The 144179-nt window shown below is 33.0% G+C and overlaps 2 protein-coding genes across 3 annotated transcripts; one reads left to right on the top strand and one right to left on the bottom strand.

The window, feature by feature from the left end:
* Positions 1-4466: 4466 nt before the first annotated feature.
* LOC139486820 (uncharacterized) lies at positions 4467-15291 on the bottom strand. The gene is made up of 6 exons (XM_071271813.1): positions 15179-15291; positions 14990-15051; positions 11051-11159; positions 10774-10841; positions 8181-8222; positions 4467-6681 (listed from the first exon to the last, which is right to left on the bottom strand). Exons 1-6 carry the CDS (start codon positions 15274-15276, stop codon positions 5852-5854), a joined length of 1209 nt encoding a protein of 402 aa, XP_071127914.1. The 5' UTR covers positions 15277-15291; the 3' UTR covers positions 4467-5851.
* Positions 15292-27876: 12585 nt separating this feature from the next.
* LOC139487087 (interferon-induced very large GTPase 1-like) lies at positions 27877-141834 on the top strand. 2 transcript variants are annotated; one of them, XM_071272092.1, is made up of 9 exons: positions 27877-28771; positions 42006-42204; positions 43190-43492; positions 61567-61627; positions 67048-67088; positions 83407-83481; positions 114918-114959; positions 116065-116208; positions 139059-141834. In XM_071272092.1, exons 1-9 carry the CDS (start codon positions 28748-28750, stop codon positions 141773-141775), a joined length of 3606 nt encoding a protein of 1201 aa, XP_071128193.1. In that variant the 5' UTR covers positions 27877-28747; the 3' UTR covers positions 141776-141834. The 2 variants fall into 2 exon arrangements, with proteins under 2 accessions (XP_071128193.1, XP_071128194.1); XM_071272093.1 differs by lacking the exon at positions 42006-42204 and having other exon boundaries at positions 28643-28771.
* Positions 141835-144179: the final 2345 nt, after the last annotated feature.

The following is a 144179-nucleotide window of genomic DNA, read 5'->3' as shown; positions in this document are numbered from 1 at the left end:
TCAAATATTTTGCTTAATTATTAAAAAATCCAGGCGTGAACAAATTCACATGATTACGTTTATGAATTCATAATTACATAATAACATAAACGATACCAATTTTTCATGCAACAGATGTGCATTTCGATAATCAATGTCTCTTCAGTAATGCTAAGGGCCAAAATATTTGAAAACAAAAGCTTATTATAAAGATGAAGAGCTTTAAAAAAAAAAGACACAAAGTACAACCAAAGCCGGACAAGACATCATAGTTTTGCATTATGGAGATACAATTCCTAATTTAAAAAAATCCGAATATTGTAACAGCAAATTTTAATAACACAAAACCCGTATTTTCATGCCAGTATTGAAGTACTGGCCGCTGGGCTGGTATTACCCTTGGGACTATCATTCCACCGGTAGAAGCATCAACTCATTGGAAGAAATTACACAAATGGTACAATTTTTCTGCACCAGCATAATAAATAATGATGCAATTTTTGAACATCTGTTTCAACTTAAACAATTTGGCATTCTAGGTTCTAAGATATATTTTAATAAGATTTTCATAAGATCATCAAAGTTAAAAAAAAATACAGGTTTTTAAAGGGAAAATAAAAAGTTTGTTCATCAGCTCCTTTTAGGAGACAAGCTATTTAATTTTAATGTTAGCAAAACAGTTATTAAATTGAGAATGGAAATGGGGAATGTGCCAAAGAGACAACAACCCGACCATTGAAAAAAACAACATCAGAAGGTCACCAACAGGTCTTCAATGTAGCGAGAAATTCCCGCACCCGGAGGCGTCCTTCAGCTGGTCCCTTAACAAATAGTATGGTTATTCGAATTTAACGTTCTTGATCCCAATACCCAAAAAGGTAGATAATACGAACTTGACATCATTTCTCATAATATCCCTACAAGAGCAAATAGTTATCAAAAGTACCAGGATTATAATTTTATACGCCAGACGCGCGTTTCGTCTACATAAGACTCATCAGTGACGCTCATATCAAAATAGTTAAAAAAGCCAAATAAATACAAAGTTGAAGAGCATTGAGGACCTAAAATTCCAAAAAGTTGTGCCAAACTATGCATAAATACCAAACATTGAAAAAAAAAGTAAACAGCACACATTTTTTTTCCTGTTCCTTTTTCAAACTAGGAACCTTGTCCATGGATGTCTTACAATGTAGTTCATATCGTAATGATATTTTTTTTGGTTTACTATTTTTTTTTGTAAATGACGTTCATGTTATTTCTTTCTTTTGATTCATCCACATTGAAACAAGGGAGGGGGTATAAAAGGTTCAGTAATAAAACCCTTAAGGTATTCACAGTGATTTCTTTAAGGTTATAATTCTGATAAATGAGTGAGAATAATGTGAGAAAAACACTAATTTTAGAGAGTTTTCTATTTGAATAAATGGTTGAAAAAAAGAGAACATTCAGAATGTAACCAAATTTGCTTTATCTCACCAGATTTTAAAGAAATTAACTCAAATAAGAAGTTTTATAAATATTTGATGAAGATTGACAGAATCCTGGGCCTTAGATATAATGACTCAATATAAATTCACAGTTTACAGTATGCATAGTTTACTTAGAGTCCTGAATACCAAATTAATTCATAATACTTGCATATAATTTGCATCAATGTAAATATAACGGAATTTGATGAGACTGTCATTAAAGTGAGAGGGTTAGCGCTATAGATCCAGGTTTAATCCACCATTTTGTACATTTGAAAATGCCTGTACCAAGTCAGGAATATGACAGTTCTTGTCCATTCGTTTTCGATACGTTTTGTTTTTTGATTTTGCTATGTGATTATGGTCTTTCCGAATCGATTTACCTCTAAGTTCAGTATTTTTGTGATTTTACTTTTTATGTAAGTTAAATTGGTAAGAAGGGCTTATATTTACTCTTCGCAGTCATTGAAACTCATATCGATCCTTCCTGAACATTATTTATGGGGTGTTTTTGTCCTATCGATAACCCAAAAGTAAGCCGTAACACCTAAATCTGCTTTTTTGTCACCACGGCATAAAAAATACAAGCTAAAAATACAAAAATATCTCAACAAAACTTACAATAGTGTGTTCTATCCTGAATATGTACTAAATATTCCAAATTGCTAGAAACATCAGAATGATTCAGGAAATTTGAGGCCCCAGGGGAAAAAAACATTGAAAATTGTCTATCCCCTGGGTCATTAAACAAATAATTTAACTTGTAAATGATATGACTTTATGATTTTTAAGTTCTTGATATAGACAACAATAAATATGCAAAAATCTGATGTAAGCAGTCATCTCCATAACATTTTTGGTGAATTTATATCTCAGACTGGTATCTGCATACATACATTTATTGCAAATATGGCTTTGTTTGAACCCTTCTAGTATATTTATTAGGTAAATTGTGTCAGATATATGGTTACAGATGATACTGCTGTGACAAGAATTCTAAATTGACCATTTGAGGTAGAAAATGTGAACTTTAATTAACAAATAGGCATACAGTAAGATGTGGACTGGAGACAGAGGCATGATTGGATACTTTATATAATCTTGAATGTTGTAATGATTGACTGCTAAACATTACATTTATAGCATTCTGATATGCTTTTAATATGTTATCAAAACAGTTGTAAACAGGTTCTTGGCATTCTATATCAGAAAATATGCAACAGGGTAAGCTGGCAATAATTAAAGTCTTGTTTTCAAATTCTTTTAAAATATTAAAACAGGGGAAGGGGTATAAAATGTGTAGTAAAAAAAAAAACCTTAGAGTGATTTATTTAAGGCTATAATTCTGATAAATGAGTACTGATGTGAGAAGAACTGATTTTAGAGAGTTTTCTATTTGAATAAATGTTTGTATAGGTTGCACTTTGTAAATACAGCTGTTTCTTAAACCACGCCTCTTTTGGTGAGATTTAGAATATTCATAGTAAATTATTTTTGTTTACATACTGGTTCCCAGTTATGCTCTCTGTGTTCCATCTCGTTACTTGGGAATGTTACCAGTAAATATACATGTGCATATTGTTTACATTGAAATTTATGGTAATCCTTCATTCGAGGTAGGGGTAGTTAAGAAAATTAGTGTTAGTTTAAACTCTGTAAAGCTCAGGGCATACTAACGTTGAAAAATGCCGCACAGCCCTTTATTTTGGCCTTTAAGAAAAATTGTAGTGCATATGAATTTTCAATTCTAGGATAAGATTTTTTTCAAAACTTCATAGTAAAAGTGGTACAGTTTTAGCCGTAAAAGAAGTTCCTATGGAAAATTGCATTGTCAATATTTACAACAATGCAACCTATACACGACCATTCTAAGTATATTGTTACAGCATTAATTCACACGATTATACATTAGAGTTATCGCAAGGTTACACAGCTTTAAGCTTCGACTTCAAGACGAACAAAGCTTTTCCAATGGTAGTAGTTGCTAACCTATCGTATTACTTGTTGTGCGTAATTTTATTTTTGACTGTATATTTTCCTGTTTTTAAGTTATGCAATTGTTGGATTTACTCCCTCCACTATCAATGTTTTGTGTTTAGCAGGCTTAACTATTATACTTACATTTATCTGCATGTTTATCTCTCTTAGAACAGTAGTCAACTGCATTATTGTTGAATCTGGTTCATTTATGTCTAATTAATAAAGTTATTTCGTGCGTACTGTAATTAATATTAGCTTTCTCATTTAAAAAAGATTAACCATAGCCAGGGTTGATCATAGACATTTCAAAGTACTGTAGATAAACCTATTCAGTCTCGAGTATTCACAATGAAGTTTACGCGCCCAGCATATTTATTAATTAGAAGAAAATACGGTCGGTAATGGTAAATTTCCCCCATCATTCTGATTAAGTATTTTTTAAACGTTATCAACACAACATTTATTGTCCAATTTCTACAGATGTCTTACAATTTTCAATAAATTCTGAATCTTCTATTGCACAATTTTTCTTACGAAAAGATAGACTAAGTTAACGCTTGACTTTTGCAATATATATCGTCTTGTTAACATTACTATACATGTAGTTTGAAGCTTTGACGAACAATTCAATGCTTAGTTGGTATAGTACATGTTCAAAGTATCGTATTCGGGAAGTTTTGTTAGATACAGAAAAAATCTAAGTTAGGCGATTTAACAAAACTATATAAAACAGATGTTCTTAATAAAATTGATAATGCAAATGGGGAATGTGTCAAAGAACGGTCGACCAAAAACCAGCAAACAGCCTAATGACACCAAGGTGTGATCACTTGATGAATTTTGTTACTATTTGACTTTCAATACTTGATTCCAATGCAAAAGACCAATTATTATGATGCATTTTTTGCACATGTAGTGATTCTTCTCTGTATATTGAATAAAAATAAAAACCAATAAAAGAAAAAAAGAACCAATAAAGACAGAGATTGTAGCAACTACCAGGCCACGATTTTGAAATATAGAAACAACACAATAAAATATATAATGCATTTTATTTCTTCTTTTAATTCTAATAAAAACCCTCATTATCTCTCGTAGCATCATTTGTGTCTTTTTGAGTTTCACTTCTTAATTGTTTCGCAGTTTGATATATTGGAGTATTATCTTTTATTGCTTTTTTTCTGACATTCAGTCCATTCTGTAACATTTAGCTGTTGTATCTCTTTGGTGGGAGGTCGTCTCATTGACAATCATACAAAATCACCTTATGTTTTATACTTTTTTCTTCTTACGGTTTTGTAGGATGTTAACAGTTTTTCCGAAAAATTGAAACTGTTACAGTCTGATTGAGAATAGTTATAAACCCAAACTTTTCAATTGAATCGATAAGTTTTTTCATACCGAGGCCCTTTGTGGCAGACTATACGATATGGGTTTTTCACATTGTTGAAGGCTATATAGTTGCTAACAACCACTTCATTTTAACTCTGGTGGATAGTTGTCTTATTGGAAATATACCTTATCTCCCTATCTTTATACAAAGCACTATATTAATGTGTCGTCATTTCTCGCATGTGCGCCTAGTAAGTTCGTATCATGAATTGAAACACCGGTTTGTTTTGTTTTTATGTCCTATGTCATGTATATGCTTTGAGTTAGTAATTACAAAAATAATTAAAGCAACGAATTTGCTCTGTTGATGGTTAATTTTTCAATATTTTAATATATTCATTATTTTTCAACTGTGACACGGAAAAAACCCCATCAAAATTGCATCCTAGTTCCTGAGATTTGCTCTATCCGAAATATGAATACCCCGAATTTAAAAAAAAATCCGCCATTCAGTAAAAAGTTCTTAATTATTGCTCTCTTCAATTAAAATGAAAAAAAAAATCCATTTTAAATATTTTTGAGTTAAAAAAAGACATGGTTTTGGTGTAAACTAATTAATTTTGAAAACAGAAGTTTTATTAAACAGAATTTAAAATAGAACTCCATCTCACCGAATTTAAGTTATCTCTTGCAAAAATATTCATTTTTTAAACTAACTTAAAATAAGAATATCGCTTGATCTCTTAAAATTTTATACATAAAAGTCTGAAGAACAGGTATTCAGTGTTGAGTAGCGTAACTGTTTTAAGACGATAAAGGATTAGTGAGCATTAGTTTAGTTCTATGTACAAGACAACTGTACACAATTATAAGCTTTCAAAATTATGATATTGTTTCAATGTATAACATCTTTACATTTTGTTAGTAAAATCGTACTTCGTATCTTCTGTCAATGTCCCTTGTTTGACCTATAATACACAAAACTATTTACAGTACTAACATATTGCATGATGAGTGCACTTGTTGGTTATCTCGGTTAATGCAATTTTGAACATGTATATGGTCGCATTCCTTTTTTTTCAAGATTGTTACCAAGAATATCTACAAATGTTATCTTTTGTTTGTTCAGTTCTTTTTAAAGTAAACGGAGACTGGAGATTTTTAAATGCATTATTTTCTTTGTTTCTTTTTTCTTTTGTGTGAAGTATTTGTTTTCTTATACCATTGGCGGTCGTCTGACTTTTTGAACCTTGTAAGGTTTTCGCATTAACTAAAATCTCGGACAATTGGTTTTCTTGAATACGCTTAAAATCTGCGATATTTTTGTCGATTGGAAGTTCTAAGGTGTTCATTTGCACATACCGGGGCACAGCGTTTTGCATAAACAAATATTCTGACGATTTCATTTGCTCCATAGAGATTCTCTGGTGTGATCCGCTTGTATTGCCTGCTGTATTACTCTGCTGAAATTCTGCTGATGAACATTCATATGAACCGTTCAAGATTTCATTCGTGTCACGCATGTTGAACTCTCTTATTTGTGAACAGTAATCATGATGTTCTATGTTTTGAATAATTGGTTGATATGGATTAAGATACCCATGATCATCGAGAGATTGCAATTTATCATTCTCTGATGAATCTGTTGATGCTCCATCATTTTGTTCATCATTATGAATTGGCATATTAATCATTTGTGATTCGTCTACAGTATCATATATTCTTTCATATTCTCCCTCTAGTTCATTCATTTCTAAAGCATTTTCATCATTGCCATTCCTGTATCTGACTAACGGACTGCTAGTATTTCTATTTTGTCGTTTTCTATATCGATTGACTGAGACCATGCACAAAGTTAGAACAAAAGTAACACCACTTGTACATATGATATAAATCATAATTTCATCACTCATTTTCCCTGCAAAAACATGTTTGTGTTAAAGGAGACATGGCTGTTTATATTGAGCGATACTGAACTTGAAAAAGTAAACTCGACTGTTATATATAACATATGTGGAGAAGGAACTATTTCACGGAGCACCTGAGTTCATCACGTTGGCTTTTGATAGAGTTTTTGTGGATAAGTCACTAGTTTTGTATTTAGTGTTTAGTGGACATGTTTAGAACCGACGTATTGATTATTGCCGACTTGAAATTCAATTGTAAACATATTTTGATATGAGCGTCACTGATGAGTCTTATGTAGACGAAACGGGCGTCTGGCGTACTAAATTATTATCCTGGTACCTTTGATAACTATTTCAAGCATATTCAGGATACGAACAAATTAACAATTATTACAATGTCCCATTTTTAATACAAGAAGCTGCCAAATGTTGGTATGGTGAAGTACAAAAAAAAAAAGGCCACCGACATACCTCTCAGATAGAGCTCTTTAAAAGTGCAGAGAGGGTGACACTTTTCCTAAGCAGGGCATTCTGATCGATGTGGCTGCGTATTCTAATCTGTTCCACTTTGAAACCTATTCTAAATGGCGTAATTCGGACCTTGCCGAAGACACCTTTTGGTTCATAATTTTATATTTCTTCATTAAACTCGTTTTCATCTTATGAATATTATTGAAGGTTAGCATCGTGATTATTTATGGCGGCAAGCGTCACACTAGTTAAAACTTGTCATTTTAAGACAACTCGTGTAAGGAAAAAAAATGAAAAATTGAAAAATTCACGTTTATGTATGCTGACCTATATGCTCATTTTGTCTCACTGATTATTTTTGGTTTCAATTTTTTTTATCCATCACGATGATAGGCAAGACCGCAGAAATAAAACGAAATAGGAAAATATTGTCATTTAATGGCAGATATTCATACAAGGAGTCGACCGTTGATTTAAGCAATATCAACATATATGTACATCTTGCCTTCTGTATCAATTAATTCTTAATTTGAAATGTTGAAAAGGGGCGTGGATAAACATATTGTTGCACGACATACAAGTTGTACGATTAAAACCGTATGTGGTGTCAACTTATTGATTGACAACGGATTCATATATTGTAACAACTTAAGATGCATGTGTTTTCTTTGGTCTCTCTACCAGTTGAATAATTGAGCAACCAACTGTTGTCTTTAATCTAAAACAGGGTTTCACATAGAATAAAAAGCTTTAAAAAGTTGCAATTTAGAATATATCATATTTCACCTAAGATCCATGTTTTATTAATGTCAGATAAGTCTTGAATAATTATTGTTTTTGAACTATTTTATATAAAAAACAACACAATATAAATTTGTTGAGCTAGATCTATTATCATCAGACAATTTTGAACAAATCGCGGCATTTGACTTTTGTATTTGAGTGTTTACTAAATAGTTTCAAAATGATGTGTATAGACGTGACGATGATAAATGCAAACTAATATTACAATAAATCTAAACTGCTTTACCGATTCTACCTGCTGGTGATCTTGAATTCTTTGCTGTAGTAGAAGCACCATCTGTATTTAAAAGTAGAAACTCAAGTACACAACTATTGTTTTGTTTTCAAACAAATCATTGCTATAGCCTTAATCTGTTCTGTTATTTGAAGGAAGTCTTTTATATCAGCAAATGCTTGTTAAAGGGGGGGGGCTGGGCACTAGCAACAAGATATATAAAAGATAATTTAATTTTTTTTTTGGTTTAATCATTTATGAAATTGAAATAGTGAAATACTATATCGCTTTTAGCAGCCAGTATGGTTCAATTTGTCAAAATAACCTAAGAAACATTGATGATAAATTATTCACTTGCAAATTAATACTTCTACCTCATTGATTTTGAATTCATGTGAAATTCATTTTTCCCTTAGCTAGAGATGGATACCGCCATCCATTGTGCGTATTCAATAATTTAAAGGCAAAGAATGTCAACACTGAATGTGAAACAAAGATGAATAATTTTATTGACTAGTTTGATACACAAAGAATCATTCTTATACAGGTAAAAACAATGATTTACATATATTTTTAATCTATAATATGAAATAAAACAGACATATAAAAATCTAATTGCACGAGTCTGATATCTTTTTATATAAATATTTATGTTTATATTTCTTATATGGCAATCGGAGGTCTTCAGGGTCAACTCGACAGTTAATTAGATAGCCTTTGATTAAAAAACACACGAAACGAAGTATATGCCCGGTATATTGTTTATTTAAAATTTTTCAAATTTGGATAAATGTTTTACATTGTTAGCAATCAAAAATGAGAATTTGACAGCTAGTGCCCTAAATGATTGATCATATTGAGGAGAGAAAAACAAGAAAGATGATAGATAGGATGATGAAACAACTGGAGGAAAGTGGCTGGTTAATATAACATATAATTGTAATCTTTTGATTAATAGCAATTTTATTCTAGCTAGCTATTCGTCAGCCTTGGAACATGTAAATAAAACGGTTTTTAATAATGGCAAAGAGTTCTGATTTTTTTTATAACCTATTTATAATATTTCGAATGTTGAATTCAAAATTTATTTATTTTCACTAACGAAATTGTTTTTAATAGTGAAAATAGTATGACCATTTTCCTGTTGAATTAACATTCATTATAGTTATCGATGTAAATAGTAGCGAATCTTTTATCCAATTAAACATACTTAATGAAGGTGGGTGTCTAAATTATAATCCATAGAATTTTTAACTAATTTGCCAAAATGTAGTTTTTATCATGCTTTTAAAAAAATAATAATAAAAAGAATGGGTCACGGGGCTTACTTTCAAGCTACATGATGCTCAAAATTGACAGATTTTGAATAGATTATATATGGAAAACCCAATTTTCTGCCATAAAACGAAAACAACTCCCTAGAATATTGAGAGAAAAAATTAGAAGATATCTTTAATAGTATGCTTTCAGATAAGAAAAGAAAAAAATGGGGTCCCCGGATCCAATTTCTTGCTGCATAATTAAATAGGTAAATTCCTAACACATTCTATTGTAAAAGAGGGACGAAAGATACCAAAGGGATAGTCAAACTTATAAATCTAAAACAAACTGACAACGCCATGGCTAAAAATGAAAAAGACAAACAAACAACAGCACACACGGCACAACATAGAAAACTAAAGAATAAACAAAAATAAAAGTAAAAGTACCTTTATCTAAATTATCTGCCCTAACATTTGAGTTGCGTACCCTTATATTACAATTTATGAAAAAAATGAATCAAACAAAAGTTTTCTTTTTGTTTTTGTAATATACAAACATAACTATGATAAAAAATGTAATTTTCTATATTTAAATGAAAATTCTTACACATGAATCACCTACTACTCTGAAAATTTGCACATTCTATTAAGGATGTAGACCGATACTTCTGGTATTTCAAAATCAAAGATGGAGGAAGACACCCTATTTACCTTAAAGTATGTAATGTTTTCCTCAAATATGAGATATACAGTGATGAACACCTCAGGTCATTTCAAGTTAAATTTTGTTTGTTTTATACGATATAAGTGACGTTCGAATCAAAACAATTGAGAGGCCAAATAAAATTCGAAGTTGAATTCAACATTTCATAACCCGTAAATTACAGGAAATGAACGTACCACCAACATACATTAAAAATGCAGGCTATATGGCTCGTGAAGCGAGAATTGTATCCTCTAGAACTGCACAGTAATATCATTTGATTCATCCAGGAATACTGATGATAAAAAGTAACAAAAACGGTCATGAATTCGGTAATAGTAAATAATGATAAAAGCATTCGGGATTTCGTGTTGATGATTTTAGAGGAGTATGATTTGTTTTGTATAAAGAGTGCAACTTTGTCACGAAACGGCATTTTGGTAAATTAGACGGCAAAGGTTGGACAGGTGTGAATTATGCACTATCTAGAAATTGTATTGAAACAACACTATGTTTGACAACCCGATTTCTACGTCGAGTCTGAAAATATGTGCGATGGAAAAGGAGAAGACTGCTACTTTTTTGAGAGAGTCTGCTGCTTGTAATATTTAGCGCATTTGTGTGCGCGTAAATAATTTTTATATTTTACCTGTAAGTATTGAACTTATACTTGTTAATCCTGTTGAATAATTTAAGCATCCTTTGACGTGGTGACATCTAACAAAATAAAGAAATAAAAATTACTCTCCGTGTAAATCAGCAATGTGAAGAAATATTTACAGACATAGATTAACAAATTTGTACAAGTTTGTGAAAGCATATTCAGATACATTTACTTTGTTTGAAACAAATAGAAAGCTTAAAGAATTTGCAATTTTGAATGCTAATGTTTTCATTTAGAAAGCAGAATGAATTAATAACAATACCTTTCATATTCTGTGCAAAAGCATGTCTCACTGCATTTTCTTCCGAATGTGCCATATGGACATTTATAACAAGGTTCCCCAGTTTCTGATTTGAATCCGTCTTCACATTCTATATCGATATTATTCAGTTTTAATAATTGATAATAGATTACTTATTTTTTCTCTCAGTTTCGTTGTCCTTTGTGAATAAGACAATACCTTTTAGTCAGGAATTGTGTTGCTTATATTGTTTCTGCGAATCGTGTTATCGTATCTATCATTTCACTTTGTTTTGTTTCTAATTTCTCTCCTTGATTTTGTTACTCAAACTATTTGTTTCTGTTTTCCTTGTGTGCATATATATGTGTACAAAAAAAGATAATCGAACTTATTTACAAATGCTTCGATTTCATAACTAAAACATACTTTAGCTTCAGGAAAAGCAATATATTTGTTGCAAAAGATCAAACATTTTTTTTCCATGTATTCCAAATTCTGGTTTTATTGTTTGCTAATTTAAACATATAGTTGTTAATTTCTGTGTCATTTGATATCCCGTGGAGCGTTGTCTCATTGACAATCATACCAGATCTTCTTATTTTTGTACTTTAATTTCTCATTAAACATTTAATTCAACTATGTCTTTGTTATTGCGAAATATAAAACTCTGCATAAAAGGACAAATGATATAAGGAATTGCTACTAATAATGTTATATTGGCAGAAGCAGATAATAAATACTAACTAGTGTTTTGAATAATTTTAGTTAGATTTCGGGATATTATTTTTTTTCATGTACATTGTAACATGTATGTTCTATTTAAGGTTAAATGACCAATTTTGAAAAAAAATGGAAAATTTTTTCCACTTTAAGAAGAAAACTTACAATAGAAAAAAACCTATGGCCGGACGAACTGGTATGAACCATAGCAATACAATAGATAAAAGCACGATAACAGCTAATTTAAACAGTGTTTCTTAGTTCAGTTGTGTATTTCATACTCAGTGGTAATGAATAAAATTCAGTAGTGATGTAAACAAAATCAACATACAAATCCGGGCAAGTGTTTATGCAGGTTTTTTTTTATATTATGCAGGTCACTATGGTATAAACAATTGAACATAAACTGAGTACTGCCCAGCCTTTGAATTTTTGCTATTCACAGGTTTGTTTGTAATCAAAACTAATGTAACTAATTTGAAAACACAAATATTTATCAAAATGGTTATATTTGTCCCGTTAAAGAGGATAATAGATTGGTTAGACGTTAATAATTATTCCTTCTATTTCATTTAATGAAAAAGGACAATATTTCAGTTTGTAATCTTCACCTCCTAAAGTTTTCATTCCAGACCCTTGCAACTTCACAGACGGTCAATGAACGTAGTGCACCCTAAATGATGGAATTGCTTTAGATCAAACTATTTTTCTCATTTTATATATTCATATTTGCCATGTCGAGGTCTTTTATAGTCGACTATACGGTATGTTTTTTTTCTCATTGATGAAGGCCGTAAACAGTAACCTCTAACTGTTTACATCAATTTAATTTAAACTTTAGTTGGTAGTTGTCTCATTGGCAATTAAAACACATCTCTTTATATTTATATTGTTATAGTAAATGGTCCCAGAGACAGGTTTGCAATTTTAGGAACATTCTGAGCAACCTGGCCATTTTGAGTCTTTGATAAAGTTTTTTTTCAAATGCATCAAGTGTTTCACTTCATGCATAATCTAATTTGAAACAAAGAAATGTTTTCAAACAATCGTTTGATAATTTAACGCCAAAAAATAGAATTGGAGGGAAACTAAATTTCTCAACAATGTAAATAATTCAATGTTGAAATGATTGAGTTGAGCAATTGACGGAATAATCTAACAGACTATTTCTATTTACTGTTATTTTTCTCTATCATTTACCAAACCTTCACTTGGCTATAATTTGCGAGTATGGTCTTGAGAAACAATGATAGTTCGTCGGAAACATATATATTTGGAAGGTATCCAATAGTATTTATGACCTGCTATACTCATACAATATAGTCAAATTGGTATTTGATAAGTTATCAATAAAAAAGGGTTTTCCTACCTACATACATAAAACCAATAAGTAAATATAAAAAAAGTAAGTGTGGTATGAGTGTCAATTAGACAACTATCCATCCAAGTCATAATGTATAAAAAGGAAACAAATATAGTTCGGCCTTCAACTCATTCAACACAGAGTTGCTCACGCCGAACAGCAAGATATAAAAGGTCCCAAAATGTATTTAACAGTTCAAAGTGGAAAACCAACCGTCTAAGTAAACACAACGAGACACGAGCAACATTTATGAACCACACCAACAAACGACAACTACTGAACAACAGGCTCCTGAATTAAAGAAGATGTAATAACAGTCAACGGGTTCGAATGTTTTAACAGCCACCAAAATTTCATGGGCTTAAATATGAGACTGTTCAATTGAACAAGTTCACAAACACTTGACTGTACAAAAATAAAACTAGAGAATGAAGAACACGAACCCCACTAGAAACTGGAGTGAGATCATGTCGTCTGGAAAGGAAGAGTGATTCTGATTTTTATCTTCAAAAAAATAACAGACAGTTCTATTTTTAAGCTCAACTGGTCAAAATAGCTAATATTGTTAAAAATAGAAGATATAACTATAAAGGGAGAAAATCTGACAGGGGTGGAAATGTTTAGAATAATTTGATCTATCTTCTGTCTATTTATGTTAATACTGTTTGATAGACGACTTCTTAAAGGTGTTTTTCTTCCTTCATTTTGGAATCAATAATAGATCATAGAGTGAAAATTCAATTAAAAAAGGTTACAAGCAAGTTAACATATCTAAAATAGTTTTAATTGGAATTATTGAAATCATTTCACAATGTTATCATTTCATTTTCATTTTTGATTAACATCTTACTAAAATATTTTCTCTTAAACTTTTGTGCCAAATTCAACAAACCATTACCATAATCATTATCCCAATATCTTGGATAAATAGTGTAACCAATTACCCTCGGTGCAAACAAACATTGCCGACATGGTTAATAATTGAGTACAGGTCAAACGTAAGATTTGTCTATTATCTTGAAAACTGCTCTGAATAGGAAAAATCTGTTTCAAATATCCTGATCATCCTACTTTCTTTTTAGGCTAAACCTGTCAGACCAACTTACAAGAATAATATCACTAAAAGGTCAATTGCAAATGCTACTAGTTTGTTTCTCTTTTGCTGATTAGTTGTACTATTTGAAGTTATTGACCTTAAAGGACGTGTTTTTTTAGTGTTTTGTCTATTATCTTGAAAATGATATTTGATAGATAGAAATTGAAAACCCATAAATGAGGAAAGACACGATACACAAATAAGCCACCATGGATAATTAAATTGTGAGTCATTGTTCTATCTATAGCTCTGTAATGATGATGTTTTTATTGTTTTTAATTTTGTCTTTTATCTTTAAAGTAAATTAGACAAACATGTACTTTTAGGAAATTTTCAATAGCAAAAAAATCATCATGACAATTTCTTCTAATTCGTCACCATGTCTGAAAGTGTCTTAATAGAGTTATTGCGCTTTTATTATGATTCTTTGTTGTAGATCAGATTCGTGAAACACTTTAAAGTGACTATATGTATTGCGTGATTGCATACGTTTGCACATGTTTTCACAATATGGCCATAAGGTTACCTGTTAAAGAATATATATCAAACAATTTTCATTAAAAATGCACACCCTCCTTGATGGTGTTTGATATAAAACACTAAAATGTAGGATTATATGTAGGAATGAATATTGACCTACAAAATGACACCTTTTTATTCTTTTAACAGCTTACCATGAAATTTCAAATTAGAAATCTAACAAAACCACTACCGTTCACAATTAGGAACAATTAACGTGGCTTGCATGAGTCAATTTAGTATTTAATGAGCGTTTCCTTACCTACACATGTCGAATTTCTATCCTCATGATTATCACAGCAATGTTGATTTATTATTCCATTTCTGCAATAAAAACAGTAAGTTCATTTTTTAATAAATACCGATATTATTATATGCCTATCAGCACTAACCTAGTATAACAGTTCCCATGAATATAAAATCTTATGATGAAGAAACTTAAAATAAATACCCAAGATTAGTACTACATCTTTTGGTAGTCGTAATTGCACTGTTAAGATGAATGATCAATATACAAAGGACAAATAAATGAACACCAAAATCAATCATAACTTCAACAGACGAAGAATGAATAAATCAGTATTTCCATACACATATTTAGTATATATCCAGGAAATGAATGATACTTGAAACCAATTAATTTTTTTTAATTATATGTACACATTAACAAATTTTGATATATGCTAGACTTTACAATTGTTATCAGCTGATATGAATAAATAAAAGGATCAAAAGTATTGTTTTATTTTATTTCAATACCCTCGTAGGTGTTCAATGTCTTTAAAACAAACCTGTTGTTGTTTTATCGTATCAGTACTACTGTAAGTCTTGTCATGTATTAAAACAACCAAGAGACTCACATGAGTTTGAATATTACAAATGTCAAACAGTGATTATCATCATTTTTTATTTAGTTGTGACAAGGTTATATCCGGATCAACATAGAGAGTATTGAGAAAATGTATAAGTCAGTTCAGGGTATAAACCTCTGTAAATCAGAGGCAAAAGAGATCAGAGATAGTAAAACTCATAAAGTAAAACTGGAAATGCCAAAGCAAAACACGAAAGGTGATAAGAAGGCAAACCGTATTATACAAACTTCAACATAAAAAACTAAAGTAGTAAGGATATAGAAAAGAAGATGTGGTATGATTGCAAATGAGACAACTATCCACAAAAGACCAAAAATGACACAGACATTAACAACTATAGGTCACCGTACGGCCTTCAACATTGAGCAAAACCCATACCGCATAGTCAGCTATAATAGGCCAAGATAAGACAATGTAACACAATTCAAAGGAGAAAACTAACGGCCTTATTTATGCAAAAAAATGAACGAAAAACAAATATGTAACACATAAACAAACGACAACCACTGAATTACAGGCTCCTGACTTGGGACAGGCACTTACATAAATAATGTGGCGGGGTTAAACATGTTAGCGGGATCCCCCCTAACCTGGGACAGTGGTATAACAGTACAACATAAGAACGAACTATAAAAATCAGTTGAAAAAGGCTTAACTCATCAGATGAACAAAAATACAAGTGGACATGGCCGGGTACTTATACAACCCGACACAAAAAGACGCAATGACGCAAGGAGTCAGTTAATCAATTCAATCACATAGGTTTGATCCTTTTTATACGGATGTTCACCTCATGACAAATACATAGTTTCGTTTTATTCATTAATCAACTTAAATGCAGTATGGTATTTGTCAAAGTTAGCACATACTTACAAATTCTCGTCCATTCATACTACTTGATTTTGTCTTCTAATTTCAAAGTACATACTTTTCCCCTGTACTAAGTACCTTCGCATGAATTACCACAAGGGAAAGATTCATTATATCTTGATTAGAGTACATCGTCAGCTTAAACTTGTGAGCGTTCATCATCCCTGCAATTACTTTGAAACCTTGTGCAGAGAAAGTAAGGCAACTTGATCTATATCGTCATAAATTAATTGATTATAAGTTGCTTAATGTCCAGTGGCAAATATTCCACGAACGTTTAGGACGAGGTGAATTGGAAAACCGTGATAATGTCTGAAGATAATGTGCCACATATATATCTATATATATGTATACATCATCTGATAAATCTTTTAATCTTTACTATGAATAATAAAAAAAAAAACAACAACAAAAAACCAGAAGCCCTAGTTAATTTGCATCTTTGATCTTTTGGTATCACATTATTTATTTCACTTGACTGGGAGGAGTTTAACCCAATCGCTCATCATAAACCAGTCCATCTATGGGAAAGTGTTTTGGAATAAACTAATCAATGAAGTCATTGATCCGGTTAAAATACGTAAACACTATATGTGTATTCACAAAATAAACAGAGAGACACAGTTGTTGATTTTATTTTGAAGCAAAGTTTAAAAGAAGTATTTTAAAAGTGTGTAGGCTATGACGACATCCGTTGCAAAGTATTCATGTTTCGTTATTCTGAAACGTTTTTAAAAACGTTTTTTCTTTCTTATATTTCGAATGTTTTTTTTGGTGGGAGAAATACCATTTGTAATAGTTACTTTTTAATAACTATCCGCTAGACTATCTAAATATACTTGTACATACCAGGGTCGAAAATAGCTATTTTAAAAAAATGTGTGTGTGGAAGGTGGGGCCTAAACCCAGGATAAAGTGGGAGTTCCAAATTCAAAAGCATTGTTCGTACCAAAACGGGCGTTTTCCATCCTCCTGACCCCTATTTGGATCCACCCACCACTGCATATTATTTATATGTTTTAAATTTAGTATAGCTTTAGTTTTTCTGTGAAATTGATAGATATATTTGAGAATGTAAAGGATAGTCTATGAAAAGGTAATACCTATGAACTTATGAGCTCGAGCACGGACATCACTCTTAATTTCATAGTATACTGGTATACCTGTTTATAGACTAACCTAGACGTAACTAGCAACTATTGGACAGTCCGTACATTACCTAAAAAGTACTGAATTTAATTCATAAAACTTTTCTGGAAGACTTAACAGGACTTTAAAAATATTCTTTCATATATTTTGAGATTTTCAGATAAAAAATTATCTACATGTTTCTTTTATAGTTTTATTAAAATGAATTATTTTCATTTCTAATATGAAATAATATAAAGGAAGATTCATGTTGAATAGTAGTAATAGGAAATTATGAACTCAAGATGAGTGTTATGTACTTTGGTGATATCACTGTTTTATTGAAGAAATAGTACAAAAGAGCAATAAGGATAAAAAAAAAACGAATTATAAATGATTCCACTTCAAATGAGGAAAATAGAAAAAAACATTACTTCCAGGAAATCATAATTTAAACAATCAAAAGTTCAAGTGTTATTTTCTATTCTTTCAACATGTAAAACTGTTATGTTGAATAGTGATTAATTTCATTATTTGCAAACCATTTTGTCAAACACTTCAATTGTTTTTAAATTCGTCTGATGTGTATTTCCTGTAAAAAACAGGCATAATCTCTTTTCATTTTTATAATTGATAATATATAAAATTTATTATTTAAAATTAAATTTTTATACATCGATTTCAACAGTTATACAGTCAAACAGAAAAAAAAACCTTTAATAATCACGCTTTATCAAAAGTCCAAGTCTAAGGTAGTACACACTGATTCAATTAGGAAAACACACTTATACAAAAATAAGACATAATTCCAGAAAACTACTGACCCGGTTCCCGTTTATTTTTTTGAAAAGTCATATGCACAAATGTATGTTAGTGATAAATTTATTTTCCTTACTATTAAGCTAACTTGTTTATTGGAGTCCGCTTTGTAATTCTCTGGATGTTGGAAAATATTGTAATAGATTTAATACAACTGACAACAAAATCACTGAATAAAATATTTTTGAAAAAAAAAATCTTATCACTAAATACTCATCATGATGCCTATGTTTTTAATTTTTATTCCTTATGTTCGAAATTATCATTTATTTAGTAATTTTACACGTATCTCCATTGAACCCCAGGTAAACAAAAAATGAATGTCCCACAAAATATCTTTTAGATTCTATATATATTTATGCCTGGTTAACACTGGTTAATTCTAAAAACAGTGCAAACAACAAAATTTTTGTATTAAATATGACGGGTCCTTTCCAATATCATAGTTTGGAAGCTTACGAGCATAGGAATTCATTTCTTGTTTACTCCTGGCAAAAGTTTGTTAGAGTTTCGGATAAATAAATCATAAGTCAAAATCTCTTAATGAATCTGTTTGTTCTTTTTTTGCTTAGAATATCATCAGAGTCATTGGTAACATTGGATTCTCCGTTATAAACAATATCGGTGATAAAAATGGGTGTACAATATTTTATCCGAAGTTTGTATCTTGTACCGGTCGGCCTTACTTTATTATTGATATTAGGAAAGAGGAATAATGGGGTAGTACATATCCGGTGTGTCCGTCATGATAATCATAAAATAATTGGAGAAAATGAAACAAAACAGAGTTAACTAAACACAACCAAATTTAACATTTCCTTCTTAAAAAAAAATAGCTATGAATAAGAGTCCAACTAGATAGTTATCAAAGGTACCAGGATTACAATTCAATTCGCTAGACGCGCGTTTCGTCTTCATAAGACACATCAGTTACGCTCAGATCAAAATAGTAATAAAGCCAAACAAGTACAAAGTTGAAGAGCAGTACCTTCTTTTTCTTGATTTGCGACATACACGAATATAGAAAGGGTAGCCTATATAAAGTATAGAGAGAGTGAATAAAGAAGAAATCCATTAGTGCCAAAACTATTGAAATCGGTCATGTATTTCAAAAGTTATGATCATTAAGATTTCCAGAATTTGGCCATTTTTCTTGCGAAAATGTCATACTTTGGACTCTTTTTCTAAGGCCAAATATAACAAAAGAGTTAGGAACAACGAGCAATCTATATCTGCACTATTGCAAAAAGTCTCTGTTATGCTTTGGTCACTCAGGTCTTTTGTTATATTATATACAACTACAATATATAAAACTTGTTAATGCCAAAATATCTGATATATTTTAGATGACTGAAAATCATGCCCCAGTATATTTTTAGGTACTATTTATTACAAAAAAATATATGGTCAGAAACATATACCTTTTTTTCTGCTGCTTGTTTTGTACTGGTTTAAAGTTTTTTTTCACAAATAAAATTAGCTATTTAAGCTAAACAATATGTTTTTGATAAAGTCAATCGTCATTTTAGAGTTAATTTAAAAGCTATTCTTGGTTAACAAAAAAACAACAGAAATTTACCCAAATCTCAAATTTTTAAAATTCACATGTCAAAACACATTTGTGTAATCACCGTGTAGAACGCCACATGCGGGGTGTCGGCTATGTTTGACACGGGGTGGCAATTTTGAAGCGAAGAAAAACTGTCAAAGTAAGTTCAAGTATCAAAATTTTTTTATTAAGAATTCTTAGTACCATATAATGTACTGCACGGAAGGAACTGAACCACAATCTATTTCCTGCAAGCAAAATCAGTCGTGTTCAGTGCTCTGTTTTCTCAAACACCTCTCCCTAGTTTTCCGTGTTGCAGATTTTGAGGCTACATATGCAAATTTCTGGATAAAAAACTACTTTAGACGACTTCCCTCTGCATCATTTATTTAGAATTGGAATTTCTTTTATGGAATTTAACAAAATAACAGCTTCATACTTAAAATTAATTGGTTTTAAAACTAGTTTTTCATCAAAATATAAAGTGTCGCTCGGGGTGTCAGATTTTGCATCTCAAGGGGTAGAGGCTTCCAATAAAAACGAATAGATTTGCATATGAATCATGTAAATCTGTCTTTTGTCTGATCCTTTTTAATTCAAACACAACTACTATATTATGATAAAAAATAAAAAACTAAAAGTACTTCATTTTGTCTGTTTTTTAGTCATATAAGACATGTGCTTTTGATTTCATAAATAGTAAAAAATGACTCAAAATATTTTTTTCACAGGTGGAAAAAGATTTCTTTTCCTTTTCAGTTACTATCACGGTCAGGAAAAAGTCACTGATGTGGCTCAATGCACCGAAACATGGTGGAAAATCACAGAGCAGACCTCCATATAAGATTTTGCCGAAGCCACCAACAGTCAAACTCCATCAAAGTTCATCATCAGGCTCCTAGCGGACGTACACACCGCAAAATGCTCTCACTCCAAAACTAATTCGGTTACTCTCGTCAATGAAAAACTCACCGGCATCTTTATCATCAAATGGCAACACAGCTCCGAGGAGACCTGCAGACGATGACACTTCTATTCTTGACTATTTCAAAACAGCGATTCAAAATCTTGAAAAAAATCAATTTGGCTGCTGATTTCCTAATTTTTATCCAAATGGTAAATTTGATAGGTGGACCAAAAAGTATTGAACATATTACAGAAAGCTTATGTGAGCGCAGAATGGTCAACCCTCAAGACGAAGAAATAAGTTTTGCAGTTCCATAAGATACCATCAGACTTCATCGCCATGGACTTTGATACTTAGTATCCTAACGTCTGACATCTGTTTTAAATATCTTGGTTCTAACATTGAAACATTTCATCATGTTCCAAGAGGCTTTTTCGAAGCGAAGAAAAATTGGTTTTCTTTGATACAAGATGTCTACTGTGCTTTCATTACCATAATTGAAAACGATTGATGCCAATTGTCACCCGCCATTTCTTAAAACTTTTAAAGACCAAATTTTTGGCGGATGGCGAGCTCTTTACGGCCTTTCAATCGTAGACCTAAATCTTTAGGCGCCTCATGTGCTTTTTGACAAAGAAAAAGTTCCAAAAACTTGTCTATATCCAATAATTGTTTGCTTTGTATTTATTTGGTCTTCTAGTAGTGTTTTTTTGTTTCCTTGAATTTTTTCCATCTTCAAAACCGTCAGCACATAACATAAACTAATAATTTTGTTGGTTACCTAACATTTTCAATACAGGAAAAAGAATGCCTGGTCACACTTTGGGATATCAAGGTCCATGGCGATGAGGTCATTCTTTGGGATATAAATATCTATTGCGATGAGGTCTGATAGTATCTTTTGATTTAAAACTGCATAATTAGTTCCTGCATCTTGGGGATCGCCCATTCCGCGCTCACACAAGTTTTCGGTAATGTATCCAATAATGTTTTGTCCACCCATAAACTATAAAAATTTACTGTGAAAAAGTCTGTAGCGAGTTTTTCAAAACCTCTTAAGTAGTTGTTTCCCGATACCATAGTTCCAATGTTATTTTTTTACATAAATCTGACCGTCCCAAAGAAAGTCGAAGAGAAATATTGTCGAAAGGATATTTATTTGCTTTTATCGTTCGGATAAAAGATAGAAAATCAACAGCCATATATATAAAGTTTTTTAAGATTTTGAATCGCTTTTTAAGATTGTTGAGAATACAGTGTCATCGGCTTCATGTTTCCTTCAAGCAGTATTGTCGTTTGATGATAAAGATGCCGGTGAGTTTTGCATTTGAGAGAGTAATCGATTTCGTTTCAGAGGGAGTTGTTTTTGCGGCATGCACAGACGCTTTTGAGAGGAACCTGATGATTTTCCTCCATGTTTCGGTGCATTGAGCCACATCAGTGACTTTTTATCTGACCGTGATAGTGACTTCAAATAAAAATATTTTGATTCATGTTTAACTATTTATGAAATCAAAAGCACATGTCTTATATGACTAAAAAACAGGCAAAATGAAGCTCTTTCAGTTTTTTATTTGTTATCATGATATAGCAGATGTGTTTGAATTAAAAAGGATCAGACAAAAGACAGATTTACATGATTCATATGCAAATCTATTCGTTTTTTATTGAAAGCCTCTACCCCTTGAGATGCAAAATCTGACACCCCGAGCGACACTTTATATTTTGATGAAAAACTAGTTTTAAAACCAATTAATTTTAAGTATGAAGCTGGTATGTTGTTAAATTCCATAAAAGGAATTCAATTCTATATAAATGATGCAGAGGGAAGTCTTCTAAAGTAGTTTTTTATTCAGAAATTTGCATATGAAGCCTCAAAATCTGCAACACGGAAAACTAGGGAGAGGTGTTTGAGAAAACAGAGCACTGAAAACGACTGATTTTGCTTGCAGGAAATAGATTGTGTTTCAGTTCTTTCCGTGCAGTACATTATATGGTCCTAAGAATTCTAAATAAAGAAATTTTGATACTTGAACTTACTTTGACAGTTTTTCTTCGCTTCGAAATTGCCACCCCGTGTCAAACATAGCCGACACCCCGCATGTGGCGTTCTACACGGTGGTAATGTATTAATGAAATTTAATCAATGATATTTAAAAAAATGGTAAAAAAAAAGGTCTGTTATGACATTTTTAAAAAACGTAGAATTTTTCAAATATTTGCAGGGTTTTGCCAAAGAATTAACAGAAAATATAACATTCCCAGCCAATATTTTGTACCATAAAAAAGTTTAAAATCTTCACTTTCATATGAACCTAATTTCATTGTATTTAGTTGAATGATAATTATCTTAGATAACATTTTGATAGGCCATTACCTAAAAACAATCAATGACTTTTAAAAAGCAAAATTCTTATCGCGACAATGATAAAAAAATAAATCAATTTGAATCCTCAGAGTTGTGTCATTGCTTAGTCGCTGCTAGTGTAATGTTTTCTTTTGTTATTGTCTTATATATACCCTAAAACATTCTCATTATTAAGTAGAATCCAATAAACATTTCATTCAGCCTGATCAATCATCCAGTATCATTTAACTCTATTCAAGAGTAATAAGCACCTTCTTCTTAGCTCGGCTCATACGCGTTGGCACATCATGTCGATTCAGATACGACTCCATGACTTAATGCTGAGACTGGATCGTATGCCAAGGTTATCAGAAGTTATTTATTCCAGTGATCCCTGATAGCGCGAATAAAGCACTCTCTAAAAGACTCCTGGTGATGGGTGATTAACATTTAGTAATGACTGGTAATGAATGAAATTTGTCAAGCACCACCATAATGTATGGATGTCAAGTAAAGTAATGGTTACGCGAGTAAAAACTTAATATTAACAAATAATTATTAATAAGGCCAACACTGAACGTCGTTTTCGAATTAATAACTATCAAAATATCAAGATTGGTATGGATCAAATGTTTATAAATTCGGAAATGAGTTATCGACCGGTATCTGACGGAAGTGATGTTTCATTACTACAACTAACAAATAAACCATCATCTCTCAACCTAGTAACATTTTATAAAAAAAAAAATACAAACAATGTATGCAAAAGGTAACACTCATTTGACGTGTTTTCCCTAGATAGACGTCATTTTATGAAATCAAAGAAGGCCTCCATGATCGGATGTATTTTTTTCGTGGCTTCCATTTCAAAATAAATATATACAAAGTTTCATGGTTGTATCATCATTTGCGCGAATTTTGAAGGAAGCTGCTCAACTAAAATAGCAGACCAAAGAATAAATCTTTTAAATTTTTAAATTGTGAGCCAACAAAGTGATTTACTTCCAAATTCCGACATATAATCTGAATATCATTCCTCCTGCAATAGTAGCAAAACATTTAACTTCTTTACTGTAATATTTCTCATCTCAAACTAATATCAAATATACATTTCTAAAATACGATTTAATATCAGCCTTCTGGGTTACTTAGATGATCTGCTTCGCAAATATTACACAGATAGAGACTTGATATTTTTGACCAATTGAGAATTTAATTAATAACGGTAATACAAAGAAGTTGTATCTGTAACATAATATACGTGACACTTAGTAATAACATAAAAATAGTCCATTTGTAATATTCCAAGGGAGTTAACTTTTATTTTTCTAGATTGTCTATCACTGATTATCATTTTTGTTGTACGATCATTCATTTATCCCATAAAAAGCTTCATATTTGAATTTCAGCATTATACTTTTTCTAAAAAAATTCCTGCTCTTAATTTGTATATATTGTGAGAACTCTTTATTTTGTTTTCAAGTTTGGTAATGACTTAAATTATGAAATAAATCATCAACAATTGACAAAAGGTAATGTATTTGTCAGCCTTTGAAAAAAAGAAAACGCACCGATTGGGTCCCGTAATTTTATGCGAGCAAAACTTATATTATTTGTTTTAAAATGTATGTGTTTATATACAGCTTACAACAGTGCTATTGAGTTCAGGGATATCTATGTGTTAATTTCGAGTCATCTCTTCCAAATTGACGAAAGGTACATACGCTTGACGAAACGTACGTAAGACGCGTTTTTGGGATCCTTTATTTTGCCACATTTAAATAATAGATCTTTGCCATAAAAAAATAATCAATATATGAGGGAGAGAGAGAGAGAACACCCAAGTTTTTCGTTTTTGCTTTGAGAGTAAGCTTTAGGGAACAAGCAATTAATTTCCATTTTCAAATCTAGACGACACAGATTTTCAAATTACTGTGACTAAAACAAATCGTCCGGTTAAAATGGAAATGAACAGTTTGAAGATAAATATTCTAAAGCTCAGGAATGAAATAGCCTTGCTGGAAAAGAGATTGTCAACAAAAATTCCAGAAATGGCGATTTGGCTTTATCCTTAGAAGTCAAAGAAGAATAGATCAACAAAAAATTGAACACCTGAACAATTTATCATATTTTAAGGAGAACAGAATGACAAATTAGAAAAATTAAAGACGTTTTGCCGAATCACCTTTGTATTCCCTCCAAACATTAGTTGAAAGTGCCTACCGTGGAAACTGTTATACGAGAAGTGGCTTTGGTAATTATAAAATAGTGTCAGTTCTATATCCTTGAGACTCTAGGTCAGAGTCTAGTTGGATTGGAGGAGAGTTTTCATGGTTTATATTTCTGTTATTTTATCATATATATTTTTTTGATACTGTTTAACTTATTACAATCTTTCTTCATTCCAAATGGGCGTATGACTTCCATATGTCATCTTGTTTTATGCAATTATATTGCAACATTTAAGAACTTTTAATTGAACTGTGCCGTTGTTATTGTTTTATGGACTTCCATATTTCATCTTGTTTTATGCAGTTATATTTATTTAGTTATGATTCGAGACATTAATAACATATTGTCAGTGAGGATTTCCGAACGATAATATACGGACCCGTATTGCTACATTTAAGGACTTTCTGGCAGACTGTGCCGTTGTTATTGTTTTATGGACTTCCATGTATATGTAATTTTGTTTAATGTAATTATATTGATTTGGTTTGGCATCAGTAGAACATTGAAAGCACAACATGTGATTTCATATTTATTCAAATTTACCGCTAGTTCTTCCGCGTTGTTAAATTACAATAGGTCAGTGGAATCTGTTTCTGTTATGATTTTTTGACGATATGCAGATAATCTTAATCCTTCTTTTTGAACGAAATGCAAAAGATGTGTCCACTCTTCGTGGCGTCATCAGGCGTGTTGGTCTTTTTTCATGACGTAATAGGAATTTTAGAGGAAAAAAACCCGTCATAATCGAATATTGACCGAACAGAACTGAGATCAAACGTACCACACGTTGATTTCATTAGAATAATCGATATTACAGAAAAAGGATTATTCGAGCAAGAATTCGAGAAACTGTAATATCGGTTTAAAATGAAATTATCAAATATATCAGTACAAGGAGAAAGGCTTGTGATTTAAATAAAATTTCTTTATGTTATGCATATAAACAACAAAAAGATACATAATCATGTTTAGGAACTTGTTAAACGAATATGTACCCCAAGAATTGCTGAGATATAGGGAATGGTAATTTTGGATCTTTTTCGAAATGGCAGACAACAATTGCAAAAGTGGGACGACCGTTTGGCAGTACTGGAACGATGTCCATTCAAAATAGAGACGTTATTTCCGGTGCTTCGTGTAGACAGTACCATGCTCATTACACGTTAAGAACCCTTACAACAGCTCTTTGAGGGTTCTGTTGATAGCCTGTTGCAAGGCCAAATTGCTCCTCCTTTCCAATAATGCCTCAATGTCAATGGCATTCCAAATTACCCCGTCCTTCATTCCGAACGATCTGTGTTAAGAATCTACCTATTGTGTTTGTTGTTACATTTTTCCGTCCTGAATATGCATGCACTATCTACCACTGGACGTAAACAACGGTACAATCAATCAGTAAATGAAAGGTTTTTCTGTGATTTATTTGTGAAGAATAGTCAGACAAGATAACTAATCAATAAATCGCTTTATGCAATATCGTCCTACAAATCAGTTGGATATTCATTGAACGAAAACAAAAGACAATTCACTCTTATTATAGAGTCGAGAAAGTCATTATTAATACAAAAACGGTGACGTTACGAATCAAAAGTGACGTTCAGCTGTTTTTGCAATATTCTCGATGTTACCGATTTAAAACTTTTGGTATGTAATGGATAAAACTCTGCTATGGCTTATAAAACATAAGCTGTGTATTTATAATCATATATCTCTTTATGTCAGAAACAAATTCAGTTCACAACCTGAATATTGGTCAATTATCAGGAAGTTATAATCTTTATTAGTCTCATAATGTTCAGGATGTTTTGTTGTCAATATTATCTAAGTATTACACAGAAGGACCGAATATCAATTGCAAAAATCATTAACCGGTAAATCAAACATTTTCCCCATTTTGATAGTTTTGTATCGAAATAACAAAAAAAAAAATACAATACTAAAATTTAATTATGATCATCGTGGTGCATATTGCGATTAATTATTCAGTACAAGCGATGAAATCATGTAAATTTTACACAAAGCAACAATATTAAATTTAACCTTGCCATAAAAGCGCGAGGTTTGGCTAGCCACAAAACAAGGTTCAACCCACCGTTTGTTCTTAAAATTTCCTGTACCAAGTCGGGAAATGGCAATTGTTATCTTATAGTTCGTTTCTGTGTATGTTGCATTGTCGTTTTTTTTTACACTTCGTTGTTTTCTTAATATAGTTGATGTGTTTCATCGGTTTAAGTTTGTAACCTCGATTTATTATCTCTCAATCGATTTATGACTTATGAACAGTGGTTTTCTACTGTTATCTTTATTTACCCTCAAACACCATTTGAATACATTTTCCTTGAATATTAACTTCCATACCGATTAAGCGGTTAACCGACAGATGCAGCAAATCATGTCACGACTTTAAAATCTTTTGGTACATATATATTCAACTAGACCGATTGTGAATTATAGATTACACAACTACAATGTGTTACTGCATTATTCCACTCAAAACAGTTAAATTTTAATATTTGAAGCGCGAGGCTGTCGAGAGTGGAGAAATATCATAACACACGAGTTGTAGCGGTGAAATCTGTTTCTCTAATGATTTGTATCCTTCCTTTTCAAAGATTAGAAGAAAGTTGTGTACTTTTTATGTGATGTCATCAGACATGGTCGCCTTCATTCATGACGCCACAATTAGGAAAACTAAGAAGAAACCAAGAAAATTTAACGTCATAATTAAATTTATACCAATCATTTGCCGAGAACAGATTTTTCACTAGCAAGGATAAATATTTTTCTCACATCGATCAAGAAATGTGAAAAAAACCGCAAAAAATAGAGAAACGATGTTTATCCATTCGATATCCGAAAATTTTTTAACAGTCCATTACTGGTCATTATTTAAACGCAAAAACAAAAATGCCGAGATCTTTTACAGTTCATCCATTAAATCTTGTAAACCAGTATTTTTATACATATTCAAATGTGTGGACCTGATTCTTTCGAAGTGATAAAAGTTTAAGCATATACAAAAATGTACCTCATTACAACCAGATTAAAAAGATTGTTTTGAAAGAAACATTATGATAGCTTATGTATTTCGAAACATTTAAACCAACATTGTTTTTTTCGTCACGCAGTGATCAGTACATTGTGTTGTTTACAATATAGCGAGTTATATTTTTTATTGTCATATTAATCTAGTACATGTTGACAGCCATACGATATATTTAATTTAGAAGTCGATTTTAATGCGTGTGCTTGAATGGAATTTATGTGTTTGTGGTAAACAATAATGTTCTATAGAAATGCATTTACAGAAAATAGTACATGTAAGTAATGTTTAAACAAAAAATCGTTTAAAATTGATTAGAATAAAGTACATTATTATAAATAAATTTGTTATATATTTAGATCACTTAAAGAAAGTTAATATGTGTTTAAACAAATTGTTTGCTTTATACAATATTAAACGTGATGTACCATGCAGTCAATCGTAATGATATTGATGTCCGTCACGGTTGCAAAAGCTTTATTAAATCCCTTATCTTTATGCGGTTATGTAATCGATACCATTCATGGTTGCATATAATATATTGTATATATATCCTGATCGTGTCTTTATATCATGTCACGTACCGATTTGTTTTTATAATAGAGCAAAATTTATTGGTATAGCTGCATGTATAGACAGGTACAATTTTTGGTTAATTGTAGAATAACACAACTCATTTATCTAATGTTGTTTATGATTGAAATACATAGTGAAATGTAATTCTGAGATATTACCCTGCTAAGACTGATCATGCAATTTGGTGTGGTAGTTTTTAGGTTTCAACACTTTTACCACTATTAAGCCTATCGAGTCGACATTGTAATTTATATTGATATGTATAATGTAGTTATATTAACAATAACAAATAACGATTATTTGCAATACTCATAGAAGAACACCCTATAATAATATACTGAACGAATAACAATGAAATGAAGAACAACGATCAAGAGTTGTTGACGTATTTTTTAAACTATGTTGAAGTCCTTTCCTTAATCACAAAGTGATTAAAAATTGACATAGAGTTGTCTCTCTTTGTCAGTTGTGAATTGTAATGCACAAATACCTAAATTAAAATAGTACAGACTTTCTGTATATTATACTCATGTGTGTAGAGGTTCCATCCTCTGTTTTTCATTTATAACTTTTACAACTTATAAAAAAAAAATAATTCTAATCACACATAAATTTTATTACACCAACTTGTATTTACATTTTCATGACTAAAATATACATTTTTACTTTGTAGCATTACTTTGGCTACAGAGTATTCTATAATATTTTGTTGAGGTGCCAGGGTGTCTACCGATAACCTATATACAATGGCTATCAGCTGACCTATGTTAACATGGTGTCATAAAACCCGTGGTAGTTAAACACGGTTACACCACCACCTACCATGGGGAGTGACCGGAGAAAATAATTCGTATTACCAATGCTCCAGTTATAAATGCCCCACCTGTTGGCAGGTGTAGGCCTCCCCTCTATAAGATGAGGTGGGTGAGGTCCCAGAGTTACCCATCTGTAGACCCAACCGTTACCATTAACCACATTTTCCAAACCTGCAAATTGTAGAACTTGTCAGGCCCAGAGCATTGACCGAGTGATATAATATCTCAATCACTACCAGTCTTCCTGGACCTCTCCACTTCAAAATTGACTCTGCGCCTAAGGATAGTAGAAGAAAATTAATTTCTTGATGAATAACATTGTTAAAAACTATAAAGCTAAACTTAAATCATTCTGGTAGCTTACTAAGTAACGGAAATGTCCAAATCAAAGAAACGCACGTTTACTCCAAACTATCCTTTATTGGACCAATACCATGGAGGAACTGTTTGGATACTGGTTACCATAATATTGAACCAAATAAAGCAGCAAGAGCCTGAAAATATGAAACAAAAACAGCAGCAACTATTCTTATTTGGGAGGGTGGGCGGGTTTTAACTAATTTCTGCAACACCTGCTTTGTTGTCGACAGTAAATCAACAAGTGCGCGATACGGGAATTCCATAATTCAAATTCCACCTGAGAGCACCATCTATGGCCATGCCAAATATGGCAATGAGCTTCAGGCTGTAACACCCACACACCCACACAAATATTTGATTGAGTTAAACCAGATTATTGAAAATATAAAAAATTGATAATCTTTATTATATATTCAACCTATAGCTGTACAATTATGTAACCTATAGGAATGCTACAAGAGTATAAATCCAAATAACCGAAAATGATACCATAGTTATCTATGGTATAATTTTCGAAATAATACGATGTTTATGCTGTATAAAGTAAAATCACAAAAATACTGAACTTAGAGGAAAATCAATTATGGTCTTCGAAAAGAAAAGGAGAGATAGGTAGACCTGACGTTGGCCTCTTGAATTTTTAACACAAGAACAACCGAGTCAGTGTGGGGCCACTAAGCTAAACTGCCCGCTTTGCACCAGCCGATTTAAATGAATGCCTAGGGTGGGAATCGAACCAACGTACACCAACTCCGTTGTCCTATATTTTAAAACAAGAAACAAATCCCTCTCAAAACAACTAAACCAAACGAATAGTTTAAAAATTATATTTAATATTATATATATATTTTGAAAATATAAGTTGATTTTCAGTTATTGAAATATATACATGTACCTAGATTGTATCACCATAAGCTCCACTGTACAGCTAGTGTTTAGATTTAAATTTGCAGAGTCTTTTTTTTAAGAGGGATGGAAAAGCGGGCACCCCTTTTAAGGACCTTCATATATGATAAATACATTCGCCTTTTTATAACAACATAAATGTTGGAACGTTAAAATTTGATGCTACTGGTTACTCAAAATGAACTTTTTGTATAAATTACCTATGATCAACATGTGATTATAATCGTAATCGTGATAATTTGGGGTCATATCTATTATTCATGATTTTTTTTGATACTATTGCAGTTTGAAAATTTTGTAATTCACATGGTTGCAGAAGGAGTCATAAACCTTATGAAATTAATTTCCTCGTTTTTAATAAAAACGATTAAACATTTCGACCATTGAAATAAAAAAAAAAAAACTAACCCTTAATCTGGATTCCAGAGAGCTTCCTAATATCAGAAAATCTGTGACTTATCTTGCATCCATTTCCAGAAAAGTTAATTCCTTCTGTTCACCATATGTTTGTCTAGATCTGTAACGTTATCTGCCACCAATGTAAATGAGCATTCCTTCGGTGTCGAAAAGTCAGGTCTTACTGACATATCTGCGGTTTCAGAATCCCGTGCTTATTAAAGAAAGTATGCAGAGATTTGTGTGTAAGGCCCGAAAAGGGTTATTTAGTTGACCTTAACAAAGTTTAGCATTAAAAGATGCTATAGGTGAAAACAGATATTTCATATTTTTGGAAAGTTTTGTGGTGTTTCGTAAATTATACCATAGTTTTTGTTGAAATCTCCCGGCAACCTCACTCGACCTTCGGTTTCGTGAGGTTAAGGCCTGGCCTTTCAACAAAAGCTATGGTATACTTTACGAAACACCACAAAACTATCCAAAAGATATGAAATATCTCGAATTTAACACATTTGTTCAATGCACTAGGTACGAGAAGACAGTTATTTCGTAGTGCATTTCTTTTAGACTATAAATGAAAATAAACAAACAAAAAAAACACCTGTGCTTTCTCAAAAATATCTTTACAGTGTGTTGTACTACTTTTGTGACAAATTATGTCAAAATTATAGAAAACTTCGTTAGTTCTATCTCAAAATATTAACAGTTTTATGTTGAGGGGGTCTTGAAATATTTTGATAGCTTCTAAAATGCTTATTTCTATTTACATTTTTCAACTGTACCAAAATCACTATTTTACTTAAGAATTCATGACCAAATATTTTTTTACAGTGTAATTTCATCGCCTACTTGCTATTTGAGGCATAGCACATAAAGAAATTAAGGAGTAGGTTCAGTAAGACCCCTTTTTGGCCCCAAAATATAGCAGTTTTACAAAGTTGTGAAAATGTCATCTTTTATCTATTTATTGGAAAGCAGAATGCTTCTGCTACATAAATATGGGCTGTTTTTGACAAGACAATGCCCATATATCGGGTAATAGCATCATTAAGTCGTGCTTATTACTGAAATCTTAGTTAAATTTTAGACGGTTTTCGTCTTAAATGAAAGTGGCCGCATTCGTGTTCATTCATAATATTGAAATGCAAGTCGTATTTAATGATAATACATAACATATATAAAGATTGAGGATGAACACGAATGCGGCCACTTTCATTTTTTACAAAAACCATCTGAAAAGTGACGTTTTTTTGCATATTTGATAGATTTTTAATATTTAAGCTTGAATCGGAGCGTTTTAAATGACTAAAATAGTTAAAATCTTTCACATAAACTAATTGAATCAATTGAAATAGACACTTAAGTGTTTAAAAAGTGTCCAAATTCTTTCGTTAGATGAACCTGAAATTAAATGCCAAAATCGGCCCTTACCGGACCTACTCCTTTGTATTTGTAATAAAAAGGTATTGTTGTAACTTAATTGACAAGTACAACACGGTCCACGCTAGGGACTGTATTCGAAAATCAAAAGATCATAACTGTTTTCCCGGACCAATAGGAGTCTTTGTTATCAAACACGTACACCACACGTAGTTCACACCGTGCCTGCGATGGTCTATTATTTGTTCTTCCACCGTTGATAGTTCACCATCTTTGAACATACATTGTAAACATGGAAATATAAGTATCTGAAACAGACAAATCAGTACCGTTTTAATTTCGATATTACATGATATGGTTTCGTATTGACTTGATATAGTTTTTTCATTACTTAATATGGTTCTGCCATTACTCGATTTGGTTTCACCATTATTTAATGTGGTTATGTCATAAAGCAATGTGGTTTTAAAATTAATTGATGTGTATGTGACATAACGTAATGTAGTTGTTTCATTACATGATATGGTTTTGTTATTTCGTAATGAAGATTTGCCAATTCTTTATATGGCCTAAACATTACGTAATGATGTTTCAAAATTGTTTTGACGATTTTACACTGATTGTTTTTTTAGACAGAAGTGAAAATTTAACACAAAATTGACCTTTGTGTTAGATTTTCACTTCTGTGTAACAAAACTAAATTTTGTCTACACAAAAATAAACACAAAATTGAATTTTGTGACAAATTCTCAGTTTTGTATGCAAATTAGTTCACAGAATCCAAACTAAACTAATTTGCATACACAATTGAAATTTAGGTAAAATTAGGTAACAAAAGTAAAGTCTGTGTTACAAAAATGAATTTTGTCATGACAAAAATAACTTTTGTCCACTAAAAGATAATTTTGTATGACAAAAGTTAAATTTGTAGTATGCTACAAATTTTATTAAACTGAACTAATTTTTGTTGAACAAAACTCACTTTTGTCAGTACAAAATTGAATTTCGAGTACAAAACCACAAGAGTCCCAATCGGCGCCCCGTATCATGTGTGTCATATTTGTTTTTCGTAGATTTTTTAGCTATTAATTAGAGCGTTAGTTTTCTCATTTGCATTGCTTCACATTTTCACGTAGTGGTCTTTTGTGGCCGACTATACGGTGTGTTGAATGCTGTTCGACTGCCTATGATTGCTTGCATCTACTGCATTTAAACTATGGTGGATAATTTTATCATTAGCAATCACACCACATCAAACTTTATTTCAATTTCTATGTTGTGTTGTGTATGCTGTAAAATTGTCTATCTTTTGTACGCAAAAGCCCTTGATCCGCGATAAAAAAAACAATAGAACTCATATTAGATAACTCGAATTTCAACTCTTAACCTTAATCTAAATGAGACTCAAATAAGGGTTTACCTCGAACTCCACGTCAAAAGGTGACTCAAATTCAAAGTTGAAGTCGAATTGTAATTCGGAACTCTATCTTTAAATGTGACTCAAACTCGAAGGTCTCCTCGAAACGTGATATGTGGTTGAGAGTCGTCTCATTGGCAATCATACCACATTTCTTTATTTCTATATAAAGTTTTTTTAATGCATTAAATATTTTCGAATTAAACTGTTTTGACATGATAAATTTGTAAACCACTACACTACGAATTGTTATAAAACTTGTACAGGAGTTATTCTTTAGGATCAAGATAAAAGCATCTACAGAAACGAACTTTTCCCCGTTAAGTGTACCGGTTAATGTAAAGTCAGCCAACATTACGCATTTACACTGACAGCAGAATTATGAGGCTAGATACATCTTAATTTTGTCTGTCGTTCCCCTTTTTCATATCAAATAACCGAACAACAACTTGAACTTCAATTTGAACTTTAATTTGATGGATAGCGGTACTCATCTAAAGCACATTACACAAACGAAATATGCATGATATGGAAATCGGTCTAAAAATAGAACATATCTTTTCCAAAATGGTCACGTGGTTTTACCTCGTAGTAGTTATGATATAACCACATCACATACTGAAACAAATCATGTAGTGTAAAATCGTGAAATTTTGAAACATCATTTCGTAATGTTAAAGCCATATAAAGAATTGAAAAATCATCATTAAGAAATAACTAAACCACATCATTGTCACATTCCGTAATATTGACATATCATAACCGGATACGATCCGGATCTTATTGTTATGTATTATGATACTCTCCTGTATAGAAGGTCAATAAATATAGTTTGTTTTTGTCCACATGTCTTCGTATATATTGAACATGGTGTCAGACTGAACCATAGCCTATCTTTATGAAAATAAGCCATCCGTAGATGAAAGCAATCTTAAAAGTTGCATGAACAATCCAGCTACCTAAAAATATCATAATCAGGGATACACTATCAGGATCTCAACCTAAAATGGACGGGAAGCGACAGACCTACTGACCGCTTGGAAATCTTTCCAACAACATACAGAATTTTGGTTCGCGGGACCTCTAGCTAAAACTGCCGAAGCACAAAAATGTAACAATCGGATAGGCAACAAAGGTAGGGACATAAACTCAACCTGGTATCTCTCGGAAGATGACAAAAAGAAACTCGAAGTGCACTATCAGATCTTTGAAAAACACGTCCGCCCTAAATCAAACAAGATCTATTCACGATACAAATTTTTAAGCCGTGTACAAAAAGACATTGACCCCTTCGAAGAATATCTCACCGACCTCAAAATATTGGTTACAGATTGTGGATATGCGACTCCAGAGGAAATGGTACGTGATGCTATTGTATTTGGAACTAAAGACCACAAAGTTCGGGGAAAATGTATTACTGAAGGGTCCGAACTCTTAGAAAAGGCTTTAAATTTCGCAAGAACTTATGAACTTTAAAAGGCACCACTTAAAACTGGAAAGCGAAGATAAAACAATTAACATGTTAAACAAACAAGGATCAAGATCATCAGGTTAAAAGTATGGCAATAGTTATCAAAGGTACCAGGATTATAATTTTGTACGCCAGACGCGCGTTTCGTCTACATAAGAATCATCAGTGACGCTCATATCAAAATATATATAAAGCCAAACAAGTACAAAGTTGAAGAGCATTGATGATCCAAAATTCCAAAAAGTTGTGCCAAATACGGCTAAGGTAATCTATGCCTGGAATAAGAAAATCCTTAGTTTTTTCAAAAATTTAAAGTTTGGGAAACAGGAAATTTATAAAAATGACCACATTATTGATATTCATGTCAACACCGAAGTGTTGACTACTGGGCTGGTGATACCCTCGGGGACGAAACGTCCACCAGCAGTGACATCGACCCAGTGGTGTAAATAGTTATCAAAGGTACCAGGATTATAATTTTGTACGCCAGACGCGCGTTTCGTCTACATAAGACTCATCAGTGACGCTCATATCAAAATATTTATAAAGCCAAACAAGTACAAAATTGAAGAGCATTGAGGATCCAAAATTCCAAAAAGTTGTGCCAAATACGGCTAAGGTAATCTATGCCTGGAATAAGAAAATCCTTAGTTTTTTTCAAAAATTTAAAGTTTGGGAAACAGGAAATTTATAAAAATGACCACATTATTGATATTCATGTCAACACCGAAGTGTTGACTACTGACAATACACACCACAAAGGGGACCACCTCAAATAATGAGGGGCAATCACCCAATTTCGCAAACAAATGTAAAAACTGTGGCGATAAACACGAGCGTAGGAAATGTCCTGCATTCGCTAAACAGTCCAACAAATGTCATATATACAACCACTTTGCTTCCGTCTGTCTGTCAAACAAATCATCAAAGAAAATGCACACTTTAGACATATGCAGTGAATCTGATGACGATGAAATTTGTCTAGCAACAATTGATAATCAAGAATTAAATACCGATGAATGGACCGAAACAATCAACGTCAACGACGTACCAGTTAAATTTTAGCTATACACAGTTGTAAAGTGTAACGTTCTTTCCCTAAACTAACTGAAAACCATTTGTTCGCATCTTATCATCACTAAACAAGTATCGCCACTCCGTTCATACTCAGGACACATCGTTGACACTGTTGGAGTAATCAATCGTAGGTGTAGTTATAAATGCCAAGATCATGCCGTGAAATTTCACATTGTAGACTTTAATGTACAATCTGTCATAGGTGCCAAAACGTGCGAAGCGATGAAACTCCTAACGCGTATACATTCAATCACTAACACTAGCAATTCGCACGAAACGACAAAACCATTTTTACCAGAAAATATGGAACAAGAATAAGGAGATTTATTCACAGGCCTAGGATGTGTACCAGGGACACATACGATACGTACCAACAAAACCGTAGCACCAGTTGTACACGCACCGCGTAAGATACCCATAGCTATCAAAGACAAAGTCAAAGCTGAACTTGATCGTATGGTAGACATTGGTGTAATCTTCAAACAACAAGAACCTACAACTCAATGGTTACTGTCATTAAACCAAACGGCAAAATTTGAATCTGCATTGATCCACGTGATTTAAGCAAGGCAATTTTACGTGAACATTATCCGTTAAAACCGTAGAAGAAGTTATCTCGCAAATGCCGAACGCTAAAGTATTTAGTAAACAGGATGCCACCAGTTGGTTTTGGCATATTCAACTAGACGAACCTAGCTCAAACTAGACGATCCTAGCTCAAACTAGATGAACCTAGCTCAAACTAGACGAACCTAGCTCAAAGCTTTGCACATTTAATACACCATTTGGATGTTATAGATTTGCTCGCTATCCCTTTGGAGTAAATTCAGCATCGGAAGTATTCCAGAAAATTGTGTCTGAAATGGTATCCGACATAGAAGGAGCAGAAGCGATTATCGATGACATTCTTATTTGGGGATCAGACCAAAAAGAACATGATATGCGTCTTAAACAGGTTCCAGACAGAGCGCGAGAATACAGCTTAAAACTCAGTGCCGGAAAATGAGAGATCAATAAACCGGCAGTAACATACGTTGGTCACCGTCTAACAAGTGAAGGCGTGGAACCAGACCCAGAAAAAATCCGTGCATTCAATAAAATGTCGAAACTGGAGTGCGTCAAGGATCTGCAAACCTTCATGGGTTTTATTCAGTATCTTGGCCAGTTTATGACAAATATGTCAATAGTTAGTGCACCGTTAAGAACACTATTAGAGAAAAACACAGCATGGCACTAGGATGAAAAAAAAAAAAAAAACAACTTTCAAAATTTGAAAGAAATGGCAACAAATGCACCACTGCTGCAATACTACAATCGGAACAAACCGCTTACACTCAGTGTTGATGCTAGTTCAAAAGGACTTGGAGCTGTACTGAAACAAAATCAGAAACCAGTTGCGTATGCCTCACGTGCTCTTACTCAAACACTACAACAATATCCGCAGATCGAGAAAGAAACTCTTGCAATTGTTTATGGATGTAATAAATTCCATGAGTACATATATGGTCGCCGAGTTCAAATAGAGACAGACCATAAACCGCTCCAATCAATCCTCCTGAAACTGCTTCACCAAAAACCGCCTAGATTACAGAGACTTTTAATACGTTAAAAAAGTATGATCTTAAAGTTGTCTATAAACCAGGCAAAGAGATGTATCTAGCAGATAATCTCAGTAGATCGTTCCCAAAAGAAACAAAGGAAGTACTAGTCCCTGACTTACACGTGAATGACATTCATTTGATATCATACTTGCCAATTGCACCAGATATGTATGCTAAATTTCAGAAGGAAACTGCAAATGATGAACAGCTTCAGGAATTACAAGATGTCATATTTAATGGATGGCCAAATGAAAAAACTGAACTTATACACTCTTTGAGGCCATATTGAACCTACCGTGATAAACTTTCAGTCATTGATGGACTATTGTACAAGTCAAACAAAGCTATTGCACCAAAAGCGATACAAATTGAAATGTTGGACAAAATACAAGAATCACATCTTTGAATCGTAAAGTGCAAAAGCCGTGCACGTGATGTTCTATTCTGGATCGGCATGAGAAAAGACATCGAGGACAAAGTTAAAGCATGTGGACTTTGCGCTCAACATCAGTCTCTAAACGCAAAGGAACCGATGTTAATGCCGGAAAAACCTGAAAGACCCTGGTCAAAAGTTGCAACCGACTTATTTGAATACCATACACAACATTATCTATTAGTAGTAGACTACTATTCAAAGTAGCAAGAAGTTATAAAACTAGACAATGAAACTAGCAAAAACACCATTGATTATTTAAAAGGACTAATGTCAAGATTTGGATATATTGACGAATTAGTTTCTAACAATGGTCCTCAGTTTTCTTCATTAGAATTTAAATGATTTGCTACCGAATATGGATTTAAACATACTACGAGCAACCCACACCATGCTCAGTCGAATGGACAAGCAGAAAGAAGTTTTCAAACCATCAAGAATTCGAAGCTAATTATGAAATCGAAGGATCCGCACAAAGCTCTTTTAGACTATCGAAACACACCTTTGGACATTGATCTTTCGCCAGCACAATTGTTCCTAAATCGGAGATTAAAAACATAAAAACCTATTTCATTACCGCTATTGATGCCACAAAACGTCAACAACAGTGAAGTTATAAAAAAACTCAAAATTCGTCAAAGGAAAGTTAAAATCAACTATTATAAACATTGTGGACCTGAATTGAAACAGCTAAAACAAGGAGACTCTATTTTAATGTACACAGATGGAAAATGGAAAGCAGGAAAAATAATTCAAAAACACCACACTCCTCGCTCCTATGTAGTACAATCTTCAGATGGCAGGCGTTACAGAAGAAACCGTAGGCATATTAGACCAACAGTTTACAATGAAAACAGAGTTGATAATGAACATTTCAAGAACAATCACAATTCAACTGTCCGTAAAACTGCAACTGTCTGTAACACTTCACAAACATTAGACCGCAGTGAAACCGTTGCGTCCGAGGAAAATGAAAGTATTGAACCATTTGAGTCACCCGTGAAAAGATCTGGAAAAACAGTAAAAGTGCCAACCAAATTAAAATTAAGACTATGTAAAATAATTTTGTTGAACTGTCAAGTAGATTTTATAAAGCATTTAGCTAGTTTTAGTTAGTTATCAGAAAAGACAGTATATAGACTTTAAGTTAAATTGGAAAAGAGACATTAATCTAGCCAGTATTAATTTCTAGTCAAAACCAATTCAGTATTAATTTTAACTGGGTAATACTCAAAATCATTTATTCATTAAATCATTTCATTTTCATTTCATCTTTTAGAAAAAGGGGATGTCAAAAACCGTAATAATGACATGATATCTTAACCGGATACGATCCGGACCTTATTGTTATGTATTATAATACTCTCCTGTGTAGAAGGTCAATAATTATAATAGTTTGTTAACATGTCTTCGTATATATTGAACAATTATGTAATGAAACAACTACATTACGTTATGTCACATACACATCAAGTAATGTTAAAACCACATTGCCAAATGACATAACCACATTAAATAATGGTGAAACCACATCGATTAATGGCAGAACCATATTAAGTAATGACAAAACTATATCAAGTCAATACGAAACCATATCATGTAATATCGAAATATCATTATGTAATGACTGACTTTTCCATATTTTTCATATCATGTAAAGACAAACTACCATCAAGTAATAATAGAACAACATTACGTAATACCAGAGTTCCACATAAGACAGCTGTGGCGTTCCATATAAATTCGTAGTCAATGTAAAATAATATTTATGGCAATAAGATGTACCACAAATGATACCAAATTTATTCACCTACCACTAACTGTTCTCCTTAAACTGACCTAATAACAAACTGATAAATGAGAATAAAACAACAATAAAAGGTTTTCGACTGAGGGTACCTAAAAATTGTAAACACAGAACATCTCATAGAGTTGTTAGCATGCATACTTACCCGACCTTCCGAATTTACAAGACCATCAGCTGAAACAAAAACCTTAGATTACTGATCGAAGCAGAAAGGACTTAGCCAGAAATGGGTAAAGTTCAGGGTAAATAATCATAACTGGACACTCTATTTGACTTGATCAATAATCATTTTTTAGATTGTCTAAAATCTAAAATTGTCCGACTAAAAAAACCAACAGGGAACCCACAAAGTTCCACTACATCAATTACATGAGAGGAGAAAAGAGACAAGAAAATAAGAAATAAGTACTCTTTTCGTTAGGTAATTTTTAAAAAAGTATGATGAAAATCTCCCAACTGTATACTGAGTGCATAAAATAGTTAGTAAAGGTATAAGGATTATAATTTCTCACGCCAGACGCGCGTTTCGTTATAAGACTCATCATAAACTTCACTAACAACCTAACTACAACCCTTTCTACAATAAAGTATTGCCTTCAGAATCGAAATAGTGATGCAATATATTCTACTTACGATATCTAACAGATATGCATTATTACAATTTCTGATGATCTGCTGACAAATCTTTAATCACAAAATGTCAACAAATTTGCAGAAATATCAATACCTTTGATTTTTCTCCGGTGACTACTTCATCCATTGTTGATACAAATTCCTTGTTTTGGGACAAGCAAACTCTTATACGTTATGTTGGTAGGATCTGATAATCGAGCTTTGTTTCGCTCTTTTGTTTGAAAGAGAGTGCATATATTTGTTGTTTGATGATAGTGTTTGAAAGATTGATTAATCTTTTGTGTGTTCATTGGCAAATATCATATGCATATCCGGATAATAACATGGTCAATTGATATGAATAATGACTTTGCTTTGTATCAATATGTTCAATCGGATTTTTGAGCGCAAGTTCACTCGGTCACAGCAATCCACAGAAAGACATGCTACTCTACCTAAACAATATTGTTTTGTTATACTTAATGCAAACACAAACAATCTGTTTACAGAGTTACTAGTATTCAGAATAAATGATAAATTTATGATAGTTTTATCCAAATCATATTATTTTCGTTGTAATTTTAATTATTGAAAGATTGGTGTTGGTTACATTTATAGGTATAATAAAACTATTTCAGTTTTCGTTTTTTTTTCTTAAAGTTATGGTGTGTATTCATGGTGAGTCATAAAGCAGTGGGATATGAACTCAAGTGCCCTGAGAGTTTACACAGAGCACACAGGATAAGAATAATATGTAAAGAAATATCCTCAAAGTATGAACATTATTCTTGTTTGTATAACATGTTTGAGAATACATACGATGAATCGTGCTCAGAGGCACCAGATTTTGTACGACCAGGCAAGTATGATAATTGATTTAAGACAAACAAGTTACAACAGTATAGCAATCAAACGAACCAAAATCATAAATTCACCCAGGTCTTGAAAAAGGTAAAAGACCGATAAAAAAACTAAAATAAACAAAGTAAACAATAACAACAACATTGCACAAAAGTATCAATCTTATTATATAATAATTTATTAGCCTCCTACTGGAGAGTATGTAACAAAGCAAAGACAATTACATTTCATCATATACAAACAACACGAGTTATGATTTACACAGAGACAGTCAATAAAGACGGAATCACGACGAAAAGTTCAATTATTTACATATGTTCTTTACAGTTTGAAGATAGTTTATGTACTACTAGCAGCAGTTGCGGTTCTGTAACAATTTTCAAGAATTGTAAATAAAATTTACACACATGAAATTAAATTTTTTACGTTCTTCATTTTGTAGATCAAAAATCGGTGTCACAGGCAAGAAAACAATTTAGCAAGTCATTGTCGGTCATATTTCCTAAGTGAACACTAAATGTAATCGGGTTTATGTCTATAACACTCCTCCAAAATTGATCTCGAGCATCAGCTGTATAGTCACATGATAGTGTTGCATGAGTACAAGGATTATCAAAAAGTTTACCACATTTCTTACATAACATTCTGTTGTTTGTAAGATCTCACGTATAAGACAGCACGTTGATGTTACAAAATGGGCCTGCATAAACATCAGTGGGTGACGTAGTGCTACTCTCCTCGCCGCATGCGGTACACAAAACGAGTGAATGTCTTTAAAAACGACAAAATCGGAATCCACTGTCATACGACGATGCCACTTTGCTACCTCAACCGGAAAAATTGACGACTTGACTACCGATTTCCAAGTTGCTGTACTTGGAAATTTTCCATCATTGAGAAACTGATCTAGATATTTCATTGTATTTAATTAAAAAAAAAACACTTTTTATTCAATTATTTAGATGATTTTTGTATTTTCGTAGGAGAAAAGTACGTCATAAGTGGCTATAGAAAAAACGTAAACTGTACTTCATCGAGATATCAACCATTCAAACTGTGGTCTAACTCACACAGTCAATGTGTATTTTCAAAATCACCTTGCAGTGAGTTTGGACAGCTTTTATATAGCAATGGGTCTACCACGAACGATACTGCTTGCAGATGTGACCACACACAAGGTTATGCTTTTCTCAAGAATCCGACAGATCCTTGTTATTGTGTACCGGATATAGAAGACTGCACTTGTTATAAAAAAACCTGTCCATACAGTTTTTCTCTAGTATCAGGTAGTTATGAATAAAAAAAGTTACGATCAATTAAAAAAAAAATGCAGCATATTATATAAAAATCAATACAAACCGAACCTGTCTACCGGGGCCAAAGAATAACAACCAATTACACAAGGTGTTGAACAACTGCAGGTCAACGTAAGAACTCTACGAACACACTTTTTTATTGAATAGTTATTCACATACATGTAATGCCTTGAGGAAACAAAATGCGTCAAAATTAAAACAAAACTGCACGTTCTAGTTTTCTCTGAATATATTAAACAAAACAAAAAGCGACAAGTGGCGAAAAAGCAACAATTAGTTATTTACAATATTTTGAAAAGAAAATTCAGGATTTTCTTGACTCAAACACATCAGTGAGTGCAGTGCCCCTTAACATTTCCTCAAACCTACAACATACCTGTAGCAGATCAGTGTAAGAAAATCAGTATATCCCAAATTAAAGGGTTAAAACAAACATGTTGCTACTTATATACATGTAGCACATTAGCGGTCTTTTGCAAAAGACGAAAAGGACCAGCAGTAGAGTAAGTGCAAGAAATTGCAAAGCCCAAATCAACGACAGAATGAACCTAGTTTAAAAAGACTAAAAGATCAGTCAGTACGCAATGCAATCTGAACATGCTAGGACAACTTATATCTTACAAGGATAAAAATGTACCACAATGAACACGAATTTAAATACTGTTGAATAAATGCAGCGAAAATTTAAAGTTTGAACAGAAAACCATTATAAAGTAATCACTAGTTTCTCAACCGCGCTGAAGTACGTCCATTATTCATTTTTCATTATTCAAAATTTAATAATGAATAATGAAATAGTTTACTATTCACTATTCAATGTTAAATAATGAATAAAGAAATAGTTTACTATTCACTATTCAATGTTAAGTAATGAATAATGAATAATGAAATAGTTTATGTTTCATTATTCAAGTTGAAGCGGTGAATAGAGGCTATTTGCCACTTAAATTTTTCTCTGGGATCCGGCCCCGTCTAGCCACCACAGAGGTTCAAAGTTGCCCATCTACGTATTTTCCATTCCAACCACACATTCGGTACTCTTCGGCATATCCCTACGGTAAAGTTCCGAACCGGACTTAGCTCATTTCAAAGGTATTGACCCAGGCTATTTCCCACTTAAATAGTTATGGGGATCCGGGCCAGTCTGGCTACTACTGAGGTTTAAAGTTACTGCACATTTACGTATTTTCCATTCCAACCACACATTCGGTGCTCATCGGCATATCCCAACGGCAAAGTTCCGAACCGGACCTAGCTCATTTCAAAGGTATTGACATAGGATATTTCCTATTAAAATATTTTTTGGGATCCGGGCCGTCTGGCCACCACAGAGGTTCAAAGTTGCCCTTTAAAGTAATTTCAATACCCAGACACCAAGTTCCTTTTTAATCACGTTTGTATCTTTATCACTTTGGTATAAATTTTATATATTACAGTCTTATAATATCAATATCGTCGGATTTTGGACATTGAAAGATTAAAAGACCAGGGGTCTCACCGTCACCTAAGCGGTCTCCGGTAGGTTTTCACTATACATTTCTTTTTCTTTTTTTGGGGGGAGGGTGCTTTACATAAATTGTTCTGGAACTAATTCATCATTTGTTCTTCATTTGATTATCATTTTATATTGTTACTGTTTCATTGCGTACATCGTTTTACGTGCTTCAGTTTTAGGAGTTTTATACAGGACAAAATTCGCTTTTGGAAACGCAAGTACAAGAGGAAAGCGGAATAGACAATTCCCACTTAAGTCACAGAGAAAAGGAACATGGCACCGGATGTTCTACTGTATGCCGTAAACGTAAAGGAGGGTCTGTCTCGCAAGACGTCCTTGTTGGATCGCATATCCGTGTCGAAAGGAGATTCTTCAATCAGAAGTACAACCATGGAGTTGGATCTTAGATCGCCGCGATCTCGTCGGAAACACCGCCTTATCTAGAATAGAAGCTGTGAAATACCCAGCCTCCCCTTGGACTACTTCTAAGTGGAACTTTGGAATGTTGTTATATATTTAGCATTTTTTTTTGTTTCTGATAATGGAATAGTGATGTCAGATAGACCTCAGACGGGGAGTGTTCTAAAACTAATTCATCATTTGATTATCATTTTATATTGTTAATGTTTCAATAGGGACATCGTTTTACGTGCTCCAGTTTAAGGAGTTTTATACAGGACAGTGTAGGAATCCATGTTACTTTCCCCTCTCTTCTGAGAGATGAAAACTGATCAGCAGGCCGTGTGCACAACTGCAAGGAACATTCAGCGGACACGTTGTCCATAGGAACAATTCGTGGCTTACCACAGCTTTTTCACTTTTGGATTTGTAGTAAAATAAAAGTCAGACCCTGATTGTTTTATCCTTACTTAAACCCAGTCATCTTGGTTACACTCACTGGTCCAGCCAGTACAGTGAAAAAGCTACAACTTGCCTGTTGGTTTTCTTGGATAACGTACGCCACTCTACGACAGTCAACAAACTAACAACGTTGAACAAACATTGTCTACAAATTATTGATTTACATCATGGATCCAAGTCACATGGAACAGCAAGAAGAGGTTCAACCCCCGGAGGGAGATGTCACCGAAGAATCAGAAGAAATCCGTCTGAAACAACAAATTTAGATAAAAATGCCGAAACTAGGCGAGTGCATGAACTTACCGAAAAAGGACAGGGAACTTTTATAGAAAAACGTGACACATTTTATCACGACTTAGAGGCCCTATGGTCAAACCTAGAATCTCGGTTACTAGAAGCTTCCTAACGACCTCCAGCACAAGATAAAACTGTACAAGCCTACACTAATTATCGCAGGCTCACAGACGAGTACTTGAAATTTCTCAAAAATACAAAAACGTTAGACAGCCTTCATCACATTGATACGTGCAAATTCTCAACGGATATCCTAAGTCGACCTGGCAATTTAAACTTTGCACGAGCATCGCCTTACCTTGAGAAACGCTAAATCAACAGAAACGAGGACATCTAAGGGCAAGACTAACTCGCACAGTGGGAGCTCAAACGTCTCTGACATGTCAAGCCTAGCAAGGAGAAAGCGTGCGAAGGCAGAGTCCGCTAGAGCAAAGACACCCTTTGCCGAGCAAGAAGCTGCCCTCCTAAACCAGGAGGCCGTTTTACAGGAACAGACCCTATACAGACAAACAGAAATCAAAGCCGAAATAAAACAAGAAACCATCCGTGCAAACCAAGAGGCCACACGTAGAAAAGCCGAAGCGGAACAATAGGCCATGCGTAAAATTGCTGAGGCTGCACACATGAAGGCTCAAATGGAACAGGAAGCCGCACGTGCGGTCCGAGAAAAAGCCGAACTTAAAGCCGCTAGGAATATTCTCGAAGCAAAAAGAGAAGCGGCAGCCGCAGAAGCCGAGTCTCGTATCCTGGAATACGACGGAAGCCAAGCAGTTAGCGATCTTCCTGACGAGAATGAAGACCCGCTCTAGCGTGTGCAAGATTTCGTCAATAGACTTCCTGTATCAACTGCTGTAAAGGAAGTAACAGGAACTCACAAGATAAGACAAAGTCCTGGTAAGATTGAGCTGAGTCATGAAGCACCAGCGTTCGTGCCATCCGTGGCAGTGAACTTATCGTCACAGACATCTGCTGTCTTGCCTTCCGATACGAAGTCTCCGGAAGTTACTTTCATCCCAGATCTGGAAATAGTAACTGGCATAAAAAAGACGTAATAGAAGAGACCCCTATTGCAAACCAGCAACAAATTAATCCTACGTCAGAGATAACTAGATTTCTTCTACGCAAAGACCTATTGTTCTCCCGGCTAACAAATTTTAATGACCAGGCAGAATTCTTCAATACATGGAAATTTAGCTTCAAAAACGTCATAGACGAATTACAAGTTGCGGACTCGGAACAAATAGACCACTGATTAAGTGGCTAGGATCAGAGTCTGGTAAACATGCCATGAGTATAAGGGCATCAAATGCCAACAACCCTACAAGAGGCCTACAGAGGATATGGCAAAGATTGGATGAGCGATATGGTGCTCCAGAAAAGTTGGAAGCCTCTCTCAGGAGTTAACTTGACAAATTCCCAACCTTGACGAATAAGGACAACGCACGTCTCTATGAACTGTCTGACATTCTATCAGAAATAGAATACCACAAGGAAAATCCCAAGCTGGGATGTCTTCTAGTTTATTTTGATTCAACGACCGGAATAAACCCTGTCATTGAAAAACTACTCTATGGACTTCAGGAAAAGTGGATTACATTGGCGTCTAGATACAAATCTAACCACGGCGTTGCCTTTCTTCCTTTTACAGAGTTATCTGCATTCATCAGTGAAATCAGTAGAATTAAAAACGATCCTGGATTAATTTTTGGGTCAAGAGTCACACCAAGTACAAAATCTGTGCATAATACACAATACGGAACATTCGCTAAATGAATGTCGTGGGTTCAGTGCTAAAACTATAGAGGAAAGCAAGGAACTGTTGAGGCAAAACAATCTTTGTTACAAATGCTGTGTTTCGATTATGCACAGAAATCGTGATTGCAACGCGAGTATCAGTTGCAATGAATGCGGAAGTAAACAACACACCATCGCATTTTACACACAAATCGAGTGTACCAACCCAAAGGTGCACCGCCTTCACCGCCTAGATCAGTCGGGGAGCAACTTGAGTTAGCTGAAACCAAGCTAACCTCTGTTAGTTCAACTTACAAATATATCTTCAAAGACGGCAACAGTAGTAAATCTTGTGCCAAGATATTTCCTGTGAATGTCTTTCACAAAAAATAATCAGGACAAAGTAATTCGAATGTATGCAAAGATTGACGACAAAAGCAACCGGTCTCGCGTGGCTTCTGAATTCTTCAGCCTATTCAATGGACAAGCAGAAACAAAAGATTATTTGTTATCCACATTCTCCGGCAGCAAGGTTGATTCCGGTAAACGAGGAAACGGCTTTGTCGTGAAGTCTGTACACGACAATACTAGATTCAATCTGCCCGAACTGATCGAATGCGATAACATTCCCAATAATCGAAACGAAATTGCCACACCACGCCTGGTAAACCATCTAATCTCAACCAAATGTTGAGACGGTAAAAAGTATTCTGGCACTTCCTGTTGAGCTTTTCTGGTTCAAAATATCCACAATAAACATAGGGTAGGTCGACTTTTCGTCAATTTACTGAAAATCAATGATTGTTTTGTAAAATAGGATAATGTCATGCCATAGATAAATGATAATTGTAACTAATATGTCTCTTCTTGGTTCAAAATTTCTGAAATTGAAGTCACAACCACTTTTCTCCTACGGATTATCATGTTTACTTTCTTTGAATCCGATAGAACTGCTATGATATTAATGATTTAGCAAGAAAATATGTCAATTATTTGTGTTTTTTAATGCTTTACGATAACCACTTCTGTAAATTGCAAGACTATTTGATTGTCAAGCCTAGTCTTAGCACAGAAATGAAAAATTCTAAATGGTTGAGATATAAAGGTATTGGTTGAGTCTTTCTGTCACAATGTTGAGACTTTCTGGTTACTTTTTGTCATGAAATATATTACTGTTAAAAACATTGGCACTTAGGTTTCAAAGTTTAAATTAACTATGACTGGCAACCCAACACGCGTGCATTATTATTATATAAAGATAAAAACTATTAAAATAGCTATGCTAGAGTTTATTTCAACTAATCAAAATGTAATTTCTATTGTAAAAATATAGTTAATTCCCAAAATGAACAAAGAAACTTTATCAGTGCGCGGTACTATTCGAGTTAACCTTTTTAACGATTAACTTGATTTATGTTTTCTGTCTGTGGTAAGTTAAAATCTGAATACAGATACAATTTTAAGAATTGCCGATAGAAAAATGCATGCCTTTCAAGTATAAATAAGATTAGTTTATAATATATAAATATCAATATGATTTGGAAAAATTCGATTTCTCAGACATTGTTCAATGCCGAAAATGCGTACCTTTATAAAGAAATAAAATTATTAAAAACTAAACAATAGAACAGGACCCCCTTCTCTAGGTTTGTTTTTTCGTGCACATTATTTCAGGATGAGTTCTCACTCTGAAAGGTGGTGATCATTTATTTGTGAGCAAAAACAAGCCTTAGATATGATTCGAATTTAAAACTGCTAAATGCAAGTACTATAAGTGACGTCTAACTTAGTGTAATCACACGTGTTGTATTGAAATAATTATAACTTAGATTGATTGTTCACAACTGCATTCAGGGCACATCCTTAATATTTGGTAATATTCAGCAACATTGATATTATATCTCTAAAAAAAATGATTTTGACGATCGTAGTGCAATCGTGTAGATCGCAATATCAGGCGGAAACCCGGTTGAAATAGAACAAAAGCATTGAAGCTCTTTGTTAGAGAAGGCGATAAATGCTTACTGAATTGTTTACTATAGTAACAAAAAAGGAGTAGGTCCGATAAGGGCCGATTTTGGCCTCAAATTTCAGGTTCATCTAACGAAAGTTTTTGGACACTTTTTAAACACTTAAGTGTCTATTTCAATTGATTCGATTATTTTATGTGAAAGATTTTAACTGATTTAGTCATTAAAAACGCTCTGATTTAAGCTTAAATATGATAAATCTATCAAATATGCCAAAAAACGTCACTTTTCAGACGGTTTCTGTCAAAAATGAAAGTGGCTGCATCCGTGTTCATCCTCAACCTTTATATATGTTTTGTATTATCATCAAATACAACTTACATTTCAATATTATGAATGAACATGAATGAGGCCACTTTCATTTTAGACGGAAACCGTCTAAAAATTAACCTAAATGCTTAAATTTTGAAGATTTCAGTAATTTATCATGACTTAATGATGCTAGAACGCGATATTAGTGCATTGTATGTGGCAAAAACAGCTCATATTTATGTAGCAGAAGCATTTGACTTTCCAAAATATAGCTTAAAGATTACATTTTCACAATTTTCTAAAACTGCTATATTTTGGGGCCAAAAAGTGGTCTTACTGAACCTACTCCTTTGTTAATAGAAACAAATAAAATGACAATTTTCTTCTCTATTACGAAGTGTTTTTTTTTTAAAACACCATTTGCATAAGTTTTCAATTTACCTTTAACATAGTTAAGCAGAACAATTATGTATCAAGTAAAAATTGCTGCAAGTTATGTTTATTAATTGACATCGATATTATATATATCCTTATTGGTCAATCAATTTTTCCCAAATAAAGTTAAGAGGGGGGAGGGTGGTAGTAAAAAAACTATATGAATTAAGTTTTTTTTTTTATCCTACATTGAACTTTTGATTTCTAGTGAAATACCACAGGCAATTGTCTCAGAAAAAAATCCTATATACCTTAGTATAAGACAAACAACGGATACAAAACGGACACATAACGGACGAGTATTGTAAAAAACGGACGCTTACCGGATCTTTCATCCGTTGAACGTCCGTTCAAAGTTTTGAACATGCTCAATTTTTTCCATCGGACAAAACGGACGTCGACTGATAAAGCGGACAGTCCGACACTGAGCGAAATGAAACAGATATCGACCAACGTCTAACGGATAACAACATGCGGCTTACGGACATGAACGAATAAAAAAAAGTTATCGGTTCGGCGTCCGTTCGCGCTATCTGGTGAGGTGTTACCGGAGTTGTAAGCACCAGTCACACCTTATTGGATAGCGCAAACGGACGCCGAACGGATAACTTTTTTCAATCCGTTCATATCCGTTAGACATCCCTTAGTTTTCGTTTTATGTCCGTTCAGCCTCCGTTTTATCCATCAATGTCCCTTCTGTCCGGTGGAAAATTTTTAGCATGTTCAAAACTTTGAATTAAGGGACGTTCAACGGATGAAGTGTCCGTTGTACATCCGGTAAGGGTCCATTTTAACAGTAAGTGTCCGTTCCGTTTCCGTTTTTAATCCGTATCTTCATCAACGGACTCCCAACGGATATCAATTTTGTCAAAGGAAACCCTTTTCTTTTATCCGTTAGGCGTCCGTTCGTGCTATTCGGTACGGTGTGATCACAGCTGAAGTGAGAAGTAAACACTTCTAGGCTTAGATTTAGAATAATGTTTTAAAAAGGGACAAATATTAACTGCGGGACAATACCTTGTGTAAACTATAAATATAGATATAAAAGAAGATGTGGTATGATTACCAATGAGACAACTCTCCACAAGCGAACAAAATGACACAGAAATTAACAACTATAGGTCACTGTATGGCAAACACATACTGCATAGTCAGCTATAAAAGGCCCTAAAATGACAATGAAAAACAATTGTAGCGAGAAAACTTACGACCTTATTTATTTAAAACAAAATGAACGAAAACAAATATGTAACACATAAACAAACGACAACCACTGAAATACATGGTCCTAACTTAGGACAGGCACATACATACATAATGTGGCGGGGTTAATACAAAAAAGAAGATGTGGTATGATTGCCAATGAGACAACTATCCACAAAAGACCAAAATGACGCAGACATTAACAGCTATAAGTCACCCTACGGCCTTCAACAATGAGTAAAGCCCATACCGCATAGTCAGCTATAAAAGACCCCGATAAGACAATGTAAAACAATTCAAACGAGAAAACTAACGGCCTTATTTATGTAAAAAAAAAGAACGAAAAACAAATATGTAACATATAAACAAACGACAACCACTGATTTACAGGCTCCTGACTTGGGGCAGGCACATACATAAATTATGTGGCTGGGTTAAACATGTTAGCGGGATCCAAACCCTCCCCCTAACCTGGGACAGTGGTATAACAGTACAACATAAGAACGAACTATAAAAATCAGTTGAAAAATTAAGGCTTAACTCATCAGATGGACAAAATACAAGTGGACGTGGCCCGATAATTATACATCCCGACACAAAAGACACAATGAACAGATCTGAGAGTACTCGCAGTTATCTGACAGCTAGTTCAAAGCCACTAACAACTTATAAAAAAATCATGCAACTAAGACTAAACAATCAATCCGTACACATCCAACATCCAATGGCTTTAGTGTAAAGACGTCATAAACAGCCAGAGAAAAACATGACCTTGTTAAACATGTTATAGCGGGATCCCAACCCTCCCCTTAGCTGGGACATTGGAATAACAGTACAACATAAGAACGAATAAAAAAATCAGTTGAAAAAGGCAACTCATCAGAAGTACACAAATACAAGTGGACGTGTATATCAATTTCATTTCAAAAGCACACACGACGTGTCAATCTAGTACATAGGTGGGTTTATATTCGTGCAACATTTTCATGTACTCGTCTTGAATATGCATGTAGTTAAACAATGGGCGTTAATGACTCATTCAAACACCAATACTACAATCTTTGCAGTTTCACTCCTGTTCATATTGATTATAAACATAGAAAAAACGTTATAGAAAATAACTGACCCACTGACATTTACTTTGGTGAAATTGCTACCCGTTGATATATAATTTGACGATGAAAAAGAAACCCATTCCTGTGGCATGTCTATGTATTCTTTATAAAGAAGGAACCACATACCACGATATGAGGCTGTCAGAATAAAGGTCGAGTGTTGAAGATTCACAGTTAAGCACTGATTATGTAAATATAGCGCAGGGGATGCAAATTGTCCCGTGCTAACGATTTTTAACACCAAGTTCTGTAGATAAAGTGTTATGTTGATGTTAACACCAGCACTGCAAATGTAAAGTATAACGATGTAGATATCTAAAAGCTACCTATTGAGATGTCAAGATAAGCGATGTAGGAATAAATTCTAGCTTTTGAATTAAATGACAGTTGGAACGTTTTGACGGTTGTATATGTAATTAATTATACTAAGCTACAGTTGAAAGTTTCATTCACCAGAAGATCTCAACATTGTTCCAGAATATCTCAACCGATACCAGAAAATCTCAACATGACATACTTTATAGTATATTTCGCTTAATGCAATTATATAAGTAAAAAAAAAGAACAAACTGTAATTTTATGTTTATAAGGTTTTAGAAAAATACTTATTCACTGATATATACGTGAGCTTATCAATGATATCGCTGTCATTTTGTCAATAGCCGACTGCACTTGCCACATTTACCTGCTGGAGAAAAGTCATTCCGATGTCATTTTAAATCAGATTGGTCCATATTATACACGGGAGAAACCCTAATTCAATTATCTATGGCATGACATTCTCCTATTTTACAAAAAACGCATTAATTTTCAGTAAATTGACGAAAAGTCGACCTACCCTATGTTTATTTTGGATAATTTGAACCAGAAAAGCTCAACAGGAAGTGCCAGAATACTTTTTTCCGTCTCAACCATTTGGTTGAGATTATATGGTTTACCAGGCGTGTACACCTGAGGATATATTGCAATATCAACACTTGCAAGAACTACAAAAACATATTCTCCCGATTGATGGGAAATGCAAAATCCTATTGCTCTTTGAAAGAGACCTTATAGAGGCACATCATGTCCTTGATCAACGTCTAGGACCACCAAAGGCTCCATTTGCGCAAAAGTTAAACCTTGGTTGGATTATCGTTGGAGAAATACGCTCCGATAAGCAACATGTTCACCTTGAACTCACTACAAAGGAAACAAATCCAACTTCAGTGTTGTGAAACCACAAACAAAGAAACTACCTGAGTGTAATAAAACCAACACCCAGTCAAATGAAATTCAAACTGATTCGTCTAAACTTTATCCCCGTTTACATGAGCAACCGAAAACGAAATCAGCGACTTCAATCGTCAGATTTGCAGAAGCCGAAAAGTTCCCTTCGGAAGCAACGCCACCAAAAGTGAATGACGACAAAGAAAAGTACATCCGAAAACATTCAATTCCCAAGGAAAGCTTCAATTCGCTTTTGGATACGCAAGGACAAAAGGAAAGCAGAATAGACAATTCCAGCTTAACTGACAGAGAAAAGGAACATGGCACCGGATGGTCTAGACTGTATGCCGTAAACGTAAAGGAGGGTCTGTCTCGCAAGACGTCCTTGTTGGATCGCATATCCGTGTCGAAAGGAAATTCTTCAATCAGAACTACAACCATGGAGTTGGATCTTAGATCGCCGCGGTCTCGTCGGAAACACCGCCTTATCTAGAATAGAAGCTGTGAAATACCCAGCCTCCCATTGGACTACTTCTAAGTGGAACTTTGGACTGTTGTTATATATTTAACATTTTATTTGTTTTTGATAATGGAATAGTGATGTCAGATAGACCACAGACGGGTAGTGTTCTAAAACTAATTCATCGTTTGTTCTTCATTTGATTATCATTTTATATTGTTAATGTTTCATTGCGTACATCGTTTTACGTGCTCCAGTTTAAGGAGTTTTATACAGGACAGTGTTGGAATCCGTGTTACTTTTGCCTCTCTTCTGAGACGAAAACTGATCAGCAGGCCGTGTGCACAACTGCAAGGAACATTCAGTGGACACGTTGTCCATAGGAACAATTCGTGCCTTACCACAGCTTTTTCACCTTTTGAATAGGTAGTAAAATAAAAGTCAGCTCCTGATCTTTTTATCCTTACTTAAACCCAGTCATCTTGGTTACACTCACTGGTCCGGCCAGTACATAAATATTTATATTTCTAAATATATCTGGAGTGATTCGTTTTCGTTTTATATATTTATTAATTTACATCTTTGATGAATCTTTGATGTCATTTCTTTGATAAAATTCTATCTTACAAAAAGACAATATTTGTAATAATCAACATATATCAGTGTTTACATTCGAATACAACGAGACTTTACGACAGCTTGAAAGAGGGGGGAGGGGGCTTTACATAAATATTTATATTTTTATTTCTAAATGATTCTGGAGTGATTCGTCTTTGTTTTATATATTTATTAAATTACGACAGCTTGAAGGGATCATACAACGATTTCAGACGTATCTTTTCACTCCTCTAAACTATGAAAATCATGCTTTTGATGTTATAAGATATTTAATTTTTTTATGATTTTCAACTAAATTTGAATATTGAACCGACTGATAGCAGCAGCTAGATTGGATATTGAATATCAAATATCGAATAACGAATAACGAACCGGCTGCTAACTTCACATACATATTTTAAACGGAATGAAATGTTTTTAAAATCAGAATAAGCAGTAAAATTGTCAAATTCCGCTATTAAATTATATTTTAAAACTAACTAAGATTTAGGAATTTTTCTCATGCCGTTTTTTTGGTTTTTAGACATATCATCAAAATTGGCTGCTGGATGAATGTGGCTGCTATTTTGATTGGCTGCTCAAAGTGGCTGTCGGCTTGAGTCTAGTCTCTATCAAGAAGCTTTAATTTCGTGTATAATTGATTCCTTAATTAGGAGCTGACGGGTTGTAGCAGTCCATTTCATTATTGAAAACAAGCTATTTCTCAATGCTCACGTTTTATTTTGATATTTAAGTCCGAAGTTCTCCTCTAATATGCGTTGCGGAACATATTAACTATATACCTTTTGTTCCTCTCTTAATCTGCTTTCGAATGAGGTATAAGGTATATATGTAATTAGGGGCTGAAGGGTCACAGAAGGCCATTCCATTATTCAAAATGTCCATTTCATTATTCAAAATTGGCTATTTCTTAATTTTCACGCGTATTTTGGCATTAGGTCCTCCGTAACCCCTCTAATGGTCATTTCGTCCATTATTGTTTATTCTCAATGTATTCCTCTATCAATTAGCTTTAATTTGGTGTATAATTTTACCCTTAATTAGGAGCTGATAGGTTGCAGCAATCCATTTCATTATTCTAAATAAGCTATATCTCAATGTTCACGCGTATTTCGATATTAAAGTCCGTAGGTACTCCTCCAATATGCGTCGCGGAACATATTGACTATATACATTGTGTTTCTCTCTTAAGGCGAAGTGTACGTAATTGCACGCCTCTAGCGGAATACGGGATTAAAAACGTTCGTCGTTAGTTACGCAAGTTATCTCCCTTACTCCAAGAAAGGACACACGAAAGAAAACTACTTTCTGCGGTCTATAATGATTCAAACAAGCACGCATGTGCTCTGGTAAACCTCATAGAAATTATCTAAATAACTCCAATTAGAAATCACAGCATTCTGTACGTTGTTCTCTTGGCAGCTTGACTTAAAAACACTGTTTTGTTTTGTTTTAGGCGCGTAGGAGAAGGCATTTCGTGTTTATGATATCAACAGAAAGAAAAAACGCCTCACAACAAAATTATAAACAAATAAACATGTAACAATTTTTCTTCTATTGATATCAAATTGATTAAAATAAAACCTGAAATGACCAAACAATATCGTTTTAAAAAAGCCGTAGTCTTGAACGAAAAACACAGTACTCAACGTAAAGTTTTATTATAGGTTACAAATAATTAATGAAAGACGTGTGAATTTAATTGTTTAATTAAAAAGACGTTGAAATGTTCGTATTTTGTGCAATTGAAAATTTAAGGACATGATTTATATTCATATAAGAAATCAGACTATACCAAGAGAATAATTTGACCACTAGTGCAAAACTTACCAGTCGGAAGAACAAAGACGGAAAACAAACAAAAAATAAACAAATTAGGCCCTAAAATTACTCAGTAACTTAAAAGTTGTCTCACTCTAACATTTATCTTAAAATAAGTAAAAATTCTTTCATTCAACTCCCAGTTTTCAACTTTTTCTACATGTGCAGAAAATAAACAGGTGTCTTCTATTCCGTCCGCAATTTATAAAACTAAATCTAAAACTAAATCTAAATTTAGAACAATATTGAAATTGAAAGTACACATGTAAGATAAAATATAACATGTCATTTCTTCTTTCACAAATTCCAATTTCGAAGAGATATATAGCGAAATCTGTTTTCTTTTAATGTGCCTGTGTGCATCATTAAAAATTAGAGAATGTAATTTTGAAGTATCAAGTCTCAATTCAAGATTATGAATGAATAGAATATAGAATTACAGGGGGGGGGCGTGTTAGGACCTTTATCAGAACTCCGGGATCGGGTGTTTTTAAGCTCGGGATTTCGGGATTGACCCTTTCGGGATCCGGGAATTCTATTTCCGAATTTCGGGTAGTCGGGATTTATTTTTTTTTTAAATTCGGGACCTCGGGATTTCGTGTTTTTAACCCAGGGATTTCGGGATCTGGATCCCTCCTTCCCTCCTCCCTCTATTATGGTTAAAGAAAGGAGGTCAGGGGAGTTTTGTGAAACTTGTAACTGCAATTTAATATTATATTTAGTGGAATGAGAGGTGAAATGTGTTCAGACTATTACATTTCGATTTTTTTTTTTAATTTAACACAAGTTTACTGCAAGGGGTGTTTAACGACCTCGATGATTATCCATGAGGATCTTGCACTCGGTCAGCTCTAGGTTTTTACCAAGTTCATGATCATACAAGAATTGAGAAGCCTGTGGTTTACTAGTCTTATAATATGAGTCTTTGTAGTTCATATAATTTACATTCAACGTTTTTTATCGAATATTTCTAGGCTTTTTGACTATCAATATTGACCCCTCCCCCAATTGATTGGATAAAATGAATGGATTGCCGCCCCTATTTCAAACTGAAGTCCTATAAACTGACCGGTAATCGAATTTGTTAAAAGAAATAATTGGTATCTCACAGGGGCGTTGCTGCCGTTAGGCACTTTAGGCACGTGCCTACACATAATTTTTTTCACATTTTTTTTCTTTTATTAAAAAAAATTAGTAAAAAATGTTATCTGTAGATGAAAACCGGTGAAGTTGTCAAAACTCTTTAATTATCGAATGTCATGTGTACACAGTTGACTGAATACCTAGCTACGCCCCTGTCTCATATTGATTCAATACCGTAATGCCGAAAAAAAATCATTTTTTTTCCGCGAATTTCGAACAGCTAGAAATATATTCCCGAGTTTCAATTTGAGTAACTCAAATAATTCAAGCCCTTTCCATGTCCGATTTTCTCCCACACGAGAAATGTAGCATTCGTACATAAGCTAAATAATACGACTGAATTATTCGGGTTACAATTTGTATAAATCCCGAATGCACATAAAAGTAAAGGTCGTGGCTCAGGGATGTGTTGAATTATAAAGATGCTTATGCGGCACAAAGATAAGATTAATTTACCCAAATGTACTAAGAATTACAACACAACTTAAATTTACTTAAATATTGATTTGTTATCCTGTGCCAGACAGATGGCTGATATTCTGAGAAGAGACCAAGGTCAAAAATAGTTCTAGTTCATAATGAAGAAAGTGTCAACCGTTTTCTAGCTTGGCGATCTCCGCACGCACCCGAATATAATAGACAAATACAATACAATAGTACACAAAACGTAACATAAAGAACTAAAGACCGAGCAACACGAACTCCAACAAAACGGTATATATATAATATATATATATAGAAGCGTCGTAACTGTTGCTGCGACGTCAATAACGTTGTCGTTGTTTTTTGTTTTTTTGCACTCAAGATTCAACTTTAACAGTGTATAAAGTAGCACGGTTGCTAAGGACTTTCTTTGCACCAATCGATTCCTCAGACATTTTAGAATCGTCTCATAAATTTAAAAAAAAATCGATTGTCTAATATAATAGAAAATGTTGGAAATGTAACAATTCCTGCCGAATTTCACGATTTTCCCTATATATCCTTTGTAATTTTGGTGTATGATGCTGTTAACTTCAACAGCTCGTATCTCAAAAACGAAAACGGTTACCCCCTTTTTTTATTTTATTTTCCGATTTATTTTTACAAGCAGAAACTACATGTAACATTTTAAAAAAATCCATTGTGTAGTTTAATTACGTACACTTCGCCTTAATAAGTTTTCAAATCAGGTATAAGGTATATCTGTAATTAGGAGCTGAAGGGTCACATAAGGTCATTCCATTATTCAAGATATCCATTTCATTATTCAAAATTGGTCATTTCTTAATTTTAAGGCGTATTTAGGCATTTAGGTCCTCCGTCCGTAACCCCTCTAATAATCATTGTTGCACTATCAACTTGTTATATGTCTATAATTAAAGGATGAAGAATAGTAAAGGTGTAGTGAAAATAAACTAGAGGCTCTGTGTCGCTGTCGCTCACCTTGGTCTATGTGAATATTAAACAAAGGACGCAGATAGAGTCATGACAAAATTGTGTTTTGGTGATTGTGATGTGTTTTTACATCTTACTTTACTGAACAGTTTATCTCTATTTTTAATAATATTCAAGATAATAACCAAAAAAACAGCAACATTTCCTTAAAATTACCAATTCAGAGGCAGCAACCCAACAATGAGTTGTCCAATTCATCTGAAAATTTCAGGGCAGATAGATCTTAACCTGATTAACAATTTAACCCCTGTTAGATTTGCTCTAAATGCTTTGGTTTTTGAGTCATAAGCTAAAAACTGCATTTTACCCCCAATGTTCTATTTTTAGCCATGGTGGTCATCTTGGTTGGTTGGCCGGTTACCGGACACAATTTTTAAATTAGATACCCCAATGATGGTTGTGGCCAAGTTTAGTTTAATTTGGCCCAGTAGTTTCAGAGAAGAAGATTTTTTATGAAATGGTTAAAAATTGAATATAAAAGTCAATAACTCCTAAAGGGGTCAACTGACCATTTCGGTCATGTTGACTTATTTTTAGGTCTTACTTTGCGGAACATTTTTGCTGTTTACAGTTTATCTCTACCTTTAATAATATTCATGATAATAACCAAAAACAGCAAAATTTCCTTAAAATCACCAATTCAGGGGCAGCAACCTAACAACAGGTTGTCCGATTCATCTAAAAATTTCAAGGCAGATAGATGACCTAATAAACAATTTTATTGCCAAAACTTCATTTTACCCCTATGTTCTATTTTAAGTCATGGCGGCCATCTCGGTTGGTTGGCCGGGTCACTGGACACAAGTTTTAAACTAGATACCCTAATAATGATTTTGGCCATGTTTGGTTTAATTTTTCCCAGTAGTTTCAGAGGAGAAGATTTTTGTAAAAGTTTACAGACGACGGATTGACGGACGCCAAGTGATGAGAAAAGCTCACTTGGCCCTTCGGGCCAGGTGAGCTAAAAAAGACAACGTAGAGTATTTCAATTTTTATGTATATGTTTTTGGTATTCAGGTCGTCCATTCATTTAAGCAAGGAATTTCTGTTAAAAATAGTAAGGAAAATACACTAGACTGAGTTTATCCTTCGAAACTAAATCAATAAGTAAAATTAAAGATTTAAAGAGTCTTATTTTTTTTCTGATACTAATTTGAATATTCGTTATCTAACACCAAAATGACGAATTTAGAAATACGGGATATAAAGCTGTAGTGTAAGTCAATTGTTTTATTTTCATTTCAATATTCACCGCTTCAACTAATTAAATCGTGAAATAGAAACTTTAGTTTTCTCGTTTGAATTGTTTTACATTGTCTTATCGGGGCCTATTATAGCTGACTATGCGGTATGGCCTTTCTCATTGTTGAAGGCCGTACGGTGACCTATAGTTGTTATTGTCTGTGTCATTTTGGTCTTTTGTGGATAGTTGTCTCATTGGCAATCATACCACATCTTCTTTTTTTTATATTTCATTATTCATTTTTCATCACTTAACATTGAATAGTCACTGTAAATAGTGAACTTTTTTATTATTCATTATTGAATTTTGAATAATGAAAAATGAATAATGGACGTACTTCAGCGAGGTAGTTCTCAATGAAAAGCACGATGTTTTTTTTACTATGTGAATTTGTTTGAAGTTCTTTATACTCTAAGGATCTCTAAGGTCAATCTACAAACTATTTCACTTGCTTGTCTACTTTAAAAGAAAAGTTATACTAAATGGCCAGGATCATCCGCATGTATCTTAAAATTACGCGTTTGTCTATGTATTAGATTAATATCCAGATGAAACATTAGTTATCTAAATGATAACATAATGTATAAAAATGGTCAATTATTTTATTATTATTGAACAGTTATCAGTTGTATGTAAAACATGAGTGCTAACTATAAAAGCAGTTTGACACATCAAACTTTCTATTTTGTTACAGATTACAAATGCAAGATATCAACATCGGTTCCATCTTTTTGTCATGGAGGAGAAAGATCTCTGTAAGTTCTTAGAATCCTGTGGTTTAAGTTTTATATTTCTTAAAACATATTTAAGTAGATAATTATTTCTTTTAATGATAATTCTAAAACCTGTCATACGTGGAAATTGTTAACAGTAAACAGACAGCAATTAAAGATGAAAAATATATTTTAAATTAGTCATTCGTGGTTATAGAAAAATATTAGTTATGTCAATTATAATCTGCATTGCACTGGGACAAAATGTCTTCTTTCTGATCCTCAATTTAAGAAGAAGAAAAATTCATTTGTTTCTGTTTAAATTGACGAAGAAAACCTTAATTTATGGTAGTAGATTTGAATTCTTCATTTCTGTGAAGAACCCTATGTGGAAAAAGGTTTTATTTTACTAGTTCAATTTTCACTATCGTGCTCATGCTGACATATCATATTTCAAGACTTGTTAGTTATAATATATCAACTAATCGTAAGGTAATTGCATAAACATCCGAATGCAAATTTTTATATAGTAAGACGTTCCTACTGGTTCATGTGATACGTCAAAAATGGGACAGTAGAATTATTCTACTCAGCATTTAATTATCTGGCTAATATTTATACACGTTTCTCAATTATAAGATGGTATGCGTAACTTTTATTAAAGTTGGCTGTCCTTGAAAGTTATTGTGTAAAAGGTTCCTAAATTTAGTAGTACACAATTTTAAACAACAAACTAAGGATTTTGCATTGAATAACTACAATAATGCACGAAGACAAGTAACGTTACCGGATCTGTTTCTGGAACCAAACACAAGCAAAATATTGAACTCAAATGCGTCCGTGACAGATTCGGGATCGGAACCAGAAACAGAAGAAACCGACAATAGATCCGAAACCACGAACCTATTAGAAATATTACGACGAAATTGCTGATGACCTATTTGTGGCATACCTTGAAGCACTTCTCATAGAATAGCTTGGAGATATTTTGATATGATTTTGGAACAAAAGGATAAAACCAGAGATTCCGTTCACTGAAAGATCAAAGCCACTGCAAGAATAAGGAACAATGAAAATACGAACCCATGGAATCTTGGAAATATATCGCTAACGGTTGAAGAACAAATATGATTGAAGCTAGAATCTTTAGACGAGAAGACAAAGACAGAGACAATTAAGACCATATTAAGTGTTCAGCCTATAAAGCATTTATCTTAAGAATACTAGTTTTTTAATTTTAAAATTAGATGTTTATTACTACATAAAACACCATCCCTTCAAGATTGCGATTTCAGTTACACGTTTCCGATCACATAAATTTTTCTTGCGCATGTACACTACACATTTAGATAACATTTCTTTAAAAGACAATACTTATGTCCACTTTCTCATTGATACTGTCATAGTGTACTACGAAACGTCGTAAATCCCGCGTTTGAATGAATCTACCACACACATGACAAATGATAACTAGAAACCACCCCTATACTAATAGTACCAAGATATTGTTGGTAAATATTCCGTATCAACTTCACAAATAATACATGCTGGTCTTGAAGTATAACCTCTGTGTACTGACGTTGTTTATCATCTTAATAACGTGTTGTAGTATTTTTTACTTGTCTTTATCAATAATACTTTTACTGTTTTTGATGATATCCATTTAACGTGACTCTGTATTTATGCATCCCACCTAGTGTTATTGTTCTATAATTTTTGTATTCTTATCTTTCATTTCTGCAAATGTGCCTTGTCTATATGATTTTTTTGTTGTGTTTCTTTGATATATATATATGACGTGACTCTGTACTTATACATCCCGCCATTATCTTATTGTTCTATGATAATTTTAGTATTCTTGTCTTTCATTTGTGCTTATATACTTTGGCTATACAGTGTATGCTCTTCTGTTTTTCTTTGATACTAAAGACGTGGCTCTTTTTTGTAAAAGACAAAAATGCACTATAAATATGCAGAAAGCAGCAAGAAGAACAACGGAAACTTCTCATTTAGATTCTGCAGATGATATGCTAAAAAAACTATAGACTATATTCTGTTCAGACTTTGAACGCATGAACTATTTTATATCTACCTGCGTCACGTTCACATGCTGATCAACATAGGTCAAACGCGCGATTCCATGTCGGAGTTAATGTTTACCTAACCCTGTGCCTGTAAGGGGAAGGATTCAGTCCCAGTACTTAAAATGGTTTAATCCTTTATGGGAAGATTTAACATCAGTTAAAAAAATTCTTATAATAAAAAAGCAATAAACGAGGTTGTTAAATTTGACATATGCCTTTTTGTGCTTCTTTCTTACATATTTGTTTGGTTTATAGTGATTATAACACAATGTCGATTGCTGTACTTTTTTAGGCATTTTTCCTATTATGATTTTTTGTTTTGTTTGCGAATTGTAATCAATATAAAGGAATTTGATGCCACGGTGTTACAAGTGAGAGGTTTAGCTAGCTATAAAACCAGGTTCAATCAATCATTTTCTACATAAGTAAATGCATGTACCAAGTCTATAATATTACAGTTGTTATCCATTCTTTTGATGTGTTTGACCTTTTGATTTTGCCATTTAATCAGGGACTTTCCGTTTTGAATTTTCCTCGGAGTTTATTATTTTTGTGATTTTACTTTTTATAGCAGGCTAATCATATGATTTGTGTGTTGTTGAATTTGTCGTCAATGTAAACGAGTCATTAAAAAGGCTAAAACTGTCGTTAAACTTAATCCATCTCTTTGAGGTGTATTAAATTTTAATCATATGATTGAAACATCTAAGATTGCTACTGCACCAATTCAAAAATTGGCTTATGCTTATAAGAGATATTTAGCTCTTGGAAAGAGATTTAAGCCATGAAAGAGCTTAATATTTTGGAAAGAAATCCAAAACAAATCCATTGACAAAACCACATTATTGTGCGGAATCAATCAATAAATTTTGACGAACAGCTTTTATAAATAATTAATGTTACCATAGCATTAATTCACAGGCCAAAGCTGATTATTGAAGCAAGTCTTTGCTAATTAACCCATTTTCCGAAGTTCAAATATTAGCACATTCTGTAGCGCCCTTTAGATGGTACGGTAGTATTTCCTGGCCCATAATTGATAATGATAGCCTTTTTAGAATTTTCACCACTTTCTAACACTGCAAAAAATTCTACATTTACAGTTAACTGAAGTACTTTCATTTTACTATTCAGAAATGAATTTGAAAATGTATCATGCCCGTTTAGTTTTTTTTGCTATTTTTAAAAACCTAAGGCCACTAGTACTTTTAGGTCTTTTATGGTGCAGTGAAAAAATTTTTTTTTGTTTAGAAATTCATTTTCATCTGTATGTAAAATTATTTCATATTTTTCTACACCTGATTCATTCCTCAGTTTGGGAAAGTATGTTCAGTTGATACTGTATCTTTTGTCCAATCACGCTGTTTAGATACATTTACCTAAGTAGGGTACACAAAAGAGTAACCTAAATTCAGGAATGCAAATACTACCGTGCCACCTTAACCTAACTGTTTACGCAGGTAAATTATAATGGCTCAATTCGTATATTTCATAGTTCATAGATAGGTTGATCCTTACGGTTTTTATCATTACACGGAGTTTTTAGACATCCTGTATTTATTTTTTCCCATTTAGTACTAAAATTTATAAGCTTAACGAGGATCCAAATCATGGGCTGGTCAAGCCATTATGGTGGTGGTGGTGGTGGGGTGTTCAAGTTATGTCGCCTTTCCAATTCTTTGGTTGCAAAAAAAGGGGTTCAGACTCACAGACTCCACCCCCCCCCCCCCTGATCTGCCAATGCAATTATTTATCATGAAAATTACTACTGTAAGTATTTTATGTTAATGATTTAGTAAAAAGAGACTGAGTCAATGATGTGTCTCATATTTCTCAACTCACGTGTAATATACAAAATCAAGCAACTGTTATAAAGAATTTAGAAAATATCATTTCCGAGTGTCAGAGTTAATTCAAAAGAATATAGACTTTCGTTGCTGGTCATTCAAATAATTTGGATCATCACAGAATATAATATTATATGTTTGATTTTTTTTAACACTCATCTATGCTTCTCCGGTTAGTCCGAGCAGAGACCTATAATACATATTATATTATATGTCTCTGATCCAAGTTAGAAATGAAAAAGTATAAATTGCATCTATATTAACAATAAAAGGCATGCAAACATACCATAGAGCAAATGAAACGGATAATAAACTATTTGTAATATGATTGTGTTCTTAGCGACACGTACATGGAGGTCATAAATTATTTTCATTTACTAGTAAAAATCTTTATCTACTATTGAGTGCTATAGGAGTTTTATGGGAGTTTTGAGAGAGGTTTTTTTGACATGTAGTGGATAAAAAACTCAGGGTTAGAATTCATAGAACAGACAAGGTACAGTGACATGTATATTTTGAACCCGCAGAGGGTGTCATTTTTCTTTTAATGTGCCTTCCGACTTTCGATATTTATTTTCATGTAAGCAAAACGTGGTAAAAATAACTTGATGCTAGAGTAGTGTAACAGTATTTTGGAGTTGGGCTATTTCTTTATTTATAGGTGGGGATCGACTCCAAGCAGACAATATATGCATGCGTATAACGACACTGAATTTTTTCTTTAAATAAAGTGAGCTGCTGGTCATGTACTTGAATACATCGGATAGAAAGAAAGGTTTAAAGTTTAAGTACACTGCAATGCCTCATTCAAGGGTTTAAAATGGAGGGAGCAAAAGGAGGGGTTCAACAGGAAATAATTTTATGTTACGAACTCTTTATTTGAATGGTTTATTTTTTTTATTAATTTAATCTAAAAAAAAACCCATTTATTAGATAAATTGTGAATGGTCTTTCTTCCTTTCTCCGGTTAATATCATGTGAATTAACATTTTAAAAATCCGGCGCAGCCATTCGGTCTAGTACAAAGGAGGATTAATATTCATAACACACTACTGGCATGCTCTGGTTCAAAATATGCATCTAATTACCGCGCGGGAAGTTAACATCCACTGTTGTCAAGTCGTTAAGGATTGCAAATTCTAATATTAATAATATTGATTAAGTCATTAAGGATTGCATATTTTGATATTAATATTGATTTTCTTTGCAACGGAAATAAACACATTCAATCTAAAACCAGTTGTTGGCATTATACGGGATATGTTGTACTCATATATTTGATGATGGTATGTTTATTTATATGTCTGTGTTATTTAAATGGTTTCTGATTGAAACAGATCTTTGATACATGGTAGTTTCTATTTCATAAATTTGCGTTTTTTTATATACTAGGAACGCCTTACTATTGAGAAACATATTTCTTGTTGAAAGCTGTTTAATGACCACTAGTTGTCTTATGAATATTCGATTTGATATATGAACTCTCATATTTTTTTCATGAAAACATAATCAATGATTTCATTTTCTTCAGTGAAGAAAAGACGAAAATCAGCAGACCAGAAGACGTTAAAGGTAATCAAATAACGGAAACGAACACAATTGTTTTATAGCCAGTAGTGTAGGTAGCTTATGAATTGTATGATTCAAAATGTAAATCGTTTTATCGAGCGTGCTGTTCATTAAAAACACAAAATATAATGTGGTTATTGTTTAAAATCATGAAAATGTTTAGTGAGGAAGTATGAAATTAAATTATAAAAAGACAGTTTAATATTACAGTTACAGTATTAAGATGTTTATAATCATTACACCCATGGATAGTTATGACAAAACAAAGACTAGTTAAGATGTGTTTAAGAATAAAAACCGAAAGGCATTATTTCACGAAATACCAACTCAAACACATAAATAAGAGAGACGATCAAGGCTAGTCACACGGTTAAACGATTGTTGCGTCAGAAATACGGAACTCTGATATTACGTTATGTTGTTTTTCTATTACTTGATGATATTTTGTCTTTACGTAATATGGTTTTGACATTACGTAATGATGTTCCGATATAACTCAATATGGAACAGTCATTACTTAATGATATTTCGATATTACACGATATGTTTTCGTGTTGACTTGAAAGAATGAATGAATGAATGAATATTTTATTTGCAAAAGCATATATAACATGCTATGGCAATACATAATATATACATAATGTGACAAAAGACTGGTAACAGAGAACAATACAATAATAACATATATGTTGTAGCTAACCAATAATATCAGATCTAGCTTTCCATGCACTCTTCAAATAGTTACAGAGCTTTATTGTTAGAGATCTAGAATTAGCTTTCAACAAAGAAGATAGTTTAAAAATAGTAGGCCATGAACAATAATAGCGTGGCAAAAACAATATTCTAATTGCCCTATATGCTGGACATACCAATACAAAATGGAATTCATTCTCAACACATTGCATGTTACAACATACACAAAGACGCATTTCTCTTGGTATATCAGAGAAGCGACCAACTTCAACATTAAGTTTCAATGTACCACTTCGTAGTTTTGTAAGAATGTTAATATTATTAATGTAGCTAAAATAATTCTCAAGACAAAAATCAAACTTTATACTTCTATACACACTTAATTTCTCACAGTCACATATATCTGCTGACCATTTTTGTAGATATTGATCTTTAATGCGTGTCTTTATAACATCAAACGATATATCAATATTATTCTGATCAATCCAAATATGGTTCATTCCAAGACTAAATAAAAAATCACGCACATTAGATGCCCAATTAATTTTACCATGATTTGCATCGTCATACAAAATTTTATATACATCATATACAAAAGCTGGTTTATATATAACAATACGTAACCAATATTTTAAGATTAACTGTTTTCTCAAAACATACATAGGTAGATGACCAAGCTCGCCACAAAGAAAACTAATAGGAGCACGTTTACCTAATTTTAAAACAAACCTACAAAAACGGTTATGAATAATTTCTATGTCGTTGGCACGGTGAAAACCCCATATTTCGGAAGAATAGTTCAGTACCGATCCAACCATACTGTCATAAAGAAGACATTGTTGCTTTGTAGAAATGTAAATATTATCTAAACATTTTAAGAGTGAGGAAAGAGCTCTTGATCCTTGTTGTGATAGTCGTTTTTGCGTGTGTAAGAATTTCCCGTTAAAGTGCAGCAACATTCCAAGGTAAACGTATGAATTTACGATTTGAAGTTCTTGATTATTATACATAAAATGATTGTTTACAGGTTGCCATCCATTTCTAAACACAACTATTTTAGTTTTATCAGTGTTAACTTCTATGTTCCATTTTCTATAGTATTTGGATAGTTTCTCTAGTAGCTGTTGAAGAAGTTTGGCAGATTTGGCAAATAAGACAGTGTCGTCTGCAAAAAGTATCAAATAAATTTAAAGACCGTTCAGGTTCACTACATCTTCATTATCTGTAACAGTTATATCTTCAATAATATCGTTAATAAAATAGAGGAATAATAAAGGAGATAAAGGTTCGCCTTGTTTCACTCCTAACAAATTGTCAAAGGCATCAGAAAGAAGTCCACCAGATCTTACTCGGAGATGCACAGACGTATAAATTGATTTAATTATGGCCACAAATTTACTGCTGACTCCACTGCGAAGTAATTTATAAATCAAAATTCTCCTGCTTAATTTATCGAACGCTTTTTGAAAGTCAACGAAAGCACAGTATAGTTTAGTTTTTTGTTGAAGAATGTGTACAATTATACCATGTAAAACAAAAATAGCATCAATAGTTGAATGTCCAGGACGAAAGCCAAATTGATTGTCGATTAGTTTATCTTCGTCTACGGACCATTCTAGTAATCGAGTAGTTAGGATAGACGTGAACAGTTTTGATAAGACACTCACTAAAACAATGGGTCGATAGTTATTTGGGTCGGTCAAATCTCCACTCTTAGGAACAGCAATAACAATACCATCTGCCCAAGCATCAGGAAAAGTTCCACTTTCAAAAGTATAGTTGAAAAGTTTATTTAAAAATTTAAAAAGACTTAATATAGTTTTGTCATTACTTAATATGGTTTTGTCATTACTCGATGAGGTTTCACCATTATGTAATGTGGTTGTGTCATTAGTCAATGGGCTTTTTAAATATTTTGATATGAGCGTCACTGATGTGTCTTATGTAGACGAAACTCGCGTTTGGCGTACTAAATTTAGATTATAATCCTGGTACCCAGGGTTTCCCCTGGGTCAATTATTTTTTTCGCCACCTCTTTCGTCAAAACAATATATTTTTCGCCACTATATAATTTTTTCGCCAAGTACAACACAAATATGTTTTTCTTTTATTTCTTTTTTCTTTTTTCCAGCCCCCCTAAATAAAATGAGTTTGCCCCATTGTTGTCCATGATTATTCTCTCAAACTTGTCTTAGAGTCTACATGGTAATAAATAAATACTTGCCTTTAAAAGAAAGAACTTTATAGAGAAAATTGATTATATTTTGAACAAGTTTAAAAGAAGGGGGCCACTTACTTTAAAAGAAACAAGAAGATATAAGTCATGGAATATAAAAAAAATCTTGGATACCTGAAAGATGTTGGAAAGTTTCTTCAAATTACATAATACAAAAAGGGAGATAATGCATCTTAATGATAAAACAAAGACTGATGGAATTCATATATAAAGTGTTGTGTGATAATTACAATCTTATATTTTTTATTGGCTAACTTGAATATTGTATAATGGTTTTGAAATCCTTCCCTTTAAACTGTTTTTTTTCTTTTAAATAAATAATTAAATCTACTGTTTGTGATAAATTTATTGAAATGAATATATAATAGTCTTGTTTTGCAGGAGTTCAATAAGCGACAGGTGTAAGGTTCTTTGACATCACTTTATTACACAAGTAAACATAGCGATAAAAATAACCCAATTCGTGGAACCAATTTATATATCTAACATCTACAGTACAAAAATTATGTTATAGGAACATCAAAATCTATGTGTTCAGATATAAAGAATGTATTTCAAATATTTACATTTGTTCCAAAGTAGGGAAACTTCAGTGAGTAATAAGAAACACAAAATATGATGTATATCTATATAAGTTTCATCACTATATATGGTTTAAATAAGAAGTATATATTAAAATATGTACGTCTCCAATTTTCAATAGTAAACATCATTACTTCTTTTCCAAAATCTTAAAAATGTATGTATTTACAAAGTCAAATATAATGTATATACGTATCAATTACAAACCGTAGACTACTAGTAACTCTTTACTCTTCTACCTACATGTATGTGTCACACTTTTAAAAATCTCTAATGCAAGTACACTAATGTGTTCGAGATCTTATTACATTATCAAATTCTAAGTGTAATTTCAACAAAATTTTACAACAAAAAATTAAATCCAAATATAGCCTATATGAAATAAATAATTTTAAATGATTTCCCCCAAAAAGTGCAGAAAGTTTTTGAAAAACAAAATTCAAGTGACACAATCAATGTGTGTCTTACAATTCTAGTACCAATAAAAACAATACATTCAATGTCAATCAACTAATCAGTATATATCAAAAGTTTTACTAAATGATGTTTAATTATAAAGTCAAAATACACACCGGTATATAAATACAACTCAGTTTAAAAGTAACATCTATTGTCAAGTGGTAAACACTCAGGTGTATCGACATCTATGAGTATCTTATATTGCCAAAATAAAATCAATTCTTAATAGTCTTCTTTATTCATCAAAAACTTCTGATATACCAGAAAAACTATGTTTGGTGCCATTATAAAAGTCTTGGTTTACAGGAGTTCCATAAAGAATAAATAAACCTGCAATAACAATAGCATATATGATAAAATCTAAAATACTAATAAATAATTTGTGAGACTTTTCTTAATGTTAATATGTTTATAGTTCTCGTTTATTTGTTTGTTAAATATTGTACTAACATATGTTATGTTTCAAGAATTAAGTGAAATAAAAAAAAGTCTGAAAACTCTCAAGAGTATTACATGTATCAACAGAAAAATATGAAGGGTACAAAAGGAACCTATATCTCTATAGTTAGAAAAGCATAATCAAATAATTATAGTCACATTATATCCAAATCATATCATGACTGAATAAAGGATGTGGAGATTGTAAAATAATTTACAAAAGTCAACTGATGTAAATTTCTAGCGGATAGGTACATTTACATTATATTTACTTTCATTTAAGAATTGAATGCTTTTTTTGTAACTTTATTGGGGTGTAAAAGCGTTGACCGAAGTACATTTTGTATGAAGCGTGAAAGCGCTTCATTCTAAATATATGCGCACGGTAAAGGCTTTTACAACCCTATGAAGTTACAAAAAGAAGCTTTCAATACTTATAATTACATTTTTAAGCTAGTATGATCATGAAAACATGAATTTTATAATTGTTTTATTTAATTCACCTGTGCACTTTATTGTGGGACCACATGTTATCATGAATGAAAAGTTTTATTGAGTAATGCAATTGCTTAAGGAATAACATGTGATGTGCAATTAGCCAATCAGAATAAAGTATTATAATGAAACATACATCTAATGTAATTATGTGTCCTTATAACTATAAAGTTTCATGTGGTTTCACAGGAGTGTCACTGACAAACTGTTGCAATTATATATCCTGAACAAATTTTAAAATTCAAAGCGGCATAACTCCTAAAAGTTTGAATCAGTAATTCGTGTTGATATGCACATTTACATAATATGTCCATATAATCTTCAAATCATAATGAAATTCTGTTGTGTGGTATAAGAAGATTTGAACTAACAACAACATGACAGATGAATGGGTGGGTCAAAAACACTATACTCTAGCAGCGTCTTTGAAGTGTGTATAAGTTCAATAACTAAATGGTTCACTATACAACTGGAATCTTCACCATCATAAAGTATGTCATATTCTGCCAATCTTTCATCATCTTTTCCGGCCACTGCGGCTAAAACTGTTTCCTCATACCATATTTCTTCTTCATTAACCATCCACATCATTCTCAATTTTATTATTCCTTCTTTTACAATATTATTTATCTGTAAGCGTACATGTTAATCAAATAGTAGCCTAAAACACAAAGACAGTTATACTCTTTAGAATTGATTGAATGGGTATTTAAAGGTATATAATATATGCATATTTTGGTGAAATTCTTTAGTTAATTTTGGGTTAGAGAGCAAGCACTGGATTCTCAAGGGGGTATACAAAATAAATTTTCTAAAGAGAATTTATACTGAAAATCAAAATTATATGTTTGACAAAACAAAAACAAAAATTTGTTGTAAATACAAAAAAGTGCAAACAAAACAAAAATATGCTATTAAAAGAAAGAAAAGACAGCATTTCAACAATTTGTTTATCTTCAGTAGTATAAAATTATAAATTCTTGGTATGCTTGGTATGAAGTTACTGTCAGATTCAGTGGTTTTACTTTTTGGCTGCTGTGTTATGTATTTATTTTCTTAAATTTTTGTACATTCTATGCCTGTTAGTTTTCTTGTTTGTATTGTTTTACATTTGTAATTTTGGGGCCTTTTATAGATCACTATCATGTATGGTGTATGAGGTTTGCTCATTGTTGACGGCTGAACAGTGACTTAAAGCTGTTAAGTTCTGTATCGTTTGGTCTCTTGTGGAGAGTTGTCTCATTGACAATCATACCAAATCTTCTTTTGTATACACTCCTATTTGATAAAAAAAATAAAATCATTACATGAATAAAAATGTTAAAACTGACTAAAGCTTGGAAATAGATTTACATTATTGACACTGACATACTTAAAAATTGCAATTCAAAAGTCTATACACTTTTAGAAGGGATCAGAAACTAAGTGTTAGAAACAGTTGAATCACAGCAGTCTTAAAAACATCTAGACAATTCTTAGAAGGAAGTGAATGGAGAAGAAGCCAGGATTTATAAATCAAAATGTGCTTTTGAAATAAATATTTTTTGCATTATTTACAGCTGATTTCCTAATGCTTGCAAAGTAACACTTTGGTTGGCTTGCTTGCTTTGTTTGTATAGTTGTTTATGCAAGCTTTGAAAATAAAATTGCCATCTTTAAATAATATATATAGACATAAGTTTAACTTTTATATTTTATATTTGAATACAATTGGTTGTTATCCTAAAATGATTGTACAATATACAATCAAAGCAAGCGACTAACCAAAGTTTTGCTCTACATGCATTAGGAAATAAGCTGTAAAAAAAGAAGGTTTTTTGTTTTAAGGTTAAAAATGACAGGGGAACAAATCCTCTCAGTATGCTAAATTGAATTTGTTGTTAAAATTTAGATCAATTTTAGTTAAAATATAGCTCTTGATAAATGTTAACTAAATTGATTGAATAATCTTTGCTGAATTTCATAAATATATAGAAATACACAGTAGCACATAATCAAAAAGATGATTATATACAGTTGATCAATCATAAAACTAAATTCACCTCAATGATTTTTTTCTTTTACCAGTGTATTGTTCACTTGTACTTTTAGATGGCTTTATAGCTGTTTTGCTGTTACTTGCATTCCTAGATGTAAAAGAGAAATCTCATATTGTAAAAAGCCCATGCGTGTAATATTTAACAATTAATGTGCAATACATATTTTTGTATGCCAACGTTTATAAATTTGGGCCATTAACAGCTTTTTGATATAATTTGCTTCATTATTCACATTGTTCATCGAAATCTTAATGTGAACTTTGGCCTTTTTCTCATAAACCCGTACCAATACTTGAAGTACTTAATTTGTAGTCCAAACATTAATCTCAGTACAAAATTTGTTATTGCTTGATTAATGAATGTGAGGCCACGATTCATACTTGATATCTTTATGACTGTAAGCCCCAGCATGCATGAATTTTGTCTGCATATAAATTCAAAGTCCCATTCATTGTTTCTTTGACATATCTACATTTTATTCTAGATTTTGAGTGCTATACATCTCATTATAATTTCATTTTTGATGTTAACGCCTCTTCTATGCCATTTATGTGTATTAAAATGGAAATCATCTTAAACCCCATTAAGGCTGTCAGCTCTAATTTATATGAGGAGTTTATACTGTATCTTAATGATATCATTACTGATAAGGGAAATATCTGTAACAATCATTATCTTATTGCTGTGGCATGTGAACTATTTTCCACTTCAAAAATATTGCTGGTTTCAAATTGTATGCAGTATGGCTGCAAAAAAATGAGATGTTTGCAATATATACAAAACATTAAAATGTTTCACTTTAATCCTTTTTTTTGTCAACATTGTTAAATAACAAATTTAAATGGTACAGAAAGGTGTAAAGACTAGACCAATGTTTTGTGGAATTATATTTTCTCAGAAAGACAGTTATACCACAAGAACTAGTGATAACTACATGTTGTTTGATACATGTATCAAGTTCAACTCTTGGCTTTTATTGAATTACCATAACAATAATAAACTGGTTCATTTAGTATTATGTATATCAAACTGCTTACATATCAAGCATTTGCCAATTATAAGTCCTTGTGCATATAAAAAAAGATGTGGTATGATTCCCAATGAGACAACGAGACAACTATCCACAAAAGACCAAAATGACACATGATACATTAACAACTATAGGTCACCGTACGGTCTTCAACAATGAGCAAAGCCCATACCGCATAGTCATCTATAAAAGGCCCTGATAAGACAATGTAAAACAATTCAAACGAGAAAACTAACGGCCTTATTTATGTAAACAAAATGAACGAAAATCAAATATGTAACACATAAACAAACGACAACCACTGAATTACAGGCTCCTGACTTGGGACAGGCACATACATAAATAATGTGGCGGGGTTAAACATGTTAGCGGAATCCCAACCCTCCCCCTAACCTGGGACAGTGGTATAACAGTACAACATAAGAACGAACTATAAAAATCAGTTGAAAAAGGCTTAACTCATCAGATGGACAGTCATACAAGTGGACGTGAACTCTATAAGCATGATAAGTATTGATTATAAATATATCTGAATACAAATATATACATTTCTTACTTAGAACTCTGGTTTTTGTTGGTTGTTGAATTGTCAGTATCCTTTATTATTGTTGTTTTTTTCTTGGCTACAGCTATTTTTCTTGAATTTCTTCTGTTTCTTGTAGATGTTTTTTTCTTGGAAGTGTTGACTAAAAACTGCAAATAGATAAGATAACAAATTAAAATGATATTGAAATTAGTATCCTAAGTATGGAGAATATTAAGTTATTATCATATATTTACTAGTGTAACTCAAATTGAAACACTTTGTAATTCTAGGGCAGCCAAAAAAAAAAATACAAATGTCAAATTGCACATTTGTACGATTTTGTTTCTCCTTTACACATTACTGAAGAGCTTCCATATTTTTTTCTTTTTTTTCTGCTTACACTTATAGGATATTCTATGTATTTCCTATCAATTGATTAAGATATGAGCCTATATTATTATAAAATATTTCATATTTTAGGAAATTAGCATGTAATTTATAAATTTGATAATTGTCATAGCAATCAATGAATTCCAATTTGAGCAAATAACATGAATAAGCAATATATGCCGTACCCAATCACCAGGTTCTCTAATTCCTGGACTTTTGTTGTAACGTGGTGCAGCTAATTCCGGTAATAATGCCAAAAAATAGAAAGCTTCTAATTTTGGAAGCATTGTATCACTCCAAAGAACCTCATCTCTGTATATCCTCTCTATGTGAATCTGATGAGGGCTAGTAGACCTTACAATGAAGTCAAGCCAGGGTAGACCAGATATATTCAAAAGTCCTTGACACTGAAAGTAATAGTTATGTTTCTTTTTCAACTGGACTTTTTCATCAGTATATTGTAAACAGAAATTTGACACTTTTTTCGTTGCTTGAATGAATGACATATTCTTTTTCTGCAGAATATTTTAATTTCTTTAACGCCCATTTCTCCATTTTCATTGACAAGTCCATCTGGACTGCAGGCTAGGAATTTATGATTTTTGTCGATAATAAGTCCACTACTTTCAACGTTGACATTTACCCCATATTCAGCTTTTTTCAAAATGTATTCATGAATTGAATTTCTTTCTTCTTGCAGTCCTTTTACTGTATAAGCATTTCCTTTGAAACCTGAATATTTCAATTCTGAAACAAGTGGTTTAATTTTGATTTTGGTATTTCTTTACCAACTTTGCCAAAGTTAGAAGCTGTGAGTCTTTTTTTTCTTTCTGTTTTCCAAACTTGAGAGTTAGATTGGGTTTATGTTTGTCTTTCAATAGCCAATATCTGAACATTAGTTAGTTCAATATGCTGAGATATGTAATTATCTTTAAGTTGGTCAAGTTCTAATTTTTCTACATCTTTAGTTACTTCCATTGTGTCAGGACCATATTTATATCTTGCTTTTTTGGTGGTACTGTCAGTCCAGCTTTTAATTTTTCGTTTCCACCTCCTTGTTTTCTGTTCTGGTTTGTTTGTACAGTTTTTAGTGTTGAAAAGATGTTTCTTTCGTCTATTGTATACTGTTTTAAAATAAAATCCTGCTTCATTGCCAGTTGTTTTAGACCAAACTTGGGGGGCCCACTCTGGACCTAGATTTTGTCTTGCAGCAGCTCTGTAGCATCGTGCATGCCATGACCCACGATTACACAAGTTATAAAATTTACCCCCATCAAATTTACTTCTGACATGCATCCATGACTCTGCAATGTTTGTAGTATCATTTCCTACCAGTCGTTCACTCTTTGTAGCAAGTCTATTCAATAGGACTGTAATATCTGATAGCATTTGCTTGTCTAAGTCAGTATAAATTAAGTTGCTACTAAACCTTTATTCCTCTTGAGCTAATAAAGATGTACCTTCTGACCAAAGTAAGCTTTGACTTTCAAAAATGTCTGAAATATCATTTGTACTTAAATTATCACTATAGATGTTTCATTACGTTTCTCATTAGCTTTGCAGAAATTACTGCAGTTGCAATTACTTGCCAAATATGTGATGAACCGAATTTCTTATGTCATGTGCCAAAAGTTTAATAGCTTCAGATCGATTAGACTCCTTGGACCTCATTCTAATAGCACATCTAACTGCACTTACAATATTTACCCTGGTTGTCTTGGTTAGCTTATTTTGACCCTTATAATTCGGATTGTCATTTACCAGTTTTTCCAAGTTTGAACGTAAACATTTGCAAGCATGATTTGAGCATTCCATTTTTGTCACGAATTTACCCCATACCGGTACTTCTTCCTGAATTTTCGCATATACTGAGGAATCTCCATCTGCTATTAACTGCATATATCGCAAACCATGTACCTTTTCCGCCTGCTTGAATCATTTAACTAATATGTCGATTTCCATAGCCTGACTGGAGGCTGACCAATTCTTAAAACATACATGTTCTGGTGGTTCAGTTTGAGTATTTAATGCCCTGCTGCAGATATAACAGTATTTGTTTCGGACACCTATATATATATTTTTTTTGTTTTTCAACTATAATTGCTACCCCACCTGAAGCATTATATGTGTGTTTGTGGGACCTTTTACTCCACCCACCATCAGCAATTACAGTTATGCTGGGTACACCTTCATTATAGTTGTTATTTTCAATGGCAATACGCCTTTCTTCTGCACCTGCTTCTAGCATTTCTTCCTCTAGTACTGTATGCCACATCTTACATATCTCTTCTTCAATACTACTGAATGTAGGTTGTCTCAAACCCGGTGAGTTCATCGTTCCTAACAGTTCATTTAAATGAAATGCCCCATTCCCAGTAACCAGACTTCCCCACACAGCTCTTACATTTACATCAAACCGATTGATTTTGTCCTTAGACGTTTGTAATCTTGAACTTGTGTTCATGGTGTGTATATAATTACACCCTTTACATTTAATGCCATGGATACAGGCTATCCCATAAGATTTTATTTCTGTTAAATCGGTGTATGGAGAAATACCTTTTGATGCAATTTCAACAGCACGTTCACATGATATGGAATGAATGGTAATTTGTGAAATGAATGATTACATTTATTGAAGATCAATAAATCGGTAACCATTCTGCGTTGGAAGTTTTTTCTTTTTCAAAATTGGCTTCAAATAGTTTGAATCCCTATACACAATATCATATTCAGAGTCAAAACATGGCTGGTGTTTTGTTCTATTGATTTTATAGTTCAATTTGTATCTCGAAATGCAAATTTTAAGTCTGTTTCTGGCTCTACCATTCAATTTTCTGTTACTGTTACATGTAAATGAGTACATAGGTCTACCCTTTTTTTACAGTACATTTCCCTTTTCTAATGGATGTTCTTTTAAAACGATGACCACCACCTCCTAAACCAAACTTGTTGGTTCTCTTTTGATACTTCATGTCACTTACTAATTTCTACTTCTATTCTTATTCTTCTAAATAACGTATTTGCTTGTGTGTTTAGAACTTTTACATGTGTAAGACTTTTATGACTGATAAGGCCATCCATACATTGTATGATGTTTACATACATGTTTGGAAATAGAAATATATTTAAAGTTGAAATTCTGACTATACTAACCTCTGTAAAAGTGTTTGAAGCAAAATATACCTTTAAATTTACAAAATAAATGAATTAAAAAGTTAATTTAGCACCGGAAGTTTTCCCTCATCAACCCGTTGCATGCGATTGTATTTTATTTATTTTCATCAAAACCACTTACCCGATCTATATACAACTTTGCTCTGTGCAAAGATATTACCAAAATGCAAATATATGCTCTTCACAGAATGCAATTTTCATAAACGATTTTCTAGATTTCACAATGTTTTCATCTTTTGTAGCCTAAGAGCACTTCCGGAAGTAAATGCGTAATAGTATAGTTCTAAAAGAAATATTTTTATATTTTATCTTGTTTCAAAAATTCATGTATCATTTTCTTAAAACAACAATTTAGAAGAATTCAGTATGTTTTTTTACGAAAAACAATGTAAATTAAATGAGATATCAATACCGCGTAGTAATTTATTAATCAGACCGGGAAAGACAAAATGTTAACATTACGAACATGCTCAAGAATTTTTTTTTATTATATACTTTGTAAGTTAAACTTCAATGCAACCGTCAGAAGTTCCAGCTGGACATGATTGCCATGAAATGTATGTAAAAAAATATCAAAACTAACCCATTTCGATTCTTCTGTGCGGGTATTCTAAAATCGTCAATAGTTTTCTTTAAAACACAAACATGGCGGCCTCCATCAACACATAGGGACACATGTTTAACACCAAGGTACTGCATTACCTGGGGGAAAATAACAACAAAAAATGCTAGCACGGTATTTATCATAATCACATGCATCACTATATGTTTACAAGATTACCGAAATGTGTGATTTCAATGTGCTGGATTTTCTATAAATTTTGCAATAATTTCAATAAATAAACTGAAATAGCTTCGTTGGGTACAACTTTTGACAAAAAATAATCAGTCAGAAGTCTTTCCCCCAATATGAATTACAGAGAAAACTTCTTAAGTTGGGACGTTTCCTCTATTATGTTACTTTATTTTGGTATAAAAAAAATTTTAGTTTGAAAGACCAAGAAGGGTACATAATCCTTAACGTTTATTGTAGTTGTTTCATTACATCAATTTACATGATGTGGTTTTGTTATTTCCTAATGATGATTTGCCTATTCTTGATATGGTTTTAACATTACGTAATGATGTTTAAAAATTTGACCATTTTACCTTCATGATGTGTTTGTTTCATTCTTTGATGTGGTCTTGTCATTTTTTGATGGGGTTATCCCATTACTTGATTACGTAAAACCACGTGACCAATTCGGAAAAACCTGTTCTATTTTTAAACAGATTTATTTATGTCGTTTGTTTTATAAGGGGCGTAAAGGGGGTATCTGCACGAAAGAACGTGAAATAAAATTGCCATTTGACGATGAACGAACAATTAAAACTTTCTTGTACGTTGATCTTTTTACCGATTTCACTAAACACGGTGAATAACGAAACCTTTTTCACGGCTGCACGTGAAATAAAAATGGCAAAACACGTTGCACGAAAATAACCCTCTACCACAACTATCAATTCAGCTAAAGTTCGAGTTATTTGGAAAAAAATGGGGAACGGCAGACAAAAATAAAAAAAATACTATAAAGTCTACAGTATTTCGGACATAATTGGGATATCCACAAACCCTTGGTCCTGCTGTTTTTCCCGCAGTAGTTCTCAAATGGAAACAGTACGTATTACAATAAATTTGTAAAATATTCCGCGGAACCCTGTGTCTCGCCTGATATTAATTGCTGCTGTCAGTTTAAAAGCGTAATGCTGACCGACTGTATATTTCTCGGTAAAATAAAAAAAAGAAATGTTTTTCTGTAGATACTTTTTCTTGATATTGAGGGAAAACACCTATACTAGTTTTGAAAACAGTTCATGAAGGTTTACAATTTTATCATGTGAAAACAGTTTAATTCGGTAATATTTAACTAAACGAAGACTGTATGATTCTCAACAATGAGCAAAACACGTATAATATAGCGCTTACATACATGTTTAACTCCGCCACGTGCACTTTCTTTATATACCTGGCCCAGGTCAGGAGCATGAAGTTCAATTGTTGTCGTTGTATGATGTTTGTTATATTTCATTTGTGTATATTGTTTATTTATAGACTAGACCGTTAGTTTTTCAATTAATTTTTTTCAAATTTTCCCATAATGTCCTTTTGAAGCTGACTATACGGTGAGTTGAAGGCTGTACGGTTGCTATATCTGATTTCTTACATCCACTGCATTTAAACTCTGATTTATAGTTGTCTCATTGGCAATAACACCAAATCTAACTTTATTTCAACTTCTATGTTGCGTTTTATATACTGTAATATTGTTTTTCTTCTCTACGCATACCCCGGAGTACTCTTGTTCCGCGATAGAACATTTAAATACCCACTCATAGAAGATCATAGCTCGAATTTCAACTCGCAATCTTAGTTAATCTAAATGAGACTAAAATTCGTATCTTACTCAAACTCTATATCATAAAGTGACTCAAATTCAAAGTTGTAACTAGAACTCTACCTTTAAATGTGACTCAAACTCAAAGTTCAACTCGAAACTCAGTGCTAACTAGAACTTTAATTCTAATAATTGCTTGATTCAAAATCTAAGACTGACTCAAAGTTTGACTCGAACAGTAACCCGAACTTTAATTTGAACTCTTATTCGATGGATGGCCACACTCATCCAAGGCACATATACAACATGGAAATTACGTGGTTTTACCTCATCAAGTAATGGGATAACCACATCAAAGAATGACAAGACCACATCAAAGAATGAAACAAACACATCATGAAGTGTGAAATCGTTAAATTTTGAAATATCACTGCGTAATGTTAAAACCATATCAAGAATAGGCAAATCATCATTACGAAATAACAAAACCACATCGTGTAATGGAACAACTACATAACGTTAAGTCACATTCACATCAAATAATGTTAAAACCACATTGACTAAAAACATAACCACATTAAATAATGGCGAAACGTTACCACATCGAATAATTACAAAACCATATTAAGTAATGACAAAACTATATTAAGTCAATACCAAACCATATCGTGTAATATCGAAATATCATTAAGTAATGACTATTCCATATTGAGTTATATCGAAACATCCTTACGTAATGTCAAAACCATATTTAGTAAAGACAAAATATCATCAAGTAATAGTTAAACAATATAATGTAATATCAGAGTTCCACTTAAGACAGTTATGGCGTTCCATTCAGAAACGCTGTCCTGGATTTACCTTCATCAGGAACATTCGAAGCCGAATATTAGAAAGCCGATGATGAAAAAGAACCAAAACAGTTGGAGAGTTACATATAAGTACCAAAAAGGTCAAATTTGTTTGAGGGAGTTTATAATCGATTTTGATCAATTATTAAACTAAGGGCTAAATCGAAGACTAATAATTGAAAACATTTACGTTACACAAAATAAGACAGCTAATCTACTGTACACCTTAACTACATTTGAATATTTCTCAATATCATAAGTGCGAAATTTTAAATCGTTAAAGTAATTGTTCGATAAAACATTTATAAATGACGAAACCAATTAATATAAATGTTTACTATTGTTTTATAATTACATGTATATGATGTTCAGCGGTTGTCGTTCATAAATTTTTCTCGATTCTCGTTTTTAATATAGATTAGACCGTTGGTTTTCCCGTTTGAATGGTTTTACACTAGTCATTTTTTGGAGACCGTTATAGTTTGCTGTTTGGTTTGAGCTAAGGCTCCGTTTTGAAGACAGTACTTTGACCTATAATGGTTTACTTGTACAAAGTATGACTTGAATGGAGATTTAAATTGTCTCATTGACACTCATACCACATGCAATTATAAATATTAAAAAGGATTTTTAATTAAACTGAAAAACAGATTTGTTTTGAATTGAGAACTTAATTTTGTAGTGTCATCGTATAGTTCAAAGTTTAAAATTATGCACAACTTCTGTAAATACGAGGAAGTAACCGATGGTGCGTTTCATTTCATATTCATCTGAGCGTAAATTGTTTATAAATTAGTGTATGAGACGTGTCCTCAGTAAGAATTAAGATTTTAAGACACTTAAGTAGGTGCCAAAAAGTTAGGACGAAAAATGCGATATCTCCCAAGTAAAGTGAGCTGCGATAAACCGACTTAAGACAATAATGTGTCATTAAATAGTCTGAAGACACGTTCTAATGCTAAAATAGCTTCAAAAACACCACGCCATGTTTAGTCTAAAGAAAAATAACTATTCTTTCTTTTTCTTCAAGGTGAAGGGATGTTTTACAGATACAGTAGAAATTCTACAACACAAACCAGATTAATACTAACTTCAATTATATCAGGTAAACTGCAAACGGAAATATACAAGTATTGGGATAGTTTTATTGTATGACGTTTTTCGGTTTCACTTAATTTCTGTCGTTGAGCTCTATTCACCAACAAAGAACAAATAGCAATAATAGTTTGTGTGATAAAATTACTCCCGTTCAATGATTGTTTAGATATTTTAAAATATAGAGTAACATGTGTAAAGTGCAGATAGTGTTTTGTTTCGATTTGGTAAATATATATTTTTTTTAATGAAATTCTAATTTCATACAGGAATTTGTTTACTGTGTAATGAACATACGGCCCTATCTCTATAGTTAAAGAAATAATTGATGAAAGCAATACTTTATTGTAGTTTTAACATGGATTATATTCAAGATTATTTTGCTCGAGCGATAGTGAGGTTTATTCACAAAGCGAAAGAAGCACGTCATATTAGAATATATAATTATGCATGAGAGAATGATACCCAACTATTTATCAAAAAGATATCAATCTTACAAGAACGCGAATATGAATCTAGCGTCATCTTACTGAACACTGTTTACTTTGAACCTTATGAATAGGGGATGATATTTTTCTCAAATCGTTCTCGAGTGTTCGAAATGTCTTTTTTTTTATCCAGAGGCTCATGTCGAGGTACCGGATTAATTACAAAGTAAAACATATATATAATGCATGCTTAAGAGTGGCGCGCCCCGGCATTGCTAAAAAATTTAATTGAATTAACAAAAACACGAACCACTAAGATAGAAAGAGTTGTTCATCAAATAAATATATGAACAATAATGTTTTAAGACATTCAATAAACTTAAAATATGACCATCGATTTTTTTTTTTATAGAAATATACATAAAACATAAAAAGCAATAATACAATTTGTTCGGTAAGTTTTGTTCACACATCGATGTCAATATAATAAAGGTTTAGCTAGCTGTAAAACCATCTTTAATCCACCATTTTCTACAAAAAGAAAATGACTGTACCAAGAAAGGAATATGTTGTTGTTCATTATTTTGATGTGTTTGGGCTTTTGATTTTGCAATTTGATTAGAGACTTTCCGTGTTGAATTTTCTTGTGAGCTCAGTATTTTTTGTGATTTTACTTTCTACATTGTGAATTAAGTTGACGGCTACTTAACTGATGCAATTGAAATTTTTTGGGGATCATTCAGAGCAGTATTCTTGGTTTGATACGTGACAATAGCTACAGAAAAACAAAGGTGAAAGATAGCTAAGGGACATTCAAACTTCCAAATAAAAAAAATAAACTGTCAAAATCATGTCAAAAAACATAAAGACCATAAGAAAACAACAATATACAAAACACAAAATAGAAATATAACGACTGAGCAACACGATCCCCATCAAAAACCGGATGTGAAATCAGGTGCTCATGAAAGGCTCTTTTATCCCGTTTAGCACGTAGCAATCGTCGTGTTACTCGTGTAAGTTAAATGCCGGGATACGTCTAAATTTGTAGGTTACATTCAAAAAATAGTACAGACGTGTGGCTACAACAATTGAAACATATCCGTAGTCATCTGTTAGAGATATTTAGCTATGGTAAAATAACATGAATGACTCGTGATGTCGTTCGTAAAATTATCGAAGGAATGATTCAATTTTTACCATTCTATTGAACAGCTTAAAGGTTCTAGGAAATCATAATATTTACATCCCAACTCCTTTGTCCTACCAGAGGTGATCTGTGCCGTACCACAACCTACCAGATCTCCCAAGTTTGAGTTTCTTTATTTTTCATGCCTTCTTTGGTTTTGTAACATTTTGGCAGGAATGCCTTATACACTATAAAACTAAGGAGCATTTTTTATACGGAAAAGATAAACTATCAAAACGTATATCGAGGCTGGGATTTGAAGTCCTTGAGTCAACCTCCTACAGCAGGAAGACTTGGTTATCGTCTCCTCGGAGACGATATTAAGAATTGAACGATGGACAGTCAGTGCGTAAATGCTTCTTACTACCTGATTGGAAGATATTACGAGACGTGAATAATCAAAGTTTATTGATTGGTTAGGACAATCCAAACCTAGTTAATGTCCTTTAATCCCGCAGAGTATCGAATTTGTCCTCTCTATTTTAGCAATTAGATTTTGCCTGGTCATTAATCATGCATATTCATGATATTGGTACATAGGTAACTTTTTTCTTTAAATAGCCGAATCTTCTGGAGTTTTGTAAACAGCAATGTTAAACGATATATACTATTTATAACGTGTGACCTGACGTGTGTGGTAAAATTTTTTGATTGATATTCTAAATGAATTAATCTACAAAGCGAGAACACTTTCCATTTTCATCAGCTAAGAGACGGCTAGCCTTTTTTGAAAGGCTAATACTTGTACAAACTTACTGTTAATTAAACTTTAAACATTGTGTCCGGGGGCTCACAAAATATATATCTATAATACTAAAATATCGAGGTCCAATTTGTCAGCCGTCATCACGTAAAAACGACGAATCAAAGAATTCAACTTTATATATAACTAATATAGTACAAAGGTGTAGATTAAAAATTACTGTTTTCCACGTAATTAATATTGCCAATAATTAAGAAGTTCCGGGTCGAGTCCGATACCGATACCAATAGTATATTCACCTGTTACCGATTATCTTATCTGTACGTTCCGCATCTGACAGGCGCACCACCAAACGGTGTATTCAGGATTAATATGCTATATAGTATTACACGTGTCATTATCACAGGGTTGACACTACTTAATTGTCAAATTGTTACCAATTGTAGTATCTTAATCAGTTAGACTTTCTAAGATAACAATACGAATACTAAAATAAGGCGTATAGGTACAGTTTTCAATTTGTTAGCGGGCATGACGTAAAACAGCGAATCAAAGAATTCAACTTTATTTATAACTAACATAGGACAATGCTGTTGATTAAAAAATATTCCATTCCAGGACCTTTTGTGTTCCAAATAATTAATATTATCAATAATTGATAAGTTCCAGTTCGACGGGTTCAAACAGAAAGATTTGAAAGCAGAGAAAACTGTGTATCTTATAATCGGCATGGCTTTATCAGATGACAATACTAATACTAAAATAAGGCTTGCGCATAGTTATATACTTTAATTCAGTCACGGACCCGCGATATCACGGGTGTGTTCTAGTACTATATAATCATAATGATATAGTATATTTTAAGGATTGTGTGGCGATATTAACAAGATTTTCCGAAGCGTAAATGATTATTCGGTAGATCGAGTCATGACCGATTTTAGAGAGTTATTTGTCAAATTTAAATATTCGTCTCCGCATATTAAGCTACCTATCTCCTCTATTTTAAATAGACCTGTAGAGTTTGATTTAACTGGATTTAAATGTGCTAATATCACTGGCCGAGTTCACTTGAAACTCTCGAGTTAACTTTATTTACTTGGGTTTCAACAAAACGATTTTACCAGAACCACTCGAGTTAACCCTTCGTACCCTGGTTCCAACCTTTACCGAGCCAGGGTTAAACTCTAGAAACTCTTGAATGACGACAAACCAATGACAATATTTTATTTTTTGGTCAGAGCCTTACCCTAGAGTTGCTTAGACTTGCTCCGAATATCAACTCTAGTGCGTTCACGTGATAATCTATTAACTCTGAAGTCGATTGAAGAGTTTCAAGTGAACCATAAAGTGTCTAAACCACTACGGCAAAAATTGTTCGGACTTGATGGTATCTAACATCCGGCACAATAACGGAACATCAGAAGAAAGATAGGTTTCTCCTTATTTTTTTTTTTGTTTTATTTATGATATCCAGTGGCGTAGCTGGGTCATTTTTACGTGTACGCCCGAATCTTGGCGAGGGATATGAGGGGTGCCAACCGCTCAATGTCAAAGCACCTGTTGGTAGTGTGTTTGAAAGGGACGAAGTCCCCAAAAGCTATCGAGAATGAGATCATACCATAATGATTCCTGTCAGTAAAAAATCATTGATAACAACATACTTTTGAATCTAAATGGTTTATTGTTTTTTTGGTTAAATTTCGTAATATGTTAACTGTTTCATCGTGTTAAACTGGAAGGCCGAAGCTAACCTAAGGGTCATTTGTTTTTAGAGAAAACGTCCGAACCAATATTACTTTTAAATAAGTTTAAAGGGTGCCACGAGTGAGCACACAATCAACAAAAGCATCTTTTAATGAACACGAAAAAAAAAAATATTTCTAAGAGGTTCAATATAAAAAAATTCTGGAACACCTAGGATTTCTTCCCACAAAAAGTGAATCAATTTATCATTCCTTTAAAAGAATTTAAAAAAAAAAATATAAAATTTTCTTTTGATATTTTTTTCTTGATCTGGAATATTTCACGACAATCTATGAAGGTTTATAAATTGAGCATGTTAAACAATTAAGTTGCGTAAAGAAGAGTCTGGCTATCTGTCTATCAGAAAAGAAACGAAAAATGAACGTGAACAACTGCTTTTAAAATTTTAGCTTTCGACAATAGTCATAGAAAAGGCTTCTTCGGCATTTTCATAAATTTCCATGACAGTTCGACAAGTAGTTAGTGTAATTGAGAAATAACGAAATGCAAGCCCAAACTGCGACCACTTATTAATTTATTAGAAATTAAAGATGTAATTGCATTATCATATTGCGCTGAATACTCTTTTGACCATAAACAGTTTCTGTACAACTTTTGTAAAATTTCACGGAGTGTCATTCAAAAGACTTTATCCACATTCGAAACCTAAATATTGACGCCGCTTTGTCTCGCTTTTGGGACATAAATCACAGGCTCGACAAAAATACAAACAGCATATCGAATCTGAGCAGATAGTGAATTGCTTTAAATATAAGAAAAGTACGTAGAATTCATAGTGGATTCAGACTTTTACAAAATGATTCGAAAAAATATATTAAATGATCTATTTCAGTAAATTTAGTCTCTTTTTATTCAAAATTACAATCCATAAAAAAAAAGAAACACAAGGCTTATGTGCTTTTGACCAGTGTTTCTTATTCTATGTCGCTTATTTGTTTTATTTTCAAAATTCAAGTGTACGCCCGGGCGTTTTGACGTAAACGTAGCTACGCGCATGATATCAAAGTATATATATACATATTCATATACAACTATTTTCTATTGTGAGATGCAATATTTTCTACAACTGTTCTATATTAACGGAGAAATAGGTAAAAATGCACGTCAAATTGACGAATTGAGTGAACCTTGACTCGAAATTGTTTAATTTCTCGTTAAATTAACAATCTATTTTTTTGGCGATAAGTCGAAAACATTTTTTTTTCTTTCAATTTTAGCATTACCTATAGTGGCAGCTGAGGGTGAAACAAACAAATTTTTTTTCTCAGAGTCAAAAACAAATTATTTTTTTTCTCCAAAGACTGGAAACAAACTTTTTTTCCAAAAAAATCCATAGAGACCAAATGACACAGAAATTAAAAACTATAGGTCACCATATTGCAAGTATTGTTTTTTTCTACTTATAATCAAATATGATTTTGTGAATTTTATGGAAAATAAAAATAAAAAAATGTGAAAAAATTACCAGTATGGTATTTATTATAAGAAACAGAATCAGGTAGCAAAATGAGGTACTGATTTGTCTTGGTCCCGAATTGTCTCCTGCCTTGTCAAACTGACTATCAATCATGTCTCCTAAATAAACTCATCATAGATACCAGGACTACATTTAGTATATATATACGCCAGACTCCTACGGTGCCAAACTGTCTATTAAACTTGGAGCTGAATCTTTCGAGGTGGCGAACTGTCCTGTAAAGTTACCTTATCTACAAAGCGCATCATTGATTCGGATTAGGACTGGTTTCCGAGAATAGTATACCTTTTACGTGTTAAAAAGTACCTGACAAAGAACCAGTTAAAAATTATCGATTGTAAGTAAACACGTTGAAGAAAAAGGATTTGCATTTGAATAAACAGAATACAGAAACATGTCAAATTAATATTTGTTTTCTTGTTTTATGTTGATAATTACTTTGTTCATCAAAGTTGGATTAAATTTATTTTCTGCAGAATATTTGTACTTTTCCCGACGGACAAACTTGATACAGCTTTTACTTGTACGACCTTTTTTCCCTCTGGTACCGGACAATCGGACAAGCGTTATTGTCGAGGCCTGCCCCAGAAAATCAAATGGTTGCTGCCTTAAGTATAAACGTTGATAATAAGACAAATGTATATGCATGCATAATCGACATAGAAAATGAATGTAAACTTTATAGGAAGAAAAGGATTACAACTACCATGCAGTAAAAATAAAATACATTTATCACTAATTGTTACTATACTACTACAAATGTATGTATAAATTAGTATAATAGTCTAAGGTCATCGACAAAATTCAATAATAACTATTTTGTTAACCCAGTTAACCTTACTATAAAAAAAACGGATCTGTACTGTTGCCATTGTGTTATGATTATCGTACACTGACGTTGGTCAATATATTTTGACAATATATACGGACAGACGGATTCAGTTTATTTCAAAGTGGACGTAATTCGAACAGCTTTTACATACCGCCGAGCGTAGAGAGTCGAACAATATTTTCACTATAGTTTGCTTTAAAAAATCGTTAAATATATGAATCAATATAGTTTTGGAAATCAAAGGTGGGGTCGGTGGCGTGCAACCTATACGTCTTCTAGTTTCGCCACTTCTATACTATTAAACGAGAAGACCTCATTTTATGTGTCGCTTCTCTTCCTTCCACAATAAATTAATCATCCTGCCTTTGTGTTCTATAGGTACCATGTATAGTTGCATTTGTCATCCATTCTTATAATTATTCAGTTTGGGTTATTTTGGGAGAAAAACGAATAAAAATGCGTCCGGATATTTTTCCGTCATTGGACGAAAGTTTAAGTCAGACTAGACTTTTGGTTTGCGTTTTTCTTTACTTTGAACATACAAAGACTTAAAAATAAAGTGCCGATTTGCTATCTGCTATCATTTTCAAGTTAACTATCTACGGCGGTCACAGAGTTTATTAAATAGAGAGGGTTTATATAATATGTCAATGACCGCCGTGGATCGATTAGTAAACTGGGAATTGATAGTAAAAAGCAAATACACTTTATTTTTAGTAAAGCATGTTCATAATATACAGATAAACGCTAACACATCATTGAAATTGATAGTAAAGAAATGGGAATTTGGGAGGAAAAAAATGAGGAGCCGGGCTAGAAAAACAATTGTCATGTTCCAAAGTACCTATGAATTTTGATACCTTTTCTGAAATTCTCCAGTCATAAAAGCTCTTACTAAAATTCATCGAGTCACTAAGTATATTAAATAGAGAGGGTCTATAAAATACATGTATATCAATGACCGCCGTGGATTCATTAGTAAACTGAAAATTGATAGTAAAAAGCAAACACACTTTATTTATAGTAATGAATGTTTATAATATATTAAACGTACTATGTTCATATTGAAATAAATAAAAAACAAAAAATTGGGAATTTTGGGAAAAAGGATGAGGGGTTGAAAGAAAAACAATCGACTGTCTTCAAGTACCTATAACTTTTGATACCTTTCCTGAAATTCTTCAGTCATTAAATCTTTTTAAAAAAATCATCCTACAACACTTTACATACTTTCAACCACGTTCTGGATGCCCGCGATTTCGCGGGTGTGTTCTAGCATTTATCCTCCTTGCTTAAAGTATTTCAGGGGGGGGGGGCTCTTTACTGTCCAAGGCGGTCACTGATGTATATATATAATATATCAGTGACCGTTCATAGTAATTATAGTGTATATGTATGTTCATAGTATACAGGGAGGGCAAAAAAAGTGCCAAGTCCACATGTACCTTTGACTTTTGATACAGTCATCTCCTGAAATTCTCCAGATATTTTTTTTAACAGTTTACATACGCTCTATTTCCCTGCGATTTCGCGGTTGTGTTCTAGTATCTTATATAAAGTGTATACCGAATTAAAATATTGTAAGAAATAAGAAAACAGGACACCCTTGAAATCGAATTATGTGAGTTTGATTATGTTTATTATACACATTGTGATGTACTAGATGATGAGTTTCATTTCTTTTTAAATGTAAAATAAATGAACAATTAAGAAAAGAATTTTAAATGAAAATAAATATAAAAACTTAAATGATATAGATAAATTAAAACACATCCTCAATCCTGAAACAAAACAGGACATATGCAAATTAGGCTCCTTTTTAAAAAAGTCACTAAGACTGAGGGCAGGGAGGCCTTGATATAATTTGAATCTCTTATATATGTATATATTGATTTAAAGCCATATCATGTTTTTTAGATCGCAAGAACCACAACTATTATACCTCCTTAGCTTAGAGACAAATATGTTTTCGCGTTTATCCACCTGTACACTACGATTATACTACTATAATATACAGAGACTCTCTGTATTCTGTCTACTTTTTCTGAAATATTTCATATCTAAGGGTCATACCAGTTGCATATATATTGAAATAAGTAAAACATGTGGAAACAAGAATGTGTCCATAGTATACGGATGCAACATCGGCACTATCATTTACTATGTTTAGTGGACCGTGAATTGGAGTAAAATCTCTAATGCGGCATTAAAATTAGAAAGATCATATCATAGGATATATATTTACTAAGTTTCGAGTTGGTTGGACTTCAACTTCATCAGAAACCACCTCGACAAAAACTTTAACCTAAAGTGGGACAGACGGACGGACGAACGAACGAACGGACGAACAGACCAGAATCCATAATTCCCATAAATGCATGGGGCATAAAATTTATAGTTGAAAGTGAAAACTTTAATCTGAAGCCAGACAGAAGGATGGAAGAACGAACGAACGGACGAACAGACTAGAAAACATTATTCCCATAAATGGGGCATACAAATTTATTGTTGAAAGTGAAAGTAGTGATTTGGCCAAAATTATTTGGGGATGTCGGGATATGGATTTCGTTAAAATACGCACCTCGGGATTTTATGTTTTTAACCCGGGATTTCGGGATCAGGGCCCCTCAGACCACCCCTAAAATGAGCCTTAGTCATTTATACGAGATTCAAATCCTACCATTGGCATGTTAATAGGGCTCCCAAAAGGAAAAGCACTGATGGATTGTCCTAGAAACACATTTTATTACAATAATAATGGTCTACAAGCAGTTTCATTTATTTCATGTTTGAAGCGGTGCAAATTTTTAATTTAATCTGACTTTTACCAAAAAATGCTTTGTAGCAAAGGGGAAGAATAGTTGTGATATAAGGCCAGAAACACGAAAAATAATTGAATTTAACAGAAAGAAAACACATAACGGACTTTGGAAAAAAGGGAGAGGGCTTTTGATACCTTATATGAAATTCTCCAGTCAAAATATCTTTTACAAAAGTTCATCCTACAACAGTTTACATGCTGTATATGCCTGCGATTTCGCGGGTGTGTTCTAGTAATGTTTTAAGCCACTGACCCATATGGGCGTAAAGTGCTTTTCAATAAAGTATTATAAACATTCTCATTGATATTTTTAAACAAGCGAGACCAATTGATTCGAATTCATAGCGTTTTGAACTATTTGTATAAAGCTGCATATGTCAGAAGGTTTGACTGCAATTATTAATTTATATATACAAGTATGGAATACAGATCTAACGATTTTTTCCCTATTTGCCATATATATGTCCATTACCCTTGCCCTTGACCTCATTTCTATTTTGTTTTTCCTTTGGCCCTATGACGATTTATGTCACAATGAAATTTTTTTCCTTGATTAATTGGTAAATATTAAGGGTTTGTGTTGTCGGTTTTAATAATTTAGAATGTGTTTATGTCCGTCTGGCAGGATTCATTAAACCTCGAATTAAATGGTTCCATAAACAATCGGTTAAGTTTCTGTGACCATTTTTTTTTATCTTACATACCTTCAAAATAAATTGAATTGGGCGATCATTGAAGCATTTGTGACATGTCAGTGCGTACACTTAAGTATAAATAATATGTCTTTTTTGTTGAAAAAAAAAAACCGCCAGTGAAGTTGTTTGCTAAGCCGATCAAGTTATCTCGTTCGTGAAATTAGTGAAATTTTCAGTTGTTACACAATTTTTTTTCAAGAACGGTGCAGTTTTGTTTGGAATTCTTGGTTGTTTTTAGCACACTTGACCCAACAGTAAAAGTCATTTTTTTCATCACTTGGCACCGGTCGACCGTCGTTCATTATCTTTAAATACATTTTTTACATAAATTTTCACATCTAAAATTACTAGGCTGCATTTAACAAATTCACTAGTAGCCAGATTTTGGTCTGAAACGGTCGTTTTGGTCTGATCAAGTCTTAATCGACTTAATTTACCGCTGGAGAAAAACGTTAAGACCTGTTTAGACACTCAGACACTAAGATATACCGTATTCAGTCAGATTAGTCGTATCAAGATAAACAAGACAGATTCATCTAGCATTCAAATAAGACTTGATTAGATCACGTTCAGATCAAAGGTGAAACACCTGTTTAGTTGTTGTAAGATCGTGTTCAGTTGTGTTAAGATTTTAAATATTTTTAATAACACGGGCGACACTTTATCTGTTTTTATCAGGGGTTACTCCCCCTTTGTAAATAAAATCTGGGATGATATTCTTTTGTGGTCTTTTAATATGAATGTATTTCTATTTCTTTAAATAAAGTATGCAAACTTTAAAAACAATTCATTCATTTCCGATAGATTCTTAAAACATTTCATTGGTTATATGAGAAAAGATTAATTGTTGTAACCGGAAAATTTGTCATAAAAACTTTGCAGTCATGCTTTCTGACATAAAGTATTCCTTTGTGTATGCATTCCGCCTCTAAAGATATAATGATCAGTATTAAATATATCTCAAAGATGTTCTTTAACATTTTTTGTTTCTAATGTAGAGTAATAGTTCTTATCTATATTTGGTCAAGAAACGTATATTTTAAGTTTATAATTTACTTTATATTTTAAAATTTTACACAGATGACAGATACTTGGTGAAAGTTATTTACATTTTAATAAACGGATTATTTAAGCTGTCAACCGAAACGAATGATCATAAACTAACTAAATAATTACCCATTCGTGGACGTATGATGAATGAAGTTCCATGTTTTATCTTTTATATAAAATGTATAAGGTTAAACCGGGTTAAATTATTACGTTTACAAATAAAACATTATTTTTTTTTTAAATAAATGCAACAACAATATAAGCGTATTTTAAAAAATTAATTGACAGTTTATATTGACCATTATATACATATAAAGACCGATATCGATAACTCCCTTGAAATTTTTTTTATCGTCATTTTTTTTAGCACGAACTAAATACAGGAGTAAATCATGTCATAGAAAAAATATCAAACAACGTTAGTTAAGACACGATTGATAAAATCTAATGTACGGTTTATATTTCAGTTTCGTATCAGATTTTTTTAGGCACCAGTGTTACTACTCATTTCGAAAAACAGTGAGACTCTTACTTGCTATTTCGGAATTGACCAAAAATCTATAAAATAACGTAGCGAAATGAGGGTACTTATAGATTAGACTTTTGTTTTCTATTTTAATTGTTTTCAACTGTTATTTTAGGGACCGTTATAGCTTGCTGTTCGATGAGGACCAAAGCTCCGTGTTCAGGCCGTTCTTTTGACCTCTAATTAAATTATACCATGTGACTTGATGGAGAGTTGTTTCATTGGCACACATCCCACATCTTCTTATTTATATTAACCGGGAGCAGTTTATAACATTTTCATTCAGATAAAACAAAAATATATAAATTCAGTGAATCAAATGAATTTGTAGCATATTGTTACATTCAAAAGTATTTCATTTTGATTGATAGTATACATTATTTGTATTGCATTGGTCCACAAATAATGTCCAGTGTCAAATATTACACATCTATGTTTTATTTTATTGCAGATTATTTAGTACAGATATATTCTTAATCTTTAACAATTTACAAATATAATTTGAAAGTGTTTTTTATGCACATGGTAGATGAAACCTGTATGATCTAACTTTTTCAAAGGTCTGTGAAATATTGAAAATAGTACGTTCCGGAAAACACAAGTCGCTATATAAAATGCTTGTAAAATTCCGTTACATGTGGTACGCTCATATTTAAATACCTTCCTGTTTATTAAAAAAGAAAGTGAAAACAACAGTTATTGAAATTCACCTGAAAAAGATTTAACGAATAGTTTAACTAATTTTTCAAATATCGAATACACAAATAAATCTCTAATTTATCCACGCTTGCAATTTGTTTTTACCGACAGGTGTCTGCTGGTATTCGATTGGACATCAGTATCAATGTAGGCGTAACAACCTATCATATTTATCTAATCAGCTGTCTTGTATGCGATGACATACGGTCCACTTAGTCTGAGACAACGTTATAGTAGTCTCAGACCTGAGACAACGTTATAGTAGTCTCAGACCTAGTTTAGTTTTTTTTATAATGAATTATAAATTGATTGCAATAAAAACTAGATTTGCCATTGCGAGCAATAGCGGATGGCACCCTTCCCCCATTGCCCGGCCAGCGGCAGCCATTTAGAAAATTTTTTGCTGTTTCCATGGGAACGGCGGCCATTTTGAAAATTCCAAACTCAAAAGTCAAGTTTACATTTGTTATAAGTTTCATTTAATTTAAAGCATTTTGAAAATTTGAAGTTTTTCATATTTTTGCTGTTTCCATGGTAACGGCGGCCATTTTGAATATTCCAAAGTCAATCCCCCGCTGCAATTTTTTCCCTCCATAATCATATACCATCATATACCATTTAATGTCTCTAGAAGAAATTCAACATTGATGTTCTGGAATGTTCTGTGAAAATTCAAAGTTTTGACCTTTTTGCATTGTTTCCATGGTAACAACAGATATTTGGAAAATTCCAACGCCAAATTCCACATCTTCCAATGTTGCTCATCGTTACTGTGAAGTTTCATAAAGTTTTGAGCATTTTGATATTTTTGAAATTTTTGATGTAGTTTCCATGGCAACATAGTAGTTCCAATGAGTTCCAAAATCATCCAACACATTGATATAGTGGGCACCTACATTGTATTAAAATATAATGATTCTGAGTTATAGCATATCCAAACAGTTCACAAAAACAAAAAACTGGATTTTTCCACATTTATTCCGTTTCCATGGTAACGGCAGCCATCTTAAACAATTCCATGCTTCATGCTCAACTTGACATGGGGGTCCTCACTATAGTAGAGTTCCATCAATATTGGTTCATTGGATTTCGAGAAATCCCCTGGACAAAATGTGTTGCAAGAAAAATAATAATAACTAGATTTGCCATTGCAAGCAATAGCTGATGGCACCCTTCCCCCATTGCCAGGCGAGCGGCAGCCATTTTGAAAATTCCAAAGTCAAAGAGTGCATCTACACATACAAATAATAATTTTTGTAAAGTTTCATATAATTTGAAGCATTTTGAAATTTTCGACATTTTTGCTGTTTCCATGGTTACGGCGGCCATTTTGAAAATTCCAAAATCAAAAGTCAACTCTGCTTATGCCATTGACCATTCCTGTAAAGTTTCATCCAGTTTGCAGCATTTTTATTTTTTTTGAAATTTTTTGACCTTTTAGCATTGTTTCCATGGTAACAACAGATATTTTGGAAATTCCAACTCCAAATGCCACATCTTCCAATGTTGCTCATCGTTACTGTGAAGTTTCCGAAAGTTTGGAGCATTTTGAGAATTTTGAAATTTATGGTGTAGTTTCCATGGCAACATAGTAGTTCTAATGAGTGCCAAAATCATCCAACACCTGTATATAGTGGGCACCTACATGGTATTAAAATGTAATGATTCTGAGATAAAGCATATCCAAACAGTTCACCAAAACCCAAAACTTGATTTTTTCACATTTTTTTCGTTTCCATGGTAACGGTAGCCATCTTGAACCATTCCATGTTTCCTGCAACTTTGCAAATGGGGGTCCTTAATATAGTGAAGTTCCATCCACTTTGGTCCTTTGGATTTCGAGAAATCGCCTGGACAAAATGTGTGGAAGAAAAATAATAAAAACTAGATTTGTAATTGCTAGCAATAACGGATGGCACCCTCGTCCCCCCATTGCCAGGCGAGCGGCAGCCATTTTTGGAAATTTCAAAGTCAAAGAAGGCATCTACTCTGCAAGTTATCATTTTTGCAAAATTTCATTAAGTTTGAAGCATTTTGAAATTTTGGACAATTTTGCTGTTTCCATGGTTACGGCGGCCATTTTGGAAATTCCAACTTCAAAATGCAACTCCGCACATGTCAGTCACTATTCCTGTAAAGTTTCATCCAGTTTGCAACACTTAATTTTTTTTGGAAATTTTGAACATTTGTGCTGCAACCATGGTGACAGTAGATAATTCCAAAATTCTAAAAGCGTACATCTCATTGCCACATGTCATGTTATATATCAATACAGTTTCATTGACTTTGGTGCACTACTCTCTGAGAAAATGCTGATTTTATGCATTTTTCCATAGGGTCAATGCAAAACTTGACCCCAGTTTACATGACAACGGCGGCCAATTTGAACTATCCATATATTGTCTTGACATCTTGGCATACTGGAGAACATTTTCATAAAGTTTCATCCAGTTGGATGTTATAACGAAAAAGTTAGAATTTTTGATATTTTAGCTGTTTCCATGGTAACGGCAGCCATTTGAAAATTCCAAAGTCAAACTGGAAATCAGCACTTGCCAGTTACCATTCCTGAGGAGTTTCTGCCAGTTTGAAACACTTTGATTTTTTTCGCATTTGTGCTGTTTCCATGGAAACGGCGGCCATTTTTTACCATCCCATAGCAAGGTGCACAACTTCACATGGGGGTCCTCATTATGGAAGAGTTCCATCAACATTGGTCCATTGGATTCCAAGAACTCGCGCGGACAAAAGTTGTGCAAGAAAAATAATAAGAAAACTAGATTTGTAATTGCTAGCAATAACGGATGGCACCCTCGTCCCCCTATTGCCAGGCGAGCGGCAGCCATTTTGGAAATTCTAAAGTCAAAGAGTGCATCTACACCTGGAAGTTATCATTTTTGCAAAGTTTCAGTAAGTTTGGAGCATTTTGAAATTTTGGACAATTTTGCTGTTTCCATGGTTACGGCGGCCATTTTGGAAATTCCAACTTCAAAATGCAACTCCGCACATGTCAGTCACTATTCCTGTAAAGTTTCATCCAGTTTGCAGCACTTAATTTTTTTTGGAAATTTTGAACATTTGTGCTGCAACCATGGTTACAGTAGATAATTCCAAAATTCTAAAAGCAGACATCTCATTGCCACATGTCATGTTATATATCAATACAGTTTCATTTACTTTGGTGCACTACTCTCTGAGAAAATGCTGATTTTATGCATTTTTCCATAGGGTCAATGCAAAACTTGGCCCTAGTTTCCATGACAACGGCGGCCATTTTTAACTATCCAAATATTGTTTTGACATCTTGGCGTACTGGGTCACATTTTCATAAAGTTTCATCCAGCTGGATGTTATAATGAAAGAGTTAGAATTTTTGATATTCGATCTGTTTCCATGGTAACGGCAGCCATTTTGGAAATTCCAAAGTCAAACTGCAAATCATCTCATGCCAGTTACCATTCCTGTGGAGTTTCTTCCAGTTTGGAACACTTTGAATATAATCGGATTTTTGCAGTTTCCATGGAAACGGCAGCCATCTTGACCATTCCAAAGTCAGGTGCACAACTTCATATGCTGGTCCACATAATGGTATAGTTCCATCAACATTGGTCCATACAATTCCGAGAAACTGTGTGGACAAAAAGTGTTGAAGAAGAATAATAACTAGATTTGCCATTGCAAGCAATAGCGGATGGCACCCTTTCCCCATTGCCAGGCCAGTGGCAGCCATTTAGAAAATATTTGCTGTTTCCATGGCAACGGCGGCCATTTTGAAAATTCGTAACTCAAAAGTTAAGTCTACATAAGCTAGGCAACATTTGTTATAAGTTTCATTAAATTTAAAGCATATTGAAGTTTTTCATAATTTTGCTGTTCCCATGGTAACGGCGGCCATTTTGAATATTCCAAAGTCAAACCCCCGCTGCAATTTTTTCCCTCCATAATCATATATACCATCATATACCATTTAATGTCTCTAGAATAAATTTAACATTGATGTTCTGGAATGTTCTGTGAAAATTCAAAGTTTTGACCTTTTTGCATTATTTCCATGGTAACAACAGATATTTTGGAAATTCCAAAGCCAAATTCCACATCTTCCAATGTTGCTCATCGTTAATGTGAAGTTTCATCAAGTTTTGAGCATTTTGATATTTTTGAAATTTTTGGTGTTGTTTCCATGGCAACATAGTAGTTCCAATGAGTGTCAAAATCATCCAATACCTGTATATAGTGGGCACCTACATTGTATTAAAATATAATGTTTCTAAGTTCAAGTCTATCCAAACAGTTCGAGAAAACAAAAAACTGGATTTTTTTACATTTTTTTAGTTTCCATGGTAACGGTAGCCATCATGCACATGTCAAAGTCCACTGCACAACTTATCATGGTGGTCCTTATTATAGTAGAGTTTAACCAACATTGGTCCATTGGATTCCGAGAAATAAGCTGGACAAAATCGGTGGAAGAAAAATAATAAGAAAAAAAAGAAACGTAGAATAACAATACGTCACCCCAACTCCGTTGAGGGTGCCATAAAAACTAGAATTGCCATTGCAAGCAATAGCGGATGTCACCCTGGTCCACCAATTGCCACTAAACAGCAGCAGTGGTAACGGCAGCCATTTTGGAAATTCCAAAGTTGAAAGCCGCATCTAGATTAACAAGTTATTTCTGTAACGTTTCATACAGATTTGAAGAATTTTCAAAATTTTGCTTTTTTTGCACAGTTTCCATGGCAACATTTGAAAATTCCAAAGTCATACTGCTGTTTTATATTGTGCTCGCCATAATATAATACCATTTTATAACATTTAATGGTCGTAGATTTACTTTAACACCAATGTTCTAGAATGTTCTATTACATTATTACATTCTTTCTGTTTCCTTGACAACGGCAGCCATGTTGGATATGCCAACCCTCGACTGCACTTCTGCACATGGCCTTTATCATTTTGGTAAAGTTCCATAACAATTGGTCCATCCTATTCTCAGAAATAGTCTGGACAAAAAAGTGTGGAATAATAATAAAAAAAAGAATCGTACAATAACAATATGTCACCCGACCTCAGTCAGGGTGACATAACTAGATTTGTAATTGCTAGCAATAACGGATGGCACCCTCGTCCCCCTATTGCCAGGCGAGCGGCAGCCATTTTGAAAATTTCAAAGTCAAAGAGTGCATCTACACATGCAAGTCATCATTTTTGCAAAATTTCATTAAGTTTGAAGCATTTTGAAAATTTTGATATTTTTGCTGTTTCCATGGTTACGGCGGCCATTTTGGAAATTCCAACTTCAAAATGGAACTCCGCACATGTCAGTCACTATTCCTGTAAAGTTTCATCCAGTTTGCAGCACTTAATTTTTTTTGGAAATTTTGAACATTTGTGCTGCAACCATGGTTACAGTAGATAATTCCAAAATTCTAAAAGCGTACGTCTCATTGCCACATGTCATGTTATATATCAATACAGTTTCATTTACTTTGGTGCACTACTCTCTGAGAAAATGCTGATTTTATGCATTTTTCCATAGGGTCAATGCAAAACTGGGCCCCAGTTTCCATGACAACGGCGGCCATTTTGAACTATCCAAATATTGTCTTGACATCTTGGCATACTGGAGAACATTTTCATAAAGTTTCATCCAGCTGGATCTTATAACGAAAGAGTTAGAATTTTTGATATTTTAGCTGTTTCCATGGTAACGGCAGCCATTTTGAAAATTCCAAAGTCAAACTGGAAATCAGGAGATGCCAGTTAACATTCCTGTGGAGTTTCTTCCAGTTTGGAACACTTTGATTTTTTTCGCATTTGTGATGTTTCCATGGAAACGGCGGCCATCTTTTACCATTCCATAGCAAGGTGCACAACTTCAAATGGGGTTCCTCAGTATAGTTGAGTTCCATAAACATTGGTCCGTTCAATTCCGAGAACTCGCGCGGACAAAATGTGTGGAAGAAAAATAAAAATAACTAGATTTGCCATTGCAAGCAATAGCGGATGGCACCCTTTCCCCATTGCCAGGCCAGCGGCAGCCATTTAAAATATTTTTGCTGTTTCCATGGCAACAGCGGCCATTTTGAAAATTCGAAACTCAAAAGTTAGGTCTACATAAGCTAGGCAAAATGTGTTATAAGTTTCATTAAATTTAAAGCATTTTGAAGTTTTTCATAATTTTGCTGTTCCCATGGTAACGGCGGCCATTTTGAATATTCCAAAAGTGCAATTTTTCCCCTCCATAATCATATATACCATCATATACCATTTAATGTCTCTAGAATACATTTAACATTGATGTTCTGGAATGTTCTGTGAAAATTCAAAGTTTGACCTTTTTGCATTATTTCCATGGTTACAACAGATATTTTTGAAATTCCAACGCCAAATTCCACATCTTCCAATGTTGCTCATCGTTACTGTGAAGTTTCAAAAAATTTGGAGCATTTCCATATTTTGGAAATTTTTGGTGTAGTTTCCATGGCAACATAGTAGTTCCAATGAGTGCCAAAATCACCCAACACCTGTATATAGTGGGCACCTCCATTGTATTCAAATATAATGATTCTGAGTTAAAGCATATCCAAACAGTTCACCAAAAACAAAAACTGGATTTTTTCACATTTGTTCTGTTTCCATGGAAACGGCAGCCATCTTGAACCATTCCATGCTTCCTGCAACTCTGCACATGGGGGTCCTTAATATAGTAAAGTTCCATCAACTTTGGTACTTTAGATTTAGAGAAATCGCCTGGACAAAATGTGTTGCAAGAAAAATAATAATAAGAAAAAAAAGAAACGTAGAATAACAATACGTCACCCCAACTCCGTTGAGGGTGCCATAATAAGAAAAAAAAGAAACGTAGAATAACAATATGTCACCCCAACATCCGTTGAGGGTGCCATAACTAGATTTGTAATTGCTAGCAATAACGGATGGCACCCTCGTCCCCCTATTGCCAGGCGAGCGGCAGCCATTTTGAAAATTCCAAAGTCAAAGAACGTTTTCAGACATGTTTATCAACATTGTTGTAAAATTTCATCTCGTTTGGAGCATTTTGAAATTTTTTAAATTTTTGCTGTTTCCATGGTAACAGTTACTATTTCCAAAATTCTAAAGACAGGTGCCACTTTGGGACATGCCACGTAATATATCAATAAAGTTTTAATAGATTTGATCTTATATTCCTTTAGAAAATACAGCTTTAATGTATTTTCCCATTGGGCCAATGTTAAACTTTCGCCTTGTTTCTATGACAATGGCGGCCATTTTGGAATTTCTAAATATTGTCGGTATATCAGGGCATATCAAGGAACATTTCCATAAAGTTTCATCTAGTTGGGTCTTACAATGAAAGAGTTGGAATTTTGATTTTTTTTTACATTTTTACCGTTTCCATGGAAACGGGGGCCATCTTGGACCATTCCATAGCAAGATGCACAACTTCACATGGGGGTCCTTATTATAGTAGAGTTCCATCATCATTGACCCAATAGATTCTGAGAACTAGCGTGGACAAAAAGTGTGGAAGAAGATTAATAAAAACTAGAATTGCTATTGCAAGCAATAGCGGATGTCACCCTTCCCCCTATTGCCACTAAGCGGCAGCCATTTCAAACTTGTTTAACAGTAAATGCAAAAATATGCATGGCTATTCATCTTTTTGTAAATTTTCAGTATATTCAGAGCATTTTAAAGTATTTCACATTTATACCGTTTCCATGGCAACGGCAGCCATTTTGAAAATTTCAGAGTCAAAAGTCTCATCTTAACTTGTCAGTTACCAATAATATCAAATTTCATTAAGTTAAACCCATTTTGAGAATTTTTGACATTTTTGCAGTTTCCATGGCAACCGTGGCCATTTTGGAAATTCCAACTTCAAAAGTCATATCTAGACTTGACAGTTAACAATCATATCAAGTTTCATCAATTTTGAAGCATTCTGAAATTTTTGCTCCTGTATCCATGGTAACATAGTAGTTCCAATGATTATCAAAATCATTCAAAACCTGTATATAGTGGACAACTATATTGCATAAAAATTTGAAGATTTTAAGTTCAAGCATACCAAAGTTATTCACCAAACCCGGAAGTTTTTGGAGCATTTTGACCTTTTTGCATTGTTTCCATGGAAACGGCAGACATTTTGGAAATTCCAACGCCAAATTCCACATCTACCAAAGTTGCTCATCGTTATGCTAAAGTTTCAAAAAAATTGGAGCATTTCCATATTTTTGAAATTTTTGGTGTAGTTTCCATGGCAACATAGCAGCTCCAAAATGTGCCAAAATCATCCAAAACCAGTATATAGTGGGCACCTACATTGTATTAAAATCTAAAGATTTTAAGCTTAACCATTCTCAAATAATTCAAGGAACTCCAAAATTATATTTTTTCACCATTTTTCCGTTTCCATGGTGATGGCAGCCATTTTTTAGTTCCAAAGTTGCACAGACTCTGGGGAGTCAGGGTTCCTTGTTACAGTGCACCATCATTTGGATTGGTACTTTTGGCTCTGAGAAAGCGGGCGGACAAAATTAGGTGGAAGTATAATAATAATAATAATACAGAAAAAGAAACAGAGGAAAAGCAATATGTCACCCGACATTGTCGATCGGGTGACATAATAATAAGAAAAACTAGATTTGCCATTGCAAGCAATAGCGGATGGCACCCTTCCCCCATTGCCAGGCGAACGGCAGCCATTTTGAAAATTCCAAAGTCAAAGAGTGCATCTACACATGCCAATTGTCAATTTTGTAAAGTTTCATTAAGTTTGGAGAACTTTGAAATTTTTGATATTTTTGCTGTTTCGATGGTTACGGCGGCCATTTTGAAAATTCCAACTCCAAAATGCAACTCTGCTTATGCTAGTTACTATTCCTGTAAAGTTTTATCCAGTTTGCAGCATTTACATTTTTTTTGGAAATTTTTGACCTTTTTGCATTGTTTCCATGGTAACAACAGACATTTTGGAAATTCCAACGCCAAATTCTTCATCTACCAATGTTGCTCATCATTACTAAGAAGTTTTATTAAGTTTGGAGCATTTTCATCTTTTTGAAATTTTTGGTGTAGTTTCCATGGCAACATAGTAGTTCCAATGATTGCCAAAATCATCCAAAAGTAGAATATGCTGGGCACCTACATTGTATTAAAAAATAATGATTCTAAGTGTAAGCATGTCCAAATAATTCACCAAAACAAAAAACAAGACTTTTTCACATTTGTTCCGTTTCCATGGTAACGGCAGCCATCTTGCACATTCCAAAGTCAGGTGCACAACTTCACATGGTGGTCAACATTATAGCATAGTTCCACCAAGTTTGGTCCAAGTAATTCTGAGAAAAAGCTTGGACAAAAAAGTGTGGAAGAATAAAAATAAAAACTAGATTTGCCATTGCAAGCAATAGCGGATGGCACCCTTCCCCTATTGCCAGGTGAGCGGCAGCCATTTTGAAAATTCCAAAGTCAAAGATTGCATCTACAGATGTGTATTAACATTGTTGTAACGTTTCATTAATTTTGGAGCATTTTGAAATTTTTGAAATTTTTGCTATTTCCATGGTAACGGGTACCATTTCTAAAATTCCAAAGACAGGTGCCACTTTGCCATGTTACATATCAATAAAGTTTCATTGGGATTGATGCTATATTCTTCAAGAAAATGCATCTTTAATGTATTTTCCCATAGGGCCAATGTTAAACTTTCGCCCTGTTTCCATGACAATGGCGGCCATTTTGGATTTTTCTTATATTGTCACAACATCTAGGCATACCAAGGAACATTACAACTAAGTTTCATCCAGGTAGGTCTTATAATGAAAGATTTAAAATTTACATTTTTTTTCACATTTGATCAGTTTCCATGGCAACGGCGGCCATTTTTTACCATTCCAATGTCTCGTGCACAACTTAACATGGCGGTTCATATTATGGTATAGTTCCATCAACATTGGTCTGCCCAATTCTGAGAAATAGTATGGACAAAATGTGTGGAAGAATAAAAATAACTAGAATTGCCATTGCAAGCAATAGCGGATGTCACCCTTCCCCTATTGCCACTAAGCGGCAGCAATTTGAAAACATTTTAACAGTAAATGCAGATCAACGTATTGCGATATATCTTTCTGTAAATTTTCAGGACATTTTGAGTATTGTCAAAAGTTTTACATTTCTTCTGTTTCCATGGCAACGGCAGCCATTTTGAAAATTTCAAAGTCAAAAGCCTCATCATTACTTGTCAGTTAACAATAATATCAAGTTTTATTAAGTTGAAAGCAATTTGAGAATTTTTGACTTTTTTGCAGTTTCCATGGCAACGGTGGCCATTTTGGAAATTCCAAAGTCAAAAGTCTCATCCAGACTTGGCAGTCAACAATAATATTAAGTTTCATCAATTTTGGAGCATTTTGAAATTTTTGAAGTATTTGATCCTGTATCCATGGTAACAGAGTAGTTCCAATGATTGTCATAATCATTCAAAACCTGTATATAGTGGACAACTATATTGTATAAAAATTTGATGATTTTAAGTTCAAGCATACCAAAGTTATTCACCAAACCCTGAAGTTTTTGGAGCATTTTGACCTTTCTGCATTGTTTCCATGGAAACGGCAGAGATTTTGGAAATTCCAACGCCAAATTCCACATCTACCAAAGTTGCTTATCGTTATGCTAGAATTTCAAAAAATTTGGAGCATTTTCATATTTTTGAAATTTTTGGTGTAGTATCCATGGCAACATAGCAGTTCCAATGATTGCCAAAATCATCCCAAAGCAGTATATAGTGGGCACCTACATTGTATTAAAATCTAAAGATTTTAAGGTTAAGCATTCTCAAACAATTCACCTAACTCCAAAATTATATTTTTTCACCATTTTTCCGTTTCCATGGTGATGGCAGCCATTTTTTTAGTGCCAATATTGAAAAGCAACAGGAAAGTCAGGGTTCCTTGTTCTAGTGCACCATCATTCAGATTGGTTCCTTTGGCTCTGAGAAAGCGAGCGGACAAAATTAGGTGGAAGAAAAATAATAATAATAATACGGAAAAAGAAACAGAGGAAAAGCAATATGTCACCCGACATTGTCGATCGGGTGACATAATAACTAGAATTGCTATTGCAAGCAATAGCGGATGTCACCCTTCCCCCCATTGCCACTAAGCGGCAGCCATTTCAAAAACTTTTAACAGTGAATGCACATATTTGCATGGCTATACATTTTTCTGTAAATTTTCAGTACATTTAGATCATTTTTAAAAACATAACATTTTTGCTGTTTCCATGGCAACGACAGCCATTTTGAAATTTTCTAAGTCAAAAGTCTCATCTATACATGCCAGTTTACAATAATATTAAGTTTCATTAAGTTTGGAGCATTTTGAAAATATTTGACATTTTTGCAGTTTCCATGGCAACGGTAGCCATTTTGGAAATTCCAACTTCAAAAGTCTGATGCAGACTTGACAGTCAACAATCATAGTAAGTTTCATCAATTTTGAAGCATTTTGAAATTTTTGAAATTTTTGACATTTTGGCTGGTTTCTATGGTTACACAGACCATTCCAAATTTCTAATGGCAGATACCACATTGGTACATGGGAGGGAACATACCATCAGAGTTTCAATGGATTTGACCTACCCTTTTAAGAAAGTAAATGCCACTTTTAGGTGTTTTTTGGACCATTTTGACCTGTTTTGCATTGTTTCCATGGTAACGGCAGACATTTTCACAATTCCAACGCCAAATTCCACATCTTACAATGTTGCTCATCGTTTCTGTGAAGTTTTATTAAATTTGGAGCATTTCCATATTTTGGAAATTTTTGGTGTGGTATCCATGGCAACATAGCAGTTCCAATGATTGCCAAAATCATCCCAAAGCAGTATATAGTGGGCACCTACATTGTATTAAAATCTAAAGATTTTAAGCTTAAGCATTCTCAAACAATTCCCTTAACTCTAAAATTATATTTTTTCACCATTTTTTCGTTTCCATGGTGATGGCAGCCATTTTTTTAGTTCCAATACCGGAAAGAAACAGGAAAGTCAGGGTTCCTTGTTATAGTGCACTATCATTCAGATTGGTTCCTTTGGCTCTGAGAAAACTGCCGGACAAAATTAGGTGGAAGAAAAATAATAATAATAATAATAATAATAATAATAGGGAAAAAGAAACAGAGGAAAAGCAATATGTCACCCGACTTTGTCGATCGGGTGACATAATAATAATAAAAAGAAAAAAAAGAAACGAACAATAACAATATGTCACCCCAACTCCGTTGAGGGTGCCATAAAAAGAAACGTAGAATAACAATACGTCACCCCAACTCCGTTGAGGGTGCCATAACTAGATTTGCCATTGCAAGCAATAGCGGATGGCACCCTTTCCCCATTGCCAGGCCAGCGGCAGCCATTTAGAACATGTTTGCTGTTTCCATGGCAACGGCGGCCATTTTGAAAATTCGAAACTTAAAAGTTAAGTCTACATAAGGTAGGCAATATGTGTTATAAGTTTCATTAAATTTAAAGCATTTTGAAGTTTTTCATAATTTTGCTGTTCCCATGGTAACGGCGGCCATTTTGAATATTCCAAAGTCAAACCCCCGCTGCAATTTTTTCCCTCCATAATCATATATACCATCATATACCATTTAATGTCTCTAGAATAAATTTAACATTGATGTTCTGGAATGTTCTGTGAAAATTCAAAGTTTTGACCTATTTGCATTGTTTTCATGGTAACAACAGATATTTTGGAAATTCCAACGCCAAATTCCACATCTTCCAATGTCGCTCATCGTTACTGTGAAGTTTCATTAAGTTTGGAACATTTTGAGATTTTTGAAATTTTTGGAGTAGTTTCCATGGCAACATAGTAGTTCCAATGAGTGCCAAAATCATCCAACACCTGTATATAGTGGGCACCTACATTGTATCAAAATATAATGATTCCGAGTTAAAGCATATCCTAACAGTTCACCAAAACAAAACACTAGATTTTTTCACATTTGTTTCGTTTCCATGGCAACGGCAGCCATCTTGATGGTGCCATACTCCACTGCACTATAGAATGTGGTGGTCTACATTATGGTATAGTTCCATCAATATTGTTCAAGCCAATTCTGAGAAATAGTATGGACAAAAAAGTGTGGAAGAATAAATATAACTAGATTTGTAATTGCTAGCAATAACGGATGGCACCCTCGTACCTCCATTGCCAGGCGAGCGACAGCCATTTTGGAAATTCCAAAGTCAAAGAGTGCGTCTACACCTGCAGGTTATCATTTTTGCAAAATTTCATTAAGTTTTGAGCATTTTGAAATTTTGGACAATTTTGCTGTTTCCATGGTTACGGCGGCCATTTTGGAAATTCCAACTTCAAAATGCAACTCCGCACATGACAGTCACTATTCCTGTAAAGTTTCATCCAGTTTGCAGCACATAATTTTTTTTGGAAATTTTGAACATTTGTGCTGCAACCATAGTTACAGTAGATAATTCCAAAATTCTAAAAGCAGACATCTCATTGCCACATGTCATGTTATATATCAATACAGTTTCATTAACTTTGGTGCACTACTCTCTGAGAAAATGCAGATTTTATGCATTTTTCCATAGGGTCAATGCAAAACTTGGCCCTAGTTTCCGTGACAACGGCGGCCATTTTGAACTATCAAAATATTGTCTTGACATCTTGGCATACTGGAGAACATTTTCATAAAGTTTCATGTCTCTAGAATAAATTTAACATTGATGTTCTGGAATGTTCTGTGAAAATTCAAAGTTTTGACCTTTTTGCATTGTTTCCATGGTAACAACAGATATTTTGGAAATTCCAACGCCAAATTCAACATCTTCCAATGTTGCTCATCGTTACTGTGAAGTTTCATGAAGTTTGGAGCATTTTGATATTTTTGAAATTTTTGGTGTAGTTTCCATGGCAACATAGTAGTTCCAATGAGTGCCAAAATCATCCAACACCTGTATATGGCCGGCACCTACATTGTATCAAAATATAATGTTTCTGAGTGAAAGCATTTCCAAACAGTTCACCAAAAGAAAAAACTGGATTTTTTCACATTTGTTCTGTTTCCATGGAAACGGTAGCCATCTTGAACCATTCCATGCTTACTGCAACTCTGCATTTGGGGGTCCTTACTATAGTAGAGTTCCATCAACATTGGTCCATTGGATTTCGAGAAATCACCTGGACAAAATTTGTTGCAAGAAGAAAAATAAGAAAAAAAAGAAACGTAGAATAACAATATGTCACCCCAACTCCGTTGAGGGTGCCATAATAATAAGACAAAAAGAAACGAACAATAACAATATGTCATCCCAACTCCGTTGAGGGTGCCATAATAAGGAAAAAAAGAAACGTACAATAACAATACGTCACCCAAACTCCGTTGAGGGTGCCATAAAAAAGAAACGTAGAATAACAGTATGTCACCCCAACTCCGTTGAGGGTGCCATAACTAGATTTGTAATTGCTAGCAATAACGGATGGCACCCTTCCCCCATTGCCAGGCGAGTGGCAGCCATTTTGAAAATTGCAAAGTCAAAGAGCGCTTCTACACATGTTTATTGAGATTATTGTAAAATTTCATCACGTTTGGAGCATTTTGAAATTTTTGAAATTTTAGCTGTTTCCATGGTAACAGTTACCATTTCCAAAATTTTAAATGCAGGTGCAACTTTGGGACATGCCATGTTACATATCTATAAAGTTTCATTGGGATTGATGCTGTATTCTTCAAGAAAATGTAGCTTTTATGTGTTTTTCCATATGGTCAATGTTAAACTTTCGCCCTGTTTCCATGACAATGGCGGCCATTTTGGAACCTCTTGATATTGCATGCACATCTAGGCATATCAAATAACACTTCCACAAAGTTTCATTCACTTGGGTCTTATAATGAGGAATTTTGAATTTTGAAAATTTTTCACATTTTTGCAGTTTCCATGACAACGGCAGCCATCAATTGGGAAGTTTAAATGTGGGACAATTGGAAATTGTTTTGATAGTGATCATTTTGTTTTTATAGAGTATAACAGTTAATTAAAGCGGCGCGGGACGTTTGCGCTTTTTCATAGGACATTTGCGCTTTTTATTTTGGACACTTGCGCTTCAAATCATAGGACATTTGCGCTTTTTAAAAATGACATTTGCTCATTTTTACATTGGACATTTGCGCTTTTGCAATGCTTGGTATGTATCACTTCCCTCCTCTTTTATACCGGCTTTGGACCGGCAGGTTTGACCTGGCAGAGTAAAAGTAATATGATTTAAAGTTTAAAAATCTTTTCATAGTACATTTCAAAGTAAATTGATTTCATATGTTTAAAAGCTTATATATACATTCTAAAGACATAAAACACGTACAGTCATCACAGGTCAGTTTTCGCTAAATATCTGATGTCTAAAGAGTGAAAATATTTAACTCTTGTTATCTGTTCTCACTGGTTTAATGTCCATATTTCAAATACAAAAATCCAAGTTTCTCTTTCTCAGTTTTTGACTGGGGTGCCTGTTTACCAATATAACGAATCTTAATGTAATTCACCGACTGTTGTTTAGTGATACTCTTCAAAAAGATTAACATAGCAGGATGAATAATTATAATTTGTACAATGCAAAAATATAAGTTATAACATGTACAAAAGTACCTCATACATGTTATATCATGTACAAAATATTGCTTAAAAATGGTTTTGACTTCTACAATATTGGAAAATGAAAATATGTTTCTATTATCACAACACATGCCATTAACCCCAATAACATTTTCATCATTTTTTGTTATTGTCCATTCATATTTATTAATATCTAAAATTTTGTACAGGTTAAAACCATTTTTTAGCTATATTTTGTACAAGTTATAACAGGTACGGGGTCATTTTGTACATGTTATAACTTGTATTTACCATTGTACAAATTATAACATGTACACTATTTTTGTACATGTTATAACCTGTACAAAATTGCAATTTGTACACGAAATATACATGTAGCCGCACAGTAATTCAGTTATATTTTTTTTATATAAGGAGGGACTGTAATACAAATGACAGCAATATTGGAAAACAATGACCGCAAAATTTTGTTTGCATCAAAATATAGTGCCAGCATGTCATCTTTAAGTTCAAAATATTGAATTGTAAACAAATATCAGTAGTTTTCATATCTCAGACTGACCCGTTAAACAAAACTTTTTGACGCATCAACCAAAACTGACCATATTTGTTCTTTTTTTATGTCAGTTTATATAGTTGCTAAGTAATTCAGTTATAATTTAATGTCAAGGAGGACTGTAATGTACATATTACAACAATATTGGAAAGCAATAACCACAAAATTATGTTCGCCTCAATTTGTAGTGCCAGTATGTCCTCTTTTAATTCAAAATATTGAATCGTACGAAAATATCAGTAGTTCATACCTCAGACTGACTCGTTTAACAAAACTCTTGACCGCATCAACCAACACTGACCATATTTGCTATTTTTTTATGTAAATCTTATAGTCACATGGTAAATCAGTAATTTTTATTTGTAAGGATGGATTGTATAATACAAATGACAGCAATATTGGAAAACAATGACCACAAATATTTTGACCGCATCAACTAAAACTGACCATATTTGCTATTTATATATATATATACAACTCGTCTAAACATCAACCTAACAATGTTAGATCTGTAAATTTGCTTTCGCAAATTTTTTGTTCTTCCCTCGCCGGGATCCGAACCCATGCTACTGTGATATCGTGACACCAAATCGCCTGCACTGCAGCCGTCCCGCTAGACCACACGACCACCTGGGCTCTACAAAAATAAAGCTTTCAGTGGCCGTGTGTTACCTTTCCTCGTCAGTTTTAATCTAGCGGCGTACTACAGTACATGATATATAAGGCATGGAGATGTTATTGTTACAGATCAGCTCAATTATCTATAGTATGTACATCTATATAGCTGCTCAGTAATTCAGTTATAATGTCATTGTAAATCAATAATATTTCTATGTCAGGACGGATTGTATGATAAAGATGACACCAATTTTGGAAAACAATGACTACCATGGGTACAAAATTAAGAGTGCCATTATTTCCTCTCTGTATTCATAATAATGAACCGTCACTAAAGTTAAACAAAACTATTTAACAGTAGCACCCAACACTCACATGACTGATTTGTATACTTTACAATGAAAAGTGTAACAGGATCCGTACTGTATATCAATGTGTACGTCGTGTTTAGTTATAAAAACAAGCGGATAAGTAGAAAAATGTATGCAAACTAAAATTGTATGTTCAGATTGTAAACAAAGCATACTCAACACTTTTGATGGATGAAAATAAAAACATACAGTAAATGCCAGCTACCAACGACACCGATTTGAGACATTAACCAACGACAACTAATGTTTTATAAGCTTCGATTCTGACCTGTTACACACACTGAATGCAGGGGCGGATTTAGGCGGGGGCGTGGCGGGCGTGCGCCCCCCTAAAATTTGCAAAGCATGGGTTGTCCGGACGTAATAAAGTATCCGACGAAAGCTAATGTCGTCGCATTCAATCTGTTTTAACTTTCAAACAAGTATTACTATATAAAACAGTAATTTAACAGAATCATTTAACGTGATTACTAATCAACTGACCTTTTGTTTATTTAAGTTCTATAAACATGTTACACTTCAAAGGAAGGTGTCAAACGCGGTACTGCGTTTGGTGACATGCAAATATCATAGGCTTTTAGCAGTAAGAATAAAACAATTGTGACATTGTAGTTGCAGTTTTAATAAACTATTTCTTTGATAATCGAAGTTCAAAAACATCCCTACATCACTTTCCCACGAAGAAGGTGGAAGTGCCCTACCCGCTATTTGGGTAACCGGTTGGTTATTTCAAAATGGCACGACCAAGAAAGCAGTCAAAGTTAGATTCTTTCTTAAGGAAAGATAAAGATTATGGTTCAAGCGAGAGGTTAGTTTGTTAATTTGACTCATTATTTAATATGTCCGTGACAATATATGATTCTCACTTGCAACATGTTAATTTTGCCGAAGCATGCATAAATGGTCAAGGCCCAAACCCGCAGGTACTACCGTATTACATGGGATCCCGAGAAAACAAGCAATATGAATTTTTTAAGGATCTCATTTTGATTTTAGTGGTTAGCGGCCATTTTGTTTTGTTTTACAGTATGTAAAAAGTCTAGCACGACCTCCGAAAATAGAACAAAAATAAAAACACGTATTATGAATTGACAAATAAATTGTTCCAGTAATAATTTTCGTTTTCAATATCTTATATTGGTCAGATGAGCTATCGTTATTTGCTTCGTCTCACTTTTTTTATATGGAGAATCAGTTTGTGTACTCAGAATTGTTTCTATTCTACTTTTGTTCAGTCCCGTACTCTGGTAAATATATAGAGGTAGTCAATTTACAGAAACTAATAGATTTTTTGTTAATTATGGTTAATGTAGATTGTCATTTAAATTATGCGGTTTTAGATTGAAACTTTAATTTCTCGCTCATTTTACCCCAAATGTTTCTCGCCACACTTCGCTTGGCAAGATATCTATCTACATTGCACCCACTCTAGAAGAATATTTCAATAACTTTGATCATTTTAACCTCAAAATTTTTTTATTCTGCGCCCCTTCTTAACGTCAAATCCTGTATCCTCCCCTGGAATATATCGCAATTTTAATGACAAACGTTAAGAATAATAGCTATAAAAAAACCCCAATAAAATCAACATGGATAGTATCTAACTTTACAGATTCTATCTATAATAAACACCAACAGTTATCGAATTTAAAACGCACACTTAGAAAGAATTTGAGGTGTATGGATAGTTGCATATACAGTTCAGAAAATAAAATGTATCTTTATATGTTTTTTCTAAGATTTGGGAAGCCCTGTTAATTTTGTCCGCAGCAGCACACTAAAGAAAACTGGTGAAAAGTTAAATGATCTCATTTACGATGAATTACTCAAGGAATATCTTGATCCATTTAAACTTTGTTCTTTTATTTTGCTCATATTGCAACCACAGAATGCAATTTTTTTTTTCTCTAAGAAAATGCATCAGAAAATTGATCTAAATGAACATTTGGTGCATTTGTTTTTTGCAGTATAACATTCGGATTTTTAAGGATTACATAATCAGGTTTGCATTTTGTTTGTTTTTTTGTTGTTGTATCTTATCATACGTATTTATCTTATTTCAATTTCAGTCCTGATTATTTCAGTTTTATCTTCAATCACCTTTATTATCAGTAAGTATTATCTAAAACCTTGAATCGACGATATACATTATGAATACATGTATTCCAATAGCTTGAATCTGTTCTCATGTTAAAAACAAATATTTGTGTACTAAATCCTCACAACTATACTTTTGATAAACGGAAAAGAAACGATAAAAACAACAGAAAGACAAACAGTGTGCAAAACATTACAAAGACAACTGATGACTGAGCAACACGAAAACCGGGGGTACTTCAGAAAAGGACTCAGATTTTGGTCTATATGTTGCATCTGTCGTGCTGCTGACATAAGTAAAATATCCGGTGATAAGTTTAATTTGGTAGATCGCATTTGAGGTACAGATGACGGGATTATGGTTAACAAAATTGGAACATATTTGCTGTCTTGGAGAGAGATATTCCATAACCATGATAACGGTCACGTGATTCGTAGTGGCGTACATTCACTTTTCGAAGGGATGTGATCAATAATTGGGAACAGACAGAAGAAGAAGGAAAATTTTGGAAACTCGAATCTATCTGTCGCATGTAAAACATATATATCCAATTAACAAACGCAAAAGATCTCTCAAGATTCAAATATGAAGTACAAGTTGAAAATTATAATTTTACATCTGACACAGAAGCATTACATACAGTGTGCGCAAAAGAAAGATAAGTTTACAATTTGGTTATACCAGTCTGTCCAAATGAAATAAATTATTCTGCAATTATTTTTAAATATACATAATATTACATGTAACAGTGGATGCAGACTTTCATGTTTACTTTTAAAAATTGTGACTTGGATGGAGAGTTGTATCATTGACACTCATACCACATCTTCTTATATCTATTCAATTAACTATACAAATAGAAACTTTGTTTATAGGATCATAAGATGTTTACACATCCTATAATGTGACCAGCGGTACAAAAAAAATTTAAAATACGACTAGTATTGATCAAGCGTGCGACAAAATTCACAGAAGGCGATAATTTTGTATTTGATAATTTTTTTTTAGCGTAGACACGAATATTATCATTTTCATGATTCTGTTCACAGCTAATGTATACTAGAAATATGATGAAGTAGATCGTACCGAACAAAAATCAATGATGTTTAATTTTGCAGAAACAGTTCCTCAAGATGAAGCAATAAAACAAGGAAACACAGGCCTTTTGATTGAAGATGCACGGTTGCCATTCGCTAATAGAAAAGGCAACTCAGACGATGATAAACCGATCTCAAACAGTATTGGAACTACAGTGGTTAAACGTAAATTATTTTATGATACCTATTTTGTTTAAATGATCATTCCTTCGTAAATTCGAAATCTTTCCTTACTTATCGGTCCATAATTAAGAAAAGTAAACATATTTATAAATATAAATCAACATGCCGACATCATATACGTTCAGGTAATTCACATTCAATATTTTAGGGTTATATTTTTACCAAGCACAAACATGACAACATTCACCTAAAAAACTAACGAGGCCTTTAAACAGACTTATTCGGAAAGGATATAGTTACGATACTGGTATCAGGTCATTAAGGATTGCATATTTTGGTATTAATATTGATTCACTCAAAGGGTCTTTGCATCAAAAATAAGCACATTTATTATAAAACTAGTAATGGCATGATACAGGTTATTTTCATCTCGTATGTTTTATGATGGTATGATACTAAACCCCTAACGGGAGAGATTGTACTTAATTTTTATATGATGAAGACATACTCTTTCGATCAGTATAATTGATGTCTGGTGCTGGCATGTCAGTAACTGCTTGTGGTACTTTGTTAATTTATGTATCTTTGTCATTTTGCTTAGTTTCTTTTGTTACTTTTTCTGACATCGGACTCGGACTTCTTTTAAACTGAGTTTTACTGTGCGCATTGCTATGTGTTTCTTTATTCTTCATAAGAAGTATAGGGGAGGGTTTATTATCTCACAAAACATGTTTGAATCAGCCATATTGTGGCGCCTGTCCCAAGTCAGGAGCCTCTGGCCTTTGTGTGTCTTTTAATGTTTTCTTTGAATTATAGTTCAATTATAAAATTTTGAGTTTAGTGTGACGTCCATTATCACTGAACTAGTGGACAATTTTATATAGGGGCCAGCTGAGGACACCTGCGGGTGAGTGATTTTCTTGCTGCGTTGAAGACCAATTGGTGGCCTCATACTGCTGTCTGCTCTGTGGTCGATTTAACGTCTCTATGACATATTCCCTATTTCGATTTTCAATTTTATATACTGAATGTTTTTATATCCTGCCGTCTAAAATACTTTCAGATCATCATCATGATCATATGTTATTAGTAAAGTTGATACGGAATATTTCTCAATCTTATATGTTTGACTTTACAGCGGTAAGCTGTAACAACGTTAAAGTTTAAATAAAGATTTTCATTTAGGATATTAACATTTTAGACATTTGTGGAAATTCAAAATAACGTCCACCCTTTGAATTACATTGTTTCAAATCTCAGGAGATTTTTTAATTAATTCTGTAGATCAAAACATTGAGAGATGTAAAGTTATTACGTCTAAGAACTAAGTAACGTATCTAAATTCATATCCTATTTTAGGAAAAGATAAATCTTTTTCATTGGTAATAAATACTATCATTAACTAGATAGCTTATCTCAATCAGACAACATTTAGATGGATTCAACGAACAGTTGGAAGTCCCATGAAAACCAACTGCCCCGTCTTACCTTCCTGATACTTTATTCATTAGAGACTGACTTAGTACGGACGATTTTTGCAGGAAAAAAACAAGCCATCATTATTTTATTTCACGTACTGTTATTAAGATAAAGTTAATTAAAAGTATGACGATTTATTTGAACGCATCCATCTAATCGATCTTGAAACTTTTCTTATATTGACTAATTTATATAAATGAGAGTGATTTAAAAACCAAACAAACAAGATGATTTGGTCTTCCAATTTGGAATGTTACATTCATATATAATTCATAATAACATTTCAGCACCACCTGCATATACCATATATTATTTCCAGTTGATAAGCTGTTTTAGAGTTTACTTTAAAAAAAATGTATCATCATTTTCTTTAAAGATTGTTTATAATAGAAATAAAACAATTGAACAGAGAGTTTCTGTTATGAAATTATCTGTTTTGCCTTTTGTTTGTATTCTTAGTATGTATCTTGAAGATTAAGGATGTTTAAGGATGATTGTGTGTTTATGTCAAATGATCGGTTATATCACAAAAATAAAAGAAGATTTAATCAAGTGCGATGTGATACACATTTGAATACATAAATCTGAGTTCAAGAGGATTGCAGATATTAAACTGAACAATTGAAAATGCAGTGTAACCTTTAATTAACAATTTAAAATGGTATTTCTACTATATGTTTATTCTGGACTGGAGGTTCTTTGGGTATCACCAGCCTATTGAGTAAGTGCAAAGAAATTAGCACAAATTTGGAGTTTTTTTTTAATTTGTAAGATTTAGGGATGTTATATTGTTATTTATTAGCAGATAAAATTCCTTTTGTTGTCATCATCCTTTAAATAATACTTTATCTAATATGCGTAAGCACTGGTGTCTTATCGAAGATGCCTCTTCTTTCAAAGACATTTTCCATCACCTCCTGTTATTGCCTATCACAGACCACAAAAACTGAAATACATACTTGCCACATATAAAGTAAAGAAACAAGAGACTTCTAAAGGTGGATGCTTGTTTCTGAATCTTTAATATTATTTCATTTGTATAATATCGTTTAATATTGATTTATCTGAATAAATATTGTTTACACTTAAGGTGGGTGTTACAAACAATGCAGAATATGCAATTGTAAGTGCATTAAGTCGTCAACACTGACCACTCGTACAGCAGCACAGTAACAAAGCAGCGATACACCATTTATATATGTTACATATAATTGCATAACGGATAATTATATTTATATTCTTACTGATGGAGCTTGCAAGCTGCAGTGTGATTGCGAAACAGAAACTTAATTCTACATCAGACTTAACTATCACCGGTATTTTTATGTAACTGTTCAATTTCGAGACACTTTTTAAGAACATGGCATACTTCTGGTTTTTACTTGGTTGGCTGCACGCGCCTGATGAAGCTAATTTGTAAAGTGAAATATTGCGTGAATAACATATAAAATATGGCCGTGTTCACACCTAACGCTGTGTACAGTAAACATGTTTACATTTGGTTTAATTTAATGTACACTATACACATTGTTTAGCTACCTGTAGATAAGATGTGTTCATACTTGTAAACTATATCTATAATACTAAAATAACGAGGTCCAATTTGTCAGCCGAGGGATGTGTTCACACTTGTAAACTATATCTATCATACTAAAATAATGAGGTCCAATTTGTCAGCCGTCATCGGGTAAAAACGACAAATCAAAGAATTCAACTTTATATTCAACTAATACAGGACTATGGTGTAGATTAAAAATTACACCACATAATTAATATTGCCAATAATTAACAAGTTCCGGGTCGATTCCGATTCCGATACCAATAATTATAGTATATTCACCTGTTACCTATTACCTTATCTGTACGTTCCGCATCTGACAGGCGCACCACCAAACGGTGTATTAAGGATTTTGCTATATACACGGGTCATAATCACAGGGTTGACACTACTAAACTCAATCATTGTCAAATTGTTCCCTATTGTAGTATTTTAATCAGTAAGACTTTCTAAGATAACAATACGAATACTAAAAATCTGGACTTAAAATAAGGCGTATAGGTACAGTTTTCAATTTGTTAGCGGGCATGACGTAAAACAGCAAATAAAAGAATTAAACTCCATTCCAGGACCTTTTGTTTTCCATATAATTAATATTACCAATAATTGAAAAGTTCCAGGTCGACGGGTTCAAACAGAAAGATTTTGAAAGCAGAGAAAACTGTGTATCTTATAATCGCCATGACTTTATCATGTTTATCAGATGAAAATATCAATACTTAAATAAGGCTTACACATAGTTATATACTTTAAATCAGTCATGGACCTGCGATATCACGGGTGTGTTCTAGTGTCATTTAAATGTTCATTACGTAGAACCGTATTCAAATTTTCGAACAACTTTTCTAGCAGTTAGGAAACGACCATTTGACTTACAAAAAAAGGAGGGGAGGGGATTTTCCCACAATTTGATTTTTAAAAAAATAGGGCCATCCAGATGATTATAGAATGAACAAATATTATGAATCCAAAGTTGTTACCATCGAAAAAAAACTAATTATAAACTTTCGCGCGAGAAAAAAATCTGACTCAGATTGTATTTTAACGGGTCTCAGATACTACACAAACAAACAATTAACCTCACCCTTTTTCAGTAATGCATTTATAAGTAAATCGTTGTTTGAGTATAAAGACCAGTGGCAAATATTTCTGTCAGTGTGTACGTCTAATCGATTCGGGAAGACCTTTTCAAATAAAATACGTGTTCGGCAATGATGATGAGTCTTGATTAGGGGTTAATAAGGCTACGCAAAGTTTTTTTTTATAGCAAATAAATATATCAAGTTTAGACAAATATACGGAAGCGTATTAGCGCCACACATTTTTTTTAAATATTTTTCTTCCTATGTTTGCGTTATAAAGCAAACCTTTGCGTTAAACGCAAACGTTTGCGATATAACGCAAACCTTTGCGTTATAATGCAAACCTTTGCGATTTAACGCAAACCTTTGGGTTATAACGCAAATATCTTGATTTCAATTATTCATTAAGTTTTGTATATATGTCCATCTGTCATTCATTTCGAATGTGATTTACTAGTAGATAAAAAAAAAGAAACATACGTACAAGGCCAAATCATTATAACAAATATGCATAGGAATAATGGAATACTTGAAGTGCAATTATACATAAATTAAGACTGATTTGTGCATTAGAAAAGTATATAATTTAAAAAGAAAATAGATACATAAAATTGAGAATGGAAATGGGGAATGTGTCAAAGAGACAACAACCCGACCAAATAAAAAACAACAGCAGAGGGTCACCAACAGGTCTTCAATGTAGCGAGAAATTCCCGCACCCGGATGCGTCCTTCAGCTGGCCCCTAAACAAATATATACTAGTCCAGTGATAATGAACGCCATACTAATTTCCAAATTGTACACAAGAAACTGAAATTAAAATAATACAAGACTAACAAAGGCTAGAGGCTCCTGACTTGGGACAGGCGCAAAAATGCGGCGGGGTTAAACATGTTTGTGAGATCTCAACCCTCCCCTATACCTCTAACCAATGTAGAAAAGTAAACGCATAACAATACGCACATTAAAATTCAGTTCAAGAGAAGTCCGAGTCTGATGTCAGAAGATGTAACCAAAGAAAATAAACAAAATGACAATAATACATAAATAACAACAGACTACTAGCAGTTAACTGACATGCCAGCTCCAGACTTCAATTAAACTGACTGAAAGATTATGATTTCATCATATGAACATCAGGCACAATCCTTCCCGTTAGGGGTTTAGTATCATACCATCATAACATATATGAGAAGAACATAACCCGTGTCATGCCAACAACTGTTTTTAGAATAAAGGTGTTTAGTTCCGATGCAAAGACCTTATCAGTGACTCAATATTAACGCCAAAATATGCAATCTTTAATGACTTGACAACAGTATCGTAATTATGTCCCTTCTTAATAAGTCTATTCAAAGGTTTTGTAAGTTTCTGAGGTGAATACTGACACCTTTGTGCTTTATAAAGAATATTTCCATAAAAAATTGGATGTGAAATACCTGAACGTATTAGAAGTCTGCATGTTGAGCTATATTTACGAATGATGTCTTTATACCGATGATAAAATTTAATAAATGTTTTGACTAGTTTGTGATATCGAAAACCCTGGTGTAATAATTTGTCAGTAATACATAAATTTCTCTCGTTAAAATCTAAAACATTGTTACATACACGAGCGAATCGTACAAGTTGAGATATATAAACACCGTAAGATGGTGACAAGGGAACGTCACCATCTAAAAACGGATAATTAACGATAGGAAATGAAAAATCATCCCTTTTATCATAAATTTTAGTATTCAGCTTTCCATTAGTGATATAGATATCAAGATCGAGAAAAGGGCAGTGGTCATTGTTAGTATTAGCTTTATTTAAAGTAAGTTCAACAGGATAAATTTCATTAATATAAATACTGAAGTCGTCATTATTGAGAGCCAAAATATCATCCAAATATCTAAAAGTATTATTAAATTTGTTTATCAGATGTTGTTTCGATGGGTCTTTGCTTATTTTTGTCATAAATTGTAACTCATAATACAAAAACAGGTCCGCAATAAGTGGTGCACAGTTAGTCCCCATTGGAAATTCGATAATCTGACGATATACGGAATCCCCAAAGCGAACAAAAATGTTATCTAGTAAAAATTCAAGGGCATATATAGTATCAAAGCATGTCCAATTAACATAGTTTTTTTGTTTATTGCTACTAAAAAATGACCTAAAAGAGTTTGAACATATATATTCACATTCTGATTTTTTGAATGCCCATTTAATTAGGTGTGTGAATTTTTTCTTAATGAGAATGTGAGGCAATGTGGTATACAGGGTAGAAAAGTCAAAACTTTGAACAGATTCAAAATCACCAATATAAGCATGCAATTTATCAAGTACTTCCAACGAGTTCTTGACACTCCAAAAGTAATTTATTCCACTATTTTCGAAGGCCTTATTTGAACAATTTATTATCAGGTTTTTAATTGTACCAAGTGTGCTGGTAAGAAGAATAGACAGTTTAGTTTATAGTCATATTTAAATTGAAAGATCAAAAATAATGTCATACAATTATGAAACCTCCGAGTCAAATAGACAAAATGATCTTTCTGCTTTAAAATGAATTATTAATAAGGAAACATTTTTTTTAAATCTCAGAATATGATCAAGATTCTTTGATAGAAAGTCATTGAATTTTCATTTCAATATAATCAAGTATTTTTAAGATGCCTGGGTAGCAATTTGAATAGAGAGAACATAATTTTATTAATAAAACATCTTCATTCTTTACATTTATTGCCAAAGGGTAGCTTGTTTGAATATAACCTACTTTACACAGTTCTCAAACGAGGTCTTACTTTGGAAGTATATTTATATTCGGTTATAGCTATATTAGCAGGGTTGATTTTTTTCTTCGGTATAACCTCAATTTACTCAATTTTCTTTGTAATATATATACTAGTAGTAACATGAATATCGTTTTTGGGGGCCTTTATAGTTTGTTGTTCAGTGTGAGCCAATGCTCCGTGTTGAAGACCGTACTTTGGCCTATGATGGTTTACTTTAACGAATAGTGACTTAGATGGAGAGTTTTCTTATTGGCACTCATACCACATCTTCTTATATTATTCTGCGCATTATTAGTCAATGATATGATATAATTATTCAAGCATTTTACTTTGCAATGACTACAAAGGTGATAAAGGAGTAGGTCCAGTAAGACCCCTTTTTGGCCCCAAAATATAGCAGTTTTACAACATTGTTAAAATGTAAACTTTCAGTTATTTATTGGACAGTAGAATGCTTCTGCTACATAAATATGGGCTGTTTTTGACAATACAATGCACATATATCGGGAACTAGCACCATTAAGTCATGCTAAATTACTGAAATCTTCACAATTCTAGCATTTTAGTTAAATTTTAAACAGTTTTCGTGTGAAACGAAAGTGGCCGCATTCGTGTTCATCCTTAATATTGAAATGTAAGTTGTATTTTATGATAATACATAACATATATAAAGGTTGAGGATGAACACGGATGCGGCCACTTTCATTTTTGACAAAAATCATCTGAAAAGTGACATTTTTCGGCATATTTGGTAGATTTTTCATATTTGAGCTTGAATCGGGTTGTTTTAATGACTAAATCAGTTAAAATCTTTCACATAAATTAATTGATTCAAATGAAATAGACACTTAAGTGTTTAAAAAGTGGTCAAAATCTTTCGTAAGATAAACCTGAAATTTGAGGCCAAAATCGGTCCTTACCGGACCTACTCCTTTTAATATATACAGCCTCCTCCATTAATAACTACTGTTTTCTTTGAATCTTAAATAAGAAATAAGATAAAACAAATGTTTGCGTTATTACGCGAATGTTTGCGTTATATCGCAAAGGTTTGCGTTATATCGCAAAGATTGTTTGCGTTATTTTTAACGCAATGTTTTGCGTTATATCGCAAAGATTGTTTGCGTTATTTTTAACGCAATGTTTTGCGTTATATCGCAAATGTTTGCGTTATAACGTTTGCGTTATAACGCAACGGTTTGCGTTACATCACAAAGGTCTGTGTTATAACGCAAAGATAAGAAGAAAATAAAAAAAAATGTGTGGCGCTAATACGCTTCCGTACAAATATTTCTGTAAAGAACTTTATTAATAATTGTTATAAGTATCAATTTTATATAAAAAATGTTTCTTTTTAAAATATACATGGGAAAATGAAAGTTCTGAATGCCTAGTTTTGTGTACACTTAGCCTACACAGCTACTTTTGCATAGGTACTATTTCTGTACTAAAAATTTGTAGTACTGGAAATCTACTTTTAATATTCAGTACTATTTTGTTACTCTAAAATTATTGTAATATTTAGTTACCTGTATTTTACAGTACTTTATTTGTACTTGGAATTTAGGCACTACAGATTTTTTGTTACTACCGTTACATTTTCAGCATTTTGAAAGTTTTTCTATTTCAAATCTCTTAAAGTATGATATTCAAACATGGAATATTGTATTATTTTTGTATCAAAATATTAAGTACAAATCAAGTACTGTAAAATACAAGTACCTAAATATTACAATAGTTTTAAAGTAAAGAAATAGTACTAAATATTAAAAGTAAATTTCCAGTACTGCATTGTTTTAGTACAGAAATAGTACCTATGCAAAAGTAGCTGTGTACACAAGGCCTACATCGACTATCGACTGCATGTAAACAAAATATGATTTAAACTACATGTAAACATTGAGTTTTATCAAAGGGAACGCAACTATGTTTAGTTTATGTGTGAGTTACACTAACACAACACCGAGTTTAGGTCAATGTGAACACGGCCTATAACAACGTAGGCCGTGTTCACACCAAACGCCGTGTACAGTAAACATGTTTACATTTGGTTTAATGTAATGTACACTGGTTTCACATTAAATTTGTTCACATCTATAAACCTTGTTTAGTTACCTGTACATAAGATTTGTTCACACTTGTAACTATAAATCATTTAAATGTTCAATACGTAGAACAGTATTCAAATTTTGAACAACTTTTCTAGCACTTAGGGAACGACCATTTGACTTTAAAAAAAGGGGATGGATTTTTCCATAATTTGATTAATAATAAATAGGGTCATACAGATGGTTAGAATGAACAATTATTCTAAATTTAAAATTTCCCCATGCATTATAGTGTTAAATATTGACTTGGTACTATCGAAAACAAACTAAATATAAACTTTCACGCAAGAAAAAATTCTGACTCAGGCCCCCCCTTTTTTTGAAGTAAAGTGGTTGCTCATTTAAGAAGGTCATTTAGGATGTTTTGCAGTAGTGTAAAGATGTCTTGATTGCGCATTAAAAACTTAGGTTCGCCATCAGCGTGCTTACAGACGAAGAAAAATGATTGACATGTTAAGGATCACTACATTTCTATCTTTTCTGTTTGTGTCGAATGGTATTTTTCTCCAAGGAGTATTTGGCAAAGGGAGGGGGTAATGTTTTTTTTTTAATTTTTTATTTCTTATTGTATTTTAACGGATCTGAGATATTGCACAAACAAACAATTAACCTCACCCTTTTTCAGTAATGCATTTATAAGTGAATCGTTGTTTCAGTAATGACAAGTGGCAAATAGTTCTGTCAGTGTGTACGTCCAGTCGATTCAGGAAGACCTTTTCAAAGGAATTATATGTTCGGCAATGATGATGGATGAGTGTTGATAAGGGGTTAATAAGGCTACGTGAAAGTGTTTCTATAACAAATAAATATTTTTGGCGTTAATATTGAGTCACTGATAAGGTCTTTGCATCGGAACTAAACACATTTATTCTAAAAACAGTTGTTGGCATGACACGGGTTATGTTCTTCTCATATATGTTATGATGGTATGATACTAAACCCCTAACGGGAAGGATTGTGCCTGATGTTCATATGATGAAATCATAATCTTTCAGTCAGTTTAATTGAAGTCTGGAGCTGGCATGTCAGTTAACTGCTAGTAGTCTGTTGTTATTTATGTATTATTGTCATTTTGTTTATTTTCTTTGGTTACATCTTCTGACATCAGACTCGGATTTCTCTTGAACTGAATTTTAATGTGCGTATTGTTATGCGTTTACTTTACTACATTGGTTAGAGGTATAGGGGGAGGGTTGAGATCTCACAAACATGTTTAACCCCGCCGCATTTTTGCCCCTGTCCCAAGTCAGGAGCCTCTGGACTTTGTTAGTCTTGTATTATTTTAATTTTAGTTTCTTGTGTACAATTTGGAAATTAGTATGGCGTTCATTATCACTGGGCTAGTATATATTTGTTTAGGGGCCAGCTGAAGGACGCCTCCGGGTGCGGGAATTTCTCGCTACATTGAAGACCTGTTGGTGACCCTCTGCTGTTGTTTTTTATTTGGTCGGGTTGTTGTCTCTTTGACACATTCCCCATTTCCATTCTCAATTTTATATCAAGTTTGGACAAATATTTCTGTAAAGAACTTTATTAATAAGTGTTATAAGAATCAATTTTATATAAAAATCGTTTCTTTTTTAAATATACCTGGGAAAATTAAAGATGAGTTTTATCAATGGGAAAGTAATTATGTTTAGTTTGTGTGTGTGTTACACTAACACAACACCGAGTTTAGGTCAATGTGAACACGGCCTAATTCTATAAACTCATAAGTAATGTTAGTGTACATGTGTTAAAGTTACATTCTTAATTTAGGCACTTTTAAATATATGTATGTATATACATATATAAAATTTCCGTGTATCACGTAATACATTACGACTATGGCCGTGTTCACATTGACCTAAACTCGGTGTTGTGTAAGTGTAACTCACACGTAAACTAAACAAAATTACGTTCCCATTGATAAAACTCAATCTTTACATGTAGTGTAAAACATGTTTTATCTACATGCGGTCGATATTCGATGTAGGCCTTGTGTAATTTAAGTGTACACAAAACCAGGCATTTAAAACATTAGTATCACCGTGTATATCTAAGGAAGAATTTTTTTTGAATAAAATTGATATTTATAACAATTATTAATAAACAGTGTATATAAAGTGCGAATCCAGCTAGTTCATTTTCACTGTCATATGCGGGTATGTCTATTGTAGAATTAAGGATCATGGGAAAACTGTATTTGTTTACGTTTTGAAAATACCAAATTAATTGATTTGAAGGAAAGTTTTTACATATTTACATTGTGATATGTCTTTATTATGTACAAACATACTAGCATTAAAGTTCAAATAAGTGTTATAAAAGCAACATAATATAGCATATCGATTTTTGAAAGCGATCCATTTTAACTATAGATGCGATGAATTATCACTGTTAGTGCAGTCATTTCTGATGTGAAATTTTCGAAGATGCGAGGAATTTTTATTGTAGAATTATGTGATAAATGCACTTGAAACAAATGAAAAAAACTTAGTTGATGACTTAAGAATTTATAATAAATGTATTTTCAAATTGAAATACAAACTCCTCATTCATTCTTTATCAAATATATAGCTTTTCAAACTTGTAACAAAAACGCTTCTCAAAATGTCATATTGTATTCTTCAAATTACGTTTTTCCTTGATTTAAAAAAAAGATATTTCTGTATTTTTTTGAAGTCAAAGATTGATATTGCGGAGTTTAAGTGCAGTCTGTGTAAAATAGAGACGAGTACATTTGAGGACGTTATCTTCCACGCAATAAATACACTTGCGAACAGAGAAATATGCATCTTGAAACGCAATGGTGACAGAAAAGCTTATAAAAGATTAACTTTTCCCAGTTGTACCCTCAACTGCTTCAATTTCCATATTCTGAAAAAGACAGTTTTGGTAGAACAAATGTTCTTGACTCGATTGTTGCTTGGAATGCATGATTTTAACTGAAACGGTATGTGACATAAATTATCCACAGTCATTAAAACATGAAATGTAAGGTGTGGGCGAACTTTTTTGTTTGCATTGGTACGTGAAGTAGAGCACCCTTGATACAAAAAGAATTATCCGTAATGAACAGCTCGATACCAGAGGAGTATTTAGGAAGACAGGGGGTTGCCGCCTTTTTGGGAAAACATTTGGTTACTTTTATATGGAATCACTGGATCGGGCCCCCTCTTAGGTAGTCATTGGACCCCTACTTATAAAAATTTCTAGATCCGCGAGTGGATACTACCACAGAGGTCAAACAATGCACATTTGGGTAATTGTACACAACATGCATGCTACAATTCATGTTTGATGATCTTAGACCCTTTGGACCTCTATGTGGGCTATTTCGGTAACTTGGTAAAAATCCCCAAACTGGATACAAGGTTAGATTCAGCATGTCAAAGAACCCCAAATATCCATAAGGTCTTTTGTCTATAAAAATGCATGCATGGGAAACATTTGTTATAGAAGGCATGACTGTAACAATAGGATGAAGATAAAAAAATTATCTTATTCTGGGGTATCATTGGGGGGGGGGGGGGTCTGATCCCTGATCCCACTTACTGCTTTATCAGATTCCCGTATCCCGCTTATACTATGCAGTTCTCATTTTTTTTAATTTTCCGTGTCCCGCTATACTTTATTTCTCGTTTTCACGGCACAATCATTTGACTATCACGTGTCACGCTTACAAAAAAATCGGCAATTCCGCGTCACGCTTATACCCCAACGCGACCCACTATTCTACTCTTTTCTGACTCATATTAAGCCCATTATAAATATATTTAAAAAGTGTGTTTTTTATTCCTTTTTATCCCGTCTCGTTTCGGGTTGAGCCACAGATAGATAAGATGTCATATGTGACAATGAGACAACTCTCAAAACGAGTCACAATTTATAAAAGTATACCTTTATACGTCAAAATACGGTCTTCAACATGGAGTCTTAGCTCACACCGAACAGCAAGTTATAAAGGGCCCCAGTGTAAAACCTTTTCAACGGGAAAACCAACGATTCAATCTTTATCAAGATGTACGTAATTAGTGGTGAAGTGTCATGGAAATGGATAAAAAAAACAAGGATATGAAAATGGATAAAAAAAAAAACAAGGATAAAGATCCCTATACGATTCATAAGAAATTTTAAAATAGAATACATTTGAAATAAATGTTATTTCTATTGAATTTATTTAGAGTGTTTTAAAACCAAACTTTCCTCCGTAAGTTAAATTTTATCAAATCCGTCTCTTACTTTATCTATTGTTTGAGCAAGTCGGCTAAATTAAGGCTTTACAGCTAATTTCCTAATGCATGTAAAGCAAAACTTTGGTTGACTTGATTGCTTAGTTTGTATAATTGTTTATACAAACTTTGTAAATAAGATTGACATCTTTAAACAATATGTATCGGCATAGTTTAACCTGTATTTATATAATTATTATATTTGAATTAAATTGGGTGTTATCATAATGATTGTACAAAAAAAAAACAAAGCAAGCACGCTAACTAAAGTCTTGCTTTACAAGCTTAAAAAATACGCTGTAATAGATAAAAAAAATAAATATATCATACAGTGAAAATGCGCCGCATATACAATACTAATGAATCGTTCTACAGTGAATATGAAAAAATAGTATCATTATTCGACAGTAAACATGACTCGCATAAAGAAAGCATCATAGTGGAATTCAGTTCAATATGAAGAAACTGAATGACAAAACCTATTCTACGTTATACAACTTTAATAATTGTGTTGAAATGAATATTTTTTCTGCAACAACATCTTACCTGTTAGTTATAAAACACCTGCACGATTTGTTCGTGAAATGTCCTAAATATTCACCTATTTTGGTATATATTTCACAGCTATTTGGATTTAGGCGCGAAAAAAAACCCGTTCGCATCTCTTACTTTTAGGCGAGTGATATGAGAGCCAAATTTACATTTTTAATGCACCTACCTAAGTTAACACACGGCTAAATTATATATCACTAGAAAGCTAAGAATGTGTACTTTCTAAATATCCCGGTCGTCAAAAGAAATTATGGTGCATTTTTTTTTAAATCGAGGTCAAAGGTCATGGGTGCAATTTCAATTCACGGATACTTTTAGTTGTAAAATCGAGTCAAAACAAATGCAAAAACAAAATAATTTTATAGGAATGCTGTATTACTGTTGGGAAAATATATTTCTATCATAATATTAATTAATTTTGGTTGATTTTAACGGTAACACATGTTACATAACGTTATCTCTCGGAGTCTTTGAAAATCAACCATTTAAGTCACACAAATGTATCTGTAGTCGCCATTGCATTATCTAAATCTTATAATACCTCCATATCATTTGATTGCACGTATTTACAAACATATATCTGCAAATTTGATATAAATAATCCGAAACAAAATATTTGAAGTAAGAGGAAAATATAACATATGACGTATTTTTAATTGTTTAGAAAAGTCCCATGATGAGCTGTTCATTAAAATTGAGGAAGCGTATGGTCTCCTGTTAGTTTGAAAGCCTGCCAACCGCTTCAAGATCAGACATCCATTAAGAGCAGATTTTCTTTTATTATTGTAGTGCAATATGTTGATATATAAAAAAGAAGATGTGGTATGATTGCCAATGAGACAACTATCCACAAAAGACCAACATGACACAGACATTATCAACTCATACATCACTAAATAAGATATGATAAGAGTACTAACAAACATAACTAAAATGAGAAAAGTGCTACTAGTATATTTATATCAACAAATTGATAGTTTTAATATAAAACATCAAAAGGAAAATATGATCACTCATTGTACGTCAAACTGTGTTTGATTTTACTTCAGTCGGCCGCCGTGTATCTTGAGATATATAATTAATCAAACAACACTTGACAAAGTAGTTTGTACTCTTTTTAAATTACGCTAGTGATGACGTTCGGCTACTTTGGCACTAAGTATTACTTTTTTTCTTATCTTGTTTCACCGCTTCAAACGGAGGACAAGGCTATCCTAATATTGAACCTTTTATTTGGCTTTCTGATGGTAAAATCCCGTTAGCGTATAACCTAAATGATCGAAACGTCGGACCAATGGGATGTTGGACCATTTAGGTGTCGGAATATTGCGATATCGGAATATTATAGCTTCATTTAAACTTGTAATTTCATCATTCTTATCGGTCAACATATCCATACAAAAACAACTTTCTTGGCATGGGCATATATCAATCCAGCAGAGGTTTTGCTCAAAGCGGACACAAGATCTACTATATACAGATTGAATTAAAAATTTGGAATGGACATGTGGGATTTGTCAAAGAGACACCAACGCGCTAAAAAGCAGGCAACGGCCAAAAACCACCAAAGGGTCGTCAATGCAGCAAGAAACTCCCAAATCTGGAGGCGTTCTTCAGCTGGCCCCTACACAAAAATGTACTAGTTTGAAATGATTATGGACGTCATACTAAGCTTCGAAATATACTCAAGAAGTTAAAATAAAAGTTATACAAAACTAAGAAAGGCCAGAGGCTCCTGATTTGGGACAGGCGCAAAATTGCGGCGGGGTTTAATATGTTTTTAGAAATCCCTATACCTATACCAATGCGTGAACAGATCAAATCTTGTAGAAAGTTGAATGACATCATACCGGACCGATGTTGCCTTTTAGCCAACCAAAGTCATACGGAGATCTGTTATTGTTTCTGTAGTTAGGTTGACATTGTCTTGGATAAAATTTTAACCCCCAGAAGAAAAATAATGCCATGTAGAATGGATGCCCCATTTTTATTGTTTCTAACCTCCTGATCAGTCAAACTTGTTGATAGTTATCAAAGGTACCATAAATACGGTGCATTTGTAGTGATAAACCTAAATGAAAAAGAGTAAAAAAAATATTTATAGATAATATACATTCTACTAAAGCCATACATCTAAGAACTTTGTCAATAGGAATATCGTACGCTTTATTAACTGCCGCAAATGTGTCATCATCTAAAAGCTTAAGACAATACAGAAATGTTTTTAAAGCAGATGGCATAATTTCAATTGAATAATCCAGGGAAATGTTTTTAGATAATGGATAAGGTGATTGGATTAGAACTCTACCCTATATCATTCTGCTTCCGTAAAATACTAGTACTGCATAAAGTGCTTGCAACCAGTTTCGCAGTCACTGCTCAGATCTTTAATTTTGACAGACCGTATATCACAGTCATTTTAAACGGGTAATTTTCCGTCATTACGGCATAAGACAAAATGATAGAGCTACTGTATACAATATTGGATGCATCTTGGCCTTGTTGAAGCTGTATACATGTAACTATAAATTGACCATGGTTTTTTAGTTTTTGTTGAAGCTGATCATGTGTTGTGTAGTTTTCTCAGCGACGATCCTCGGGCAGAAATTAAGCCCGGTTCACTGATCAAGTAATTAAAGTTGTTAACCAGAATACTTCCTTGTGTACAGGCACGTCATCTTTAATCGTCGAAATGTTAGTAAAAGCTGTTTTATGTTCAGAACTAAATAGCTCTTTAATTTCTGATTTCAAATTTTGTAGCAAATATTTAGCGATGCAAGCTCGATGGTATAAAGATTTAATAGTAAAATTATCATGAGTTATTTTGTAAATCAGATCATTGTAGGAGATATATGTAGTAACACTCAAAACAGCTCGAGTTTGCTCCTCAGAGGATACCTTATGAAGTTGTGTAACTTGCTTATAGGCTTTATACATTTGCAAAATATACAAACAGACAAATCAGAATGAGTTGTAGATCTACTGCCCTCGTTGATATATGAGAAGAGACTGGTCGGTAGAACTGGTACATGTAGTACAAAGTCTTTGTACAAACAAAACAGAAGATGATAGGTTGTGCTTACTTTTGAAATATTTATAGCAACTCTTATGATATTTTGTATTTTCAAATGGGATGTTTTCATTTTTTTCATATTCATCGACCAGTCTTCTGTAAACTTTATCTTTTCCTTTTCCCACTGCGGCAATACAACTGTATCTTCATTTAAGTGTTTAACTACATAGTTTCTATGTAGTAAATACATGACAGACTACGCATCTGTGTCAATAAATGGATATTTATGTTTTTTACTTTTTAGCAAAAGAAGGGTTTCATTGTGAACTGGACTGTGAAAAATTGACACGACTCGGAAGATTTTCTACAATTTTCCGATACGATTCCTTATTTAGAAAGGGGTGAGTTCTACAGAACTCAAAAACTATATTTTACTTTGATTTGATCTTTATTTCGGACGATTTTATATCTATTTAAGCTACACTGAAGTTAAAGATAGAAATAGAGCCGTTTAAATATGATTTATTGTACTCTAAAAGCACTATTAAGTACACGGAAATCGACTAATATATTCAGTAAAAAACGATAACGAAATAGATAAGGGATTCCGGAAATTATAGTGATTTTACCCAACATCATAAAATTACAGAAATTCGTGATTTTAAGAAATGTTGAGATAAAGTCTTGATCTTGAATGAAAAAACGATAACTGACGAGTAATTTGGTGTGTTCTAAAACGGATAGAGAGCAAAAACATTTAATAAAAATTTAATTGTAGATCCGAAAAGGTCGGGATTATGAAAATTTTGGTACAAAATGTCAAATATTTAGAATGAATGCAAAAGCATGCGGAGTTACAGTTATAAATACGGTTTTTCATTATTTTAAGAATCTAATTCACTTAATTATTCTGTCTAAAAGAAGAGATACGACTTATTTCCTTTGCTTGAAAAACATGTCGTAATTTTATAATTTTCAACTAATTTCTGAAATAAACGTCAATTTTACAAAAACTGCACCGTACGATTTTGTGACGACCGGGCAAAAATCAAAGTTTAATCATTATTCTTTCATTTAAAAAAAAAAATTAGCCGTGTGTTAGGTGGGTGCATTAAAGTCCTTAACTAGACGTCTTTTTCAAATATTACAAAAAAAAGTCGTCTGTTTATTTATCATTCTACATCAAAAATTTCTGGCATATACAGTGAAAATGATATTTTAGGATCCGCACTTTACATACACTGATAAAGTTCTTTACAGAAATATTTGTCTAAACTTGATATATTTATTTGGTTTTTTTTTAAACTTAACGTAGCTTTGTTAAGCCCTTATCAAGACTCAAAGCAGCATCATTGCCGAACACATAATTCATTTGAAAATTAAGGTCTTTCCGAATCGACTTGACTTGCACAGAAATGTTTGCCACTGGTCTTTACTCAAACAACGATTCACTCATAAATGCATTACTTAAAAAGTGTGAGGTAAATGTATTGTTTGTCTAGTACATGTATCTCGGATCCGTTAAATTACCCTTAAAACTAAAATAAAAACATTACCCCCTCCCTTTGCCAAATACTCCTTGGAGAAGAACTACCATTTTAAACAAACAGAAAAGATAGGAATACAGTGATCCCATATATATCCTTCCTTCTTCTCCTTCAATCTCTGTACCGATGTAATGCATTGGCTTTATGAGAATAACAATATATATTTTTCGCCTGTAAGCACGCTGCAGCAGCCTACGTTTTCTAATGCGTAATCGAGACATCTTTATTATTTTTAAACTACTGCAAATCATCAAAATGGCTTTCATAAAGAAGCAACCCCTTAACTTAAAAAAAAGGGGGGGGGGAGGGTATTTTGTTAATTTATCTGAGCTAGAAATTTCTCCGCGCAAACGTTTTATTCCGATTTTTTTCGATGCTGGTAATCATTTTTTTTTTTCAACATTTAAGATTGAAAATTTTCGTCATACAGTGATGGATCCATCCAGCTGGATCGGTGGTCCAAACAATTATGACGTTTTAAAATACCATTTTATTTGTTTACTATCGCGCCTGCGTCGCAGAAAGGCGTCACAGCAAACAGCAAACAATAAATAATAGTTATCAAAGGTACCAGGGTTATAATTAACTACGACAGACGCACGTTTCGTCTACATAAGACTCATCAGTGACGCTCAGATCAATATAGTCATAAAGCCAAATAAGTACAAAGTTGAAGAGTATTGAGGACCCAAAATTCCAAAAAGTTGTTCCTAATACGGCTAAAGTAATCTATTTTTTTTACTTTTCTGCATTGGCTAGAGGTATAGGGGAGGGTTGAGATCTTATAAACATGTTTAACCCCGCCGCATTTTTGCGCCTGTCCCAGGTCAGGGGCCTCTGGCCTTTGTAAATCTTGTATTATCTTTAATTTTAGTTTCTTGTGTGGTCAATTTGGAGTTTAGGGTGCTATAAAACTGTTTTTTTTGGTAGTGAAAATTGAAAACTTACTTCCACTGTAGCTCTTTTCGGAGCAGGAGACCGTACCATGAAACAAGATTTTTTTTGAAAGGCCAGGTAAAAACCTATGAATTTCAAACAGTTTTGATTATGTAAAATGTGCATGGATCGTGTCTTCATGGGTGTGCACATGACCTGATTTCAGGTTTTTCATGTTCAAATTAGGCCCATTCTTCCCCATGTTCTTTGGATGGCATTTTTTTTAATACATTAAAAGTACATATTATTTTTATTTCATTATAAACTAGAGAACATTCTGATTCCAGTGATATCTAGTTTTATACAAGTATCTTTATTAATCAGTCCACCACTTAGTGTCACTTATGCATGGACCCTCAAAATATGACGTCATAGAAAAAAAACTGTTGATTGCACCCGTAGTATGGCGTTCATTATCACTGAACTAGTATAGATATTTGTTTAAGAGCCAGCTTAAAGACGCTTTCGGATGCGGGATTTTCTCGCTGCATTGAAGACCTGTTGGTGACCTTCTGCTGTTGTCTGCTCTATGGTCGGGTTGTTGTCTCTTTGACACATTCCCAATTTCCATTCTTAATTTTAGTTCTTGGATAAGAAAATCCTTAGTATTTTTAAAATATCAAATTTTGACAGGAAAGGAGTAGGTCCGGTAAGGACCGATTTTGGCCTCAAATTTCAGGTTCATCTGACGAAAGATTTTGACCACTTTTTAAACACTTAAGTGTCTATTTTATTTGAACCAATTAATTTATGTGAAATATTTTAACTGATTTAATCATAAAAAAACGCACCGATTCAAGCTGAAATATGAAAAATCTACCACATATGCAGAAAAATGTCACTTTTCATATGGTTTTTGTCAAAAATAAAAGTGGCCTCATCTGTGTTCACCCTCAACCTTTATATATTATTATGTATTATAATTAAATACAACTTACATTTTAATATTTAGGATGAACACGAATGCGGCCACTTTCGTTTTACACAAAAACCGTATAAAATTTAACTAAAATGCTAGAATTGTGAAGATTTCAGTAAATTAGCATGACTTAATGGTGCTAATACCCTATTTATTTTCATTGTATTGTAAAAAAAAACCCAGCCCATATTTATGTAGCAGAAGCATTCTACTGTCCAATAAATAAATAAAAGTTTACATTTGAACAACTTTGTTAAACTGCTATATTTTGGGGCCAAAAAGGTGTCTTACTGGACCTACTCCTTTATAAAAATAAATGACCATATAATTGATATTCATGTCAACACCGAAATGCTAACTACTGGGCTGGTGATATCCTCGGGGACGAAACGCAACAACTACTTTGGACAAAATTTGGGATTTTCCATGGTTTTATGGCAGGTTGGCTCTTAAGGTAACATGATACCTAATGGCATATATTTTATCAGTTTAACTTTTTAGATTTTCCAATGGATGGCTATGTTCTTACATTCGGAGAAAACAAAAAACTGACATAAAATCCAGGATCCATACACGTATAGTAACTTATATATCACTATTTTTTGTGTGTGAAAAATGGCTTCGTAGTTAATCGATACACCTTGAATTGGACTGAAAACGTGTGACGTTCTTAAATACACAATAAAACGTTATTCCTACTCAGAGGTATTAAGTACAAATTATTGTCGGGATCTGAATGGTGTCTACTTGATTTTCATCCCCCCTGTCGGGTTTCGTAAATTTCCTTAATGCAATATGACATTCTACTGGTATAATTTTATTTCGTCCTGCACATGGAAATTGACTTTAATCTCGTCTCGGCTAATTTTCACATCAAACGAGTATATACTTGAAACGTGCGTAAACTTGTTTGTTCTTCGTAAATTACATGATAATAGTTTATGCATAAATCACCGGAATTTTGTACATGTTTAATTCACGTTCAGTTGCAAGTATTTCAGGAATGTTCGGAACGATACAATACAATCTTGAAAACGGTTACTTATACAAGACAGATTTGTAGCACCAGTCTAAAAAGGTTAAACATTCTGTTAGTTGTGAAAGTTACAAAGAAAATAATGATCCTGATAAAATACACATTCTAAAGAATAAAAAACATAAAAAACTTCAAAACGAAAAAGTCCATTGTCAAATGACGAAACCATAAGCTCAAAAGCACCAAAAGATTGATCAACAACTGTCATATTCTTGACTTGATACAGACATTAGTATAGTGTTCTCTGTGTGGTGTAAATGTGTGCTTAGTCGGCCAAATCTTGTAAACTATAGGCTAAATTTCACATAGCTCAACATTCTGTCATTCGTGAAAAATTATTTACGAAACAAATCTTAAGATCTTATATTCATTCTTTATATAAGTAAAACAAATAAAACTGCAAAATATAAATGTTCTAGCTTGAAATATCACATTTAGACTATGTACATGATGTATGCCGGAGTCTGTACTCTGGGTGCGTTTATATTTTTTCAAAATGCCTAGTCCAGCAACCTGTCATGAACAAAAAAAAAGAAAATATGACGTTATGCGCACTTTCAATATAAGTGGAAATTTATCTGGATAAGAACACGGATAGAATTAGGCAAAAAATCACAATACAAGCAGACGTTGAAACTCATACAGAAAAGAGCTTGTTAGTATGGAATGTAAAAAAGGGGTTCAACTTGGTTATTTTGCCCAATAACTTTCCCTGTGATCCCAGTGTAAACAGTCTCTGAAATTCGTTGGTCTGTACAGAGTAAGTTTCGGCAACATTTTAAAAATAAATTGCTAACTTTGTAATCGTATAAACCAGGTGTACACAGGACGGACATCAACATCGGAATGAGGCATGAAAAAGTTAACTAAGTCTGACAAATGCATGGGCACTTGATTCGGCAGATATAAAATTTAAAAAGTTAAGGTCCCGTTACAGTCTAATAAAAGCAGGCCCGCAGTATCCACTTGCGTCCATTACTTGGAAATTTACGAAACCCGTCAAGGGAAATAAAAATAAAATAAACATCATTCAAATCCCGACACATATTGTGTTTTCCATATCTCGATGTCTGAGTAGGAAACACGTTATAATCGGTATACTAAAACATCACACGTTTTCGGTCAAATTCCAGGCCTATCGATCAACTTTGAAGCCATTTATCTCAAAGGATGGTGCCATATGAGTTTCTATACGTGTATGGATTCACTATGCAATCCTGGATAATATGATAGTTTTATGTTTTTCTCCGTTTATTAGAACATAGCAATCCATCGGAAAAGCGAAAAAGGTAAGTCGAAAAAAAGGTTTTTTCCTGTATGTCTATGTAAATTTGTCTCCAAAATTGACGTTTTCACATGAAAATTATAACGAAAGCAAAAATGGTGACCCCCCCATTTTTTTTTTACATATTCCAATGTAATTCGATTAAAAAAACACGTGTGCCAAAATGTTTGTTACCTTAATATGGTTCGGTACAAAAAGTTAAGGTTTGCTTTAAAATTGATTTTGTTTTTGCACCAAGTGGACGTCAGAGTCACTTCATATCGATAGTAACACGATATCTTAGTTTATCAATTATACTTTGAGATTAATGTTTTTGTAATGTAGAATGACTTACAGTTTAAACACCAATGTATTGTTATTAATTTAAATACACGTCTTTATAGAACTGCAAAGGGACAACCAGAACAGAAATGATGCTTCAAACACAGATACAGAGAAAGATCATTCTGAAGGAATAGAAATGGTTCGACTAAATGCAGAAAATACAAAAGAGTTACCAATCGATTCTGGTAAACTGTCTAGTCTCGAAAACTTTATAAACTATATAGGTTTAATAGATTTTTATCCAAATAAGTTACAGATTAGGGATGTGATGAAAGTGCAATTTTTAAAAGTTCCTTTAGACATTAAAGATATCGCACTGAAGTTTGCAGCAGATATAATTATGCTCAACTTTAAAGGTCGGGATACATTGATTCAGGAAAGGTTGATAAAACGACAGATGAGTCGCAATAATATTTCATCAGACATATTGTTCAATTGTGTTTTACAATCTACGTTATATAAATCAGACAACATTACCATAAATCCACTTGATTTGATTTCAGGAGTTTTTAAATGTAGTTCTCCAATACTGAAAAGCACACTTGCCTCGAAACTTTTTATTTGTAAGCTATCCGTCCCCTTTATTTTACCAAAGTATGATGATGAAGTCGTATCTTTATCTATATTACCCCTGAGGTCAATAATTATTGACAAATCATTAGAATATGATTCGAGCCCTAACAGGGCATTAGATTGTCCGTGTCACGTTGTTTCATTCGTTCGAATTGGTCGTGTTTCTGTCTCAAAATCTAAATTGGCGAATGCGATCCTTTCCGAGCAGTACCACAATACATTTTTTAACCGGGATTGCCCACTTGGAACTACAAAAAGATGTATCAGTGACGGATTGGTTGAAGCTGCATGGTATGTTCCTTCAAAATCAAATGTACAAAATAATAGTGTCACAATGTTTCTGAACTTGAGAGGTGATGGAATAGATCTACAAGATCAGTTACATATATTATCACGTTTGTCATCCGTATGTATAATAATGACTGAAGTAAATAGTCTACAAGATGAATCATGGTTGAGTATTTTAGATTACGTGCATGCAAATGCAGCTGGGGTAATTTTGGCAGTTGATGGAATGAGGAATGATGACGATGAAATAGGTAGTGGGATAGAGTTATACAGAAAACGCATACACAAATATGAAGAAAAGACAAAGTTCTGCGTCCTGAGTATTGATGGAGATATCATAGGGATCGCCGATATCAAACACGATATTAAAGTCAGCATATCAGCTTTGGTAAACAATATGCCATTGTCATCGATATATGAAAGAATACTTTTAAGTAAACATATAACAGACGAAGATAAACAGAATATTCTGAGCGTACGAAAAACAGTTCAGAAAATGAAGGATATTTCTCTCGTTTCTGTCGCGGATTTAAAACAAAAAATTATTCCGGGACAATGCAAACAGTGGATAGAAAAGAGCATATATAGTGACTTAAGTAGGAGGACAATTGATCAAGTAGCAGCAAGCGAAGAGGAAATCATTGATGCAAATTTGAAACAGGTAACCCTGCTTGAAAAACAAGATCATTTCATGAATACATTCATACGTTCATGTTGGAATCTGATTGAAAACGAGAATCAAAGCCAAGTATTTTTGTTGCTAGTACAATCTTTATTGGATGAACGAAATAGACGAATTTTACCAGATTACCAAGCACAATATCTGTCTGATTGGCAGTCCCTTAAATCTGCAAAAGAAAACTTAGAAAAAGAAGAAACTTTAAAAATGTTGGAAAAACGAACTGAAATTAGCGCCAAAGAATTATCGAATGTATCTATTGGATTTGAACATTTATGCATAGAGATGGGACATATATTTGAAGCTTTAACGAAATGCGATACAGAAAGTCAAAATGTGCTAGAATATCTAGAAATTCTTCCTAAGCTAGCTGCCAAACAACTTCTTATGGGACAGCCGTTTCAGTTGATGGATGGAGATGTAGGAAAAAAGTCCATACCCATAATATGGATAAAAGCTGTTTTCTGTGAACTAAATTGTATACTCGGAGAAAGAAAATGTTTAGTTGTGTCTGTTCTTGGTATTCAGAGTTCCGGGAAGTCCACACTTTTGAATACAATGTTTGGTCTTAATTTTACAGTAACTGCTGGAAGATGTACTAGAGGTATGTACGTTCAACTTGTTGATGGAATAAATAGGAACGTACCATCCGATATTATTATTGTAGTAGACACCGAAGGTCTTACAGGCCCAGAATTCCCATATGTTAAAGCAATTCATGACAATGAGTTGGCAACGTTCATCGTTGGTATGAGTGACATGACAATTGTCAATATCAAAGGTGAAAATACAATGGAAATTACAAATGTCCTACAGCCAGTTGTAAAAGCTATATTGAATCTCAAAAAAGCAAACACAAACATTTATTCCAGACAAAAATGTATTTTCGCCCATCAAAATGTTCCTATACAGAATGTAACCGAAAAATTGAGAAATAACAGGCAAAAATTTGTCGATTTTATCGACGAAATGACATTAATTGAAGCAAAAAAGGAAGGACTAGCTGATATAAATACATTTAACGAAATCATGCAGTTAGACGTAGAGGCAGATGTATGGTATTTGTCGGATTTATGGCTGGGAAATCCGCCAATGGCTCCTGCGAATCCTGGATATAGTGAAACCGCTGCTGTTGTACGGAAAGAAATCACAAATAGACTTCTGTCTGATAGACATACATATCGAACATTGACGGAACTTTGTTCTCGAATTGAAGACATCTGGAAAGCTATGTAATTCTTGATTTTACTCAATTCAGAATTGAAGATGTTACGAGATAAGTGTATATTAAACAAGTTTTGCTTTAAAGAACCATTCAGAATTATTTGTAGCTGAAGCCTTTTCTATTCTATTTCCATCATGATAACATGGATAACGCAAATATTCAAATACAAGTTCCATCGAATTGTAAATATCATTATCATTGAGAATCATACATAGAAAACCAATGAAACATAAATTTTCATAAAAAAACATATCACAACTGCTCTTAAGATTGGGAAAGGGGTTAGAAACATAAACTATGTTGTACAGTAGGATATAAAAAATGAAAATTTAAAAATGAAAGTGTGAAATTAAACTTCTGTTGATATAAAAACCTTAAACATATTTCATCATTAGACGAATATGAAACCGAGTTCAGAGAGTTATGTTGTTATCCAATCGTTTGAGTTTTTTATTTAGCCATTTCATTTTATTTTGCCACTTTCCGTTTTGAATTTTCCTCGGGATTCAGTTTTTTTGTGATTTTAATTTTGAACACCATTCCGTACTCTGTTCAAATTTCTTCTCATATTTATCAAACTTATTTTATGTTCTCTTTAATATATTTCTAATCTAAGAGTGTCGGATTTAAATTGATACTTGATACCGGACTTAGGGTCAATTGCATTGGATTGTAATAATTGTTAATCAAATTACACATTACCTTGCAAAAATGATCAATTACACTAATAACCATTACACAGTTTTTGAAATGTAATCAATTAAATTACAATTACTCTACTTAAGTAATTAAATAAATTACGCATTACATTTCATATATTTTGTTTTAAACAATATCCTATAGCACATGTATATATATATTAGAGTTTAATATAGGTGCATAATAAGTCTTTGAAGGCTGGCTGATATGTAAATAATGTACTTAAATGTTCCGAGACCACAATTGTCGTCCCTTGATTTTCGTTGTTCACAAATATAGTCCTTAGTGTTGATAGTGGGTTACTTGTCATTAATTTTTATACCCCTTCCAAATTTATTTTTCCATGTTTAACGCCTCAAATTGCAAGTAGGGGGTGAAATTACACTGTAAACAAATTTTGGGTCCAGAATTTTAAAGGAAAGTAGTGATTTGGTCCAAGTGAAAAATGTTGAAAAATAGCACTTCGGAAGCTGTCAAAAGATTTCAAGACGCCCTAAAGATAAAATTATCCATATTTTGAGTTAAAGACGATGAAGTTCTCTATAATTTTGATATAATTTGTCCCAAAAGTAGTACAACACACTGTAAAAGTTTCTTTGAGAAAGCGCAGGTGGTATTTTTTTAAATTTTCATTTATGTTCTAAAAGAAATGCACTACGAAATAATTGTGGTCTCGGACCTAAGAGCGTTGAATTATTATCTAATATCAGGTTGCACTATAAAACAAGATATAAAAAAAAAATATAGCATATCATGTAAGCGTTAAAAATAGTTTAAGCATTGTATTTGATATCATCATTAATAGTTTTTAATGTTTAGTCATCTAGTGTGCATCTCTCTGGTCTGAACACTTTACCAGCAATTTCAAATAGTCTTTCGACAGGAATTAATGTGGCAGATATAGCTAGATCAGAAGATGTGTTGATAGCAGAAGGAATTTGTTCCTATTTATTTACCTATGATTTAAGGGTATTTTGACATCTCAGAAATTAAGTCATTTAATCAAACATAATTTGAATAAAGAAAAACAATTTTTTACTTTACAAATATAAAAAAGTATGTTAGTCGCACATACTGTTTAGTTTTCTTTATTTGATTTTTTGTACAGACAATGTATACTGTTTAAGTATAAGCAATATTTTGCTTATTAGATAAAATACATGAAAAAGTGGCATTGGCCCTAGGCTGCTTTATTTCACATTTTAATCTGATTAAATATTGTTTGGTTTACAGCTGTTAATTTTTATTTGTATAATCCTTTTGTGTATACTAATTTGACAAAATGATTGTGTGCAGTGATTTAAAATTCTAAAGAAAGTTTATTCAACAATGTCAACATATTTTTTTTCAATTATAAGACTATTCTGTATGTAAAATAAATAATATAAAAACTTAAAATTTATACCACTTTGTGTATTAAAAAGGTGTACCCTTTTAGCATGTTTAGAAGTGGTGTGTCTACAAATGATCACATTTTTTCTTTATTTGAGCTATTTCGTTTTAAAAAGAAAAAAAAACCTCTATGTGCATTGTGGACTTTGAGAAGACATTTGACTTTATTCATAGAAATTTGTTATTTTGTTTTAATTTTTGCAAAATAATATAAATGGTAGATTTTTACGTTTTTTTCAAAATATGTGTGAAGGGATTAAATATTAAACATAATGATGAATGTCCAGGTTTTTTTTAAGTGTGAATTAGGAGTTAGACAACGAG

Source organism: Mytilus edulis, chromosome 8 (assembly GCF_963676685.1).
Source record: "Mytilus edulis chromosome 8, xbMytEdul2.2, whole genome shotgun sequence".
Lineage (NCBI taxonomy): Eukaryota > Metazoa > Mollusca > Bivalvia > Mytilida > Mytilidae > Mytilus > Mytilus edulis.
Note: the sequence above shows the minus strand (reverse complement) of the source record. Positions and strands in the feature narration are given on the sequence as shown.

Excerpts from the sequence above, each read along its gene's own strand:
- LOC139486820 (XM_071271813.1), bottom strand. The coding sequence starts at position 15,276 with ATGATTGATTTTGGTGTTCATTTATTTGTCCTTTGTATATTGATCATT. Across the intron at positions 15,052-15,178 it reads AGATGTAGTACTAATCTTGG|AAATGGAATAATAAATCAAC; the intron begins GTATTTATTTTA and ends TTTTTATTGCAG. Across the intron at positions 8,223-10,773 it reads TATAAGTTCAATACTTACAG|ATGGTGCTTCTACTACAGCA; the intron begins GTAAAATATAAA and ends TTTTAAATACAG.
- LOC139487087 (XM_071272092.1), top strand. The coding sequence starts at position 28,748 with ATGCATTTACAGAAAATAGTACAT. Across the intron at positions 42,205-43,189 it reads ACCAGATTTTGTACGACCAG|GAGAAAAGTACGTCATAAGT; the intron begins GCAAGTATGATA and ends GTATTTTCGTAG. Across the intron at positions 116,209-139,058 it reads TGGAACTACAGTGGTTAAAC|AACTGCAAAGGGACAACCAG; the intron begins GTAAATTATTTT and ends ACGTCTTTATAG.